This window comes from Lissotriton helveticus, chromosome 7 (assembly GCF_964261635.1).
Source record: "Lissotriton helveticus chromosome 7, aLisHel1.1, whole genome shotgun sequence".
In the NCBI taxonomy this organism is placed as follows: domain Eukaryota; kingdom Metazoa; phylum Chordata; class Amphibia; order Caudata; family Salamandridae; genus Lissotriton; species Lissotriton helveticus.
This window is the reverse complement of record NC_136068.1, coordinates 445,645,305-445,789,483: the sequence shown is the minus strand read 5'-3', so window position 1 is coordinate 445,789,483 and position 144,179 is coordinate 445,645,305. Positions and strand designations below refer to the sequence as shown.

The 144,179-nt window shown below is 46.3% G+C and overlaps 1 protein-coding gene across 2 annotated transcripts; it reads right to left on the bottom strand.

The window, feature by feature from the left end:
* Positions 1-33,946: 33,946 nt before the first annotated feature.
* LOC144768585 (sulfotransferase 1 family member D1-like) lies at positions 33,947-130,268 on the bottom strand. Of its 2 annotated transcripts, XM_078652373.1 has the most exons (8): positions 130,037-130,268; positions 129,589-129,737; positions 129,164-129,289; positions 128,457-128,554; positions 76,638-76,764; positions 74,030-74,124; positions 35,744-35,924; positions 33,947-34,170 (listed from the first exon to the last, which is right to left on the bottom strand). In XM_078652373.1, exons 2-8 carry the CDS (start codon positions 129,734-129,736, stop codon positions 34,058-34,060), a joined length of 888 nt encoding a protein of 295 aa, XP_078508499.1. In that variant the 5' UTR covers position 129,737; positions 130,037-130,268; the 3' UTR covers positions 33,947-34,057. The 2 variants fall into 2 exon arrangements, with proteins under 2 accessions (XP_078508499.1, XP_078508500.1); XM_078652374.1 differs by lacking the exons at positions 128,457-128,554; positions 129,164-129,289; positions 129,589-129,737; positions 130,037-130,268 and adding an exon at positions 79,121-83,727 and having other exon boundaries at positions 76,638-78,525.
* Between the last annotated feature and the right edge of the window lie 13,911 nt (positions 130,269-144,179).

Here is a 144,179-nt window from a genome sequence, read left to right as displayed (position 1 = left end):
ACTATAATTGCGTCATTAATCAGAAATGGGGAATAACATATGCATATTGGTCATGCACACAAAACATATGATGGATGGGGCGTAGGGACACAGAACATGGCAAAATTTACTTTTCCACATTCCCTCCTTGTCACTACGTTTACATCAGGAAACATCAATATTCATGATACCGTCTATCATTTCATACAGTACCATTTGCTCGTCTCGAATTGTCTTGGAACGGGATTTAGAACGGGGCTTGGGACTAGGGATACAAGAGGTAGCACACATGCTGCAAATCGCAGGGCCACATTGTACACAGAGGCAGCAGCTAAATATGATCGCTACTGCAATACCTAGGAAGGACAGGACTTTCCATCCCCATGCGGAAATTACATTCCAGAACCAACCGGACCATGTCCAGGTGCCTGGATCTTGGTGTAACAGATGGGCAATTTTATGGAGTCTGGTTATAGCTGAATAAACAGACGGCGCGTTATTTGGAATAAAAATGCAACAACTAGATCCGAGAATTCTACAGGCCCCGCCCCTATCGGCCAGTATGACGTCAAGGACGAGACGATTTTGCAAAACGACAAATCTCATAGCAGATTGTTCTTCGGTTAAGTTACCTAGAGCAGAGGCAGTCTCATTTACTACAGCTTCAAGGGTTCTTGTTAACCTACGGATCAGTTTACTATTCTGGACAGGTCCTATGAAGAAGAAGAAACCTTTATTGAAATCTGTATACTGTTCTAGAGTAGTTTCAGTTTGATCGACAATTGGGGACTCCCTTCTAGGTCTAGTGTGTACTAAGAAAGAATTCCTATGATAATCAGGTGGGGCTAGGAAAACAGGTGGCAGTAGGAAGGCAATGTAACAGGTTCCCTCCCAATCGAGGGGCAGACGGACATATGCAGTTTGACCACAAACAAAATAAGAATGACGTGAAGCTTTAAAAATAGATTTCCTACTGTCACTATACTGGATAACAGTAGTACATTCACTATGACCTATATGTACAGAACCATAACTACGGACACATAATTCGCCTTTAACTGGTAGTACTGAAATAGCAGGTGAGTCTGGAGTAGTATCAGACTGAACATTCAGGACCATGAAATTCGACGAATAATTTCCTAAATTATATACCTCATTTTCTAAATCTAAACCTGTTCTGTGGGGAAAACCTTGCTTGTCTGGAAAACATGTACTGTTAAGAAAAGACATATCTGTTGAGGATGACGTTAACGTGGACCATGCTCCACACGAACCATTGTGTGAGAATGGATAAGGAAAGAGTGGCAGAACTCCCTTCGATGTCTGGAAAGGGGGGAGTCGACCACACACCCAACAATTAGTGGCATTGCTGGTCTGGTGTGAATAATGTAACATACGGATGAATGTGTTATTACGCATGGCAAGGCGGTATGCATATTCGTGAGGAGGCAGATCACTAAACGTGTGCTCTACTGTAGCATTAACAGACATATTTACATGAGGAACTGGTAAATACAGAAAAAATGCGTAGCTGGTGCAGGAAATCATTAGGCTGAGAAATAATATGAAACTCAGAAAAACGATGCAATGAAGTGAACTGCGACTGACTCTCTCACTATGGGGGTCTATTTTATACATGTCAGAAACAGTCTAACCGTTTCACCTAGGGGAGGACTTATACAATCAAACTGGCTGACTTATTAGACCTGAGCTTTAACTTATACTCCTGTTGCGGAGTTTTCTCTAACAAGGGAGGGGTTGTAACAAAGTCTGGTGCGGGACAGTCCTTTAAAACAATGTTCTGGCAATCCTTCGAATCCTGGGAAATGTTCTTGGCAATGTCTTTGAAGATTTGTTTTGGTCCTTTGAAAAGTTTTACGTGAGAAAGGTGGACCCACCCCTTCCTGCCTTCTAACTTGACGGCAGTTCGGGTGGTCAAGAGGACTTGACGTGGCTCCTTCCAACGTGGTTCCAGCGGACTTGATCTGTCAAAGTTGCGGATCATCACCAACGATCCTGAAACGATCTCGTGCGGTGCCACCTCGGTATTGTCTGGAAATGCGGCGGCAACCTGTGAACGACATGAGTTGAGGGCAGACATCAAGGAAGCTAGGTAATCTGTCAGCATATTACATGAAACATCGGTGATACTTCGGGGTCTAGGAGTACCCCACATGTTAGGGGGGCGGCCGAAAACGACCTCATACGGGGACAGACCTGATCTGGAATGTGCGACCATACGCATGTAAAACAGAGCGACTGGCAAAGCTACTAACCAGTCTACACCTTTGTCTTTACAGATTTTTGCTATACGGATTTTCAGAGTCTGATTATGTCTTTCTACTAGTCCAGCTGCTTCTGGATGGCGTACACAATGAAATTTCCACTGGTACCCTAACAACAGGGAAACGTGTCTCATGAGTTCGGATGAAAATGGCTGACCGTTATCAGAATATACGACTCTAGGGAGTCCGTATCTAGGGAAAAATTCACGAACCAACTGCTTGGCAGTGGTCGCAGCTGTGTAATCTGGGACTGGATATGCTTCCGTCCACCTGGACAAAGCGCATACTACTACAAGGACATACTTGAAACCTCGACATCGCTCCATCTGAATATAATCCATCTGGAGGACCTCAAAAGGGTGGTCAGGGGGCTGGAAACCACCTTGTTCCACCGGGACACTTTTACCTGGATTAAACTGACAACATATCATACAGGTACGGACTTTCTGCTTGGCTGCAGCTCGTAAATGCTTGTTGAACCAAATGTTCTGGATACTGTCTAACATAGCTTTTTCTCCTAAATGTGCTGGACTATGTGCGGTATTGATAATGACTTGAACCATAGAATCGGGGAGAAACCATGTGGCTCTACCCTTCGTTAACCATCCTTGATCTGTCTGGACCCCTCCTTGTACAGACCATTTCTTGATTTCATCGGGAGTAGCATGTAACTGGATATCTATGACATCTTGAGTAGGGTCCTTAACTGTCATGCATGTAATCAGATCTGGAGTATGTGTCTGTGTCTGATTAACTGGAATGTCTGGTGTCTGTGCTGTAAGCTTGGCTGTACGGTCTGCTAGATCATTACCTTGGGAAATAATGTCTGTGACTTTCGTATGTGCTTTGCACTTCATGATAGCAATAGATGTCGGTAAATGTATGGCATCTAACAGGGCTTGAATAAGGAGACCATGCTGAATCTTGGTTCCATGAGAAGTCATAAAACCTCTCTCCTGCCAGAGCACTCCGAAGTCGTGTACAACTCCGAATGCGTAACGTGAATCTGTGTAAACATTAACTTTCAGGTTCTTGGCGTGTATACAGGCTTGTGTCAGAGCGACTAGCTCTGCTGCTTGAGCGGACAGGGTATCAATACGGTGTGTTTCAATAACCTCAGTGTCAGTAGTCACTGCATACGCGGCGACTAGTTCTCCTGTACTAGTTCTCATACATGAACCATCCACATAAAGTGTCAGGTCAGGATCTAGTAACGGAATGTCTGTCAGATCTTGTCTTGGCTTTGTCGTAATGTTAACTACTTCCACACAATCATGTGTGTCTGGATTTGAACTAACTGATGGTAACAATGTAGCAGGATTCAGGACGTTGCAGCGTCTAATTTCTATGTGTGGCTGGAACAGTGTCAATTCATAACCTGTTAAACGTGCAATTGTCAAGTGCTGAGTTTGTGTTCGGTTTAAAAGAACTTCTACTGAATGTGGAACTTGTACTGTCAGAGAATGTCCTAAAACTATGGAATCACTTTGTCTGATAGCTAGTGCTGTGGCTGCAACTGACTTGAGGCACGCAGGTAACGCCTGGGCGACTGGATCTAATGTGCTCGAAAAATAAGCACAGGGCTTGTATTGACCTGCTTGATCTTGTGTGAGAACAGATAATGCTGTACCTTCGCGTTCTGTAACGAAAAGTGTAAAAGGCTTACTGTAGTTCGGTGTAGCTAGAACTGGAGCTTGACATAGGGCTTTCTTTAACTCGTTGAAACTAAGTGTATGGTCAGACGTCCAAGGGAGGACAGTCGATACGGCTGCCTCCTGTGTCGTTAACTGTATCAGTGGCTTGGCTAGGAATGCATACTGGGGAATCCATTGTCTACAATAAGAAGTAAGGCCGATAAAAGCACGTACCTCCTTCTGGGTTCTGGGCTGGGGAAGACTCGCTATTAACTGGATACGGTCGGGTGTCAACTGCCTACCCCTCTTGGACAGCAAGTGTCCTAAGTATACCACTTGCTGGACACAGAATTGAAGCTTCGAAGGTGACACTTTGTGCCCCATCTCGGCCAGAAAATACAGAACTGTAAGTGATGCTCGCTCGCAAGCACGTTCAGAACGGGCTGTGATCAGTAGATCATCGACATACTGGAGCAGGGCAGTGTCAGTTGGCATGTGAATGTTGTCTAGTTGTCTCTTGAGTGCTTGACTGTAAATACTAGGACTTTCTGTGAAACCTTGAGGAGCGCGTGTAAACATATAGCTCCTTCCATTTAAACAAAATCCGAAAAGAAACTGGCTGTCTGGATGAATTGGAACACTAAAAAATGCATTTTTGAGGTCAATAACAGTGAAAAACATGACTTCGGAATCAATGGCTGTTAACAGGGAAGAAATGTCTGGGACAACTGGGTACTGAGGAATTATACATTTATTAAGCTCTCGTAAATCAATCACTAATCGATATACTGGGGGTGCATTCGGATCAGTGCGTTTCATGACTGGAATGATCGGGGAATTGCATACATTGGAGTCAGTTTCTACAACTACTCCTTGAGCCATGAGCTCGTCAATAATTTTGGATAAGGCTGCTACAGCCTCAGGTGGCAATCTGTACTGTCTGATTCGGGGTAACACTACACCTGGCTTGAGAGTCACACGATAGGGTGTGATTTGCATGTAACCTACATCAGTTGGACCTTGCGCCCATAAATGCTGCGGAACATTAGACAATCTTGAATCAAAATCTCGTAATACATAGTGACCCTTAAAGTCACGTAGGAACAGACGTATTCCCTCTGGGGAACAGCAAATAACTGCACCTAACTCTTTCAGTGTCTTAATACCTAACAGATTCTCTGGACATGACTTAGTAAGTAACAGATCAGTAGTACGGGACAATGGACCTACTTCTAGAGTAACTGGCTTTGAAATCTCATTAACGATGGGTTTTCCTGAAAATCCAAGGGAAACATTTCTTGAGCCTGAGAGCGGAGCCCCTGGAACTTCGGCATGACTAATTGTGGTCCTACTTGCCCCTGTATCGATCAGAAATTTTCTGTCTTTCCCTAATACTTGACTATGAACATAGGGACCTTCTTGGTCTACAGGTATCTCGATGAGAGGCAAGCCTACCTCCCTCTCTAGGCTGTTTCATGAATATGACTGGTATTCTGGATACTCGGACTGTGCATACTGGTACATCTGCGATGTAACGTGCTGTGTTGCAGCAATAGGCTGCGGTACTGTAACTGTCTGTTGTGCATTCTGTGACTGAGGAGTCTGTGAAACTTGTTCTTGTCTAGGCGGACGTGGTCTTTCTTTAGTCTTACCAGTAGCTATATTATGTTTCAGAACTGCACACTCGTTTATAAAATGACCTGGCTGTTTACAATAATTGCAGTTCCCTTTAACGGGAGCTGCAGGATGACTGGCTTGAATCGGACCCCTCTTCTGACTGTCTTGAGGAATAGATTGTGCAACTAGCACTTTCATTTTCGTGTCTTTCATACGTTTTCTTTCGTGTTCTTGCTCTTCTCTGATTCTATTCTGGTGATACTGGAGCATCTGGAGCATCTGGGACGGAGTATTTGCTTGCCAGGTGCTTTCGACTTTCAAAACTCGGTTTTTAATTTGTGGACTTGAATTCTCGACTAATTTGGTAACGAAAAGATGAGGGTATGACTCACTACTTGTCTTGAGACCACTGTTAATACTGAAACATTTCTCGAATCTAGAATAAAAATCACTAATATCTTCTTCTTGTTTCTGTTTACAGGCTGAGATTGCATCCCAGTCTTCTTTCCTAGTTGTCAATAATCTTGGCAAAACTTGAATCAATAATTCTGGTAATTCTTTACATTTATCTCCAAGACCGGTACCTGGTACTCGTGCCTTGTCTTCAGCTCCTAGAGCTGTCCAATCGATCTTTTTCTCTCCCACCTCCCATTCTTTTTCCTTTAACTTTTCATACACCCCTGCGGGTAGCAGAACCTTTAACATTTTAATGATATCTGGGTAAGTGTATTCTCCCATACGGAGCATATCTTTTAATTCTCTATGGAACCCTGCTGGATCTTTGTCATGACAGGGAATTAATTTCTTCATCTCGAGGAGTTCCATCTTTGATATCGGAGTGTATACAAACACTCGTTGCATGTCGCCACCCGCCCCTTGGACTGGGTGGACTTCTCGTAGCGGATTCTGTCTGTCTATGTAAAACGGTTTACTTTCTGGGGGTGAGACATGAACAAAATGCGGGTTCAGGAACGTTCTATACTTGTGGCGCTGTTCTAGAATGACACTAATTAAATCAGTACCTAGACCTCTCCATCTATACTGGAGTAACTCGTTCAGGATATCATGTAACGGGCCTGGATCAGAATGTTGACCCTCATACAGGGTAATGAGGTGCTGGATCATATACGTACCCACCAGTCGTTGCTCGGCTGGGGGCAGTTTCAGAAACATTTGTGCCACTATTTCGTCTGGAAAAGTGGTAGAATCAGTAATCCATCGGACTGCTGATCGGGCTAGTTCTTGTTCGTGCATAGTACTTAGTTCGCTATAACCGACTCGTGATTTCAGAATGTGATCGGTAGCTTGAAATACTTGTTCTAGAGAGCGCGGCTCTCGTGCTGGATGATGAAAAATAGACTTAGGTTCTGGACGTAAATGGCGATCTGGAAATCTGGATTTTCCTACATACGCTATTCTGACGGGATTCTCGTCTTCCTCTTCAGGATCAGAGGCACTTTCTTTCTCGCTTACTTGTGCTGCTTTACGCTGTTCGTGTAACTTTATTATTTCTTTACGAATTTTCTTGTACATACTTTCCATAGCACTAATGGTCTTGTGCTTACCCTCGGCTATATTATCACTCCACCTTGTTAGGATTCTCATGTCGGCGGGATCTTTAGTCGGGTAATCTTGTTCTCTTATTAGACAATTGATCAGGAACTTTAATATCATGAGCTGAATCTCGACTTTCCTTTGAGACATAATCTCGCCAATACTTTCTGGATCATCCCCTGTACGGATGAAACGATATATTCTGTCTAGATCTTCTTTCATATTCGGCAAGGTGACTAGATACTCGGTCACTCTTCTTACACGTAAAGAATATAAAACCATAGTATTTTCGCCCGGGACTGGATCATAACTACATTCGTTAAGGGCTTGCCTGATTTCTGCGACAGACTTATTACTCTTGGGAGTACGCTGTGATGCTTGAGCATGTAATTCAAGTGCTGATAAACGCTTGTGTGGCGGCGGGGTTTGAGGAGGACCTCCTCCTGCGGCCCCTAGACTAGAATCGTCGACTGACATTCTTCGTGCTTGCAGGGTCGGTAATTGTAACGTGGGCTGAACTTGTATGGCTGGCTGACCCGGGGGTACCGTAACAGGTACTCCGGTGCCTGGAAGAGCGGGAAGTGCCTGATTTACAGGGACAGGCGGAGCGCGAACAGGATTGGCATATTCGGGGACTGTGTCATCCAGATAGGATGAAATAAAAATATCAGCTGCGGTCGGTTTGTGACGTAGCTTGGTCGGAACTAATGGTGGCGGCAAATTACTGGATGCCTCTGGGGTCGCTTTTTGCAAGCCCTCGGCAAGAAGAGGATACATACCCTTAATAAGGGCATGCCTCTGTCTGTCTGACTGTTCGACTTTGACTTGTTCACCTATCTCGATTAATTCTCTTTCTTGGGCTCGTTCTTGGGATTCTCTACTTAACTCTGACTTTCTGACTTCCTTTTCCGTTCTTCTATGCGCTTCCTTACGCCATAACTCGATGGCATCTTTCTGTGACTGTCTGGCTTTCTTTTTCCATAATACTTCTTCTACTCGCATGATACATTCGGCATCCCATGTACCCGATACGGGCCATCTATACTTTTCTTCTAACTGTTTGGTATACTCTACCCATAAATCTAGATACAATATGGCGCTTATGCCATGTTTCTGATACATAAAGTGACCTGGACTGTCCCTAGGCGGAACAGGAACTGCTGCTTCCAGCAGACCCTTTCTAGTTTTTAACTGACGTAACTTGGAAAAGAGCGGCATTCTAAACTTGAATCGGAACACAATACAATATACGAAAAACAATAACAATTGGGAAAACAATTCAGGCATACCACGACATTGAAAATACATTAAACAACATCATAAATAACAGTTCGAACAGAATACTACCTGAAAAATACTGAAAACAGAAACAGAACAGAATTCTCGAGAACGGAACAGACTAGAGTTACTGGATGCACTGCTGTAACAGTACGGAACATACCGGTCCCATAAAGGAACACATCAAGACCCGCATCCACCTAGGTGAACACTTCGTTTGCGGGCTTGGGTACCACCAACCCACGGACCAGAGTCAATTTAGACTGACCCTGTCTAGACACTACCCCAGCAATGGTACTCACCGGGCAGCACGGAACGGAAGGCCTCGGACGGGACTGGACTACGACGACGAACTTCGGACTTCGGACTTCAGTTACGGGTGGACCTCCGGATACCTCGGACCTTGGACTCTCGGCTTGGGCTCTGGTCGGGACTCGCCGCGTTCCTCCACCGTCTCGTTCGGATGCTGGACCGCCTCCTCCGTCTCCTCCGTGGGCCTGAGGGATACTTGAAGCAGAAATATCTGCACTTGGCCAGAAGAGTTCCGTCACGACTGCAGGGGGTCAGGGGGTCGGCGTGGCTTCACCGACGCGTGGGGAAAGGGCAAGTCCCTGTTCGGGCGCCATTATGTGGTAAATAAATAAATAATACCCTATTTTTGAATGCTTGAATGAATAACAGATAGCTCAATAAATAAGAGTCAAGATTCGAGGTAGTGGGAGTTTCTGCAGGTTTATTACAGCATAAGGACAGGATCAGGACAACCTGCATAGGATGAGCAGAATGACAGGGCCCAGCAGGACAACTGGGACCTAGTAGGGGAAAAAGATGCCCAGCAGCTGCTGGGGCTAGGTCTGGGATGAGCGCGCTAACATTCAATAACAATGCAGGAACATATATACATAGCGCGAACACATAGCATTACATTGCAGTAGGCGTAACAGTGGGTGGAGTAGAAGGCGTGACGTGTAACAGTCGCGAAAGATAACAGTAAAAGTGGGTGTAACTGGGAGTATACGTAGACATGTGATGCAAACGTAACAGAATATGTCATGAATGGGCGGACACATAGGAGGGGGCTACCTAAGGAGCCGGGACCTCTAACCTAATGGTGCGCGAAAACTGGCAATGACGTGTTACTAGGAGAAGCTGGGGGCTACGAACTCTGTGCTAGGAGCAGAGACTAGAGTCTGGAGGGTCGGAGCGACATGTACCTAATCCTATCTGGTATCTAATGTTTAGGGAACATGTTGATATGAACTAGAAGTCATGAGGGGAAAAGCTAACTTGACTCTAAGACTGGACCATGCATTATTCTACATGTAGTGCGTGAAGAATATAAAATGACCATTAAATACAGTATTTCTCTAACATGGAGACGAGAAGACTAGACAATGACGGAAACTATTGATGCAGTTCAGTAGCTTAGGAATGCAGAAGAGGAGGACTGAACTGATAGCAGGAACTATAACATACTTTTGGCAGACTCAGAGGCAGAGCCGGGCTGCACCGGGCACTGCTAGGCAGGAAGTAAGTGAAAGGTCGAGGATACAGGTGGGGGCTGTATCGCTCCTCAGCGAGGCTTTCAGGAGACAGGAGCTGAATCTGTGGTCCGGGCCCTTTTGAGGCCTAGAAACGGGGACTTTATAATTGAATAACGTGCACACTGAGAAACGTGGCAACATTACTTACATAGGCCTGATATTCGTAGTATTCACGAGGACTGGAAATTAACATACCAGAGGTGGACACAACTATAATTGCGTCATTAATCAGAAATGGGGAATAACATATGCATATTGGTCATGCACACAAAACATATGATGGATGGGGCGTAGGGACACAGAACATGGCAAAATTTACTTTTCCACAGGGTCCAGGACTAGTAAGGCACCACTTGGAGGGCCAGGACTTACTCAGGCACGGTCCAGGTGTGGGTTCAAGATGGTTGTATCCTTTTCTATCCCTGAGGCTCTAATCAGGGGTAACTCAAAGGGCCAACTAGCCCTTGGAGTCACTCTGTAAGCCCTGGGTTCAAGTAGAAGAGCAAGGCTAAAGCAGCAGGGCAGACTTCAGGGGCTTTAGAAGTATACAGCAGGCCACAGCTGCAGGCAGTCTTCTGAGAGTCCTTCCGCAGGACCAGGAGTTAACTGAAGAGTGGGCCTGAGAGTTCTATTTTTACACTTGGTGCCTCCTTTGAAGTGGGGTAAACTACTTGAGGCTTCTCCTAAAGACTGTGTCTGGAGTTTCCTGCCTACCTGCCCAGGCCCAGCCTGTCTACAGGTTAGTGTGAAGTTCTTTGTATGAGAACAGGGCACAACCTTTTGAAGTGCAAGTGGGGCTGTTCACAGCTCCACCCCACCCCCATATCGCCTGTGCTGGCCCATTCAGGCACACCTAGTCCTTTTATTCTATATAATGTGTGGCTGTCTGGAAGGAATACCCAAAGGCCAACTGCCAACTACACTCAGTCACTTGACCCAAGAACAGGCCGCATGCACCACATGGTTAGGATATGAAAATGCCAATGTTCTAAAAGTGGCAGTTTCAAAATTGTGACTTAAAATCCAACTTATCATTGAAGAGAGATTTAAATTACAATTCCTCAGACACCGAAGATTACTTTTTTACTTGCCCACAATCAAACGCTAGCATTTATTAAATGTAATAAAGAAACCCAGAGGCATATATACAAGGAGTTAACGCCGCATTAGCGGCACTTTTTCCACGGTTTTGCTGCAAGATTTTTATCGCCTTATGTAAAAGCTGCTGCTAACCTCTGTTAGCAGCAGTTTTCCAGCAAAAACCTCTATTATAAAGATCGTCACTGATATTAGCGATAATGACATGCAAGGGAGGCGTTCCCGTGCAAAAATGGCCGCTAACCCCACATAGCGATATTTACAAAGGGATTCCTTAAGTTTGGAGGACCAAAAAAACTGCCTCTAACTGCAGCCAGAGGTAGTTTTGTAAGACCAGAAAGTTGATGGTCCTAAAAATGGAGACAACCCTTGGGGCCCTAATTTCAGCAGGTTTTGTTGCTGGACCGCGCTGCAAGCAATGTTGCTGCGCTGCCCTGCAATAAAACTACAGGGCAGGACTGCGCACCATCAATAAGATAGTGCGCATTCCTGGGCCTCACTCATGAAAAGTGTTGCAGCGCTGCGACAAGACAGCATTGCAACACTTTTCACTACCCCCTTCTTGCGACACCACGGATGCTCTGTATTAACTGGACAGCGCTCCATGATGAAGTAATGACAGATACGTCTGGAATCCTGGCGTATCTCTCTGCGCTAGAGTCACCCCTTGCTGCAGTCGTGTCACAACCATGACGCAACTCCAGCAATGACTGGGGCCAGCCTATACCAGTGGCACTGGGTCACCCTTACACCTGCCATCATGCAGGTGTAAGGTACTGACGCTGTGCCGTTCTTGAGGGGTGCCCAGGCATCAGCGCAGTTGGAGCTCCATCGGTGGCGGTTGCGCGCTGCGGTGTCATAGTCTTTATGCGTTGGTGGAGTGGTGGTGCTGAGAGAGTTGACAAGATGTACTTCGGTGACCTTGATCCAGCTGCGAGGGGGCGATGATGGCGGATGTGTATGGTGGGCATGGTGAAGACATGATGTATACAATGATGGTTAGTACAGGAGATTCCAGTGCTTTGGTTGTAGTTAAGGTCCCGATGGTGGAGGAGACGTGCTCGACCGCACGTCCTGCTATGTGGCTTGCGGTGGTGACTAGTTGCTTGAGCCTGTTGTTGCGCAGCTACCCCAGGAGGGGGTAGTGTTCTGGTCACTGGGATTGTCCAGGTGGATCTTGAGTTCTCCGAGTAGGATGTTGTCGGTGGATGGGAATACAATTGTATTGGAGAATGGTTGGCCATGGCCTGGGGGGGCCTGCAGATGAGGGTGCCGAAGAGGATGGGGTTGGGGTTGGTCTGGATCTTGAAGTTGAGATGCTCCATGGTCACCATTGGGTCATTAGATTGTGTGGTCAGTCGGATTGTGCTTCTGTAGGTGCTGGCAATGCCTCCTCGTGGGCGGTTGGGGTGGTCCTTGCGGGTGATTTAGTAGCCATCAGTGATGGCGATGGCGATGTCCGTTCTGGAGCAGATGTTAGTTCTGGTAGGCGATGTGGCTTCCAGGGTTGATGGCGGGGAGGATGCTGGCGCCATAGGGGTGGAGTGTCTAAGAGGAAGGGTCCTTGGTGTGGAGCGTGGTCCAGAGGCAGACAGACGCAGATGGGCTTGCCTTTGGCTTTCCTTTGGCAGAGTAGACATCCATTACAATGCAGGCATTACATCGTAATGCCTTTAGAACGCAAATCCAACAATGCAGGTGCCTTCACATCGCATTTCTCTGATCCGGCTCACAGGCAGGTAACTCCCCATGCCACCACACGGCTGCCAGCTGCTCCAATGCCTGATTCTGCTGCCTGCATTCTCTGGCCATTTTCCATGATTCTGCTACCCTCTCTCCCCGTTTTCCAGCTGTCCACACTCCTCCCGCCGCTGCATCCCTGCGGCCCCGCCCCCCTGCCTCTCCATTGGCCACCCCGCTCCCGCCTCCCAGCTGCTCCTCCCTCCCTCTCCACCTCTTAAGGAGGCTGCGCAGCCGCCACGCCGCTGGTGTGCCGAAGGCGCGCCAAAGGCAAGCCCGTCTGCACCGGTCCACGCCTGGACCGCGCCCAGCGCCGGAACCCCTGGACCCCGCTAATGCCACAACACCAGCCTCCGCTACAACACCAGCACCCTTCACACACTCAACGCCGGCCGAAACCACACCTGGACTCACGGACCTTTCTCTTGCCACACCTGCAGCTTCACCTGCAACACAGCCACCAAACCTCCAAGGACTGGACCCAACCATCTCCGCTGCATACTCCTCCACACCCGCTCCGCACGCAAACATGCCGTCGAGCTCTGGAATCTGCTCAACACCTATGCCCCAGACGTGGCCTTCCTGACTGAGACCTGGTGGAACGACTCCTCGGTGCCCGACATCTCCATAGCCATCCCGGACGGCTACAAGATCACCCGCAGGGATCGCGCCAATGGAATCAGAGGAGGAATTGCCATCATCCACAAGTCTACCCTCAAGTTCGCCACCCATGCAGACGACACCCTCAACACCGCCAAACACCTGCACTTCCGGATCCACACCGACCCCAACACCACCCTCAGTGGAACACCCATCTACAGACCCCCCGGACACCGAGCTCAGTTCAGCGACTCCATTGCCGACCTCACCAGGACCCACGCACTTGCCTCCATGGACTACATCCTCCTCGGGGACCTGAACTTCCACCTTGAGAACATCAACGATGCCAAATCCGCCACCCTGATCGACAACCTCGCCAACCTCTGCCTTAAACAGCTCATCCCCACACCCACCCATGCTGCCGGCCACAAGCTGGACCCCGTCTTCTCCACAGGCACCCACGTGGCCTTCAACCAAACCACCGAACTCTACTGGACCGATCACCGCTGCATCCACTTCACCTTCAAGAAACCAACCATGCACCACCGCACCCAACAGCTGCCCCGCCGCTGCTGGAGCAAAGTCACCGAAGACCAGCTGATCACCACCCTCGCCCAGAACCCACCCACCGACCCCACCAACCCAGAAACCGCAGCCCGCAACCTCGGACAGTGGATCGACGACTGCGCCAACACCCTCGCCCTGCTGAAGAAACCCTCCAACAACCCCTCCAGCAAGAGAGCCACCTGGTTCACCGACTAGCTCCAGACCTCCAAACGCGTATGCCGGAAACTGGAGAAGATATGCCTCCACGAACGCACACCGGACAACCACGCAGCCCACAAGGACGCCACCCGCAGACATCACCACCTCATCAGACTAGCCAAGAGATCCTCTTTCAAAGATCGCCTAGATAACAACGCACACGACAGCAAAGAACTCTTCAGCATCGTAAAGGAACTCTCCAACCCCAGCGCCAACGCCAACGCCAACGACATACCACCCTCACAAGAACTGTGGGACTCACTAGCTATCTTCTTCCACCGCAAGATCGCTGACATCCATGACAGCTTCAACACCACGACCGCCCCGACTACGCCAGACCCCACCTCCCCGGTGAACACCACCTGCGCCAACCACCTGACCTCATGGTCCAACGTCAACGACAACAAGACACGCAAGGTCATGAACTCCACTCAGGATTTCCGTCTGACCCGTGCCCACACCACGCATTCAACAAAGCAGACACTGCCATCGCACCCCAACTATGGAAGTTCATCAACATCTCCCTCGAAACAGCGACATTCCCGGAAAGCTGGAAGCACGCCGAAACCAACACTCTCCTCAAGAAGCCCAAGGCGGACCCCAAGGACCTCAAGAACTTCTGGCCGATCTCCCTGCTCCCGTTCCCGGCGAAGGTCATCGAGAAAATCATCAACATGCAACTGGCCCGCCACCTGGAAGACAACAACATCTTGGACCCGTCCCAGTCCAGGTTCAGACGAAACCACAGCACCGAGACAGCCTTCATCGCCGCCACTGACGACATCAGGCGCCAACTTGACAATGGCGAAACATCAGCCAGAAACTGGTCCTAGGAAGCTTGTTTCCGGTCCAGGGAAGGCATGGCTTGGCAGTTCGGGCTGGACTGTTCCCATGAGGCACAGAGTCAGACTGATTTGCATATGGCCATGTCTGAACTGGGGTGGCAGAGTGGGCTAAAGTACGGTGATGGATTAAACCCAGATCTGTTGACTGGGTGTGAGTGTTTGATTGGTTCATATGCTCCGTCCATCACCACCCCCTTTTGTACCGCTTTGTTTGCCATAAGTTGGCAGGGTATGCTCAGACGTGAGTCCCTTGGTCACTTTGCCACTGGATTCAAGCAAGCCTGGCTGAAGACGGCTGAAATGCCAGAAACCGGTCCTAGGAAGCTTGTTTCCGGTCCAGGGAAGGCATGGCTTGGCAGTTCGGGCGGACTGTTCCCATGAGGCACAGGGTCAGACTGATTTGCATATGGCCATGTCTGAACTGGGGAGGCAGAGTGGGCTAAAGAACGGTGATAGATTAAACCCAGATCTGTTCTCTGGGTGTGAGTGTTTGATTGGTTCAGATGCTCCGTCCATCACCACCCTCTTTTGTACCGCTTTGTTCGCCATAAGTTGGCAGGGTATGCTCAGACGTTAGTCCCTTGCTCACTTTGCCACTGGATTCAAGCAAGCCTGGCTGAAGACGGCTGAAATGCCAGAAACCGGTCCTAGGAAGCTTGTTTCCGGTCCAGGAAAGGCATGGCTTGGCAGTTCGGGCTGGACTGTTCCCATGAGGCACAGGGTCAGACTGATTTGCATATGGCCATGTCTGAACTGGGATGGCAGAGTGGGCTAAAGAACGGTGATGGATTAAACCCAGATCTGTTGACTGGGTGTGAGTGTTTGATTGGTTCAGATGCTTCGTCCTACACCACCCCCTTATGTACCGCTTTGTTCGCCATAAGTTGGCAGGGTATGCTCAGACGTGAGTCCCTTGCTCACTTTGTCACTGGATTCAAGCAAGCCTGGCTGAAGATAGCTGAAATGCCAGAAACCGGTCCTAGGAAGCTTGTTTCTGGTCCAGGGAAGGCATGGCTTGGCAGTTCGGACTGTACTGTTCCCATGAGGCACAGGGTCAGACTGATTTTTATATGGCCATGTCTGAACTGGAGTGGCAGAGTGGGCTAAAGAACGGTGATGGATTAAACTCAGATCTGTTGGCTGGGTGAGAGTGTTTGATTGGTTCAGATGCTCCGTCCATCACCACCCCCTTTAGTACCTCTTCGAGCAGTAGCGGCACCCCCCTACCCTAGTGCCTTGAGATCCTCACAGGTAAGTAGCGCGCTTTACAAGTATCCTGATTGATTGATTCCCTTACAATGCATTGTGAGGTCAGTAATGGGGTATTTTGATTTTTAGGGTGGGTATGGGTTTCGGGTGTCGGAGATGAATTGTGGGATGTATGGGGTACAATTTGAAATTTGGGGTATGTTTTGGGGTCAATCATGAAAATTGGGGTGTGCATTCGGGTCAAATATGATTTTTATGGTTTGTTTTGGGGGCTCAAAGATGAAATTTAGGGTTCAGGGTTTGCTTTGGGGTGCAAAGGTTAGTCTTAGGGTTGCACTCAATGAAGTGGGAATAGTAATGTTCACATCTCCGCAATCCAACACCTTCCCTAGTGTTGCAATCAGCCTAGTATTAGTATGCATTGTAATGGAGTGCGATATAATGGTATGGCTCGTAACTCCATATATACCTTTGGCACACCAGTAGTACACCCACTGCGCATGGCCGCACAGCAGTCGCCATCAACAAGTGCAGCGGAGGGGGGACTGGACACCTGGGAGGTAAGAAACGCCAGAAAGAACACTGGATTGGCGTGGATGCGAGGGGGGTTTCTGAGCGGGTGTTGTGCATTTTTAGATTTGAGAAATCTTACCTTGAGGCCGGGTCCCGTGTCTTCATTGCTCCTGCTCTCCTGAGTCTGCTACCAGGGAAAGAAGGTAGGCAGCCATGCTCACTCCCCTAAGCCAATCACAACGCAGCAATGCAGCGTTGGGATTGGTCATTGGTGCCGGGATGAGGCATTCAGCCAGGCGCTGGAGGTGTAAGAATGTTCTCCATGCAGGCTGTAATGCAGCCTGCATTGCGAACAGGACAGTGCGCATGACCTTTGTGGGGCATGAGCGGGCCAACCAACCAGTCACTGCTCACTTGAGTGGGCATGCCACTCCGCCACTTCCCTGCACCGTGAGTGGAGCAGCCCTACCCACCCTCCCACCTGCAAAGGAAACATGGCACGATAACATCCGGAAGTTATTATCATGTGATGATTGTTCCTCTTCTTGCACTGTTTGGAAGCAGTGGGGCGAAGCTCTTCAGCCATAGAGGATGAGCTGACACTGGTGGTGCGTCATCTACAGGTGCTAGGCCTGGGTGACTTTACCCCCGGACCTCCTTCGCTACGTGTTCCACCTTCTCCTTACCTGGACATTGACGCCGTGGTGCAATGTGCTGAGCTCTCTTCAAATCTGTGACTCAGCCAGCAGGAGCCTCAGCTAGTTGGGATTTCACAAGCGTGGGTACAGCAGTTGCCACCATGTCCGCTATTGAACCTCCCGATGCAGTTGATGCAGCAGGGCCTCCTTAGGCGTGAACTTGCAGCGCTCCCGCAACACAAGTTTGGCGCAGCTCAGGGGTTTCACCCTCCACCGCGTCCGGTCAGTGCAACCTCATCCGGCCTGTGATGCAGAGAGGTGTGCCCACGGTTGGTAATCCTCTCCGTGCACCCCGGTGTAGTGGTGGATCATAGTATGCAATGCAGACCATCCAACATTGGTGCGCAGGAGCGCCTCTACCATTCACAGCTCCAAGGGGCGCAAGGCGGTCTTCTCACACAGGTCAGCAACATGCCTCCATGCGACCGGCCAGACTTCACCACCTGGTACGGGCCAACGCCGCACCTCAATGTCTACCGCCATGGCTCATTGACTCAACAGCTCCTCTGCATCCCACTCCAGGCTCCAGACGCAGGTCCAGCAACGCATCCAGACTCAGGTCCAGCAAGGCATCCAGGTTCCAGATGCTGGTCCAGCGAGGCATACAGGCTCCAGATGCAGGTCCAGCGAGGCATCCAAGCTCCAGGCGCAGTCCCAGCGAGGCATCCAGGCTCCAGACGCAGGTCCAGGTTGTCATCCAGGCTCTGGACGCAGGCCCAGCAAGGCATCCAGGCTCCAGATGTAGGTCCAGCGAGGCATCCAGGCTCCAGATGCAGGTCCAGCGAGGCATCCAGGCTCCAGGCGCAGGCCCAGCAAGGCATTCAGGCTCCAGACGCAGGTCCAGGGAGGCATCCAGGCTCCAGACGCAGGTCCAAGGAGGCATCTAGGCTCCAGATGCAGGTCCAGCGAGGCCTCCAGGTTATCCTGGATGTTGGGTGGCTTGAGGGGGTTGTTGATGTGTGTTGCACTTGGCCCTGGCAGCTCCATTCTGCATTTCATTGTTTCTTTTGCCTATTTTCTATTGGAGGTTGACTGATAGGCTATTTTTCCATTAGAGGGCAAAAAAACTAACGTTGGACTGACTAAAGTTCGTTTTTTTGCCGCTAATGTGCCTTTTGTTGGTTTTCACCCGCTAACTCCGGAATTCCTATTGCCATGACACTCATGTTAGCTGCAGTTTTCAACGCTGATCCCTGAAGCTATCGCCATGTAGCGGAGTCTTGTACATTCGTTCCTAACAAGGAGATAGTTTTCAGTGGTACACAGCGGTAAGAAAACTGCCGCTAACTAGCGTTAGCAGTAGTTTTCGCCAGTCCTTGTACATATGCCCCCACTGTTATCCTATGGGAGAGGTAGGCCTTGCAGTAGTGAAAAATGTATTTGTGAGTTTTTCAGTTCCAGGGCATGTTAAACTTAAAAGTACTATTTAATTACAATGCACCCTGTCTTATGGACTGTCAAGGGCCTACTTTAGGGGTGACTTATAGGATTTAAAAATGGGAATTTAAGGCCTTGAAAATGGTTATTTTGTCAAGTGGAATTGGCAGTTTAAGACTTCATACAGCCTGTAATGGCAGAACTGGGACCTGTTTTAAGGGGCTACTTAAGTAGGTGGCACAAATGGTGCTGCAGGCCCCTAGTAGCATTTAATTTACCTGCCCTGCCTAGAAGGAATGCCACTTTACTAGGGACTTACAAGTAAATTAAATATGCCAATCGGGTATATGCCAATTTTATCATGTTTTAGGAAGTGAGCACAAGCACTTTAGAACTGGTTATCAGGGGTAAAGTGCACAGATTCATGAGGCCAACAAAAACAAATTCAGAAAAATAGGAGGGGTGAAGGCAAAAGATTTGGCGGAAGACTGACAGGTCCAACACACCCCACAAATAAATGCAATACTATTGACTTCTTCATCAGTGAAAAATACAGAACTCATAGTACAATGAGGAAACTGCTTCTATTCTGACACTAACCCATTCAAGCTGCATCCCACATCCTTTAAACTCCCGCCTTTTACTGGTCGCACTTGTATCTTCAACTCCATTAAACCCTAGTGCTATGAATGTGTTGTTTCAGCATCCTAATGCATTAAAGCTCTTTCCAGAGAAGCTCTCTCACCGCTAATCACCATTATCAATGTCTTCTTTTTTCAAGGAATCTTCCCAGCAGCTCTCAAAACAAACCTGATGCGGGGGAAGCCTGGCTTGCTGCTCAAGATGGTGGATGCACTGTAGATTCACTCTGTGGACTGATGCGCTATCTTTAATCATCTGTCCGACCTAATAATTACTTTTCCCCCTTATTACACCCCATGAGCAACCCTGTGTGCCCTGCTCCTTTTTTGTCTCTGGACTTGGCCTTGACATGAAAGGAAGAGGTGTTTTGCGGCTGTAGAATGGGTGGGCTGGAGTGGGCTGGTGGCTCAACCATTGCTACAGAGGGTTTTAGTGCATGCCATGCTGAATGCTCCACCGACCTTCACCTGAGTCCCGAGTCCTTTCACTTCTGAGCCAGCTGTTGGGGTACCGGCGGATTGTTTTGATGGCTTAGGAGAGCGATGATCAGATTGTCCTTTCCACACCTAGGACAGACGACAAAGTCCTGGGGTAGGAAGTCAGCGGCCTGCGCCATCCAGGACCTTTGAGGTGGACAGCCCAGAACCTAGAACTTGCACATCATGATCGGCCCCTCTGAAAATCTGTGGGCATCTGGTGCAGCTGCAGCCAACCCTGGGAGATAGGTCATCTGGATGTGGACTGCGGCTGTGGCGAGAGAGCCGCTAATTGGAACTGTTCAGCCTGCACCGCTCCATAGACACAGAGGGACTGTTTAACTAATGGATCATTTCTTTACAGGACCGAGCGGCCCACGACTGCCAGTGTTGTGAGGGAGTGCCCCACCCTTTCCTTCTTGGTGAAATTTTCTGCAGAGTCTCTGCACTAGTTAGCACCTTCAGATAAAGAAGCACTCAGATTTAGCCAAATGGAAATTGAAGACAGGTCTGGGTGAGTCCTGGGCAGTGCATACGAGAGACCTTCATATGTTCTGGATCACAGGGTACAGGGTCCTCCTCTCACTTCTTATAGATCAGCTCCCGCAATCCTGCAACCCACTGAACATTAGTGTGAAGCTATGGGTGGCTTTCTCCTGCTCTGATTGAGTTTTCCCCTTGGTCCCCTCCCTCATTCCCCCATCCCACCTCTTCTTGCTGTGTAGCCGGGGTTTTTTCTTGAACTGATGTTAGGGGGAGTCTCCACATTTGATCGGATGCTGCATCTATGTCTGGCCCAAGTGCCAAAAATTGGGAATTCCCAGATTGTGGCGGCACCTCAAAAAAACAGAACTACTAAATTTACTAAATCTATGAAGGGCAAGCTACACTCTGATTACAACGCCCCACCCTCTGAGCATGTCAAATCACAAATCACTCCTCAACAGATCTTTTGGGCAATATACAACGCCTTGGAGGTACAGATTGGTGGAGTAGGTGAAGAGGTTGGTCTCCTCAGGCAAGACTTGAAAATGGCAGATTGAGTTACTGAAACTGAAACAAAAATTCCAACAACGGAGGACTATTTCAAGTCCTGAGTGCTGATGTGGGTCGACTCAAGGAAGTGGTGAGTCAGTTCGAACTCTGGGTTGAAGATGTAGAGGGTTGGTCACGTAGGAGCAGCCTTTGCTTTGTAGGGATTGCAGAGGGTGCTAAGGGGTCTAACCAAGTACTCTTTCTGAATGCGTGGTTGAAATCCCGGGTGCCCCCTGAGAAATTGTCTCCATATTTTATAATGGAATGAGCTCAGCAATCTTTTTGATCCTTGGCTTCCCATGGCCCCAATCCAGCCCATAATTGCCCACCTTCTGAATTATGCTGGCAGAGACATGGTGGTATCCATCAGTAATCCCGTCTCAAGCTCGGCTTGGTCATGGGCTCTTTATCTATCCTGATTAGCAGATACAGTTCCAACGGATAAGACGATCCTTCTCGGATGTTAAGCAAAAATTATAATCATTGCTGCGAACACACATGTTACTGTTTCTGGCTACAATTAAGGTTAACCATGAAGGGGAAGGCCCATTGTTTGAATCTCTGAAGGAGAGTTGGGATTGGTCTGAGATGTGGCAGCCAAGATGTCCTCTCACAGAATCCAGCCCTTTGGGTGAGGTAATGTCCAGGAGTGGTGCACTGCCCCGCAAAGGAAGGTATTGGATTGCTTAAAGGCATGGACTGTCAAATGCACGAGGGGCATTAAACTCATCCGTGCAGTAGCTGGGTAGAGAAGATAACAGTGGCAGTGAGAGAGCCTCACTTTCTGATGTTGCCCTTCCAAATAATTGACCAAAGGATCCTTCATCTAGGTGCCCCTAGAGCCTCCTTCTCTTCCTCTCTGGACTCTCTTATGTTTGATCATCTTATAAGAAGCACTGTATCAGGTATGTCTTTTGGTGACTCCAAATTGTGTATTAGTAACTGGGTCACTAAACAATATCCTTTGATCTGCATTGTGTGTTCCATTACCTGTATATAGAATTTTCAAGCGGGGGAAGAGCGACAAATGCTTCATGCTTGGAAATATAGGTTGGGGGAGCGCTATAATTGTTATTATGTTTTGTCATTTTTGTTTTAGGTTTCTAGTTGTATGACACTCCACAGCTACCTTAATACTCTTTTTATTTTTGTTAGAGACATCATTATACATTCACATAAAACTTTAAATTACTGTCTTGGAATGTAAATAGCCTGAATGACAAGGTCAAGAGAGAGGGTGTGTTTCAATATATCGAGAAAAAAATAATACAGCAAGAGACACACCTGCTGCCCCCATATGGATACCTCAAAGACTTTCACTCTGGTTACACTCATAATACTAGAGGTACAATGATACAGGAAAACAAGCAGTTCCGATGACACTTCACACATTTGTACAACAAGGATATTGAGATACACAGCACTTGAGGGTTCTCCATGGGAGAATAGAGGGTCTGTCATTTCTGTATATATGCCCCCTGCACTGACGAAAAGCACTTTGGGGGCGGTTATACCCCACTGACTCAGCTCCCTTTGGGAACAACTGTTGTTGGAGGGGACTTCAAATCTGTAATTGACCAGCTGGTAGATGTCCAGAGTACAGCAACACCCAACAGGACTATTTGCCTCTCTACCCGATCCATGTCAATGGGTCTGTCTGACTCTTGGCACTTGCAGCAACCCTCTGCCTAGAATGTATGTTTACTCTTACTCTCACATATCCTCATCGAAGATTGACTACGTCTCATGCCAGCTACTGACCTTAGATTCCTAAAAACAATCTGCAATTTACATCTGGCTCTAACTGATCACACCAAGCTTTTGGCTTCCTTCAGCCTCCCTGGTGGACGTCCGGATGGTGAGTGCAGGCTAAGCACCTAGTGGCTTTCTGATGCTGTGATGCTGAATGTGGGTACCATCTCAGGACACAGATATTTGGTTATTTTACTCTTAAAAGGAACTGTGTTGCACCTCCCTCATTTTATGGGAAGCCCTGAAGGCAGAGATATGGGACAAGCTATCTCCTTTCAAACAGGTGCTAAGAAACATAGAAACAAATAGATTGGAAGTCTCAAGGACAAGATCTGGGGTTTACAAGTTGAACGAATATCCTCCACTACTGACAAAATGATGCAGCTCTGACTTGATCAGCTGGGACTTTCATTACGACAGGAATTGCGCAGGAATTTGTGGCTTACTGTAAGTCCTTATATTCAGCAGTATTCTCTCTACGGGCTGGTTGATATTTACCCATTGTTTAGGACTTGATGGTCTTCCACTTCTCTGTGGAGGGAAGCAGGGCACTAGATGACCTGGTAAGTATAGGTGAGATTTGATGCATAACCTCCGAGTACGGGTATGGGTTCCCTGCTGAAGCCTTTAAAAAAATATGCTTCACACCTATCCCCTCCCATGTTGAAAATGTATGAGGAGGTCCACCAACTTGGTTCTTTGCCCTATGATTTGAGAGACAAAACTATATCTGTGCTCTTTAAATCTGACGAGCCCCCCTGGGACTGCGGATTGTCATACAGCCTAATCTTTGATAAACATTGAAACTAAAATATATGCCAATCTTCTGGTGAACAGGCTGGTTAACATGACAAGAAACATGGGGGCAGATGTACAACCCTTTTTTGTGGCTGCAAACGGGAGATTGGCTCATTTTTTACCGCAAAAAAGGTTCCAGTCATGTACAAATGCTATTTTGCGAGTCACTGACTTGCAAAATAGCATTTGCGACTCTTGCTATTAGGAAGGGGCGTCCCTTCCTAATAGCGAGTCAACATGCCATATACTGTTGTTTTACGACCGCATTTGCGGTAGCAAAACACTTGCAGTTTACCACTTACTTCAAGTAGGTGGTAAACCACTTGCAAATGGGATGAGGTCCCCAGGAGATCCCTTCCCCGTTGTGAGTGTGTGCGTAAATATTTTTTAAGAGCAGGCAGTAGTCCCAGGGACCACTGCCTGCCCTTAAAAAATTAAACTGAGAAGTTTCATTTTTCTTTTTTAAATGCATCCTGTTTTCCTTTAAGGGAAATGGGCTGCAGCAAAAAAAACAGATCTGCTTTATTGAAAAAGCAGTGACAAACATGGTAGTCTGCTGACCCCAGCAGGCCACCATCCCTGGGAGTGCTAGCCATTCCCAATGGGGTTGCAAATTGCGCTTGCCTCATGAATATTGATTAGACATGCAATTTGCAAACCGAAAGGGAATCACAAACAGTGTCTGAGACACTGTTGTACATTGCATTTTGCGACACGCAAAGCGGCGCAATTTGTGAGACGCAAAATGCAATTGTTGTACATCTGGCCCATGATTAATAAATATCAAAACAGCTTCATGCCTGGCCACAGCACTCATGATCTTAGGAGGCTGTGTGTTCTGAAGTCATAGAGGAATGTCAAGCGCTGCTCTTTATAGATTTTGAAAAGGCATTTGACTCCATTCACTGACCCTTCATGATGTCCTTGCTCAAATGTATGAACATAGGCTCCCTTTTTCAGAGATATGAGCAAATCCTATTTTTTCCAACATCACCGACCTAACTACCCTTCACCCGAACCCCATCCCATGGTCTGACCACTTCATCATACCTTTTACCTGGAATGTCCCTCTCCCAGCCCCGGCCAAACCTTTTAGCACTAAACAGACAAGACACTGGTCCAAACTCAAGATAAACGAATGGTCGGAAGCACTAAGGATCACTTTACCGCCCGCTAATCCGGACATCAATATAGCAAATTCAGAGTTCAACCAGTGGATAGAGAACTCATTGGACGCTACCCTACCCAGGAAATCCGTAATCCAAAAAAGGGGATCTATCAATCATCCTTGGTTTAGTCCAGAGCTCTGAAAACTCAAACAGAGCTGCCAAAAAGAGGAGAGATTATGGAGGAAAGACTTTGATCCAGAGACAAAAACTAAATATAGAGCCTCCATCAAAGCCTATAAAGCGGCGCAAAAGGCCACAAAAATAGCATTCTACGCCGAGAAAATCATTGCATCCCCCAACTCATCGAAAGAGATCTTCACAATTGTCAAAAGTCTGCTGAAACCCCCTGATCCCCCTTTGGCCACACAAGCAGCTGGTCCGCGCTGTGAAGAACTGGCACTCTTCTTCCACACTAAAATTCAAAACATTCTTCTGGTCCTCCCACCTATCACCAACCCCGATTCTCCCCCGCTACTTAAACCCCCCTTTCAAGACTCCACCCCCGAACTCTCTTCTTTCGTTCCGCTCCATAAGGACTTGTTACCCCCCTCCTTAATTCAATTAAAAGTGGCTCCCCCCTTGATCCTGTCCCTATTAACATCTTGAAGCTAGTCCTGCCTATCATGGAGTCTCCAGTTATCAACTTGATCAACACCTCGATCGATACAGGCACAGTCCCTCTGGACTGGAAAATGGCCATGGTCAAACCGCTGTTAAAAAAACCCAACCTTGACCCCGGAGACCTATCCAACTACTGTCCCATTTCCCTCCCCCCGGGCATTAGTAAACTGGCAGAAAAATGTATAAACCAGCAACTGTCTTCATTTCTGGAAGCCTCCAATCTACTCCATCCCTCTCAAACAGGCTTCCGACCGGGCCAAGGGACGGAGACGGCACTCCTGAAGGTGGTGGAAGAGTCTAGGAGGATCCTGGACACAGGTGGCAATGTGGCCATCATCCTCCTAGACCTTAGCGCCGTGTTTGATATGGTAAGCCACCGTATCCTTCTAGCCCGCCTAAACGAAATCGGAGTCTCGGGAAAAGCTCTCTCTTGGCTTAAATCCTTTCTTTGTGAGAGGTATTTTAAAGTATTTGAAGGAGACTGCCACTCCTCGCCATTACCCCTGCAGTGTGGGGTTCCACAGGGCTCTTCCCTCAGCCCCACACTTTTTAATGTGTACATGTCCCCCTTGGCTGAGATAGTGGCCCCTCACAGAATCGAACTAATCAGCTATGCTGATGATACTCAGCTCGTGGTCTCTCTTAATCAGGCTGATCTGTCCCACACGAGTCTGAGTAACTGTCTTGAAGAGGTATCAAAGTGGATGGGCTTGTCCCAGTTAAAAACTTAATAATCAAAAGACTGAATTGATGTTACTGGGCAGGAAGGCATCATTCAATTTCCCTACGCTTTGGCCCCCCTCTATGGGTGCCAGTCCGACTCCAAAAAGCGCGATCAAGAGCCTGGGCTTCTGGCACGATGATGATCTCACATTTAAGGTACAAGCCAGAAAAACCGCGGCCACCTGCTTTGGCTTACTTAAATCCATACGCAAAATCCTCCCTCAACTTCCTGACGGAGCCAAAAAAATCCTGGTCCAAGCCTTGATTCTGTCGAGGCTGGATTACCGGAACGCGCTCTACCTGGGAGCCCCGGTCTCTGTAATCCAGAAACTACAGGTGGTGCAGAACTCTGCCGCTAGATTGCTGATGAGCACTAACCATCGCTCCTCAGCCAAGCCGGCGCTGAGATCACTCCATCGGTTACCTGTAAAAGAACGGGTACTTTTCAAAGCCCTTTGTATTGCCCATAAAAATCTGCAGGGCAAAGGCCCCCCCATTCTTGCCAATCTGATCAAACCACACAAAACCTCCAGAAACCTCCGTTCCAACGACCGTAACCTGGCACGAGTCAGTAGAATCAATAAGGCTCGCACGGGCGGTCGCCTTTTTTCTTATAACACCTCAAAGTTGTGGAACTCCCTGCCCCATCCTCTTCGACAGGAGCCCAATTACCTTTCTTTTCGTAAGAAGATAAAGACTTGGCTCTTCCCTATAAACGAACGATTTCTGACCCTGTCTACTTCTGATCTTTTTCTGGTTGTAGCTGCAAGCGCTGGGATGCCTCCGGGTAGCCATGCGCTATAAAAGAGCTATTTTCATTTCATTTCATTTCATTTCATAAGGATCTCTGGCATGAGTGAGAGTAAACAGTCATGTGCTTTCCCTACTTGATTGAATGTAGTACCAGACAGCGCTGTCTCCTGTCGCCCCTTCTCTTTGCCCTTACTAATGAACCCTTGGTGGAATTGTTTCGGTGAGATGCACAATTACAAAGGTTCCACTGGGCAACTAATAGGTAGGACAGGACATGGCTTTATGCCAACGATGTCCTCCTTTTTGTCTGTAAACTATATGACTACTATATATAGACTGACTTAAATGTTGGGAATATTTGGTGATGCATTGGGTCTGAATATCAATAGACCGAAATCTACCTAAGTAGCAGGGGAGGCTCCTCCATTAGGGCAGAGGAGCGTTGCCTCACTGCTTTCTCGCAGTGCGAGAAGCAGAAACATAAAATGGTATTTTAAATACCATTTTATATTTCTGCTTCTCTCACTGAGAGAAAGCAGAAGGGCATGCCTGGTTGGCGGCGGGCAGGTCAGGAGGAGTGGCTTGCCCAATGCTGTGGACCCAGACTGTTTGGTCGGTCCTCTGGGACCGGCCAAACCAGTCATGCGCTCTCTACATTTTCTCTATGTATGTTGCATACAGAAAATTGCCTCCCCATAGATGCGTGGCTGGGCGCTGTCCCCACCAATTACAATGCTGCCATGCAGTGTTGTAATTGGCTTAGAAGAGGCAGGCTGCCTGCTTCCTGCTGGAAAACACAGGACTCAGCCAGGAGCAGGGGCGGCGCGGGACCCTGTAAAGTAAGTTTTATTTCTATTTTTAAATCCCCTCCCCAAGCAAACCCCTCCTCTGGGTGTGTGGACAGAAGCGTATTGCACACAGTGTGCTTTGTCCCCCAATAATGGAGACCTTGCTGTGGCAGATATTCACCTGTACTATTGGGCAAGCCAGCTACTTCCTATCAACAAATGGTCACAGACATGTAGTGAAGACCCAAGTGTCGAACTGGAACGACATTGCCCAAAAAATACAGAATACTCATCCTACTGAACGGCAGCTTCCAATGACAAGGACTTCCCCCAGCCTCAGCAATTTCAATGCACTGTTGGTACAAGGCGTTGCTATGGGTTAAATGGGAAACAGTTCTGATAGTAGAAACACAGCTGTGGCATAGTACCTGTGTGAAGTATGTAGTGGGTTTGGTAAGCTTCCAAGCCTGGGACAATATTTTTTACTTCAACTCACCCATCATTCACATACCCTTCATAGGCATAGGCATGATCAATGAAAAAACATTCTATGGGTGACTTCAAGATCACATTAATACCAATCGTCTCCTGCACGCCTACAAATCGATTTTAGTTCACTTTGCAGCACAGAGATATATACTTTCCATATCATAGATTATGTCGTCCTGAACACAGACAAATTGAACCCCTTCTTCCTTATATTGCTAGACCTCTCAGCTCCCTTTGAGACTGTCGATCATCTCATCCTCAACAACACCCGAAATCTTGAATGAGATTCACTGGCAATGTCCTTCACTGATACTTCTATATATTCAACCAAAACCAGTTTGCTCCCATGGGTGCCTACATGTCCCAGAACATATTTACTACCTGTGGTGTCATGCAGGGTTCCATTTAGTTCCATTTTGTCATCAAGCTCCACATGGAGCCCTTTGGTGCTCTATTCACTATTAATAGCATTAACATTCACCAATATGTCAACAACATACACATCAATGTGAAAGGCTCCTCCAATCCGGATATTCAATTCCACAAACACCTCCTACACCTCATCCTGGCCTGATTATCCAGCATTTGCTTAAAGCTCACCCTAGACAAGACACAATTCCTACCATTCGCCAAAAAACAGCATGCAACAACTCGTCCAAATCTGGCTAACTGACATGACTTAAAAAGGATTTGAACCCAACTTTCACTCAATGCCTGTCTCTCATATTTATCCTTGACACTGACCTCAATCTCAAAGAACACATTGCCAAGAAAAAAAGATGGCTGGTACCAGCTATCTCTATTAAAGAAACAGAAATATTTCCTCCCAGAAAGGGATTCAGCAGATTCCCAAGCTCTTAATGATCAAAGAAGAAGTGTTCTGCAGTGTATTCAAAGAGCTGCTGTGTAACCAGGGCTGGTGTCAGCCTAACAGACAGTCTCCTAGAGGTAAGGAGACGGGGAATAGCCTTTACGACGTGGCTGTTACACCGCATGCCGTTACAACGCGGTTTCTTCAATACAAGTCGTTACCACGACTTGCGCTGGAGGGCGCTGCAGGACAAGGAATTGTTTAATTTACTATCCAACACCTTCCCTACTGTACGTAGGCTGGTGTTAGAATAGTAAATTAAAAAAATCCTAAGTCCGCACCCCTCCAACGCAAGTCGTGGTAACGACTTGCGTTGAAAAAACCACGTTGTAACGGCACGCGGTGTAAAAGCACGCGTTGTAAAGCCGTACAACCTAAGGAGACATCACCTCAAGCCTGCAGTTTCTGTTAGAGAGGCTGAGGGTCTGCCTAGAATCCTGCCTGCCTGTTAGGGATGGAAAGAGAGTGCTTGTCTCCAGAAGAGGATATTATCTATGAGGAGGTGCCTAAAATGATTACCAGTAAGGAGGACCCAGAAAGTGGAACACCCAACAGGGTTGTACGGCTTTACAAGTGGAACACCCAACAGAGTGCACTAGGAGAAGCCCTGTGCCGTGATAGGATCTCCCTGACCTTTATATGCAGTTATTCTAGTGAGCTGTGTCAAGTCAGCTGGCAACTGACTTCTGATTTGTTCTTCTGGTGCTACTGGTACTGGCAAGGAGTATAAGATTGTGTCACGGCCAGCGAGAGCCTGATCAGGCCTGGGAATAGCCCTGCCCAAGAGATCACCACAGAAGATTCAGGCTAGAGGGTCAAATAACCCCATGAGAGCCTGCCCATAGCTGACTTTGAAGGTTACTGAGCCAGGCACTACCGTAAAGGCCAGCCTCCCCATGTCTGTCTTCTGAGGCCACCCAGAAGCCAGCAACTCTGGCCCCCCATCAAAGATTACAAGCTGCAAAGAAGAGATAGTGTGGCTACAACAAAGACACACCCAGATTGTGGAAAACATTCTTACAGCTAAACTGTGGGGCTTAACCTGCCAGGGAATGTGACATGCGAAGACGGACTGGCCAATCCATCACACCTGCATGAGACTATTATTTTGGTAATAAAGAAATATTAAACTGTTGGTAAACCTAGATGTCTATTGAAAACAACCTAACTGCACCTGAGCCTATTCGTGCCCAGACCTATAGAAAGTGTGTGATGATAACAGTGTTACTCTTGGCCCTAGGGGAAAAAGAGAAGGCTTATTGGAATGGAAGAGGTTGAAGCACATCATGATCAAATTCAGAAATCTACAATCCTGGATGTTTTATTCATTAAATAGTACAGTATTTAGTTGTGATGTGATATTAATAGCGATTTCCTTAACATAAAGACAAGCACTGGGCTGTAGAATACCTCGTTGTGTCAATTGGTTGATAGTTGAGTTCTGAGGTCTTGCCCCCCACACTACCTCCATGAGAAGTTTGTGACATCTCATCTTCACTACCCTAAAAATCAACTGTGGAAAGGGTTGCACTTAGGCCAATTTGCAAAGTCATGGTAGGACAGCCCCGCAGGACACATGTGGCAAAAGACCTCATCCACCATGGTTGGGGTTCAGTACCCCTTGTCTGTCTCATGGTTCCGGAATGGGGTTTGACTCCCTGCCAGCTGAGCTGACACCATCTTCAAAATTAGCTGCATCATCTGCAAAGCCATTATAATCAACACCTCTGGCTATAAGGCTTACAAGATAACCACTTCTGGGGGTGCTTAGCCCGCCCACAGCCAGGACATCACAGGCAGGGGACATATACATGCAATAAAGGGAAAAACAAGGCAACAGGCATTCTCCTTTTATGCACCCAAGGCAGCGCAGTCTTTCCAGCTGGGCGGAGTCTTCCAGTCTGGCTTCTGTTAGTCAGGACATGCCACTGAAATGTTGGATGGCTTTGTTTTTGAGAGTTAGTTCAAGTGTTGATATGCCTCTGTCAAGTGTTTGACATATGGACTATTGTGTCCCAAGACTTTGTCCCCATATTGTAACCTTAAAAGCATCCCATTCTATCAATTTAGTGGAGGGCGTGTTGCTGTCATTGTTGATGTATTCGGTGATCTCTGCATCAAGGGAAGCACAAAAGGGTGGGTCTTCTCGAAGTGAAGGTTGTAGGCGCCAGCTAAGGATGGGAGAGGGGTATGTGTCTCAAGCAAATTGTAGAGTTTAAGGGTTGTGGTCTGAGTTTGACCCAAATAGTCTGTGCTGAATATGGTTGGGAGTAAAGAGAGTGAGCCAATGATTCTATCATTGCGGACATTTAATTGGTGTGGGGCACCTTCGTTTTTGGGTTGCGATATCACCTGATGTCAGTTAAGTGCCAGTGTTGGAGCCAAATGTATAATGCTTGTGCAGTGGAAGTGGCGGGTGTTCGCGATATGGGGAAAGGGTGCAGTTAAGAGGGGTGTCTAAGGCACAGTTGAAGCCCCTCCTATAAGCCACTGTAGCCATTCCAGCAAAATAGTATCTCTATTTCAATTTGCTTTGTTGTTCTTGTTACATTCAAGTGTACACACACACACACACACGCACGCACGCACACACACAAACACACACACGCACACACACAACTACAAAACCGAGGGCCTTATTTATGAGGCCTTGCAACACTTTTGCACCGTCGTTATGTCACTTTTTGTGAGGCACTAGTGCCACAAAAAATGCGCCATGTTGCCCCCTATTTACAAAGTGACGCATCTAAGCAGATGCATCACTTTGTAAAGCCCTGCATACATTATACCTGCGTCAGGTATAATGTATGCAGGGTGGGCGTTTCCACTTAAAAAGCCTTGTAGAAGTGGCGCAGTGAAATCTATCAGATTTTAATTCGCCACTTCTCAGACGCCACTGTGTCAAAATCACAGTAGGAGTAAGACTGATACAGGGCTTTTCACATGGGGCTTGCCCAATGTGTAAGGCCAGATTGCTGGAGTTGCGTCACTTTTGTGACATACTCCAGCAATGCATCATTACTGCGCCTACATCATAAATACTGACGTAACTGTGACTCCTTGCTACTTGATGCGTCATACAGTAAATATGATGCATCTATCATGTCACAGGAGGGCTCAGTGAAAACTGTTGTATCCTTGTTTTCACGCAGCGATGCAACAGTTTTCATAAATAAGGTCCTAAAAGGTTTGAGGATATGCTGAACCATGGCTTCCATGAAGGTGTACACAAGTGCACAGTACCAACGGAGTCGGAAAAATGATTTATAAAAATACTTCTAGTTGTGGGGTTTGGCAGAATTCTTTTTTTTTTTTTAGAAAGGTGCAATATTGTGTCATTTAGAACGGTGTGCACACTGAATATCGAATCCAAGATATCGAGGCATGCTGCTTTGGCATGCTGCTTTGAGGTTAGGAATAATCAAACTATAATTTCCGTATGCACTTAGATTTGATATTTTATCCCGGATGTATGACGTTACAACGCAGGCTGTTACAACGCCTGCCTTTACAACGCGGTTTTTACATCGCAGTCCATTACAACGCATAGCGCTTTTGGGTGTTGGATAGTGAATAGTTTAATTTACTATTCCAACTCCAGTACCCGTGGACACTAGGGAAGGTTATTGGATAGTAAATTAACCTATTCCCTATCCTAGAGCGCCCCCCAGCGCAATGCGTTGTAATAGTTTGCGTTGTAAAATTTGCGTTGTAATGGTAGTTCGTTGTAAAAGTTTTGTTGTAAAGGTTGTATACCTTTTATCCCTCGATATTCTGGCCACGATATTCTTGTATGTCGATATTCTTGGGCTCGATGTTCAGTAGTACAACTATTTAGATCACCTAAGTACCAGTACATTACCAAAAAAAAATAATGTTAGTTTCCTTTGTTTGCACTGTTTCCTTGCCAGCAGCAATCCCTCATAACCCCCTTCTTCTCTCACTCTTTCGGATCACATTTCTCTCCTAGGTTCTGGTTGAAGTTGTACGAACCCAACCACAATAAGAGGGCCCTGGCCTGTATACTAAACGATGGGAGTCGACCAGGGGAACTATAAACTAAGCAACACACAACACAATTCTGCTCTCCCCACACCCATTTTTTAAATTTCATAGATCTTAAGAATAAATGTATCCGACTACATTCATGTTGAGCCAAAACCATCATATGCTGGCCTATGACAAGGGGACTCCTTCATAGCATTTGGGTTCAGTAAGTTCTTATTCTTGGCAGGAGACACGGAGCCAGGCTCGGTCTGCACCAGAGGGCACACATGCAGGGGTGTAACAAAGGACCCTGCATGCAGCCCTGGGGGGACACATTCCGCAGGTGGGCTCCACCATTTTGCGTTATGCCATTGACATATGACACACAAGCAAATATTTGGCTTATACCGCCAACACTCTTCTTTATGCATCTCTAACTGTGAATGGCTTTTATTGACTGTGCTTGCCCATGTAACTAAAGTTGTCATGTACTTAGTCTTTGATGAATATTTTCAGGAGTTTTTTTTAAATAAACAATATTTGGAAGTGTACAAGCAGGCAGTAGACATGTAGAAATGAAGAATAACAAGCATTAGCAATTGTTCTGGCTTGCATTTGTGTCCTCACTAATTCATTTTAAAACGTGTGCAGCAATGAAAAAACATAACAAAAATTATTGTTTTCTGTATACAGTACATCTATGAAATAAACAATGTAATGTGTGATAATTCGGAGTGATTTTGTAGTGAAAAAATTGTTCCTCACGCATTGCAAAGCAAGAACTCCAACATGATGAGTTAGGAGGGAAATACTCCTGTGGGTGGAGCCAAAACCTACTCTATGTATATTTAAAAAATTGATAACAGAAAATAAGTTCCACAATTGCACTGTCAGGGCACATGTAAAAAGGAATTCAAAATAATACTGTTTGGTAATTTTCTACAGCAGTAAATCGGATACCTGGCACCTTTAACTCAAAAATGAAATGTATCTGCAAATGGTTTTCTTGTGTGAAAAGAACATCTCCTTTGGCATAATGTTGAAGACCTGGGGAAATGGAAAGAAATGTATATGAGGTAAACAGTAACTAGGAGGGCGATTAGACATTTAATAAGAGAAATATTTTATTATTCTTTCGGATTTAAGCTAAAAAATATTTCAAGTCCCTGGATCAATATCTATTCAAAATAAGGTTGGAGGAGTGCTGCATGTGGCCCTCATATCTCTGTCCGGAATCGCAGCGTGCTCCCTGCCATTTTCAGCTCATAATCGTCATCAAACGTCTCATTCTGGGCAACCGTGAACATGTTCTTCCAGTCTCCGGAAATCCCTGTGTGGAAAGACAGTCAATGGACAATACAACGTTACTTTGTACTCCCTGTTCCAAAGGCTTCTGCGGTATTTTTGCACTGCTCTCAGACAGGGTTGGACTGGGACAAAAATAAGCTCGGGCACCAAAATAAAAGTGACACTTATTAGGGAATCAGATAGATAAAAGAATGGCCCACATTTGCATGTCAGGGCAGTCCAGGACTTGTACAGATGCATTGCATAGGTGTTTGGCTAGGTATGGGAGACTGCATGCATTTGAGTGTGGTTATGAAGATCAAGTAGCCGAAGTGTTGCTTTAGCTTATTTATTCAGTCTTAGTTGCAAGTTGGTAAATCCATGAACAGCAGCCCCACCAGGAGCAGTCGGCTTGCTGCTCGAGCCATACTGCAACTGACACACTTTATCTCACAGGCACCCAAACATTCAATTCATCATCACCACTCCAACATTCCATGCAGCACATTCACACTGGCTGAGCAGCTAAGGGCAAAGCAACATGGGAAAAGCATAAATGCATATACAATATACTACATTGAGATTGCAGCAGGCAATGCTTGTGGTAATATCAGGGAAATTGACAGTAAATACCAGCCCACCAGACCATAAACCAGGCCCACAAACAGCAAAGTAAAATAAACTGTCCACATACTGACTTGTTAGACCAGCCCTTAAGGCACTGCCGGGTCATTTTATAGGCCAGTCCGAGCACCCTCTAAGAGGGACCATAAACTCGCAAAAAGTGTTGTGGTGTTTTATATGCACTCCATAAGCAGGAGCAGCTCTCCACCTAAACATGCGGCATACCTAGAGAATCTTTTATATTATGCAAATAAAATCCCCCAGTCCTTCTGTAACACAGCCCACGCCTACTTCCCATTGTGGTTTGTATGCATTGCATCCATCTTATGCACCAGATCATCGCACATATGGTCTTAGCGGTGCATGACTTCCAGTTATGCGTTCAATGAAGTTATTTGACAGGGCTTCCTCACATACTTGGTGACGCAAGAGGCAATTAAGTCATATTCATATGTTTTCTAGGACAATCGAGGGGGTTCACTAGAATAACAACTTTTTGGCCATTCTTCTGGGTATGCTCTCTGATGGAAATTTTGTATCATACACATCGTAAATATAATAGTTTTCTAATATTATCTTTCTACAATGGGGCTATATTTTTCTAAACGATATTTAGGGCACAATATTTACATCATGAACTAATATTGACAACGATATTCTGACATACAACTTCTTTCTGTGTTGTTTAAAGTTCCACATAGTCCAGCCAAAAGGAGTTATGGGCTGAAAATGGGAAATACTAGGTTTCGAAGAAACCACAAATCCCATTTTCCCCATAGACTTATCAACTGCTAGAAACAGGTGGAATGTGCAGGAATGAGGAAAAACAGGTGAGAATAAGCCCAGAAACTCCTGTTGTTATTCATCATTTCGGTTTGACTACCTCAGAATGGCCCGGTAAGCCCACATCCCAGATTTACTGGTAACCGTGGGTCAGTACATCTTTTTTGCCCTGCTGCTTTGAGGTTTGGTTAGACATTGAATTGTCTTACCTTTTCTCATGAAAGGAGACACATTTTGGTCCATGAGTTCGTTCGGTACGGCTCTATAGTTTGCCATGGGGTTGTTCTTCATCTCTTGGAAGGATGTGTGGTGCAAAATTTTCTCCAGAACTTCATCTGAGACTTCCCGCTCCAGGAAGCGCAGCACTTTCAGGACCTCACGTCTTGGATCCTGAGAAGCAGGCACGGAAATTGTGTTATTCAGCAAAGCATGCTAAAATATTGCTGGGAGATTAATCACCAGAAACTGGAGAAAAAAATCATGGTCGTCAGTAAATTTAGTCATCCATTTTAGGTGTAATGTGGGAAAAATGCTTTCTATTTTGCTTGTTCTGATACTTACAGCATTGTTCTTGTTCAGCTTAAATCAAAAACAAAACAGACTACAGTTTTGATATGACATAAAGACTTTAAATCGAGGGACACTAAAATAATAAACCACAGATTTTAAGTTTAATGTGCATACATCTTTTTTACGTCTTATTGCCTATTCTTAAAGTGCGTTTACAGTATTTAAAAAATACTTCTCCTAATGAAATGCACTAACGCAACCAGATGTTCAATTTTAGTGCGGTCACATGATAAACAGTGTTATTTACATATGATATGAATGGATGGCCCAGTCAGCACAAGTCTGACACATGGTTCATTACATTTACACTGGTGATTGGTGGGGAACAGCTGCAGCAGAAAAGGTGTAATGTACAGTACAGCCTTAGAAACATCTTTAGTGATACTAATATGACAAAAGTGATCACGCGCAATAAATCTGACGGCCAACTGTACAGTCAGGTGGTAACTGTCAGTTCATCCAATAGGAACAACAAGTCCCAGACTACAAAGGGTTGTTGTCTAAAAAGACAGACTGATCAAAAGTTTCAATCACAAAAGACACATCCACTAGCCAGCTTAATCGTGGGTTTATATGCAGCCTCTTCGGCCCCTCCCAAACATATATTCGTGCAAGGGAGTAAACGAATTGAATTAGGAACAAAGATTGAATGGTGTTCCCCCAACCTTTTAGCTATTCTTTTAAGAATCTAAGGATTTATCAGAACTAGTAAAAACCCACTTGTTCTGCAGGAAGTTGAACATCAATATTGGCTACTGGTGAAGCAGTATTAGGTCATGACAATGCAGATGAACTGCCATCCTGCATAGCTGGCAAGTCACCTCAATGGGTGGAACTATCAGCTGGTACTGGCTTTTTAGACAACAGCAACTTTGCATTCTGGGGGTTTGTTGTTTATCAGTAGGAACGCGCCTATGAGGAAGTTGGCTAAAAAGCAAGAAATAGATTAAAGTGTCGCTCATCTTGCTACATCTTTCCCTTTACCTTAAGAAGAAGTGGGAAGGGGAGCCTTGGACAACATATTTACTACTGCTTTAAAAATCATTAGCTGGTAAAAAATCACTAACCATAAATATAGTCCATTCTAGGCTTTGATAACTGCTGCTGACTTTGTGGCCAAATCTGCACCACCAAAAACACAACAATGTCAATTTGTGGTTAGGCATGCAGCTAGTCTTTTTTTATTATGACACCCTATTTGCATGCAAGCGTACAATGCTAGCATTTATAACCAAATTATTTATTGATCACAAATGACCTGAAAAGGAAATGCACCACTACTCTAGTTCTGTAGTCTGAAAGATTTGGAACTTGGGCAGCAGTCGGCGCACATGATGTGTAGAACACACACAGCATCCATTTTAGGACATCCTCATTACTCACTACTCATACCTACTTTTTATCCATCATTCCTACTTTTCTTCCATCATCCCTACTTTTCATTCCTTCTTCTCACCAATACTTCTCATCCATCATCCCTGCTTCTCTTTTTTTTAATTTTTTTTATTTTGATAGTTTTCTTTGCGAGTGATCAGGTTACACACAAGTTTAGTACAAAAAAAAGAAAGCAGCAGAGAATATTTCACATATACAACAAACATCCAATCATAAATATACATTGAGAAAACAACACTGTGAATAAGAACTCAAGAAAAAAAATGACTAAGTAAGCTACTGCCCCACTACCCCCTCCATCCATCGCTCTATAGGTTCCCAGATTTGTATTCCCATTGCCCTTCTTTTACGCCCTTTCGTTTTATAAATGGCACGTTCTAGGATATACCTTGCCAGAAGCCGCCCTCTCCAAGCAGAGAAAGAAGGTGGGTCTGGACGAATCCAGTCTTGAGTCACACATGAACGAAAGACCCCAACAGAGATAAATAACAGCTTTTTATGATTATCTATTATAAATGTAGAAGAGACTCCAAACAATACGAGCTCTGATGTGAGTATTATGGGAGTTCCAAATATCAAAGAAAGAAAATGTTGAATTTCTGATAAAATTCTGCTTAGATGTGGACATAGAAAAAACATATGCACCACGTCCGCCGCATGCAAACCACATCTACTACAAGCAGTGCCTAGTGAAGACCCCCATTTTGAGATTTTGGCTGGCGTATAATAGAGATTGTACAACACCATATAATGCTGTGTTCTACTCCTTCCGGAAACCAGAATAGAATTGGCCAGATGTATGGATTCCTCCATCTTAATGGAGTCTAGTCCCAGTTTCTCAGCCCAAAGTTGTTGTCTGAAAGATAAATCATCTGGATGTAAGGACAACAACAGATTATAAAAATAGCCAATCTTTCTTCTTTGATACATGGAGTCAATCAAAGGAATTTGTTGTAGCGATGTGCGTTCTTGCACCGTTAATGTATTAAAATAACTATGCCACTGTAAATATTTAAAGTGATCAGCATTCGTTAGTTTGAATTTAATTTGAAGTTCTGTAAATGATAACAGTTTATTATCCTGTAAAAGATCACTAAGCTGTGTGATATCAAGGTTGCGCCATCTTTTCATAATATTATCTGTACCCGCAAATGGGAAAATATGAAGAGAGAGCAGAGGAGTGTATCTCGTAATTCTTGGGATGTCAACAATTCGTTTGATGGATTTCCAAGCCCTAAAAGCAGGTTTAAGAATCTTAAATTTAGTTCTTTTATAGTAGCTGGGCTCAATAAATTTTAATAGGCAACCCTTAGCCTCTACTCCTAGAACCAGTTCATATATGGATGGGGAATGGGAATCAAATATCGGGGCCTTGTCACTAATGATTAAAGGGGAGATGAATTGAAGCACTGATGATAAATAATAATAGAAAAAATATGGGATGCCCCAGCCCCCCCTATCCTTTGGTATTATCATTTTTTAGTAGGCTCTTCGGTGTCGTTTATACCCCCAAAGAAATCTTCCTGTCATTTTCTCTAACTGTTTAAAAATGGGAGGGGGAAACTCCAAAGGAATACAACGAAATAAATATAAACATTTCGGCAAAATCATCATCTTCATAACATTGTTTCTGCCATATAGGGACAAGTGTAGATGATTAATACCCTCAAGTAAAGTTTCAGACTTTTTTATCGTGGGTAAAATGTTTATTTCAGGGATTTGTGAAACTGGTGTTGTGATCTTGATACCCAAATATGTTGCAATGGGAACTATATTAGGAAGAGGTGGGGGGTTGTCGCCGGTGAATAGGATTTGTGTCTTGGCCATATTTAATTTATAACCCGAGAAGGCACCAAACTGATTGGCCAGATCTTCTATCTTTGGGATTGCTTTAGCTATATCCGTGGTGAGAACAACCACATCGTCAGCATATGCCAGTGCCCTGTAGTGAATGCCGTCCGCCACCACCGGTGTTATATTGTGCGCATAGTTTAGTTTATTTAGAAAAACATCAATATAAATTGCGAAGAGCAACGGGGAGACCGGACACCCCTGCCTAGTCCCTCGGCAGATGGAAAACGAAGTAGACTTGTTTAATCCAATTTTAATAGATGAGTTAGGTGTATTATACAACGCTTTCAGTGCCTTCATCATACCTGGTCCAAACCCCTTAAATAATAGTAAATCCCAAAGATAAGGCCAGGCCACTCGATCAAACGTCTTTTCGGCGTCTAAAAGGGTAACCCCCACCGGTGTATTTGAACCTTCAGCCCAGTCCAACAGAGCAATTACTCGACGGACGTGGTCCGTGGTGTCACGTTTGGGTATAAACCCATGTTGCCATCGCAATACTATATTAGAAATTATTGATGACAGCCGTGTTGCTAGAATTTTAGAAAAGGCTTTACTATCGCATTTATCAGTGATATCGGCCTATAAGAGGCCGGATCAGAGGAATGTTTATCCTTTTTAATAAATGCCATAATGATCGATTCACCCCACGAAGGGGGAGTATCACCTTTCTGTGCATCCAAGAATGTGGCCAACATGTCTTGTTTTAACACGTTTCTAAACATTCGATAAAATTCTAGTGGAATCCCATCTGGTCCCATAGCTTTACCGATGGCCAGAGATAGTATCGCAGAGTTTATCTCTTCCCAGGTAATATCCAAATCTAAAAACTGGGTCTGTTCTAAAGAAAGTTTGGCCACATTATCATTAAGAATAAAGTTAAAAAATAAATCACTAGAGTAATCTAGAGTATCTTGAGCATATAGCTTGCTATAAAATTGTCGAAAGACGTCTAGAATTTTATCAGGTTTGGTATGTATCTGACCAGTCTCATCTTTAATTGACCCAATAAAATTTGATGCTACTTTTTGTCTCGTCTTTTTTGCCAAAACTTTCCCGGTTTGTTCCCCCATTTCGAATATCTGTGCCCTCATAACTGCAGATTGTTCTGCCAGTTTGGCTGCAAAGACTTCATAAAGTTTGGCTTTATGAATGGCTAATGAGGATTTAATAACTTCAATGTTCTGGTTATTCCTAATAGCAGATATCAGTTTCTCTTCCCACTCTCAGACAGCATTATATAAAAGAACCATTTTATCACGATTCAATTTCTGTTTGTTGATTGAATATGATAAGGTCTCGCCTCTCACCCCCGCTTTAAAAGTATCCCATACGACTTTAGGGGGGGCGCTACCTCTGTTAAATTAAAAAAATTCTGTGATCCACTTGCCCATGTGTTCTATATATTTTGAATCCGCCAGTAGTTTCCGATCAAATGACCACTGCTTGAGACTAACACTGGAGTCAATTTTTAGTTCTATCATGATGGGATTATGATCGATATTATGCAGGGAAATGTCTGATATACAATATTATCAATGAGAGAAGTATTAATGAAAAAATAGTCCAACCGCACCATCTTATGATGCGGTGCAGAATAAAAAGTATAATCAGGTAAAATAGGATTCTTTATAAATGCTACGTCAGACAGACCATATTCTTTTATTAAGCCTTTTAAAGTTCTAAAAGATTTTTTCTTTAAGCCTGTATAGTCGGCACTGCTGTAGATATCCAGGCCCCCATACAGATGAATATTAAAATCGCCACAAAGTATCAAGGGAGATGGCCACTGCGCAAGCTCAAGGCTTAAGAAATTCAATATTTCAGGATCGTCTGTATTGGGAGCGTAGACTGAGCAAATAGTGTAGATTTTACTATCGATATTGAGTTCCAAAATAACCCATCTACCATATGAATCAGCCTTGCTGCGCGTAAGAAATCCTATCCCTCTTCTGATGACGCATGCTACGCAAGATCTTCCGATGGATCCCCACCGAGACCAGGAAGACGGTCACCCAAGCCCTCGTCACCAGCCGTCTGGACTACGGCAACTCCCTCTACGCCGGAACCACCGCAAAACTCCAGAAGAAACTCCAGCGGATCCAGAACACCTCAGCACGACTCATCCTGGACATCCCCCGCCGCAGCCACATCTCCGGACACCTGAGAGACCTGCACTGGCTCCCGGTCAACAAGAGAATCACCTTCCGGCTCCTCACCCACGCACACAAAGCCCTACACAACCAAGGCCCAGGATACCTCAACAGCTGCCTCAACTTCTACGCTCCCAAACGCCAGCTTCGATCGACCAGCCACGCCCTCGCCGCCGTCCCCCGCATCCGAAGAGCCACCACGGGAGGAAGGTCCTTCTCCTACCTGGCCGCCAAGACTTGGAACTCCCTCCCGACTCACCTCCGCCTGACCCAAGACCACCTGGCCTTCAGGAAGCAGCTCAAGACCTGGCTGTTCGAGCAGGAGCGGACCCCCCCCCCCCCCAGCGCCTTGAGACCCTCCGGGTGAGTAGTGCGCTATACAAATGATTTGATTGATTGATTGATTGATGAGGATCGCCACCCCCTTTGTGGTAGTTCCTTGATGTGTACAAGCCAATAAGTGCATACCTAGATCATTAAAGCAATGCCGAGAATTCCAAGTCAAATGCGACTCTTGTATACATAACAGATCTATACACATAGACTGTATCATCTGTGCACATACCCCCTCTTCTTTTTGTTATTTAGCCCACACAAATTCCATGAACAAATCCTCAATTTCCCCGTCATTTCATTTTAATGAGATCTTCGCAAACATAAGTGACAAAATCATTAGGATGAGATATGCTACACATAATTCTCTCTTATCTCCGATAGAGTATATCAACAACTGCCCTCTATGGATAAGTTTCATTTTTTTTTTTTTTTTTAAGACCTTTATTATTCAACATGTATGGTACACAGCATTCAGCTTACAACCTAGCCGGGCCAGCCGCGAGCAAGGAGTATTGCATTAAGCGTATCAGAGGAACACAGCCTTAAGGCCGACAACCCTGGGGTTCGGCAGCGTATGTCAGTTGGCTACAATACTTCACAATCATACAATCATTCGGTGTTGTGAAAGTACGGGTCTATAGGGTGTTTCTCATTTTGTATGCGAACTTAAAGTTACAGTGTTAAGCTGGCACTCATCAGCGTCTTCAGGTGAGGCAGAGCCCACTATGACACGTGTGAATCACAAGAAAGAGTGTCGGTTAATTTCGTCTTTCAAGCGGGCGTGGTGCAATATAATTGAGGGATGAGGCTGCTCAGCGTCCAAGTGTGTTGGTGAGCGTGTATCCACGTAGCTCATCCACATTGATGAGAGTGTCTAATATCTGTGTTGGCACTCAGGTGAAAAACACCTAGGCCATGGCAGCTATTTCCGAAGGCTTCATGGTGTAGTGAGTGCATTGAGCAATTTGCATGGGCTTGGTCCAAAGGGAGATAGGACCAGAAGGCCAATAAACTACAAAACAGTAACACAAGAAATACAAAGGAAAGGTAGGGGGATGGGGGTAGAGATAGCCATGTGTTCGAGGAGGGAAGTGCGGTGCCAATGTGCCGGTAGTGGACCAGTGGGTGGGTAGGCAGGAGACCGTAGGGGGGTAATTCGCCTGCATGTCAAGTGCACTAGGGGGGATCATCACTATAAGGGCGCGTCGGGTGAAGTAGTATAATGCCTCGTGAGAGGCAGTCAGTGGCAGGACCCCCTGTTACGGTGGTGTGCGCGGGGATGTGGGCGTGGGAGGGGCAAAACACCCACCATCGCGGAACAGCCAGTTATGCAGTTCGTGTTGGGCAAGGTATGGTGGCCGTGTAGGCAGCGATCGGAGCAGTATATATGCTTCGTATTGAGTAGTACAGGGAGGGGAAGGGGGGGCAGTCTATATTTCTTCACGTGATCCCTTGTTCCACATATTTCTGCTGAAAGGATTGTAGGATGTCATCCCAGTGTTGTGCGATTGGAAATTTCCTAAGACCCGCTGTCTCTTCTCGCCGCAGGACAGTGCTCTCTGCTCCTGCCCAGTTCACTAGCGACAGGCTCCAGTGTCGGATGTGTGGGGGTTGTTCACTGGGCCAGCCAGGATCATAACCCACTCTTTGTCCGTTCAGTCCCTTCCTCTGTCTGTCGCCCACCTCTCTCTCAGTTGAACGGTTGTGGGATGAGTATGAAGAAGGAGTGCTTGTGCTAGCCAATGAATTATGTGTGTGCCATTACTCATGACATGAAGGTACTGTATAAAGTGATGTGTGGGTAACTCGCCAGATATGTCCCCCAAGCGGCAGTCAGCGTATGGATGAGGGATGCGTGTAATAGAAACTGTCCAGCTGGAAGAGATGTGTCTTCCACGAGATCGGCGAAGGGGAGGAGGGCACCATCAGAGTATAGATCCCCCAATGTTTCCACCCCGCAGTGGTCCAATTGTCCAGCTTTATAGCTGTTAAGGTCCCTGCCGTAGTCGGAGTGCCTAATAGTGGGAGTATCGGGGCATATGGTATTGTCGCTCGGGTCAGACGCAAACAATGGAGGAAGCATCTGCGCGCCACTGCGAGTAGTAGTTGTGGTGGACGGGGAGTCCGGGCCAGTGGATGGAACAATATGTGGATTTGCAACTGGGACCAGATAACGGTGTCCGTGGCTGTGTCTCCCAGGCTTTTACCACCTAGCCATCCCAAAACCCGTTGCATTTGCGCCGCTAGGTAATATAACTCCATGTTAGGAACAGCTAGTCCTCCCGCTTCAGTGGGCATGTAAAGTTGGTGGGTAGGCAGGAGACCGTAGGGGGGTAATTCGCCTGCATGTCAAGTGCACTAGGGGGGATCATCACTATAAGGGCGCGTCGGGTGAAGTAGTATAATGCCTCGTGAGAGGCAGTCAGTGGCAGGACCCCCTGTTACGGTGGTGTGCGCGGGGATGTGGGTGTGGGAGGGGCAAAACACCCACCATCGCGGAACAGCCAGTTATGCAGTTCGTGTTGGGCAAGGTATGGTGGCCGTGTAGGCAGTGATCGGAGCAGTATATATGCTTCGTATTGAGTAGTACAGGGAGGGGAAGGGGGGCAGTCTATATTTCTTCACGTGATCCCTTGTTCCACATATTTCTGCTGAAAGGATTGTAGGATGTCATCCCAGTGTTGTGCGATTGGAAATTTCCTAAGACCCGCTGTCTCTTCTCGCCGCAGGACAGTGCTCTCCGCTCCTGCCCAGTTCACTAGCGACAGGCTCCAGTGTCGGATGTGTGGGGGTTGTTCACTGGGCCAGCCAGGATCATAACCCACTCTTTGTCCGTTCAGTCCCTTCCTCTGTCTGTCGCCCACCTCTCTCTCAGTTGAACGGTTGTGGGATGAGTATGAAGAAGGAGTGCTTGTGCTAGCCAATGAATTATGTGTGTGCCATTACTCATGACATGAAGGTACTGTATAAAGTGATGTGTGGGTAACTCGCCAGATATGTCCCCCAAGCGGCAGTCAGCGTATGGATGAGGGATGCGTGTAATAGAAACTGTCCAGCTGGAAGAGATGTGTCTTCCACGAGATTGGCGAAGGGGAGGAGGGCACCATCAGAGTATAGATCCCCCAATGTTTCCACCCCCGCAGTGGTCCAATTGTCCAGCTTTATAGCTGTTAAGGTCCCTGCCGTAGTCGGAGTGCCTAATAGTGGGCGTATCGGGGCATATGGTATTGTCGCTCGGGTCAGACGCAAACAATGGAGGAAGCATCTGCGCGCCACTGCGAGTAGTAGTTGTGGTGGACGGGGAGTCCGGGCCAGTGGATGGAACAATATGTGGATTTGCAACTGGGACCAGATAACGGTGTCCGTGGCTGTGTCTCCCAGGCTTTTACCACCTAGCCATCCCAAAACCCGTTGCATTTGCGCCGCTAGGTAATATAACTCCATGTTAGGAACAGCTAGTCCTCCCGCTTCAGTGGGCATGTAAAGTTTCGTCAATGCAACTCGCGGCCTGCCCTTATTCCAGATCAGGTCACGTAGCAGGGCCTCAAGGTCTCGAAACACCCGGGTAGGGACATAGGATGGAATATTTGCAAAGTAGTACAGTAGCCGCGGCAGGACTATCATCTTCGTTAGGGCTATACGACTAGGAACGTTCAGTGGCAGCGTTTTCCAGAACCCAGCCTGTGATCGGGTGGATGCGATCGCTCGCATCAGGTTCCCCTCCAATATATCCGTGGGGTCACGGTAAATGTGTATCCCAAGGTATCTGAACGTCGTGGGATACCACTTCACTTTGTCGCCCCCGATGCGTATCTCACTCCCGGGAACATTCGGGTTAAAGGAGTAGGCCCCTGTTTTGGTCCAATTCACCTTCAATCCCGACATTTCCTCAAAAGTGCTGAATATGTCAGTAAGGGACGCTGGAACATCACTTAGGTCTTTGACATATAAAAGGAGGTCGTCAGCATATAATGACACCACATGAAGTCCATCCGCCATCGGTATACCCCACTCCGCCCCTTGGGACCTGAGTGTCGCAGCTAGGGGTTCCACAGCTAAGGAGAACAGCAAGGGCGATAGGGGGCAGTCCTGCCTGGTACCTCTCCGCACACAGATAGGGTCAGAGAGCAGCACCCCAGTACGGACGTGGACTGTGGGTCTGCGGTATAAGAGTCCAACCATAGTCAGATAGTCGTCCCCTAGTTCGAATTTGTCCATGACCGCTCGTAGGTAAGGCCATTCCACCGAGTCAAATGCCTTCTCTAGGTCTAGCACCAGGCATCCGGCGTGTGGCCACTGTCGTGTGGCGTATTCTTGTATGCGGAATAGGTGGCGGATGTTGTGAGACGTGTGCCGCGTCGGCACAAACCCGTTTTTGTCGTGGTGTACCAGTGCGGGAACCATAGGGGCTAATCTGCGAGCAAGCGCGGAGGCGAGGATTTTATAGTCTGTGTTGAGGAGTGCTAAAGGGCGGTAGGATCCCATCCGTTCGCTATCCCTGTCGGGTTTGAGTAGAGATACGAGGGTAGCCTCATTAAGTGTCGGGGGTAAAGAGAAGTCATCCGTAGCCGCAGTGTACATCTTCACCAGGTGGGGAATAAGGATGTCCGAGGCGGCCTTATAGAATTCAGCTGGCAAGCCATCCGGTCCTGGAGACTTGCCATTCGAGAGGTTAAAGATGGTGTCACGAAGCTCCTCGGAGTCCAGCAGTGCTCCGAGGTCATCCTGCTGTTCAGTCGTAAGGGTGGGCAGTTGTACGGTAGAGAGATATTCAGTTATGGCAGCCAGTGGGACACGGAGCCGGGAGCGGTACAGCCCTGAGTAGTGATCTGTGAATGCCTCGTGTATTTGACGTTGGGAGTAGAGTAAACTACCGTCCTCCGCCTGTACTGCTGATATGGGGGTCGAGCGATCCTCCCGCGAAATTAGCCAGGCCAACAGTTTGCCAGGTCTATCACCCTGTCTGTGGACGTGGGCGGAGTGCGACGCGAAGTTGACGTTACGCAAACGGTCTAGCAGGCGGTCATGTTCCGCCATGGCTTCCGTCAGTCGAGCGCTCGCATCCCCCCCACAGCATGCTCAAGATCCAGTAGTTCGGTCTCCAGTCGCGTCAGGTCGCTTTCAAGTTGTCGCCGTATGTGTCCCTGTGTACCCAAGCAGAGTCCCCGGGTCACCACCTTGAAAGCATCCCATTCGGTTTGGGGAGAGGACGCCGTGCCAGCGTTGAACTCAAAGTATTGAGCGGTCTGTGTGATTAGGGAGTCGCGGAAGGTCACGTCTAGTAAGAGATCCGGTTGGAGGCGCCAGGTGGGAATAGGTGGGTGTGGGTTGTCCCAAGCAATGACCAGCGTGTGGGGATTATGATCTGAGTGTGTGCGGCCCATATATTGCGTGTCTTTGACCAACGGGAGAAGGTCAGTGGAGACCATGTATCTATCTAAGCGTACATGTAGCGCATGCGCACCTGACCAGTAGGAATATGTTCGTGTTGTGGGGTTGCGCGCCCTCCATGCGTCGTGTAGATCCCATTGCAAGGCCCAGTTGAGGAGGGCTTTCGTGGTGGTGTGTGTCTGGGCAGTGGTCGGGGGTACGGTAGACCTGTCTAGATTTACATCCAGGACGCAATTGTAGTCACCCCCAAGAATCCATTGGATTCCATGCCAGGACGCCAATGTCGTGGAGAGGCTATCAAAGAAGCCGCCCTGGTCGGTGTTTGGGGAGTATAAAGAGGCAAGTACCACTGGGTGTCCATCGAGCCTGCCTCGGTCTATCACATATCTACCCTCTGAATCTATCCGTGTGTCTATGACCGCCCACGGGGTGCCCGGCCGGATCCACATGAGTGTCCTGCGGGCATAGTTGGAGTACTCCGTGGCGTAAAGTTGACCGTGCCGTCTGCGGCGCAGTGCGTGCACCTCTGTTTTATTTAAGTGTGTTTCCTGTAGCAATGCTACATGAAATTTGTGACGCTTTAAATAAGAATAAATTTGGTAACGTCTTGACGGTGTGTGCATGCCTCTTACATTCAATGTGCATATCCTGATCTCAGCCATACTCACTGTTGTGGAAAGAAAAACCCGCCTCACCCACGACCCATCCCCCAGGCGAGAGCCTCCACAAGACCCCCGGCCCCCCCCCCACTCAAATCAGACATAGGCATCATCACATAAAGAAAGGATGTAGGCAATTCTCCGAGAGTAAGGGTGGGAAAAAGAGCAGAATGTCCAAACAATGCAAAACAGTAATAGATACCAAAAGGTCGGCTACGCAACATGTCGCCGTCCAAACACACCAAAGAGGCAAAAGAACAATATTCAAGCCTAGGGGGTAACGTGCGCTAGTTACAGTTTTGGCGGATTTCTTATTCAAGTAAGGAAAGGGGATCATTGGCCTTCCCCTGGGCCATATGTCGCATGGATAAGTTTCATATTCATGTTTAAATAGACTGGCACACCAAACAATATAATCTCTGCTATAACTTTATGAAATTTTTTCTTCACCTGATCAGTCTCGCACCCTACCAACCCCCTTCCCACCCTCAGAACCCCACCCCACCCCCTCCCCCTCCCCAGAGGAGGCAAAGGGACTAAAAAGTCCCTCATCGTGATGGTAATGTGAGATGCAGCTAGTGTGTCTCGCCACTAAACTACACTAAACTACACTAAAGAAACCAATTGTCTATACCCTCCATTATCTAATAAAAAAGTGAATTAATGGATGAGAAATACAAAACAGAAAGAGATCATTACAGCTAAATATCCCGAGAAAAACAAGCCTCAAAGAATGAAGTCTAACTTAATCTCTAATCACATTGATGTGAGTAATTCTTTGGCTACCCCCTCTGAAGTTAGAAAGTGTGTTCTCTCTTTGAATATAACCTTCAGTTTAGCGGGGTTAAGGAGAAAAGCCTGGGCTCCCTTTGCTTGAAAGAGTGGAATCATCTGTCGGAACTGCCATCTAAGTTGTACAGTAGAATGGCAATAATCAGGACGGACAAAGAACTCCAAGCCTTTCCCCCTACGCTTCCTGTCTGGCCTAGCTAGATCACAGATAGCTTCTCTTGCAAGAAAGTTGTTTAAACAAATGAGGATAGCTCTAGGCTTAGCATTGGAATCGCTTCTGACACTCTTTTGAAAGGGAAATCTATGAACCCTTTGAAGTTCTATATCCAATTTCCATTGAGTAAGCTCTGGAAAGGCCTCAGTAAAAAGATCTACTACGAATTTTCTAATATCTCCCCCTTCACTAGTTGTAGGAATACCTAGGATACGTAGGTTATTCCTACGTGACCTATTTTCAAGATCCACAAGCTTCCAGTTGATCTCCTCTTTTAACCCCTCTAACGATGACAACTGTTTGTTCTGGTGGGTCATCGAATCCTCAATTGCTGAGATCCGAGCTTCTGCTTCTACCACTCTAGCTGAGACTTCATTACAAGTTTTACCAACTCGGCGAAGATTATTTTGAAGACGACGAACTGCGCCTTGTGTGCGTAAGTTCTCAGTTCTAGTCTCTTCGCGATGCTGAAGCATAACTTGATATAAAGTATTTAAAGTTATTTCAGGTACCGAGGAAGTCTCAGAAGTTAATAACAGGGGGGTAGGAGACAGCTCAATGGAGGGACCATGGACTGTGAGAACCGTATGCTCCTCATCACCCCAGTCTTGTCGCTCCGAAGATTTATCACAGTCAAAGTCAGAATCCTGGGGGGAGCTATGTACACTCTTCCCGCTCTCTTCGTCCCCCCAATCACCGCCTCCCTCTCCGTCTCCATCTCCATAGCAGCTACCAGCTTCCAGTGCATTCGATAAATCCGACATCGAATAGAATTGTCCAGCCGAGTCGGTGGATTCCACTTCTTCTCGTAAATTGATTGCTTCTGTAATCTCTACTGATTCTAATGATTCTTGCAGCAGGATATCGGAGGGTGGAACCCCCTCCGGCTGTGGCTGTGGCTGCTGTGCGGATGGAATGGCGCCATCAACAGAGATAGTTATAGTACCGCTTTCTTTTCCTTGGTTTAAAGATAAAGCCAATAGAGATCCGTCCTTAGATACCTGCTTGGTGGTTCAAGAGTTAGCCTGTATAGGACTGCAAAGATTTGCTGAGTGGTAGCTGGTCGAGATCAATTGTTGTTGGGTTACGAGCCGCTCGGGGTGTTTGGGCTGTTCCAGGATTACCCCTTGACGCAAGGACGTCCATGTGAGGAGCAGTGGCAGTGGACTCGCCACTATCTACATCTACTTTACCCACCGGTGTGCCGGGGATGTGGCGGGACCTCTACAGGAATCTCCAGCGTTCGCTTTTTGCAGCTTGGCGGCGCCGGTCAGTGAGGGGAGCCAGCGTGCCGGAGCCCTGCGAAAATTCTGAGCGGCGCTCCGTCAGCGGCAGTAGCAAACTGAGTAGCCCAGCTGGGCTCCGTCACACCCGCTCACAAACGGCAGTAGATAGCAATCCTTGCTACAGGATGCCGAAGCAACCGAAGCCCAAGACTCGAGCGGTGACAGCTGCAGCTGCTCAGGACACGGCTCAGAGTCGAGGAGTCGTTACACCACCAGCGATTCCAAACACTCAAAACGACAGCGCTGAGTCAACGTTAACTTCTGCTCCAGTCCAGGACTCCGCACAAACTCTACCAGTGCATTCTGGGAGCAGCAGTGCCTCCATTGGTACTATTCCGAAAATCCACGGCATTTTTAAGAAAATAAATAAAAGTGTCAACATCATCCCTGATTCTCATCAATACTTCTCATCCATGATCCCCACTTCTCATTAATACTTCTCATCCATCATCCCTACTTCTCAATCCAATCAAATCTTTTTTCAACACTTAAAAACGTCACTAAAGTTTACATTGATAAAATACGTGCATACATGGGACAAATGCAATAAAATGTCAAAATATTTTAAAACTACATCTCATTACAATCTTAAAAAACAGAGCAATAGAAACTGGTGCATAAAGATAAAAGGATTTGTTTTAAAAGTTTGCTGTTCATTACGGTTGCTTATTTTCAAAGGCACCCTTAATAAAATTCAATATTCCAGTGCATATCTCGAAAGAGAATAGCCTTTGTAAAAATGTCATAGTGGGCAAATCATTTTTAAAACCAGCTTGGTGTAGTAAAGGATTTAGGAAAACAGATCCTGGGCATACATACAGGTGACAAAACAGGATAAAGTGAAATGTGCATTGTTTGGATACATAATTGCAATGACATGGTCGCAAATCGAGGTGCCAGGTACATTGAATGGGGAAGGCCACTTTGAATGTATAAGATTAAGTCTAAAAACAGTTAAAAGCAACTTATTAAAAGGGTTTTCAATCCAGCAGAAGTATGGTTCACGGCTTTTAAATGGCACAATGGGGATATCAGCTTTCTCAGGCTTCATGTTCAATATCTTACATAATCTTTCGTTGATATAAAGTTCCTGAAATCGCAACTTCACTGTGTCTTTTGCATGCCCATTAATTAATGAAGATTAAGTGAACATTTCCTGGAGGCCTAAATTATCAAACCATGTTTTTATATATGTCAACCATGGTATCTTGGACATGTTTTGAAGATACAAACACTCATGTATACATTGTCTTGTCAAACCCGTCTCAGGAATCAGCCAACATTTCAACCAAATCAAAGTGGCGCCACATTTATCTGGTCCTCTAAAGATGAAAGGCCCACTTCTTCATGACAGAAACGTGCTACATTTTATGGGACTGCCAGCAGCCTGTGTATGAAGCTGTTTTCAATATGCCCCTATTCCCGTCCATAATTAGCAGCTGAGATGCATTTTGTTTTACATGAAGTGATCATCTCTGGCAATGTTTTTTGTATCCTTGAAAAACGGAAAATGGCTTCTATATTTATTCCAGTTTTTTTTTTATTGGAATATGTGCCTTCCAGCTTCAGTTAGAACTAAAAGTAATCCCCAGATAATTAAAAACGGGGCGTAGACCCCCATGCTAAAAAATCTGGATTTAATGTTTCAGGGTCCGAATATCTTCGTATAGGATTTAGACTGGTTTATTTTAAGACCCTGTCCCTCCATAAACCCGTTAAAAATAACCAAGCAGTTTCTGGAAGCTTATGGGTGTGTGGGCAAGCAGAACCGCAGAACCGCCTCATCAGCGTATTAGAGTATGGGTAGTGAATGGTCACCTATTCATGGTACATCTACTGCATCATTCTTACTTCCCATCCCAACTTCTTGTCCATCACCCCACTTCTCATCCATAGTCCATACTCCCATCTATCATACCTTATCCCTACTTCTTATCCATCATCCCTACTTCTCATATCTACTTCCCATCCATCTTCCTTACTTTACATGCATCATCCATTATCCCTACTTCTCACCCATCATTCATCATCCCTACTTCTCATCCATCATCCCTACTTCTCATACATCGTCCTTACTTCTCATTAATCACTCATACTTCTAATCCATCACTCATCATCCCTATCTCGTATTCATACCTTTTATGAATCATCCATCATTCCTACTTCTCATACATCATCCTTATGTCTCATCCCTACTTCTCATACATCATACTCCATCCCTATTTCTCATTCCTCATCCCTCAGTCATACCATCACACTTTCAATGTTGTGAAGCACACCTTCACACTGATTGGTTGGCACCAGCTAATCAGACTTAAGAGAGGGCTGCATTATTTTGTTATAGCTGTGGAAAAAAACAGCCTTCTCATTGAACACTATGCAGATGGTTTAATTGAATTCAAGGGTGTACAGAATTTCATTTTTATTTAAGTGTTTTTTCAGGAAGACGGCTCTGTATATACTATACCAAAAAGAGGTATAGTGTGCGCAGACTCCACTGAGTCCCCAATGCTATGGCAGAGGTTAAAGTGAATAACACCTTACTCTCAATTTAGTGGTAGCTATGCTGAGAAGTTAAGCCTATCAAAGGGTAGTGCGAATGTACTTGTTGTACATACTCATAGAGGACGGGAACAAGCACTCAATGACTAACACCAGACTACTGTTTTGCAACAATATTACTTTAGTTACCTTTATTTTAGGAACCAAGTTGAACTCAGTTACAGGTAAGTAGTACTTTAAAAAAGGCAGTAGGACTATTTTATTGTCTTGGAAATATTTTTGTTATTGTCAATCTGAAATAGTATCAGATAGTACTGGCACAATATAGACAGTTGTAGCTAATCCAGAAATTGCAATGCAATCCTAAGGAAGGGAAACAGGGTTATGCATCAGCAGGTAAGTACACAACTTACTTTTCCCGTCTTTGTTTTTTTTTTAGGCTGGACCAGGGTAAGGGTCAGTTTAGAGTGGGCACTGCACCATCAGCTGCACTTGGGCAGTCGGGTGCAGAGTTTGCTGAGCCATTGGCGAGTTAATGGAGACTGGGGGTATCCGAAAAGGTGCGTAGTTCAATATTTATGCTGCGGCAGTCGATACAGGCAATGTTGTCCTCCTTTCACAGTTGGCGGAGAGCAATAGGGGTAAATGGGAGGCAGTAATCCACCAATGCTGGGACCGTCGCAGTCATTGTCAGCGAGTTACCGTAGGCTGAAGGGAAGCACCACCAGCCCAGCAGTCACGGTCTTGGGAATGGAGATGCGCACAAGTTTGAGAAGTTCCGCAGAGGTTGGCCCACCTCGGAGAGGCAGCAGTTGAGCAGGCGGCCAGGAGGAGGCCGACAGGCCCGCTTAGAGGGGGTACTGGCTCTCGGGAATGAAACTGTGATCAGCTTGGCTCTTTGGGCCAAGAGTATCCCTCTAGGTTGTGGGGGCAATCCGGCAGGGGTGCTTTCTTCTGGCAGGGCAGAATCACATTCACACAAGTGTCTGTCCACTACCGCTGCGATCTTGCAGTTCTTTTAGCAGTAGTGAGTCATGTTGACACCAGTGTCGGTCCTCAGCTACTGCGGTTCTTGTTCCGGTGGACGCCGGGAACTAGAGCCTCTAGCTCAAAGGGAGGTTCTTGTAGATTGATTGAAGGCAAGGATGTCTCCGGAGTTTCTTGGAGTCCTGGCAGGGTTTCAGGAAAGACAGCAGGCCCAGTTGTTGAGATGGCTAAAGGTGGTGGGGTTCTTGCCAGGTTCTGTCTGCAGCGATTCTGTTCCTGGTCCGACAGTGGTCTTATTCCATCTTCTTCTTTGGTCCACTGAATATGAGGAACAAGGTTCAGGGGAGCCCTTAAATACCAAATCTAAAACATTACTGGGGTCGAGGGGCCGCAGCCAAACAGCTACTGTCCCTTAGGATGACCACACCCTTTGGGTGCTACCTTCCTTTGGGAAGAGGGGCACATCCCTGTTCCTATTGGGCCTAATTCTCCAATTCAAGGTGGAGAATTTCTAAGAGAGGGGTTCACCTCAGGTCCTGGAGACCCTACGGGTGTGCCAGGTGAGGTGGACACTCCTACTTTGATTACTAATTTTCACACCTGTCCTACCACCAAAAGTGGGGTCTGGACAGCGGGGTGTGCATCTCTACTAGTTGGAGCTGCCAAATCAGCACATCACAAGGTGACAGCATTTGAGACTCACCGCCAAGGGTTGCTGTTCCTGCCAGGGGGAGGTGTGAAGGAGGCAGGTCGCCCCCACACCGCCACTCATCACCTGCAGACCAGCTGATTGCCGCTTGATGGTGCCCCTTCTGCCGCCATCTTCACCCCGCCCCCCACACCCCCTACCCGGCCTTCCCGCCGCTGCCTCCCTGCGGCCCGCCCCCAGCACTCCCATTGGCCTCCCCGCTCCCGTCTCCTAGCTGCTCCTTCGTCCCAGGCCTCTTCTAAATACAGGCCGAGCGACGGTGTTCGGGAGCGACCTTTAACCCTGCTTGCAGGCAGGTCTCCCCTACACCGCCACTCGTCACCTGCAGACCCGCTGATTGCCGCTTCCTGGTGCCCCTTCTGCCGACGTCTTCCCCCGCCCCCCACGCCCTCCTTCCCGGCCTTCCTGCTGCTGCCTCCATGTGGCCCGCCCCCCAGCACTCCCATTGGCCTCCCCGCTCCTGCCTCCCAGCTTCAACGCACAGGAGATTACCTCCAACAAGATCCCCACATCACGAGGATTTCGTTATCGTAGTACCGAGTCACCAAGCCCACCCTTGGCCCAAGTGATTCATAGATTCCGGTCGGCGGGATTAAATGATATTCTGTTAAACTTTTCAGGTAATTTACTGACTTCACTCGATAATGTGTAAAGAAAACGTGAATTCTACACACATTTGGTTAAAATAAATTCCTAAACTCCAAAATTTATGTTCGTAGGAAATATAAAACTAAAGAACTATGACCTAAAAGCATCAACTAGCAAAGACTGAACTTGGAAATCTATCCAGGACACAAATTGAACTAGGTAAAAATCATCATTATAAATGCCTTGATATCGAGACACTAATTATTGACTTGTATACAACAGTACCTTGTTCCCCCTTTTTTTTGGTCTACAGTGTTATCTCCAAAAACTAGGAGAGTAAAACCTCTCACTTAGAACCAGATCCAGCCATCGTGCTTTACATATTATCCTTCGTCTTCATGTAAGTGCCTTACAATTATTAGATGCATCTTATTATCTTACGAAACTTAGAAGTTCATTTATCTCCAGAAAATAGGAGAGTAAAACCTCTCACTTAGAACCAGATGTAGCCATCGGGCTTTACATATTATCCTTCGTCTCCATGTAAGTGTCTTACAATTATTAGATGCATCCTATTATCTTACGAAACTTAGAAGTTCATTCATAACCGGATCTAGGAACTTCCTATTATATATTCTTTTTAAAGCTCCTGGATTCTGACTGTTGGAACCACTAATCATAGAAACAAAGAAACTATAGTATACCCCATACACCTACATAACATCAATTCTTGTAAGTGTATGCTATAGTTGGAATCACTGCATAAAGATTAATTATACACTCTGCAAACTCGCAAAAGGTCTCTAGAGAATCGCATGGCTCCACAATAGTATTCGTTGGCTTCTTCTGACTAGAGGTCCCCGTATTCGTTATTATTCAATCATATGCCTTTCAATTTTGTCGATGCCAGTAAAGCAAGGAAACGAAATCAAAAATGTGGATATGTCAAAATATTATGACTAATGTAAATAGGAAAGTACAATCTGAGACTTTGTAAACTGCATTTCTTAAACCATGTTTTAAAGAATAAACTTGATATTATGTATAATTTTCCTTGTATATAATTTTCCTTTTAGAAATTTTCGTGGCTGCTCCAGAAGAAGGCGCTGGTTCGCCGAAACGCGCGTAGAGAAATATCTTGACACACTCTCTCTCACTTTTTTACTTTACATGTACCCCTACATATAATTCGATTTTTTTATATGATGTTCTGATTCTTTTACTGTGTAAAATTCGTTATTGTTGATATTAATTTTAAAATGTGACATTGTATGTGTTTTGTCAATTCTGAATAAACTGTGGAATTTTTTAACAAAAACTAACGTTGTAGCTCAGTTCCCTTCCAATTATTATCTCCTGGGTTGCCTAGATTGTTACATACCAATTGTTTATTTTTCCCTGGTCTAGGAACCTCACTTCCGTGTACTCAGGGGGTCCTTGTTAAATATATGCTAATGAAGATTCCCTCTTCATAGAGGTCCCCGAGACTGGAAATCCCCAGTTCTTCCCAGTCTCGCAACTGTTGCCAATCCCCTCTGTATGGTAGCACCTCACAGAGCCACAATGGGATCTCAGGTGCATATGATGGCCTCATCCCAAGTCTTCTATTGGCGCGATTCCAGCATTGGCGCACCACCCACAGGTCCTTCGGTACCTCTCCCTCACGAAGTGGCAGCTGAAGGAGAGTCGGAGCGAGCTGGCAAAGGTTCGGGTCCATACCCCTCTGGTTCTCCTCTTCCCTCAGCTTTCCCGCCATCCACCGTGCGTACCATTGAAATTGGTCCACGTTATAATATGCCTCAAAATCGGGAGCCGCTAACCCCTGTGGTATATAAATAAATAATACCGGATCTAGGTTTTACTGGACATAGCAATAACAGATAGCTCAATAAATAAGAGTCAAGATTCGAGGTAGTAGGAGTTTGCAGGTTTAATACAGCATAAAGGACAGGAACAGGACAACCTGCACGGGAACAGGATGGCAGCGCTGCCGGGGGCAGGATCAGAATCGGCACAACATTTAATAACAGTGCACAAATATATATACTAAAACAGTTACATTACAATGAATTACAGTAGGCGGAGCAGTGGGTGTGGTCAATAGCAGTCGCGAAAGATAAGGGTGAAAATGGGTGTAACAGGGGCGTATACATAGACATGTGATGCAAACGTAACAGAATATGTCATAAATGGGGCGGAAACATGGAGGGGGCTACCTAAGGAGCCGGGACCTCTAACCTAATGGTGCGCGCAAACTGACAATGACGTGTTACTAGGAGAAGCTGGGGGCTATGAACTCTGTGCTAGGAGTAGAGACTGAAGTCTGGAGAGTCAGGGCGACATGTACCTAAACAGTATCTAGTATCTGATGTTTAGAGAACATGTTGATAGAATCCAAAAGTTATCGGGGTAAAGGCTAACAGACTCTAAGACTGATGCATGCATTATTCCACATGTAGTGCGTGATGAAGAATATTAAATGACCATTAAATGCAGTATTTCTCTTACATGGAGACGTAAAGGCTAGACAATGACGGAAACTATTGATGCGATTCAGTAGCTTAGGAATGCAGAGAAGGAGGGCTGGACTGATAACTAGAATCATAACATACTCTTGGCAGACTCGTAGGCAGAGCCAGGCCGAGCCGGGCACTGCGAGGCAGGAAGTAAGTGAAGGGTCGAGGATACAGGTGGGGGCTGTATCGCTCCTCAGCGAGGCTCAGGAGACAGGAGCTGAATCTGGTGTCCGGGCCCTTTTGAGGCCTAGAAACGGGGACTTTACAATGAAATAACGTGCACACTGGGAAACGTGGCAACGTAACTTTACATAGGCCTGATACTCGTAGCTTTCACGAGAACTGGAAACTGGCATACTAAAGATGGACACAACTGTAATTGCGTCTTTAATCAAACATGGGGGATACATATGCATATTTAATCATGCACACATAACATAAGATGGAGGACACGTAGGGACACAGAACATGGCAAAATTTACTTTTCCACATTCCCTCCTTGTCACTACGTTTCCATCAGGAAACATCAATATTCATGATACCATCTATCATTTCATACAGTATCATTTGCTCGTCTCGAGTTTTCTTGGAACGGGATTTAGGACGGGACTTGGGACTAGGAATACAAGATGTAGCACAAATGCCGCAAATCGCAGGGCCACATTGTAAACAGAGGCAGCAACTGAATATGATCGCTACTGCAATACCTAGAAATGACAATACTTTCCATCCCCATGCGGAAATTGTATTCCAGAACCAACCGGACCATGTCCAGGTGCCTGGATCTTGGTGTAACATATGGGCAATTTTATGGAGTCTGGTAATAGCTGAATAAACAGACGGTGCGTTATTAGGAATGAAAATGCAGCAACTAGATCCAATGACTCTACAGGCCCCGCCCCTATCGGCCAGTATGACGTCAAGGACGAGACGATTCTGGAGCACGACAATTCTCATAAAGGATTGTTCTTCGGTTAAGTTACCTAGAGCAGAAGTAGTCTCAATCACTACTGCTTCAAATGTTCTGGTTAATCTACGTATCAGTTTACTATTCACGACAGTACCTAAGTAGGGGAAGACACCTTTATTGATATCTATGTATTGTTCTAGAGCAGTTTCAGTATAATCGACAATCGGGAAATTTCTCTTGTGTCTAGTATGTACTAGGTGGGAATTCCTATGATAGTCAGGTGGGGCTAGGAAAACTGGTGGCAGTAGGAAGGCAATGTAACATGTTCCCTCCCAATCTAGGGGCAGACGAACATACGCGGTCTGACCACAAACAAAATAGGAATGACGTGAAGCTTTGAAAATAGATTTCCTACTGTCACTATACTTGACAATAGTAGTACAATCACTATGGCCTACATGTACGGAACCATTATTTCGGACACATAATTCACCTTTGACTGGTAGTACTGAAATAGCAGGTAAGTCTGGAGTAGAATCAGACTGAACATTCAGGACCATGAAATTCGAAGAATAATTACCTAGATTATAAACTTCATTCTCTAGATCTAACCCTGTTCTGTGGGGAAGACCTTGCTTGTCTGGGAAACATGTACTGTTCAGAAAAGACATATCTGTTGAGGATGACGTTAACGTGGACCATGCTCCACACGAACCATTATGTGAAAATGGATAAGGAAAGAGTGGCAGAACTCCCTTCGGTGTCTGGAAAGGGGGGAGTCGACCACACACCCAACAATTTGTGGCATTGTTGGTCTGGTGTGAATAATGTAACATGCGGATAAAAGAATTATTACGCATAGCAAAACGATAAGAGAGTTCATGAGGAGGCAGATCACTAAACGTATGCTCTACTGTAACATTAGCAGACTTATTTACATGAGAAACTGAAAAATACAAATAAAATGCATAACTGGTGCAGGAAATTATAATGCTGAAATATAGCAGAAAACATAAAATAATAGTGCAACTTCTAGAGTTCTCACTAACTCTCTCTCTGTGGGGGTCTATTATATACATGTCAGAAACCGGTCTAACCGTTTCACCTAGGGGAGGACTTAGACAATCAAACTGGCTGACTTATTTTACTAGACCTTAGTTTAAGCTTATACTCCTGTTGTGGAGTTTTCTCTAACAGGGAAGGGTTCGTAGCAATGTCTTTTGCGGGACAGTCCTTAAGAATAGTACTTTGGCAGTCTTTAAGATCCTCGGAAATGTTCTTTGAAACAGGTTTCAATCCAAAAAATCTTTTCACATGTGACAGGTGGACCCAGCCCTTCCTGCCTTCCAGCTTGACGGCAGTACGGGTGGCCAGGAGGACCTGTCGGGGTTCCTTCCAGCGAGGCTCCAGCGGACTTGAACGATCAAAGTTCCTGACCAAAACCATGCATCCGGGAACGATTTCATGCGGTGCCACCTCGGTATTGTCTGGAAATGCGGCAGCAACCTGTGAACGACAAGAGTTGAGGGCAGACATCAAGGAAGCTAGGTAATCTCTCAGCATATTACTTGAAACATCGGTAATACTTCGAGGTCTAGGTGTACCCCACATGTTAGGGGGGCGGCCGAATACGACCTCATAAGGGGACAGACCTGATCTGGAATGTGCGACCATGCGCATATAAAACAAGGCAACTGGCAGAGCTACTAGCCAGTCCACACCTTTCTCTTTACATACTTTTGAAATTCGGATTTTCAGGGTCTGATTATGTCTCTCTACGAGACCGGCTGCTTCTGGATGGCGTACACAATGGAACTTCCACTGGTACCCTAACAAAAGGGAAACATGTTTCATCAACTCGGATGAGAATGGCTGGCCGTTGTCAGAATATACGACTCTAGGGAGTCCGTAGCGGGGGAAGAATTCACGAACCAACTGCTTGGCAGTGGTCGCGGCTGTGTAATCTGGTACTGGATATGCTTCTGTCCATCTGGACAAAGCGCATACAACTACAAGAACATACTTGAAACCTCGACATCGCTCCATCTGAATATAATCCATCTGGAGGACTTCAAAAGGGTGGTCAGGGGGCTGGAATCCACCTTGTTCCACCGGGACACTTTTACCTGGATTAAACTGACAACATATCATACAGGTACGGACTTTCTGCTTGGCTGCAGCTCGTAAATGCTTGTTGAACCAAATGTTCTGGATACTGTCTAACATAGCTTTTTCTCCTAAATGTGCTGGACTATGTGCGGTATTGATAATGACTTGAACCATGGAGTCGGGGAGAAACCATGTGGCTTTACCCTTCGTTACCCATCCCTGATCTGTCTGGACCCCTCCTTGTTCGGACCATTTCTTGATTTCATCGGGAGTAGCATGTAACTGGATATCTATGACATCTTGAGTGGGGTCCTTAACTGTCATACAGGTAGTCAGATCTGGAGTGTATGTCGGTGTCTTATTAACTGGAATGTCTGGTGTCTGTGCTGTAAGCTTGGCTGTGCGATCTGCTAGATCATTACCTTGAGAAATAGTGTCAGTAACTTTCGTATGTGCTTTGCATTTCATGATAGCAATGGATGTCGGTAAGTGTATGGCATCTAACAGAGCTTGAATAAGGAGACCATGCTGAATCTTGGTTCCATGAGAAGTCATAAAACCTCTCTCCTGCCAGAGCACTCCGAAGTCGTGTACGACTCCAAATGCGTAACGTGAATCTGTGTAAACATTAACTTTCAGGTTCTTGGCGTGTATGCAGGCTTGTGTCAGAGCAACTAGCTCTGCGGCTTGAGCAGACAGGGTGTCAATACGATGTGTTTCAATAACTTCAGTGTCAGTAGTCACTGCATACGCGGCTACTAGTTCTCCTGTACTTGTTCTCATACATGAACCATCCACATAAAGTGTCAGGTCGGGATCTGGTAATGGAATATCTGTCAGATCTTGTCTTGGCTTAGTCATAATATTAACTACTTCCACACAGTCGTGTGTGGCAGGATTTGAAGTAACTGACGGTAACAGTGTAGCAGGATTTAAAACGTTGCAGCGTCTGATTTCTATGTGTGGCTGGAACAGTGTCAATTCATAACCTGTTAAACGTGCAATTGTCAAGTGCTGAGTCTGTGTTCGGTTTAAAAGAACTTCCACGGAGTGTGGGACTTGTACTGTCAAGGAATGTCCTAATACTATGGAATCACTTTGTCTGATAGCTAGTGCTGTGGCTGCAACTGACTTGAGGCACGCAGGCAGAGCCTGGGCTACAGGATCTAGTGTGCTCAAAAAATAAGCACAGGGCTTGTATTGTCCTGCTTGATCTTGTGTGAGAACAGATAATGCTGTACCTTCGCGTTCAGTGACAAAAAGTGTAAAAGGCTTACTGTAGTTCGGTGTTGCTAGAACTGGAGCTTGGCATAGAGCCTTCTTTAACTCATTAAAACTAAATGTGTGTTCAGATGTCCAAGGGAGGACAGTCGATACGGCTGCCTCCTGTGTCGTTAACTGTATCAGTGGTTTAGCTAGAAATGCATACTGAGGAATCCATTGTCTGCAGTAAGAAGTGAGGCCAATAAAAGCACGTACCTCCTTCTGGGTCTTGGGCTGAGGAAGACTCGCTATTAACTGGATACGGTCGGGTGTCAACTGCCTACCCCTCTTGGACAGTAAGTGGCCTAAGTAGATCACTTGCTGGACACAGAATTGAAGCTTAGAAGGGGACACCTTGTGCCCAATCTCGGCAAGGAAATACAAGACTGTAAGGGATGCTCGCTCGCAAGCACGTTCAGAACGGGCTGTGATCAGTAGGTCATCGACATACTGGAGCAGGGCAGTGTCAGTTGGCATGTGAATATTGTCTAGTTGTCTCTTAAGTGCTTGACTGTAAATACTAGGACTTTCTGTGAAACCTTGAGGAGCGCGTGTGAACATATAGCTCCTTCCATTTAAACAAAAACCGAAAAGGAACTGGCTGTCTGGATGAATGGGGACACTAAAGAACGCGTTCTTGAGGTCTATGACTGTAAAAAATGAGGCTTCAGAATCAATGGCTGTCAATAGGGAAGAGATATCTGGGACAACTGGGTACTGGGGAATAATAAATTTATTAAGCTCTCGGAGATCAATCACTAATCGATATACTGGGGGTGCATTTGGATCAGTACGTTTCATGACTGGAATGATCGGAGAATTACATACATTGGAGTCAGTTTCTACAACTACTCCTTGAGCCATGAGCTCATCAATAATTTTGGATAAGGCTGTTACAGCCTCAGGTGGCAGTCTGTACTGTCTGATTCGTGGCAACACTACACCTGGCTTGAGAGTCACACGATGGGGTGTGATTTGCATATAGCCAACATCAGTTGGACCTTGTGCCCATAGATGCTGCGGAACATTGGACAATCTCGGATCAAAATCTCGTAATACATAGTGACCCTTGAAGTCACGTAGGAACAGTCGTATTCCCTCTGGGGAGCAGCATATGACTGCACCTAATTCTTTCAGTGTCTTAATGCCTAACAGATTTTCTGGACATGACTTCGTAAGTAACAGATCAGTAGTGCGGGACAATGGACCTACTTCTAGAGTAACTGGCTGAGATATCTCATTTACAATAGGCTTTCCTGAAAATCCAAGGGAAACATTTCTTGAGCCTGAGAGCGGAGCCCCTGGAACTTCGGCGTGACTGATGGTGGTCCTACTTGCCCCTGTATCAATCAAAAACTTTCTGTCTTTCCCTAATACTTGACTATGAACATAGGGACCCTCTTGATCTACAGGTATCTCGATGAGAGGCAAGCCTACCTCCCTCTCTAGGCTGTTTCATGAATACGGTTGATATTCTGGATACTCAGACTGCGCATACTGGTACATCTGCTGTGTAACATGCTGTGTTGCAGCAATAGGCTGCGGTACTGGAACTGTCTGTTGTGCATTCTGTGGCTGAGAAGTCTGTGAAACTTGTTCTTGTCTAGGCGGACGTGGTCTTTCTTTAGTTTTACCGGTAGCTATATTGTGTTTCAGAACTGCACACTCGTTTATGAAATGACCTGGCTGTTTACAATAATTGCATGTCCCTTTAACGGGAGCTGTAGGATGACTGGCTTGATTCGGACCCCTCTTCTGACTGTCTTGAGGAATAGATTGTGCAACTAGTACTTTCATTTTCGTGTCTTTCATACGTTTTCTTTCATGATCTTGCTCTTCTCTGATTCTATTCTGGTGGTATTGGAGCATCTGTAACATCTGGGACGGGGTATTAGCTTGCCAGGTACTTTCGACTTTCAAAACTCGATTCTTAACTTGTGGACTTGAATTCTCGACTAATTTAGTAACAAAAAGATGAGGGTATGACTCGCTACTTGTCTTGAGGCCACTGTTTATACTAAAACATTTTTCAAATCTAGAATAAAAATCACTAGTGTCTTCGTCTTGTTTCTGTTTACAGGCTGAGATTGCATCCCAGTCTTCCTTTTTAGTGGCTAATAATCTTGGCAAAACTTGTATTAACAGTTCTGGTAATTCTTTACATTTCTCTCCTAGACCGGTACCTGGTACTCGTGTCTTGTCTTCAGCTTCGAGAACTGCCCAATCGATCTTTTTCTCTCCCACCTCCCAATCTTTTTCTTTGAGTTTTTCGTATACCCCTGCGGGCAACAGGACTTTTAACATTTTAATTATATCTGGATACGTGTATTCTCCCATACGGAGCATGTCTTTTAATTCTCGGTGGAACCCTGCTGGATCTTTATCATGACAGGGAATTAACTTTTTCATCTCTAAGAGTTCCATCTTTGTAATCGGAGTGTAAACAAACACTCGTTGCATTTCACCATCTGTTGTCCTAACTGGGTGTACTTCTCGTAACGGATTCTGTCTGTCTATGTAAAACGGTTTACTTTCTGGAGGTGAGACATGAACAAAATGCGGGTTCAAAAACATACTATATTTGTGACGCTGTTCTAGAATGACACTAATTAAATCGGTACCTAAACCTTTCCATCTATACTGGAGTAACTCGTTCAGGACATCGTGTAACGGACCTGGATCAGAATGTTGACCCTCATACAATGTAATGAGGTGCTGGATCATATACATACCCACCAGTCGCTGCTCGGCTGGGGGCAGTTTCAGAAACATTTGTGCCACTATTTCGTCTGGAAAAGTGGTAGAATCAGTAATCCATCGGACTGCTGATCGGGCTAGTTCTTGTTCATGCATAGTACTTAACTCACTGTAACCGATTCGTGATTTCAGAATATGATCGGTAGCTTGAAATACTTGTTCCAGAGAACCTTGTTCTGGTGCTAGATGATGTAAAACTGACTTGTGTTCTAGGCGCAAATGGCGATCTGGAAATCTAGATTTTCCTACATACGCTATTCTAGTGGGATTCTCGTCCTCTACCTCTTCGGTAGAGTCATTTTCTTTCTCGCTTACTTGTGCTGCTTTACGTTGTTCGTGTAACTTTAGTATTTCCTTACGAATTTTCTTGTACATACTCTCTATACTACTGATAGTCTTGTGTTTACCCTCGGCTATATTATCACTCCACCTTGTCAAGATTTTCATTTCGGCCTGATCTTTAGTCGGCGAATCTTGTTCTCTTATTAGACAATTAATCAGAAACTTTAATATCATGAGCTGGATCTCAGCTTTCCTTTGAGACATGGCTTCGCCAATACTTTCTGGATCATCCCCTGTACGGATGAAACGATATATTCTGTCTAGATCTCCTTTCATATCTGGTAGGGTGTCTAAATACCCGGTCACCCGTCTTACACGGATGGAATATATTACTGTACTATCATCACCTGCAACTGGATCATAGCGGCATTCAGTGAGAGCTCGTCGGATTTCTGCAACGGACTTAAATTTGGGCGTACGCTGTAACGCACATTCATGTAACTCGGCCAACGTTCTACGTTGGTGCGGTGGCGGGGTACCAGGAGGACCTCCTCCTGCGGCCCCTAAACCGGAATCGTCGACTGATACTCTTCGTACCAGCGCGGCGGGAAATTGTAATGTAGGCTGGACCGGGGGTACCGTAGCAGGTACTGCAAGAGGTGCCCCGGTGTCTGGGGGAGCAGGAATTGCCTGATTTACAGGGACTGGCGGAACAGGATTTGCATATTCCGGGACTGTGTCGTCCAAATAGGACGAGATGAAAATATCAGCTGCGGTCGGTTTGTGACGTAGCTTAGTCGGAACTAGTGGTGGCGGAAAATTACTGGATGCCTCCGGGGTCGCTTTTGGCAAGCCCTCGGCAAGAAGAGGATACATACCCTTAATAAGGGCATTCCTCTGTCTGTCTGACTGTTCTGTTTTAACTCGTTCACCTATCTCGATTAGTTCCCTTTCTTGGGCTCGTTCTAAGGATTCTCTACTTAGTTCTGACTTTCTGATTTCTTTTTCGGTTCTTTTATGAGATTCTTTGCGCCATAACTCGATGGCATCTTTCTGTGACTGTCTGGCTTTCTTTTTCCATAATGCTTCTTCTACTCGCATGATGCACTCGGCATCCCATGTGCCTGATACAGGCCATCTATACTTTTCCTCTAACTGTTTGGTATACTCTACCCATAAATCTAGATATAATATGGCACTTATGCCATGCTTCTGATACATAAAATGACCTGGACTGTCCCTAGGCGGGACAGGAACTGCTGCTTCTAGCAGACCTTTTCTAGTTTTTAACTGACGTAATTTCGAGAATAAGGGCATGACTGAACTGTAATCTAGACACAATACAATACACAATGAACACGATAATTACTTCACATTCATACCACGACATTAAAATACATGAAGAATATTTAAAATAACAGTTCGAACAGAATACTACCTGGAATACTGAAAACAGAATACATGAATTTTCTCGAGAACAGAACTGACTAGAACAGAAACTAGATGCACCGCTGAAACAGTACGAAACTTACCGGTCTCATAAAGAGACACGTCAGGACCCGCATCCACCGAAGTGGACACTTCGTTTTGGGTCTGTGTACCACCAACCCACGGACCAGAGTCAATTAGATTGACCCTGTCTAGATACTACCCCAGCAATGGTACTCACCGAGCAGCAAGAACGGAAGGCCTCGGACTGGACTGGACTGCTTCGACGCCGGACGGACGAACTTCGAACTTCTGTTACGGGTGGGCCTCCGGATACCTCGGACCTTGGACTCTCGGCTTGGGCTCTGGTCGGGACTCGCCGCGTTCCTCCACCGCCTCGTCTGGATGCTGGACCGCCACCTCCGTCTCCTCCGTGGGCCTGAGGGATACTTGAAGCAGAAATATCTGCACGTGCACGGTATGGTTCCGTCACGGCTGCAGAGGGTCAGGGAGCACGCGTGGCTTCACCGGCGCGTGGGGAAAGGGCAAGTCCCTGTTCGGGCGCCATTATGTGGTATATGAATAAATAATACCGGATCTAGGTTTTACTGGACATAGCAATAACAGATAGCTCAATAAATAAGAGTCAAGATTCGAGGTAGTAGGAGTTTGCAGGTTTAATACAGCATAAAGGACAGGAACAGGACAACCTGCACGGGAACAGGATGGCAGCGCTGCCGGGGGCAGGATCAGAATCGGCACAACATTTAATAACAGTGCACAAATATATATACTAAAACAGTTACATTACAATGAATTACAGTAGGCGGAGCAGTGGGTGTGGTCAATAGCAGTCGCGAAAGATAAGGGTGAAAATGGGTGTAACAGGGGCGTATACATAGACATGTGATGCAAACGTAACAGAATATGTCATAAATGGGGCGGAAACATGGAGGGGGCTACCTAAGGAGCCCGGACCTCTAACCTAATGGTGCGCGCAAACTGACAATGACGTGTTACTAGGAGAAGCTGGGGGCTATGAACTCTGTGCTAGGAGTAGAGACTGAAGTCTGGAGAGTCAGGGCGACATGTACCTAAACAGTATCTAGTATCTGATGTTTAGAGAACATGTTGATAGAATCCAAAAGTTATCGGGGTAAAGGCTAACAGACTCTAAGACTGATGCATGCATTATTCCACATGTAGTGCGTGATGAAGAATATTAAATGACCATTAAATGCAGTATTTCTCTTACATGGAGACGTAAAGGCTAGACAATGACGGAAACTATTGATGCGATTCAGTAGCTTAGGAATGCAGAGAAGGAGGGCTGGACTGATAACTAGAATCATAACATACTCTTGGCAGACTCGTAGGCAGAGCCAGGCCGAGCCGGGCACTGCGAGGCAGGAAGTAAGTGAAGGGTCGAGGATACAGGTGGGGGCTGTATCGCTCCTCAGCGAGGCTCAGGAGACAGGAGCTGAATCTGGTGTCCGGGCCCTTTTGAGGCCTAGAAACGGGGACTTTACAATGAAATAACGTGCACACTGGGAAACGTGGCAACGTAACTTTACATAGGCCTGATACTCGTAGCTTTCACGAGAACTGGAAACTGGCATACTAAAGATGGACACAACTGTAATTGCGTCTTTAATCAAACATGGGGGATACATATGCATATTTAATCATGCACACATAACATAAGATGGAGGACACGTAGGGACACAGAACATGGCAAAATTTACTTTTCCACACCCCCCATCCCGTCTAGGGCGCATCATAGTGCTCAGCTCCACTCTGCGCTGCCCTGAGCCCCACAAAAAAACCCGTAACCATCGTATTCAGCTGGGCAAAGTATTTTACGGGGATCCAAAGTGGTAACGCTCCAAAATAGTAGAGTAGACGGGGCAGGGTGACCATTTTTAACAACGCCACTCTCCCCATTACTGACAAAGGCAAGGTTCCCCAAAAATCCAAATTACTTCTGGTGGTACTCAATGCGCGCCCCACATTGTCCTCGAATAAGTCAGAGGGCTCATGATAAATTCTGACGCCTAAATAAGGCAAGCAACTGCTTTCCCATCTGGCGGGTCAGTTCTGCTTCCACGCACCGGAAAAAGGCATGTCTTGTTCCAGTTAACTTTGAGCCCCGCCATTCACCCTGGTCTAGCCAGCAATTCACGGGCACCCTGTAACTCCCCAGCAGCATTGGCGAGGAACATTAAAAGATCATCTGCATACAAAGCAATGTAATGGGTCTGACCCATCCCATCCAAACCCCCATAGTAATGTCCCGACCGGGCCTGAACAGCCAATGGCTCGACGGCCAGGGCGAACTGGAGGGGAGACAGTGGACATCCCTGCCTTGTCCCCCTGCCCACCCTGCATGCTTCAGAAATCACGCCCCCCGTTCGGACCCTAGCCGTCGAGCGGCTATATAAAATCTTCGTCCAGGCCACGAACCCCTCACCCAGGCCAAAAGCCCTCAAGACCCCAAGCAGATATGGCCACTCAAGACTATCGTCGGCCTTTTAAATGTCAATCGGTGTCCCTCTGCGCACTGGATTAGCCAGCCAAGCCAATAATGCCCCAGATTTATCCCTCTCAGCGTGTGCATGTGCCGCATATGCCCTATGATCATGACATCTGCGTCGCTCTATTTGCATCGCTACCTCCTCTCTAGCTGTCAGATGTTCCTCCTGCTTGTCCTCTCGCCCAGATCGTTCCTTTTCTATATATATTAACCATTGCTCCGCCCTCTGTACATTGCTCTGCAGGGTTTTTCGTACTCCAACGCCCCCGAATCACTGCTTTGAATGCATCCCACTCGTTGTGCAGACTAGTGGATGTGTTGGCATTGTGTTGAAAGTATTCCTCAATAGCAGTACTTATGGTGGTTCTGAAGACCTGGTCTTCCAGTGCCTCCGGGCTGAGACGCCAGCTAGGGATGGTGGACCGTACCCAAACCCAATTCAAGGACACTAGTAACGGGTTGGGATCAGATGTCATCCTTCCCAAGTACTCACTCAACACAATCATCATATGTACATCAGGCAAAGGATAGCATCCAAGAGGACGTGCAACTCATGCATATCTATAAAATAAGTGTAGTCTCGTACCCCCGGGTGATGGGCCCGCCAAGTGTCAGTCAGACCCCAGTGCCTTTGCCAGTCCCGTCGGGCTTCAGCAATTCTATGGGTAGATGCGTCAGGGAGCGGAGGGTGAGAGCGGTTTAAGGCAATATTGGTGATGCAATTGAAGTCTCCCCCCAGGAGTATGGGGCCCGACAGCACCATCGCCATTTCTGCGATAACTGCGCCAAGAAAGCTGGTTGTTCAATATTAGGAGCATATTTGCTTCCCAATGTGTCATCCCGGCCATCAAGTTGATCCGTGACTACCGTGAATTGGCCATCGGGATCTATAATCTGCCTAACACCACACCAAGGTCCCTCTTGCATAGGCCGAATATGTGGTGTTAAACACCTGCCCTCTCCAGCCACGCTGTAGCGCCACTCCTTCTGATTTCGTCAAGTGGGTTTCCTGGAGGAGAGCAATTTGTACCCCTCTCCTCACCAGGTAGGCATGAATTTTGTGCCGCCGTACCATGGTGTGCATCCCCCGTACGTTCCAGGACATAATTTTTATTCCTACGGCTCCCATGGCTCTAAGTCAAGTTCCTGACCCCCAATGGCCCCCATAGTGACATGTCTGACCCCCCCATACCTAACGGCAAACTTTTCCCATCTCCCAAACCCCAGGACAGCCACACAAGAACAGGCCCCCATCCAAACCAAGAGAATCATACAAAGAACCAAAGAAAGAAGGTGGGGTGTAACCCGCATCGATGGCCTCGGAGCCCTCCCCGCCCCCCCGCCTTATGACTAAAGTACCCATCAGGTCCCCGCATCTGGTGTGGATTCCCTTTGTAGTGCAGCAATCGGGCCCTTATATTTCAATGTCACGGTTAACAGCTTATCATCTTGAGGCTCCTACCCCACTGCAGACAACTCACCCAAACAACCCATCCGCCTTCTGTGAAGTAACAGCCGGTAGCTCGGTATCAGAAAGTCCCAGCACACTGCTCGATCCAGAGCTCTTCACCCCAGTCAGTTCATTATTCGTGCCAATGCTGGCCGGCCGACTTCACCTTGGCTGATGCGCGCCACCGCCCGCACCGCTTTGTCACGTTCCTGCTGATGCTCAACGGGGAGATGGGTCTCTGCGTCAGGTCCCTCCTCACGCTCCGGGACTCCCAAGATTCGGAGGTTGTTGCGTATTGAATGCCCTTCACTGTCCTCGGCTCTCATTTACAGTACTTTGACCCTAGTCACCACTTCCTTCAGTGAGGCTTGAAGGTTGGCTACTACGTCAGGTACCTCTTTCAGGTTAGTTTTGTTGGTCGCCACTCTCTCTTTGAGCTTTCGATGATCGTCTTTCAATAAAGTGAGATCCGATCCAATGGCAGCCATCCTCGCCTCCAGCGCCTCTCGCGAAGCGACAATGGCTTGCATAATATCTCCTAGTCTCCGGGTTGTCCAGACCCTTGCCCGCCAGTGACAGTATCTTCGTCGTCTGTATGTTATTCTGTCTCCCCCATCCGCAGGACCTCAAAACCCTTTTTTCAGGACACCCTGCCCATCTCGGAGTCTGTGATCCACAGAAGCCAGCAGCAGAAAGGGGGCTGACGGGACTCTCCTTCCCCAAATAGGCGGCGTAGTATCTGCACTCCCACCACCAAGACAGGGCCACCCAGGTCTCACCAGTAATCCGTTGATCCACTGACCTCATCTTGCGATAGTTCCAATTGTAGTCCCGCAGAGTCCCTCAAAGTCTCAAATTAACGGGGAGCAGACCCTTCCAGTGCAACCACCCCGTCGGTATACAGAAATAGCGCAGTCAAAGGCCTAACTCGACCTCTCCGCGTGTGGGCAGGACTCTGTTTGCCTCAGTGGTGCAGAGCGTGTTCGGTCATGTCATCAGGACACTTCTATGTACCTGGAGTTGGGGATCCTCGACCTCAGCTGCAGCTCGGGTCTTCACTTTCGGCAGCACTAGGCCTTCACACCGTCAGTAGTGCAGACCCCCACGCAGGCCTCCGTATCTAAACAGCAATGCGCTCTCCCAGGTAGCATGCAGGCCAGAGGAGCTCAGGTGTAGCATGTCCAGGGCCCACCTGCAGCCCCCCTGTGCCTTGTCCCTCAGCATTCATGGGGCCATACGAGGCCCCAGAAGTCCTCTCCTCAGATCTCCCAGTATGGCCACAGGCATTCAGAGACTGTCACCAGACTCCAGGCCTTTCGTGCGCTTTGCGTTCTTTCCTCCTCACAGGTGACACACGCAGCCATAGCGCCTCTCATCTGGCCCACCTCAGCTCCTTCATGGTATTATCACCGGGCACCAGTCCCGTAGCCTCACAGTACCCCTATCATCTCCAGTTAGCTCCGCTGGACCTGCATAGACTCGAATATAGAGGGCCTTTTCATATTGTGTGCAATGTCCCGCCTGCCGCCATCTTAAGTTCAGGCAAACACTGCCGACTGGCCAAGTATTGTGTGCTCTCTCTAACTGCTCCCAGCCGCAACCGATGCCCAGGAAGAGCGCTATCACCTTCCAGCCGCTAGCGCACTCAAACAGCAGCAGTCCCGGGGCACTCACTCGCAATAATTGCCGATCACTTTGCCCGGTGTCAGCTCCGCCATTTTGTGCCGCATTCAGGCAGATGCCAGCAGGAGGGAAAAACCCCTTGTTTTGTGCCCCTTTCCGTCCGTGTCAGCATCCCACCTAGTCGCCAGTTAGGCACCCGCTGGTCTGCATCCAGTTACTTTAATGGAGCCCCCATTTAAGGCACAGGATAAATGATTTTAGAGGGCGGCCACGGAGGAGCTCCGAGGTCAGCTACTGCTCACATCAGAACTCAAGCCACGCCCCTGAAAGTTAGGGATGATGGCTGAGAAGTAGGGATTTGGCTGAGAAGTAGTGGTAAGACGCAGTGGTGAGGGATGAGAAGTAGGGATGATGAAAGAGAAATAGGGATAATGGATAACAAGTAGGCATGATGGTTTAGAAGTAGGCATGAGAATCAAGGATGAGGATGAGAAGTAGGGATGGTGGAAGAGAAGTAGGGATAATTGATACGATGTAGGGATGACAAGTAGGGATGATGGATTAGAAGTAGTGATGATGGATGATGGATGAGAAGTAGTGATGATGGGAGAGAAGTAGAAATTGTGGATGAGAAATACGGATGATGGATGACAAATAGGGATAAGAAGTAGGGATGAGAAGTGAGGAATGCGGATGTCCTGAAATGGATGCTGTAAGAACAGCAGCTGTCCTGCCTTTCCCCTCTTAATCTTTTCAGCCCTGAATCTTCAGCTCCAGCCGTTGGATGCAGAAAACTGGGATCTGCACCTGAGTGCCACCAGCATTAGTGGAGCGTGAACCATCCAGCAGGGACCAGGACCTATCACAGGTCCTACTGAGGAAATGATACAACAGGTTTCATCAGGTGCTACAGGTAGCACTTTCGCTTGATGCATTCGATTGAGGCAGACAGACTGGACTTTAGTGGGAGGTAGTGTTTGTTGGTATAGAGAGAACAGCTACAACAATGCTACTTTACCAGACAATGTCCATAGGAATGTACAATGTGACAGTCTCACAAGGAAAGCTTTCGAACAGGTGGGGGTCATACATCAAAGACATTTAAAAGACAATTACAATGAAGTTGATAAAAAAATTACAAGGCAGGATCTACCTAAGTTCAGAGGTCCTGTTGTGCCCTTCTGTTGTCCAGCTGGGCCGAGAGACTGAGTCCTTTGTGCGATTATGATTGGCCTTAACCACAGTGGGTACTTATGTTTGGCCACATGCAGTGAGCAATGACATATCGTCTTGAATGCAAAGAAGTGAATAAATATACATTTAAGATTCTGCTGTCAGAGTTCTGCATCGGCTGATTCATTATTTGAGGTAATATGGGTCTTCAGACTAAATACATTATATGTGTGACTTTTGGCAGGGCTGAGTGTACTTTTCAGATGTCAAAAAGACCCTTTGAAATACATGGAAAGCACTTCCTAGGAGGTGCAATGATACACCGAACAGCCAATGCCATTACGTGAGAGGTGTACGCTACTGCAGATGATAACTGACGGGGCTGACCTAAAGCCTACTCTCTGCACATTGGGTACAATTCATCTTTCAGGCATCCATGCTGTCAAGACACACCTAATTAGAAGTGAAGAGGACTAGTGTGTAAAGGAATATGGCACAGAAGAAGTAGAGAGTAGGATACAAGTGGGAACATAAATATGTAAAAGATTCTAGGAGGGGGAGTGAAAGACTTAATAGCAGATTTCAGTTAATAGCATCTATAGAACCAAGCTCTGAATTGCCGCCAGAGAGGATGAAAGTTGACTTGGTGGCCATTCATTTTTTCCTATGGGATGGAATTGATGGTCATGTCATGCTGGCTCGTTTGTTCATCATAAGCAAAGTGGGCGTGACCGGCTGGACAACTGTGATTGAGTTCCATAAATGACAGGAACAAGATCTGTCAGATGCCAGGCTCTCTCCATTCTTCAGTGGCACTAGGGCTGGTGTTGGGAAATATAATTTCTAGTTGACAATTTTTCCACTGTTCATGTGTTTCTTTCATGGCACCAAAACTATGTTCTAATATACCAAAATAGTCTCCCTTATTTCCGTTAATGAGACAGAAAACTCTGCATTAAAATCTCACTGGTGTCATAAGTAGGATTCAAGATGGCAGCCTGTATCCTGGAGCACTCACCTCCTTCATATCCTCATAGAACAGGTAGAGTATGGGGTGGTCCCGGGCCTTCTCCCACCAGCCTTTCACATGGTCGTACCAGGAGCCAAATGCCACTAGGTTTTAAGGGGAGGTGACTGTTAGAAAATTAACAACAAAATCACTAGCACAAAAAAAGCATACAATAAGAACACAAGACAGTGACAACAACTCATAATTACATTTGGGGTGAAGATGAAACACAATACAGAATGTAACAAAGGCAGGCCAGGCTTTAGGGGGTTTTACTAAACACCCAACTGGCCAGCCCCTCTAACAGCCTTGCAGGTGTAAGTCCTCCTTTTACTCATACTAATGTAAGAGGCATGGTAGAGAATCTGATCTAATTCTGCACACCTTTTTGTAAGTTTCAGGCGGTTGTAAATACATCTTCTAGGCAATGCCCTCTGTAAAGAAACTGAACACACCCACTACCCATGTACCAGCAGCCCCAGGAGTAACTCGCCATTCTGGATACAGATCATGAGGGGCAGGCAGAGACAAACTGGAGCTATTATGGTAAAGTGGCAGTACAAATCAGGCAAAGCCAAAGAAGAAACATGAGGCACGGGAATGTATGCAGACAAGAAATATGCAAATATAAGGCAAGGCAGAAGTGCTCTTAAAGGGTGACATTTTGATTCTACTGGTCCTTGAATATGAATACAACTAGCCCAACATTTATGAGGTTTTCATCGACTTTAGAGCTACTTGGAAAGGATACACTTGACCGAAAATGTGGGACCCTATTATTATTCCTAGCCTACCTGAACTCAAATGTGACTCCAAATAATTTGCTTACACACATGCAAAGCCTCATATTGGCACCACGACTAAGGGCCATATGTAGGTAATTTTTGTTTAGCGATTCTCAAATTGCGCTTTTTTTTGGGAATTGCAATTAGAGAATCGCAAAAAGAAATGTAGGTACGATTAGAATTTTATTTTGCGAATCCCAATTATTCCTTATTTGCGAATCACAAATTGAGATTCGCAAATAAGGAATACCTTCTCACTCATTCCTAGGGGCTAGAAGGCCTATAGGAATGAATTGGAAGACCTTCTCAATTTGCGATTCTCTATTAGAGAATCGCAAATTGGGAATGCAATTTCAGGGTTGCCAGGGTGTCACTAGGACACCCTGTTGCACCCCTGAAATTTACATGTGTGCACATGTGACCCACATACATGCCCTAAGGGCATGTATGTGACCCACAAATCACAATTTACCACCAACCTGAAGTTGGTGGTATTTTGCGATTCCTTAAGCCACAATTCGCACAACTTGGGTGCTTTCTACATTGCATTTAAGGAATCGCAATTTGCAATTCCTTAAATGCAATCACAAAATAAGGAATCGCAAATTTTGCGATTCCTTATTTTGCGTGTGGCTCTTTGTGTGCTACATAGCACACTGCCCAAATTGCGATTGCAAACGCTGAAATTCGGCGAATTTCAGCATTTGCGATCGTAATGGGGCTACCTACATATGGCCCTAAATATCAACATGACTGCCCCTGGATTTTCATGTTAGCCACCAAAGATTTTCAAAGGAGAAAGGTTTTTTCCATTTTTAGGTTCCTCACCTAAACAAGGTTATTTAAAAAATAATTAGGTATAAGACTGACTCGTTAATTGCCTTGTGAGTATTCCTGGAGCCTACACACTACGTTGTCAAAACCTGCCATCTGATCCTAAATATAAGAGTGTGACTGTCACCTCCAGAAGTTGCCGTGTTGATGTGGGACATGATGGGACCTTTTCAGGTGAGTTCAGCTGCCTCCATATAAGTGGAATATGGAAAATGCAATCGACGGAGTTGTGTAGGGGATTTCAACTCTCACCGTCCATGCCCTGTAGTGAGAGATATGGAAAAGAGGAAGGTGATGCTGGATACACCTGCCACATTGGTGATGGTGGAGGTGGCCATCCAATTAGCACATCAATAGTCACCTGACAGGATGTGGGACGCACACTGGCAGCAGCAGAAGAGGTCAGACTATGGCATATAGACAGCACATAAAGAACAGTGGAAAAGGCCAGTCTGCAGCGAGTGCCCTGTATGAGAACGGAAACGGTAAGGTCAAAAGCAGAGAGATGCATCGACTAGTATTGTATTCCCACTACAGCCAAAGGTTTTAGGTTTTTCCTATGGGATATAGTTATTACAAGGGTGGCACGGGGAGGGGAGGGGCAGTTTATCGCACACGGGCAGCATCTGTGTGTGAAGAGAGGGGTCAGGCTGCTACAGTTTATTGGTGTGTAGGCAACAGTGGCGGTGCCAGCCGGTAGCGCAGGGGTGTTACATGGGCTGCTGGGGGTAGAGGCAGTCAGAGGCGCCATTAGTAAATGGCGGAAGTGATGGGGAATGTCTGTGATACATAGGCAGTAATGGAAGTCTTGCATTACATGTTTAGCCCTTTTACATACGTGGAGAGGGATCTTAGGCTATTCCAAGTGTTCAGTTTATGACAACATAGTCAAAATGTACTTCCTTACTATACTGCTGGTGACAGTAAATACTAACATCAATAGATTATATGTGCGAAAGCTAAGATCCTGCCACACTGTCCCTTGCTTCGCTTCTCACCATCTCCAGCCATAAACGTTTCCAGGTACTCTGGCCATGTGCCAGGCTCTGGATGCGCCTTCGCCATCTTGTAGAAATGGAAGTAGGACACAGCTGAATCCTTGGCGTTGCGTGCCACATAGATTATCTGTGGCATTATGAGAGAGGAGAAGAACATAAGGTTAGGAGCAGACTCTGAAAAATTCTCCAGTGCATTAATAGAAGCCAGAAAATTACGAAACCAGACATTCCTTCCTAAATTCTGAAGCTGCCCTAGGTCAGCTTTAAAGACTCCCTCTGACCTACATCACTCTCGTTAGTAGTTATCTTTCTCTGGCCCGTTTTTACTTCAGGTTGCAGGTCTTCCTGGATTAATTATATATGGAAAAATAATCAGAAGGGCGAGCAGGGTCCCTATCCTTTAGATGAATCCATATTAAAGTAACATGTGTCTAATTTGGCGTATCTTCCCTTGCCACTGTTGTTTCTTTGTCCTCCTCGTAGTCTAATATGTGGCACACTTACCTCATTGTTTGATAAGGTTACACGTCACAGACTTTGATGCATGTTACAGTGGTCTTTGGGTGTGCTCTGAATGGATCCGAGTGCATGACAGAAGTACTAAGGCTACAAAATTCTAGCGTTCAATAAGGTGGGCTTTTTAGCTTCAATTCTTAGTGACAAAAATTGTATATGCTAATTATGGCAATTTTTTGCTGCTCATGTATCAATAGCTAGAGATGAATTTTACCAATATCTCCAGCATCCCATAGTACCTAGAAATCTACTTACAAGTTGACCTTGTGGAAGTTCCATGCTGGTGGCATTAAAAAGGTACAATGCAGTAGCGCATATATGTTACCTAATCAACTAAAAATAGTATCTCCTGTTGTCCTTCGAAGCAACAGGATGGCAGACGCGTCAGCGTTACCCTTTGCTTCATGGACTCTAGTGCATGAAATTGGAATAAAACACCCTGAAATTGGCATGGGCAAGCAGGCTGACTGATTGTTGGTGACAGATACTGAAAACCGGGGATCTGATTTCAGGCCTTCGGGATGCAAGTACGTGGGGGACGGGGCTTTATATGAAATAATTTGAAACAAAAATATGTAGCTGCAAACCAGTTAAATGTAATACAATTAGATTTTCTTATTAAAGGTTAGGGATGTGCAATCGTAGTTGCATTTCACTCGTTATATTTAGTTGCCGAGGTGCTTACTATTTTGATGATAATTCTTACTCATCTACTTTACTTGGGAATAACCCATAGCGAACTCTAACTCAGTTTAAAGTGTCTAACATGTGTCCCCACTGATTGTGGCGTTGAGGGCGTGGCTTTGTGACATCACCTTCATATGTAAGAGTTTCTCTGACAAGTTTCTCTGGCTCTAAAACCCCTAATCCACAAGAGCATAGCTCGTGGGAAAGGTGAGAGCAGGGCATATAGTCATACAAATAAAATACCCCCCACTTTGAACAATGTCTCAAGTATCTCTGAGTGAGAGAGTGAGGCACGTGATTTCAGCAGTCCTTCAGGGATTTGCTCCTTCTGACTTAATTCTGAAATTGTAAAATTTCCTTCATTCTACCCACCTTTCTTTCTGTGTATTTCCATTTTGCTTTAGTTCCTTTTAGCTTTTTCTATACTTTTCATTCATTAACCTATTGTTAGACCTGGCATCCTTGGCATGGTTTTCCACTGACTTTTTGCCACTACCTCCTGTATTTTTTGACACTGTGCTGAAATTCGTTTTTGCTGGTGTAGATACTTTGGGCACTTTGCCACTGCTGATCAGTGCCAAAGTGCAAGTGCTCCCTGGTTAAATTGTTATTGTGATTGGTTATCCATGATTGGCATAGTTGTTTTACCAGAGGTCCCTAGTAAAGTGCACTGAGTGTGCCAGGGCTGGTGATTCAAATGCTACTAGTGGGCCTGCAGCACTGATTGTGCCACCCACATGAGTAGCCCTAAAATGGTGTCTCAGGCCTGCTACTGCAGTGCCTGTGCTCAGTTTGTTAACTGCCATGTTGTCCAAGCCAGTGTACACACTTGACAGGCCTGACCCTTCCCTTTTCTTACACATTGGATACCCATATGGTATGCCCACTGTACCCCCCTGGGCAGAGTGCAGTGTATGTGAAAGGTAGAACATGTACTAGTGTGGGTAACATGTCCTGATAGTGAAATACTGCCAGTTTCGTTTTTCACTACTGAAAGGCTATCTTGACATAGTACAGAATGGGGAATGCTGTAACATGTTTACCTGCATATCTTCCCATAGGAGCAAGATAGAAATTTGGAACCTGGTATGCCTGAACTCAGAATTTAATAACACATCTTTTAGGAAAGATGGTTTTTAAATTCAGTGTTTGAAAATAGCACTTTTAAAAAGTGCTTATTTTCTTGTTCAACCTTTCTGTATGCCTCTGCCCATTTGTGGATTGACTGTCTGGTTTGAGAGTGACAGGGGGTGGCTCCAGGAGTCTGGGTGAGTCAGCACTAGGTTGAATAGACCTATCTGCATTTGGAGTGGTGGAAGAAGTAGTACCTGTGCCTGAATAGGGCTGTGCCTGCTTTCCACAATGCTGGCTCCACCTCCAGCAGTGTGTCTGATGGCCCTGGCCCACACTCACGAAGGAAGAAGATGTGCACTGGCAGAGTGCCCCCAGTACTGGTTTGGACTGGATCCAGGACCCTTACACATGGAGAGCAAAGACTTTTGGGGTATAAATATGAGAGCTGAAACCCCTGAACTTTAGACTACTTCGTGTTCAAGAGGAATCCCTGCCAAAGAAGATCACCTGAAGAGACTGAGGAGAAATGCTACCCTTGCTGTGTGTCTGGGGTGGTCTTGAAGTTTGCTGTTTCTACTAAGGAAAGATCTAAAGGACTTTGCTGTGTGCTGTGTCTCCTGCTTAAAGAAGGATGTTTGCTGTGTGCAGTGTCCCTCTGAAGAAAAGTCTCCAAGGGCCTGAGAAGAGCTGGCCTCCTCTTTCTGAAGTCCTAGGCACAAAAAGACTTCACCACCAACTCCCTGAACTTCGTTGCTGGGAGTTCCAGTCTGCCAGGAGGCCCTGTAACTGTGTGTGAGGCCTTTTTGCTATTGGGAGCTGGAAGCGCGACGCAAAAAGAGAGAAACCAGATGCCATCACAGCAGCCACTGTCGCATCATCGGGGAAGTGTGTACCGCTGCCGCTGTTCGCCGTCGCATCACCGGAGGAGCATGCCACAGCACAGAGGTTGCCGTCGCATCACCGGAGGAGCGTGTCGCAGGGCCGTCACATCGCTGAGGAAGCGCGCCGCCGCTGATTGCCACCACAACACCGGAGAAGCGTGTCACCATCACCGAGGGCGTCATCGCATCACCGGGAAAGAGTTGCAGGGCCTGTAGCGGCTCAGAAACCCACTGAGTTTGCCGCACGGCCGTCGGGCACGCACGCATCGCCTCTACCATGTCGCATCGCTACGAAGACGCCATTTTGTTGCATCGCACCGGATCATTGCAACGCATCAAGGTGCCATCTTGTTGCATCAGAACCGGTGCACAGGAAGAACCAACGCATTACCTTCTTTGCACCTCTTTTGGTTGTTTTGCGTGACGCATCCCAGGTACTTTGAGATTGAGTGTCGCATTTGATCATCTACAAGTTTATTTTTGCAACAACCTTTTTAAAGATATTCAACTGAGTTTTTGTATGTTAGATTTTTGTAGTTTTGGTCTTGTTTAGTTTAGATAAAGATACTTTATTTTTCTAAACTGATGTGGTGTCCATTTAGATTTGATAAGATTAGATTAAAATACTTGTAGAGCGCATGGCTGCCTCAGCAAAGAGGCGTTCCAGAGCTGGAGCAACACTAAGCAGGGAGCAAACCAATGGTTAGAGCTGAGAAAGGAGCCAGGTCTTCTCAAGTCGTCTGAAGGCCTGGTGATCAGGATTGCGGCAAATGTGTAGGGGAAGGGAGTTCCATAATGCCAGGGCCAGACGTCTAAAAGAGTGGCCGCCAGATCTGGACCTACATATGCGTGGAATTCCTGCAAGAAGCAAGTTGGCCGAGCGCAGTGCTCGCGGTGGGGAGTATAGGGTGCAAAGATTCCCAAGAATGTCTGGGCTGATCCCTGTCACTATCTTGTGTGTGATACAGAGCTCCTTGAAGCAAACACGGTGTTCAAGGGGCAGCCAATGCAAGTGGTGGAGGAGATTTGAAGCATGGCTGTACTTGGGGAGGGCAAAGATGGTGCGTGCTGCAGCTTTTTGAACCCGCTGTAGTCGGTTCAGCACAGATTTATTAGAGCCCAAACATTACAGTAGTCCAATTGGGCCTGTATGGAAGCTTGAATAATCAACTGGCGCGTTTGGGCGTCAAATAGACCAAGAATCTGGTTGAGGCCACGTAGTAGTCTAAAACACTCCCGGCCACTGACTTGGCATGCAACTCAAAATTAGGATCTTTATCAAGCATAAAACCCAGAACTTTCACAGCGGGTTTAGGAGCAGGAGGAGCGCCAAGGCCCGGGGGCCACCATTCATTATTCCAAAGGTGGGAGTCTTTGCCAATCAGAAGGATCTCATATTTGGCAGAGTTCAATTGCAGGAAGTGTGCTGTCATCCACTCTGCGATAGCTGAGATATCTTCCTTAAATTTTGCTCTATCTTGACTAGGATTGTTAGATAGGGTAATCACCAGTTGGGTGTCGTCAGCGTATGACACCAGGGAAATTCCTCGTGCTTTGGCCATCCGTGCCAAAGGGCTCATATATTTCTTAAAGACTGTAGGGCTCAGTGCTGAGCCCTGAGGAACCTGCAGCGGAGTGGGTGGACAAGAGATGCAAAAGGTGGAGCTGTCACTTGAAATGTCTGGTCGGTCAAAAAGGAGGAAAACCGCAAGAAGGCTTTATTACCAATCCCTATCTCCTCCAGACGGTGGAGCAGGATTTCATGGGAGAGCGTATCGAATGCCGCACTGAGATCCAACAGTACCAAGGCTGAGGTTCTGCCGGCATCCAAAGCGAATTTGAGTTGTTCTGCAACAGCCAACAGTGCAGACTCGGTACTGTATTGTGATTGGAAACCGTTCTGGGAGCTATCTGGTATATGATTGACTTCCAGAAAGTGAGTTAGCGTTGAATTCACATGTGCTTCCAGAATTTTGGAAAGAAATGGAAGCAGTGAAATTTGACAATAGTTTTCTGTCTTGGAAGGGTCAAGTGTTGTTTTTTTAAGTAGGGGAACCACTTTTTCATGCTTCCACGATTTTGGCACCACCGCTAAGGAGAGGGATAGATTGAGCAGCTCCAGACACTCAGGTAGTAGGCCCTATTGAATTTTCCTGAAAGCGGCCGGTTTAAGGGGGTCGTCTGGGGATCCTGATTTAATTTTGACCACTAATCTCTCCAAGTCATTCGGGTGGATACTGGGAAGGGATGTAAGAGGGAAAATCTCAGGGCCAGTATATGTATTCTTCCCGATGGCACTAGGAGTTGTGCCAAGGTCGAAATTGTGGTAGATGCCTTCGACCTTCTCCGTAAAAAAATTTGCCAGCTCTTCACAGTGCTGGCTGGAAGATATAATACTGCCTGATTCTAAAGGGAAGGTGACCAAATCCTTCAGAAGAGAGAATATGGTTTTGCTGCGATTGGTACTTGTGATGATCAAGCTGGAGTAGGGGCTGTCCTGGTTTTGTGTACTAGTTTGTGGTAGGATTTGATGGCTGTTCTATACTGTGTTTTAGCCTGGGAGTCGTATGAACACCTCCATCTGCTTTCCAGGATCTTACAGTTCTTCCTGGCTAGGGTCAGATCTTCGTTGAACCAGGCGTTAGCCCGGGAGCTCTTAGAGTGAGTGAGTTTAAGAGGAATGCAGGTGTCTAGTACTTGGGTAATCCACCTTTGGTAGAGTGCATCCGCCTCTTCCATGTTATTGGATCTTTCTAGTGGCTTTGTACTCAAGGCTGTGAGGAGGGCTTCTTGGTTAAATTTATGCCAGGGCTGTTTCAGTGAGGGATATTAGTTTGGCTGAGGCGTGGGGCCAGCTATCGTTAGCCGCATTGGGAGGAGAAAGTGATCTGACCATGATCATGGGGAGCAGAACTAAGACTTCCAGTGACTCAAGGTTGGAAAAAATGGGGTCAAGGAGATGTCCAGCTCTATGCATAACGCCGGGGGCCGATTGGGTCAGTTGGCAGGCTGCTAGGTCCCCTAAAAAGCTATGAATCTCTGGGGACTCTTGCATCTCTAGGTGAAGGTTCAAATCACCGATAAGGTTAAAATTGGCGGTCTGAAGAGCTAGTACTGTGATAGTATTTACCAAAACTTCTCTAAAGGTTTTGGAAGGGCCAGGTGGACGGTAGATCAGGAGGCCAGAGAAGGTAAAGTTTGCGCTCAGTGTGATTTTAATTAATGCACTCTCACAGTCCGGGAGGTCTTGAGGAGATATACTGCAAGAGTGGACTGATTTATAGATGATCGCGATACCACCACCTCTCCCCCCAATTCAGTTTAGACTGTGTATAGCATATGCCGTGGGCAGGGCAAGTGCTGGTATAGCCACAGAGACCTCGGAAAGGCAGGTTTCCGTTAGAATGAGGACCTCAGGTGTTTGATCCTGGATGAGGTTGAACACCTCAGCATGGTGTTTAGGCAGGGATCGCAAAGATGAGGGGCCTCCTGGTACTAACGTGAAGTTCACCTAGACAGGGAAATACAAACTGTAAATAATCTAGGGCAACTTCAACTTTATAGAAAACTCAGAACATGTAAAATATAAATAGTGACACTAGTATTTAGAAAAATACAAAAACATTTATTTTATTATGTATGATAATGTAAAAAAAATCATAAAATGGTTTTTATAGATCTACACAGAGATTTGATTTATGAAACATACTAGCTTCAATCATCCTTCATGCATTCATACTTATTCGATTGATATTTCCAAATTCAATTCCCTTGATGACAGTGCAAATTATTAACCAACTATACAGGATGTAGACAAGAAGACAAGATTTCATTTGAACATATGATTTTTGGGTGGTTTCCAAGTTGTCTCTCAACGCGCGTTTCGGCAGACTACTGCCTTTCTCAGGAGTTCCACCTCCAAATAGTATGTTCTGCAAAGACAATTGAATATCATAACCATATATTTTTATACAGCACTTAGTGCCACTACTATTTACATAGCAATTTTAGTGCGATATTTATATCCTTAAACAACAGAATAATTTTATCTTGTTCACTTCTATTCTATATAAGGAGGAGCCTGATGAAAAAAAGTTTCAATCTTAAAGTTGAGAGCATTATAAGTGCATAATTGTAGAAGCTAAATAGATGAAAAAACTGTATAAAATAGTGTAAAAGACAGAGGAAAAAGGAAGACAAAGAGGACCTCAAATTCTACTGACAAGTACCTTCTTTTTTTGTATTAGAGCAGCACCTGTAAAAAATGCCTATATCTTAGATTGGAAGTCTTACAGGAATAACAACCCCTCTAGATACACTAAACTTCTCATGTTGATTAGATTGTAGGTAGACTTACCAACAGGCAAGCGTGTCTGAGCTAATGATTTGTCCCACTTGTGATCGGTATAGGTCACAGTATAAAATTGTAATTAGCAGATGCACATAAAACCAGATCCTGAAGAAGGGAGAACAGGATATGCAATACTCATATACTGCAAAAAGCACTTCATAAGATGTGTAATTAGTTTATTCATCTATTGAGAGAAAAGACCAGAAAAGGCACATAGCTATTGACAGGACAAGTGTGTAGTGGCTTGCCAGTAATACAACCAGTATTCAATTTAACACAGTTTTGCTAGGTCCAAGTAGGAGTCCAAAATGTTCTCTATGTGTTGAATATTCAAAGCTGTGTGTACCAGGTTGATAGCAGTAGAAAGAGAGAAACACCAAACATAGCCATGAATAATCTAATGTATATAAGCAAGCTCACTACCAAATAATGATAGTGCATGAAAAAATGATAACACTACCTGATTGATGTGATGACTAGAACGATTTGTGATTCATGATCCCTCCCAACATCTGCTTCCCTAAAAGCGTGCTGTCAACAGGAAGAGGAACCACGAAAAAGGCATTAAAAAACTGATACTACACATTGTCGACTATGAAAAAAAGATCCAACATATAGACACATAGTAACCATAAAGGGAAAGCAAATACCTCCTAAAACACGGTCCTAGTCCAATGGACGAGCTGCTAATCCATAGGGTGCCATAGCCTGTTTGGCATTCTGGAAGAAAAACAGATCTAAGCGGAGTCTCTGTATAATGTATACTGTAATTACTTAGACCTACTGAGAATGTGTACAATCTCTATTGTTAGTATGATGACTATACTGCACTATTGGGAGCTAGTGCTATTCTTTATATTTTCTAAATAGTTTAAATTAGACAGTAAAATGGCTAATAACGTGCCTACATATCTAAAACCCATGCAGCAGCTAGAGTTGAACCAAGAATGAAGAGATATAAATGTTGTTAAATATAGTCCATTGCTAAACATAAGTAATATCAGTAGCATGCTACTGATTGGATGCATGTAAAAAAACAGACATATTTAAGTATACGAAATGCTGCAGATCATTATAGATGAAACCTAATGCCGGCCAACGCATATTTAAGCATACGATATGCTGCAGATCATTATAGATGAAACTTAATGCCAGCCAACGCATAGGTAGCGTACTGCCAGTTGTATTAGCTCAGAGGGAGGCTACCTGATAAAGACGGACTATCGCGTAAACATGCTGAAAAGTACATGAATGTTTTAGGATATTGGTTGGGACTAAACAGCCCAACAACTGCTTTTTACGTGCTACGACCTGATAACTACATAGAGCCTCATATGGCCTCTAAATATAAAGTTTGTCTCTGTTGCACGACTTACCGATAAAAGAACAAACTGATGCAGGCAGCTCCACAAAACCTCACAAGGCTCACAAATACGTAACGGTCCACCAAAACTGATAGTGGCCAAACAAGTAAAGCTCACACGCCCGGCATTTAAAGGATGCCGCCGATAGGTCACATGGCTGTCAGCTTGCTGTGAAAAAATTCACTCAAGCGCATTTCCTTTGTCAGTGGCCATATTGGAGATGGTTGTTATCTGGGATAACAGTTCGCCCACAGTGTAATAAATCCCATATGAATACGAAGTACATATAGAAAAGGTTCAGAAACTCTAGCATTTAATATAATGAGGAAAGAAAAATGTGTTCACAAGAAATAAACAAGATGAATACTTAAATGCATCATGGCTACAGATAATGTTGCAGTCAGCGCTGTGTGTGGAAAGGATTCACAGGTTGCTGAAATATCTAGTCTAGTTATATAGCCTCAGACAAATGATTGTCGGAGGCGGCCTTATTCGAGCTGTTTCTATACCTAGAATAGCATCTCACCTACACTGCCATGCAGGTTATAGATACTGCTAGAATAAAGTCAGAACAGTGTATTTGTGATACCTCTAATGATTTTTGGTCGGCGGCGGCCATATTGGAATGGGTATAGAGCTGAAAGAACTGCCTTCCCACAGTGTAGGTGACCGCACATGAATATAGAGGACATACCGGACGGATTCAAGAGCCTCGTATTAGAGGTGATGTAAATAAAATAAAATACTCAAATGAAATTAATCAGACAAAAAACTAAGAACATCACAACTACAGATTATATTCTAGTCATAGCTATGTCATATACATAGTGTCTTAAGGGAACACAGTATCTACTGCAAGAATGAAGATGGTGCTGTTTAGTTATTATACAGTATTGCTTCATCCCATGGGATTTCTAAGTTTAAACCATGAATATGTGTATCCAACGTAAAAATCCAATATACTTCTCTGTGTTTCCTAACTGATTCGGAATTTAGCTCAGTTTTACAGTCAATTTTCTCCAGAATTAGCCAACGTATCTCATCTTCTTTATGGTTATGTTCTCAACTGTGGTGTGGCAGTAATCTGTTCTAAAAAAAAGGACAACCCATCAACAGTTCTCTTTGCATCTGGTCTTGCTTTTTCAGCGATGGTCTGCCTCAGTATAAAGTTACCCAAGAAGATCAGGATTGCCCTAGGTTTGTCCCCTTCCTTAGCATTACGGCGGATTTTAAAAGGAGTGCGATGTGCCCTCTGAATTTCTCCTGACCAACTCCAGCTAGATAGCTACGGGAACGCTTGCTCAAAGAGTTTGATGACATAAGTTCTTACGTCGGAGCCTTCTGACCCTTCAGGGATGCCAAGGATCCTAAGATTATTCCTCCTGAGCCAGTTCTCCATATCCTCCAGCTTCCATTGAATGTCTGTTACTTGGGCACAATGGGACTCGACCTTGCTTGTGGCTGCTGCGACCTCCGCCTCAGTTGAGACCACCCTCTCTTCCAAATTTGACACTCTGTCACCTACGTTGGTGCATGCCTTGGATAGTTTCCTCACGACGCCTTGCATCTTTCTCATGGCTGCCTAGGACTTGCGACTGCCTTGTTACCTCTCTGTGCTCTATGATCTCCTGATGGATGACTTCCAGCAGCGAAAGTTGGGCTGTTTCTAAGCTGGGGCTGCCCCGTAATGGCATAGTAGATGAATAGTCTCAGCTTAACCCCCCGTGAGGATGTACCTGTGTCTTAACTAAGGCGGTTGTTTTAACTGTTGTTACAGGGAGCTCCTGCTCTGGGTCACTCTCTGATTCCATATTACTATCGCCCATGGAGGAGCTACGTTCCTCCTCCTCCTGTAACCAGTCTGCCCCATCAGACACTGAGAAGAAGCATTCGCTCAAAGCCTTCTCTCGATCCGTCTCTTGATCCAGCCCAACCCTGATGTTTCCCATTTCAATATTTTGTGACGGGTCTTCTGGGGGCAGCGTGGCCATATTTACTACAGCGGGTTGCGATGGAGATGGGATCCCTTGTTTTGAATCTGGAGTCGAGTCGACTTCACCCTGTACTTGGGCATCTCCCTTCGGGTCGTTAGCGCCATCACCCCCCGTCATTATCGCCTCTGTACTGTCCGTGTCACAATTCACTTCTTGACCTGCCAATACCAGGGTTATGGGAGCATTGTCTTTTATCAGGGCATTTGGATTTATATCTGTGGCCTGTGGGGAGTGGTCTGTACAGCCAGTAGTTACAGTCTCACCTGTACAATCCGTCTGATCTCCCATGCTCATTGCCTCTGTAGTCTCTGTAGTCTTAGACCCCTTCTCCTTGCCACTTCTGTTGAAAATCTCCACGATAGAGGCTGTAGCCTGGCGGGTCTTAACTGTTATTAATTTAGTCTTCTTGGTCCGCTCCGTGTCCTGCTTGGGGGTTTGCTCTTTCAACTGTGCCTCAACCTCTGTTCCTGCTGCTCCCACTGCTTCCAGAATAGGGTAGTTGACTGTGTTCTTTTTCTTTGCAGCTCCCTTAGCCCCTGTTGCAGTTTTAGGCGCCATAGGTTCACTTCGGCGTTTCCTGCCTGTGAGTGCTGCCGATATCCGAGTAGCTCGCCTCCAACTCTGCTTCGCGGAGTCTCCACGAAACTCCTCTTCAATCTCTCTCCAGTAGCTCCGCCCACCGACAGCCGCCGTAGGGCTCACACTTGGCAGGGAGAGGAGAGCCTGTACCTCGGCCGCCGTCTCCAGGAGTCGGAACACCGTGCCCATCTTCCCTCCTTCTGCACCCCTCTTACCTCTTTCTACACACTTCTTTCTGCACCTGTCTTGCCTCTCTTTGCGCCTCTCTTGTGTGTTTCTGCACTTCTGTTCCTTTCTGCACATCTCTTGCCTTTTCTGCACCTGCCTTACCTCTTTCTGCAAGCCTCTTGCATCTTTCTGCAACCTTCTTCCCTATTTCTGCACCTCTCTTGCCTCTTTCTGCACCTCTGTTGCTTCCTTATGCAATTCTCTTGCATGTTTCTGTACTTGTCTTGCCTCTTTCTGTACATCTGTTGCTTCTTTGCGCACCCGTCTTGCCTCTTTCTGTACCTCTGTTGGTTCTTTCTGCACTTCTCTGGCTTCTTTCTGCACCTCTATTGCTTCTTTATGCATCCATCTTGCCTCTTTCTGTACCTCTTTAGTCTCTTTCTGTGCCCCTCTTGCCTCTTTTTACACTCTCTTACATCTTTCTGCACTTCTTATGTATCTTTCTGCACCTCTCTCGAATATTTCTGCAACCTCCTTCTGCACCTCTGTTGCTTCGTTCTGCACTTCTCCTGCCTTTTTCTGCACCTCTGTTGCTTCTTTCTGCACCCGTCTTGCCTCTTTCTGCACATCTGCTGGTTCTTTCTGCACTTCTCTTGCTTCTTTCTGCACCTCTCTTGCTTCTTTCTGCACCTCTGCTGCTTCCTTCTGCACTTCTCTTGCCTGTTTTTGCACATCTTCAATCTTTATATATATATCTCTTGCCTCTTTCTACACCTCTCATGCTTCTTTCTGCAGTCCTCTTTCTCCTTTCTGCACCTCTTTTGCTTCCATCTGCACTTCTTTTGCCTCTTTCTGCACTTTTCTTGCCTCTTTCTGCACCTCTGTTGGTTCTTTCTGCACTTCTTTTGCTTCTTTTAGCATCTTTTTGCAGCTCTTTCTGTACCCCTCTTGTCTCTTTCTGCAGTTCTCTTGCTTCCTTCTGCACCTATCTTCCTTCTTTCTGCACTCTTCTTGTCTCTTTCTGTACCCCTCGTATCTCTTCCTGCACCCCTCTTCCTTCTTTCTGTACCACACTTGCCTATGTCTGCACCCCTCTAGCTACGTTCCGCACCCATCTTCCCTCCTTCTGCACCCCTCGTACCTCTTTCTACACACTTCTTTCTGCACCTGTCTTGCCTCTCTTTACGCCTCTCTTGGGTGTTTCTGCACTTCCGTTGCTTTTTTCTGCACATCTCTTGCCTTTTCCGCACCTGCCTTACCTCTTTATGCAAGCCTCTTGCCTCTTTCTGCAACCATCTTCCCTATTTCTGCACCTCTCTTGCCTCTTTCTGCACCTCTGTTGCTTCCTTATGCAATTCTCTTGCATGTTTCTGCACTTGTCATGCCTCTTTCTGTACATCTGTTGCTTCTTTGTGAACCCGTCTTGCCTCTTTCTGTACCTCTGTTGGTTCTTTCTGCACTTCTCTTGCTTCTTTCTGTACCTCTATTGCTTCTTTTTGCATCCATCTTGCCTCTTTCTGTACCTCTTTAGCCTCTTTCTGTGCCTCTCTTGCCTCTTTTTACACTCACTTACATCTTCCTGCACTTCTTGTGTATCTTTCTGCACCTCTCTTGCATATTTCTGCAACCTTCTTCTGCACCTCTGTTGCTTCGTTCTGCACTTCTCCTGCCTTTTTCTGCACCTCTGTTGGTTCTTTCTGCACCCGTCTTGCCTCTTTCTGCACATCGGCTGCTTCCTTCTGCACTTCGCTTGCCTCTTTCTGCACATCTTCAATCTTTCTATATATCTCTTGCCTCTTTCTACACCTCTCTTGCTTCTTTCTGCAGTCCTCTTTCTCCTTTTTGCACTTCTTTTGTCTCTTTCTGCACTTTTCTTGCCTCTTTCTGCACTTCTTTTGCTTCTTTTAGCATCTTTCTGCAGCGCTTTCTGTACCCCTCTTGTCTCTTTCTGCAGTTCTCTTGCTTCCTTCTGCACCTATCTTCCTTCTTTCTACACTCTTCTTGTCTCTTTCTGTACCCCTCGTACCTCTTCCTGCACCCCTCTTCCTTCTTTCTGTACTACACTTGCCTATTTCTGCACCCCTCTAGCTATGTTCTGCACCCATCTTCCCTCTTTCTGCACCCCTCTTACCTCTTTCTACACACTTCTTTCTGCACCTGTCTTGCCTCTCTTTGCGTCTCTCTTGTGTGTTTCTGCACTTCTGTTGCTTCTTTCTGCACATCTCTTGCCTTTTCTGCACCTGCCTTACCTCTTTCTGCAAGCCTCTTGCCTCTTTCTGCAACCATCTTCCCTATTTCTGCACCTCTCTTGCCTCTTTCTGAACCTCTGTTGCTTCCTTATGCAATTCTCTTGCATGTTTCTGCACTTCTCTTGCCTCTTTCTGTACATCTGTTGCTTCTTTGTGCACCCATCTTGCCTCTTTCTGCACCTCTCTTGCTTCTTTTTGCATCCATCTTGCCTCTCTCTGTACCTCTCTAGTCTCTTTCTGTGCCTCTCTTGCCAATTTTTACACTCTCTTACATCTTTCTGCACTTCGTGTGTATCTTTCTGCACCTCTCTCGCATATTTCTGCAACCTTCTTCTGCACCTCTGTTGCTTCGTTCTGCACTTCTCCTGTCTTTTTCTGCACCTCTGTTGCTTCTTTCTGCACCCGTCTTGCCTCTTTCTGCACATCTGCTGGTTCTTTCTGCTCTTCTCTTGCGTCTTTCTGTACCTCTCTTGCCTCTTTCTGTACCTCACCTGCCTATTTATGCACCCCTTTTGCCTCTTTCTGCATCTCTATTGCCTCTTTATGCACCCCTCTTACCTCTTTCTGCACCTCTGTAGGTCCTTTCCGCACTTCTCTTGCTTCTTTTAGCACTTATCTTGATTCTTTCTGCTCACCTCTTGCCCCTTTCCTCAACCCACTTCCCTCTTTCTGCACCTCTATTGCCTCTTTCTGCATCCCTGTTCCTTCTTTCTGCACCCTTCTCCTCTCTTTATTCAGTTCCCTGCTTCTTCCTGTGCCTTTCACCCTCTTTCTGCACGTCTCTTCCCTCTTTCTGCACCTTTCTTTCTCTTTCTGCAGTTCTTTTGCTTCTTTCTGCACCTCCCTTGCCTCTTTCTGAATGTATGTTGGCTCTTTGTGCAGTTCTCTTGCTTCTTTCTACATCTATCTTCCTTCTTTCTGTACTCTTCTTGTCTATTTCTGTACCCCTCTTACCTCTTTCTGCACCCCTCTTACATCTTTCTGCACCAAACTTGCTACTTTCTGCACCCATCTTCACTCTTTCTGCAGCCCTTACCTCTTTCTGCACCACCCTTGCCTCTCTTTGCACCTGTCTTGCTTCTGTCTTCTTTTTGCTCATCTCTTGCCTTTTTCTGTACCTCTCTTGCCTCTTTCTGCAACCCTCTTCCCTATTTCTGCACCTCTCTTGCCTCTTTCTGTACCTCTGTTGCTTCCTTCTGCACTTTTCTTGCTTCTTTGTGCACATCTGCTGCTTCTTTGTGCACCCGTCTTGCCTCTTTCTGCACCTCTGTTGGTTATTTAAGCACTTCTCTTGCTTCTTTCTGCACCTCTGTTGCTTCCTTCTGCACTTTTCTTGCTTCTTTCTTCACACCTGCTGCTTCTTTGTACACCCGTCTTGCCTCTTTCTGCACCTCTGTTGGTTATTTATGCACTTTTCTTGCTTTTTTCTGCACCTCTCTTGCCTCTTTCTGCACCTCTGTTGCTTCCTTCTGCACTTTTCTTGCTTCTTTCTGCACATCTGCTGCTTCTTTTTGCACTCCTATTGCCTCTTTCTGCACCTCTCTAGCCTGTTTCTGCACATCTCTTGCCTCTTTTTGAACTTCTCTTACATCTTTCAGTACTTCTTGTGTGTCTTTCTGCACCTCTCGCGCCTATTTCTGCAGCTTCCTTCTGCACCTCTGTTGCTTCGCTCTGCACTTCTCCTGCCTTTTTCTGCACCTCTGTTGCTTCTTTCCGTACACTTCTTGCCACTTTCTGTACTTCTGTTGCTTCTTTCTGCACATCTCTTGCCTCTTTCTGTACCTCCCTTACTTCTTTCTGCAAGCCTCTTGCCTCCTTCTGTAACCCTCTTCCCTATTTCTGCACCTCTCTTGCCTCTTTCTGTACCTCTGTTGATTCCTTATACAATTCTCTTGCCTGTTTCTGTACATCTGTTGCTTCTTTTTGCACCCGTCATGCCTCTTTCTGTACCTCTGTTGGTTCTTTCTGCACTTCTCTTGCTTCTTTCTGCACCTCTCTTGCTTCTTTTTGCATCCCTCTTGCCTCTTTCTGTACCTCTCTTGTCCCTTTCTGTACCTCTCTTGCCTCTTGTTACACTTCTCTTACATCTTTTTGCACTTCTTGTGAATCTTTCAGCACCTCTCTCGCCTATTTCCGCAACCTCCGTCTGCACCTCTGTTTCTTCGTTCTGCACTTCTCCTGCCTTTTTCTGCACCTCTGTTGCTTCTTTCTGCATCCGTCTTACCTCTTTCTGCACATCTGCTGGTTCTTGCAGCACTTCTCTTGCTTCTTTGTGCACCTCTTTTGCCTCTTTCAGCACCTCACCTGCCTATTTCAGCACCCCTCTTGCCTCTTTCTGCATCTCTATTGCCTCGTTATGCACCCCTCTTGCCTCTTTCTGCACCTCTGTAGGTTCTTTCCGCACTTCTCTTGCTTTTTTCAGCACTTATCTTGATTCTTTCTGCTCACCTCTTGCTCTTTCCTCAACCCACTTCCCTCTTTCTGCCCCTGTATTGCCTCTTTCTGCATCCCTGTTCCTTCTTTCTGCACATCTCTTCCCTCATTCTGTACATTTTTACCTCTTTGTGCAGTCCTCTTGCTTCTTTCTGCATCTTCCTTGCCTCTTTCTGAATCTATGTGGCTTCTTTCTGCACTTCTCCTTCCTCTTTCTACACCACTCATGCCCCTTTCAACAGCTTTCTTTCTATTTATGAGCCTCTCTTCCTCTTTCTGCACCTCTCTTACCTCTTTGGGCACTTCTCTTACATCTTTCTGCATTACTTCTGCATCTTTCTGCACCTTTCTCGCATATTTCTTTAGTTATCCTGCCTCCTTCTGCACCTCTGTTGCTTTGTTCTGCACTTCTCCTGCCTCTTTCTGCTCCTCAGTTGCTTCCTTCTGTACCCCTCTTGCCTCTTTCTGCAACCCACTTCCTTCTTTCTACACCTCTCTTACCTCTTTCTACACTCTTGTTCTGTGTTTCTGCACCTCTTTTGCTTCTTTCTGTACCTCTCTTATCTGTTTCTGCCCTTCTCTTGCCTCTTTTTACAACTCTATCGCTTCTTTCTGCACTTCTCTTGCCTCTTTCTGCACCACTGTTGCTTCTTGCTGCACTTCTCTTGCCTCTTTCTGTATATCTGTTTCTCCTTTCTGCGTTTCTCTTACTTCCTTCTGTAGCTGTCATGCTTCTTTCGGAATGTATGTTGGTTCTTTCTGCAGTTCTTTTGCTTCTTTCTGCACCTCTCTTGTCTTTTTCTGCACCCCTCTTGCCTCTTTCTGTACCCTTCTTCTCCCTTTCAGCTCCTCTCTTGCCTCTTTTTACACTTCTCTTGCCTCGTCTGCAGTTCTCTTGTCTCTTTCTGCTCCTCTGTTGCTTTCTTTTGCACTTCTCTTTCCTCTTTCTGCACTTCTCTTTCCTCTTTCTGTACCTCTGTTGCATCATTTTACACCCGCCTAGCCTCTTTCTGTACCTCTCTTGGTTTTTGATGCACTTCTCCTGCTTCTTTCCGCATCTCTCTTTCTTCTTTCTGCACCCCTCATGCCTCTTTCTACATCTATCTTCACCACTTTTGCCTCTTTTTCACCTCTCTTACATATTTATGGCCTTTTATCGCCTCTTTCTGCACCTCTATTGCCTCCTTCTGCAGTTATCCTGCCTCTTTCTGTAGCTCTGTTGCTTCATTTTGCACTCGTCTTCCCTCTTTCTGCACCTCTGCTGGTTCTTGGTGCACTTCCCTTGCTTCTTTCTGCACCTCTCTTGCTTCTTTCTGCAGGCCTCTTGCCTCTTTCTGCACCCCTCTTCCCTCTTTCTGCACCTCTCTTGCCTCTTTTTGTACCTCTCTTACATATTTCTGCATGTTTGTTGCCTCTTTCTGCATCCCTGTTCCTTCTTTCTGTATCCCTTTGCCCTCTTTCTTCAGTTCCCTGCTTCTTCCTGTGCATTTCATCCTCTTTCTGCAGTTGTCTTCCCTCTTTCTGCACCTCTCTTCCACTTTGTGCAGTTCTTTTGCTTCTTTTTGCACCTCCCTTGCCTCTTTCTGAATGTATGGTTGCTCTTTCTACAGTTCTCTTGCTTCTTTCTGCACCTCTCTTCATTCTTTTTGCACCCCTCTTGCCTCTTTCTGTACCCTTCTTCCAACTTTCGATAGCTCTCTTGCCTCTTTCTGCCCTTCTCTTGCCTCGTCTGCAGTACTCTTGTCTCTTTCTGTTCCTCTGTTGCTTCCTTCTGCACTTCTCTTGCCTCTTTCTGCACTTAGTCTTAAAACAACAGGGCTGAGTACTGTGGAAACCAGTGTCTCTAGTCTCTGCCACAAAGCCTTAATTCGTCAGGGGGCATGGGGCAGTATTTTGTGTTTCCGAACCCCCTGGATCACAATCTGTTGATTCCATTATTATCTCCCTCACATTTTTGTTTGATCTCAGGTCTTTCTCTGGTTTCAGTCTTGTGGGCCCACACCCCTATTTCTCTTTGCCACATTTTCAGTGCTGTTTGCCATAGGTTTTTTCATGGCCGCCACCCTAGTGGAAGCTCTTTGTGAGACAGCCGGCAAAACAGAATCATGAGGTGTAGGTCCTGTATTGTGTCTCTGATCATAGCCATTTCACTTGGCCCTGATCCATCTAACATGTTGTGGTGCGGTATCCCCCCAATGAGGATCTTTTTGTGGTTAAAGGGCTCCAATGATAGACGACGATCCATCAGTTCGATCTCATGCTCCAAAACTGATGTTGCCCTGGTTAAAAAAGAGTCAAGTGTCCCCACGATACTACTGCTCACTTGGGCACTCAGGCCCTCTCGTTTACTCATCCTTCTGCTAGGGTTCTATCAAATGACGTGCGCCCTGTGATAGTACGGGTAGTGATGATGGTGATGGTAATAAATAACAGAGTTGAAGACTTTACCTTGGGGGATATTGGTTGTCAGAGGTGGGCCCAGCCCAGCACAGCCTCCTCCGGGTATTGACGGCCTTTGCCCCGTGGATCAGCGGCCTGCTCGCTGGGGATGATGGGAGGTGTAGTCCCCCTCCTCCTCCTCAGTTCCTCTGCCGGCAGACCCATTTTATCACTCCTCCAAGGGAAGCTACTGAGCATTCTTCAGGCTATGGCTATGTGTGAACGGAAGGCGGTCCCTACCTTGAGTGACCCGTCGCTTCCCTCGAGGTCCCGGACTCCATTTGTTTCTCCCTCATTACAGGATCCAAACCGGAAGGAGGTGAAACCGGAAGGACTCCCGAGTGACCCCGGAAGTCCCTCCCTCTACCCGACGTCGGAAGAGGAAAAAGCCGGAAGAGCACGCAGCGGTGTTGTCAGAGAGTCCGACTCGTGGCAGAAGACGGACGGCGGCGACCCGGTGACCCAGAACGGCGAAGAAGGCAAAGAAGACGAAATCTGGACGGAGGACTGGTGGAGTCCGGTGGAGGACGCTGGAGAGCGGCCGTAACTCAAAGGGGAGTTACGGCGGGGCATGTGAGTACCCTGTCTCGCTCCCAGGCGGACCTGTAAATTTTTGTGAATAGCGTAACCCCTCACTGTATAGCACCTCTGAGAGCACTGTATATAAGTATATATCACGACCCGAATCACTTAGAGTACTGATCCCCTCACCGGAGTCCTCACCCTGTACACCTTCCTCCTTCCCGCTTGTATTCTCTCCCATCTTCCTCCCTACCGTCCCCTCCCCCACTCTCGTCTTGCCCTCAACACAATCCTGGTGTCGGTAACAGGCCACTGCTAGTCCTGTGTGTGAGGACTAACTGCCCTGTTCTCTCTCCCTTTGACTCCGAGGACCACCAGACCAGCAGAGAGAGACAGAGAGAGGAAGGATCATCCTTAACCCGAGGCGTCCAGCAAGACCCTACCCGGACCTTCACTCACCCTACGACGACCACCCGGAAGACCACCTTCATCTCTACCCTCTGCTTCTACATCTGCCCAGATCCTACCTTGTGTACCTTAATAAAAACTGCAAAGACATTGCTCACTATATACGGCCTCCACGCCTGTTATTTCAGCCCGCACAACCCCCACGATTACAGTTGGTGTCAGAAGTGGGATTGCCCGGAAGCATGGAGGCCGCGGTAAAGAAGCTCGCCGAGACCCAGGAACAGCTGGGGAAGATGATGGAGCAGTTCCTCAAGACCGCAGAGGACGACCGAGGCCAGTTGCATGACGTATTGAAGGGGCAAGGGGCGGCCCAGGACCAAGCCATGGATAAACTCACGGACGTACTAGGCCACCAAAGACCTGTCACCTCCCTCCCCTCCGTGGTTCTTCAAAAGTACGTCACGGGAGAAGACCCGGACTTCTTTTTTACTAATTTTGAACGGTTGGCCCAAGCCGCTGCCTGGCCCCCTGATCGCTGGGGACACTATCTAGGTCCACTGCTTACCGGCGAACTACAGGCTGCGTACCAACAGGCCAATGTACAAGGCCAAACGCCGTATGCAGACATCAAAACCTGTATCCTGGAGCGTCTAGGCATAGACGATGAGACCTACAGGGTGAAGCTACGCCAAGCAAAAGAAGGACCACAAGAAACACCAAGAGCATTGTCCTTCCGCATCCGGGATCTGGCAGACCGCTGGTTGCGATCTGCCTCCGCCACAAAGGAAGATATCCTCTCCAAAATTTATTTGGAGCAGTTTCTGGCTTCACTGCATCCTACTACCCAAAAATGGGTTCGCCAACACGCCCGTCTCACATTGGATAGCGCGGTAGAGATCGCCAGCGCCTACAGCCGCGCCCAAGACTTTCAGAGGCCCAAGGAGGAACATTCTCACCGGCCCCAGTCACACAACCTGACCCGACCACCGAGACCTCCACAACCTAAGAAACCGGAGCCACTCCCTTTGTTCCCGTATCCTGTTACGACAAGGGCACCCCCACCCGGTCCTCAGTGCTATCATTGTGGGGGATATGGACACATCGCCCGAGTGTGTCCCCAGAGAGACGAACCAATGGAGGTGGGCCTCGCCCGGAACTTTGTATGCATTGCTGCGGAACCGAACCCTCCTAGATTCCACTGCCCGGTACGGATCGACGGACACCCTATTCTAGCCCTTGCAGATACGGGCTGCAGACAAAGTGTACTCCGTCCACAGGAGATGCCAAACCCGGTGGGACCAGTGACCGGTACCGTCGCCATCCAGTGTGTTCATGGCGACACCAAACTATACCCCACTGCCCGGGTTCAGGTTCAACACCCTACGGATCTGGGTACCACACTGACCGTGGGCCTTATTCCTAACCTCCCAGAGCAAGTAATACTGGGAAGCGACTACCCTGGATTACCCCGTCTTCTCCATAAGACCACCGACTCTCTAGAAAGGTGGTGGTTGGAAGCCCCGTTTCCACATGATCAACCCGGTCAAGATGTCCCAGACAAACCCCACAAAACAAAAACCCAAAAGAAAAAAGAGAAGAGGAACCATGCCACTGTCTTTCCGGTCCGAGTGGAAGAACACCCCTGGGAAACCGACAGGGAATTCCGTGCTGCCCAACAGGAGGATCCCGTCCTCCAAGACGCCTGGGGACGGGCATTGGACAATGAAGACCCTTTACACGTAGGTCCCTATTTCTTTAAAAAGAATGGCCTTTTATACAGGAAGGGAGGTACACAACAAACACCACAGCTGATAATCCCGGGACCCTTCAGGGACAAGGTATTGTTCCTCGCCCACAGTCATCTGCTAGGAGGCCACTTTAGTGACGAGAAGACAGGACAGGCCATCTTGGACAAATTCTATTGGCCAGGCGTATACCAACAAATAAAACTGTACTGCCGTGCATGTCCGGTGTGTCAAAAGAATAGCAGGTATCGACCTCCCAGAGTACCGCTACAGCCTCTACCCCTTATCGACATACCCTTTAGCAGAGTAGGGATGGACATCATAGGCCCCCTGCTGCCCTCCAGAAGCGGGTGTCGATACGCATTGGTGCTGGTAGATTACGCCACCCGTTTTCCGGAAGCTGTACCCCTAAGACAACCCACAACCCAGAACATAGCCAAAGCCCTGATCTCGATTTTCTCTAGGGTGGGCTTCCCTAGAGAAATCCTGACCGACCAGGGGACTCCTTTTGTGTCCACCCTTATGAGACAGGTGTATTCCAGACTGGGTATCAAGCAGATAAGGACCTCGGCTTACCACCCCCAGACGGATGGGCTGGTTGAGCGATACAACGCTACTCTAAAGACTACCCTGAAGAAGTTGTTGGCTCTTGAGAGCAGGAGGTGGGAGGAAATGCTACCCCTAGCATTGTTTGTGATCCGCTGCAAGGTACAGAGCAGCACAGGATACTCGCCCTATGAGCTATTATATGGGCGACCCCCACGGACCCTGTTGGATATGGCCAAAGAGGTCTGGGAGGCCGAACCGGACCGAACCCGGCCTCTCCCCGAGTATGTAGAAAACCTCAAGACGCATTTGGGGCAAATCCGAGACATTGTAAGGCAAAACATGGTAACAGCACAAACTAGCCAAAACACCAATACGATAAAGGCATCAAACCACGGTCTTTTGGCCCCGGTGACCTTGTTCTTCTCCTGCTCCCTTCCTCGGATCACAAGTTACTGGGCCAATGGCAGGGCCCGTTTTCTGTCCTTCGACAAGTAACGCCGGTCACCTACGAGGTTGAAACAGACCCTAACAGACATGTCTCCCAGATTTACCATGTAAACCTACTGAAGGCCTGGGTCGGTCCTCTAATGGTTGGTACAGAACCCAAATCAGTTTTGTCCTATGAGGTATGCATGGATCCGGATCTGCCCGAAACCCTAAGACAAGAACTGCGGTCATCCTTGAGATCTCTACAAAAGATCTTCTCCTCCTACCCGGGTCGCACCTCTGTAATCGAACATGCCATCACAACCGAACCCGGAAAGACGGTACGTCAACGACCCTATCGAGTCCCTGAAGCCCATAGAGCCGTCATCCAAGAAAAGATAGTACAGATGATGCGCCTGGGGGTTATAGAGCCGTCCATCAGTAGTTGGAACTCTCCCATTGTCTTGGTCCCAAAACCGGACGGTTCTATCAGGTTTTGCATTGACTTTCGGGAGGTGAATAAAATCTCCTCCTTCGATACGTACCCCCTCCCTCGTGTTGACGAGATGATTGAACGGATAGGGAAGCGAAGTATATCAGTACGCTGGATCTCTGTAAGGGGTACTGGCAGATCCCCTCGAAGGAAGAGGATAAGAAGAAGACAGCCTTTTCTACCCCCGATGGACTATATCAGTTCACCATGATGCCCTTCGGCCTTCACGGTGCTCCCGCTACTTTCTAAAGAGCCATGAATCACGTCCTACAACCACATTCACGGTAGGCGGGAGCCTATTTGGATGATATAATCATCTACAGCGATGACTGGCCCCAACACCTGTATCACCTACAAGAAGTCATCTCCTCCCTGGGTTCTTAAGGGTTCAGCATTAACCCCGCAAAAACCACCCTTGCTGCCCAAACGGTCAAGTACCTGGGCTATCTGTTAGGAGAGGGAGTGATCCGTCCCCAGAACAATAAAATCACAGCCATCCAGTCGATCCCCTTTCCAAAAACACGAAAAGAACTACGTGCATTTCTTGGTCTCTTGGGGTATTACAGGAGATTTATCCCTGGCTTTTCACAGACAGCGGCCCCACTCACTGATCTCTTGAAAAAGACAACAAAGACCGGAGACGTACTGAAGCACCCGGACTCCCGGATGTTACGTGCTTTCCACCTCCTCAAACAGTCCTTGTTATCCGGTCCTGTGCTTATCAGCCCGGACTATAACCTGCCGTTTATCCTTCAGATCGATGCTTCAGGTCAGGGTCTGGGGGCTGTTCTGTCCCAGAGGGACCACAACGGCGACGAACGGCCCATCCTTTTTCTAAGCCGAAAGCTGTTTCCAAGGGAGATGAACTACGCGGTGGTGGAAAAAGAGGCGTTGGCCATCAAATGGGCCATAGAAAGCCTCCGCTACTATCTGGATGGACGTGAATTCGTCCTGTATACCGATCACGCTCCATTGGAATGGATGGCCCGCAACAAAGGACATAACGACTGTGTGTTACGTTGGTTCTTGTCCCTTCAACCCTATAGATTCAAGACTTTGCACCGGAAAGGCGTTGAACAGGGCAACACCGACTACCTGTCCCGATACCCTCCCCCTGTAACTCCTGCACCCTGTACAAGAAGGACAGCTAGGGGAAGGGGATGTGAACGGAAGGCGGTCCCTACCTTGAGTGACCCGTCGCTTCCCTCGAGGTCCCGAGCCTCGCGGACCGCTCCGGCGGCGTCCCTGGCAACCCGGACTCCATTTGTTTCTCCCTCATTACAGGATCCAAACCGGAAGGAGGTGAAACCGGAAGGACTCCCGAGTGACCCCGGAAGTCCCTCCCTCTACCCGACGTCGGAAGAGGAAAAAGCCGGAAGAGCACGCAGCGGTGTTGTCAGAGAGTCCGACTCGTGGCAGAAGACGGACGGCGGCGACCCGGTGACCCAGAACGGCGAAGAAGGAGAAGAAGACGAAATCTGGATGGAGGACTGGTGGAGTCCGGTGGAGGACGCTGGAGAGCGGCCGTAACTCAAAGGAGAGTTACAGCGGGGCATGTGAGTACCCTGTCTCCTGGCTCCCAGGCAGACCTGTACATTTTTGTGAATAGCGTAACCCCTCACCGTATAGCACCTCTGAGAGCACTGTATATAAGTATATATCACGACCCGAATCACTTAGAGTACTGATCCCCTCACCGGAGTCCTCACCCTGTACACCTTCCTCCTTCCCGCTTGTATTCTCTCCCATCTTCCTCCCTACCGTCCCCTCCCCCACTCTCGTCTTGCCCTCAACACAATCCTGGTGTCGGTAACAGGCCACTGCTAGTCCTGTGTGTGAGGACTAACCACCCTGTTCTCTCTCCCTTTGACTCCGAGGACCACCGGACCAGCAGAGAGAGAGAGAGAGAGAGAAAGGATCATCCTTAACCCCGAGGCGTCCAGCAAGACCCTACCCGGACCTTCACTCACCCTACGACGACCACCCGGAAGACCACCTTCATCTCTACCCTCTGCTTCTACATCTGCCCAGATCCTACCTTGTGTACCTTAATAAAAACTGCAAAGACATTGCTCACTATATACGGCCTCCACGCCTGTTATTTCGGCCCGCACAACCCCCACGATTACACAATGGCAAAAGGCAAGTGGGAACACCTTCCTTCCTTGGGGTGGACCACTTCAATCTGGTTACTCAGCCCCTCGCCCTGCAGGTTTAGTAGTGACTAATCATCAGGGGCCCTCTCAGGCTATTCGCTTTGCGCATCACCTCTTTTACATATTTATGCCCTTTGTTGCCTCTTTCTGTACCTCTATTGCCTCCTTCTTTAGTTTTCTTGCCTCATTCTGCACCTCTGTTGCTTATTTCTGCACTTCTCTTGCCTCTTTCTGCACTCCACTTGCCTAATTCTGCACTCCTCTTGCCTCTTCCTGCACATCTCTCACCTCTTTCTTCAGTTATCCTGCCTCCTTCTACACCTCTGTTGCTTCATTCTGCACTTCTCCAACTTCTTTCTGCACCTCACTTGCCTATTTCTGCACCCTTATTGCCTCTTTCTGCACCTCTCTCACCTCTTTCTGCAGTTATCCTCCCTCCTTCTACACCTCTGTTGCTTTATTCTGAATTTCCCCAACCTCTTTCTGCTCCCCACTTGCCTATTTCTGCACCCTTCTTGCTTATTTCTGTACCCGCTTCCCTCTTTCTGTAGCTCTTTTGCCTCTTTCTGCACCTCTCCTGCCTCTTTCAGAACCCCTATTGCTTCTTTCTGCACTTCTCTTGCCTCTTTCTGCTCCCCTATTGCTTCGTTCTGCACTTCTCTTGCCTTTTCCTGCTCCTCTGTTGCTTCCTTCTGTACTTCTCTTGCCTCTTTCTGCACTTCTCTTGCCTCTTTTTGCACCTCTGTTGCTTAATTTTACACCCAACTTGCCTCTTTCTGCACCTCTGTTGGTTCTTGGCACACCTCTTTTTTCCCCTCTCTTAGATATTTCTGCCCTTTTGTTGTTTCTTTCTGTACCCCTATTGTCTCCTTTTGCAGTTATCTTGCTTGTTTCTACACCTCTGTTGCTTCTTTCTGCACCCCTCTTGCCTCTTTCTACACCCCTCTCACCTCTTTCTGCAGTTATCCTGCCTCCTTCTACACCTCTGTTGCTTTGTTCTGCAATTCTCCAACCTCTTTCTGCACCTCACTTGCCTATTTCTGCACCCCTCTTGCTTCATTCTGCAACCCTCTTCCCTCTTTCTGCAGCTCTCTTGCCTCTTCCTGCACATCTCCTGCCTCTTTCATCACCGCTATTGCTTTCTGTATCTCTGTTGCTTCTTTCTGCACCCCTCATGCCTATTTTTGCCCATCTGTTGGTTCCTTCTGCACTTCTCTTGCTTCCTTCTGCAGCTCTCTTTCTTCACACCTCTTTCCTCTTTCTGCAACCCACTTTCCTCCTTCTGCACCTCTCTGGCCTCTTTCTGCACTCCTGTTCCCCTTTTTCTGCACCTCTCTTGCCTCTTCCTACACTTCTATAGCCTCGTCCGCAGTTCTCTTGCCTCCTTCTGCTCCTCTGTTGTTTCCTTGTGCACTTCTCTTTCCTCTTTCTGTACCCCTCTTTCCTCTTTCTGCACCTCTGTTGCTTTATTTTGCACCTGTCTTGCCTCTTTCTGCACCTCTGTTGCTTTATTTTACACTTGTCTTGCCTCTTTCAGCATCTCTATTGCCCCCTTCTGCAGTTACCGGGCCTCTTTCTGCACCTCTGTTGCTTCTTTCTGAATTTCTCCTGCCTCTTTCTACACCTCACTTGCCTATTTCTGTACCCCCTCTTGCCTCTTTCTGCACCTCTACTGCCTCTTTCGGCAGTTATCCTACCTCCTTCTATACCTGTTTCTTCGTCCTTCACTTCTCTTACTTCTTTTTGCACCTCACTGGCATATTTATGCACCCCTCTTGATTCTTTCTGTATTCCTCTTCCCTCTTTCTGCAGCTCTCTTGCCTCTTTCTGCACTTCTCCTGCCTCTTTCTGCACCTCTATTGCTTCTTTCTGCACTTCTCTTGCCTCTTTCTGCACCTCTGTTGCTTCTTTCTGCACCCCTCATGCCTCTTTTTGCCCATCTATTGGTTCCTTCTGCACTTCTCTTGCTTCCTTCTGTAGCTCTCTTTCTGTACCCCTCTTGCCTCTTTCTGCAACCCACTTTCCTCTTTTGGCACGCCTGTTGCCTCTTTCTGCACTCCTGTTCCCTCTTTATGCACCTCTCTTCCATCTTTCTGCACCTTTTTTGTCTCTTTATGTACCTCTCTTACCTCTTTCTGCACTTCTCTTGCCTCTTTCTGCACTTCTTTTGCCTCTTTCTGGAACTCTGTTGCTTCTTTCTGCACTTCTCCTGCCTCTTTCTGCACCACTCATGCCCCTTTCAACAGATTTCTTTCTATTTCTGAGCCTCTCTTCCTCTTTCTGCACCTCTCTTACCTCTTTGTGCACTTCTCTTACATCTTTCTGCACTACTTCTGCATCTTTCCGCACCTTTCTCGCCTTTTTCTTTAGTTATCCTGCCTCCTTCTGCACCTCTGTTGCTTCGTTCTGCACTTCTCCTGCATCTTTCTGCTCCTCAGTTGCTTCCTTCTGTACCCCTCTTGCCTCTTTCTGCAACACTCTTCCTTCTTTCTACACCTCTCTTGCCTCTTTCTACACTCTTGTTACTTGCTTCTGCACCTCTTTTGCTTCTTTCTGTACCTCTCTTATCTCTTTCTGCCCTTCTCTTGCCTCTTTTTACAACTCTATTGCTTCTTTCTGCACTTCTCTTGCCTCTTTCTGCACCACTGTTGCTTCTTGCTGCACTTCTCTTGCCTCTTTCTGCATATCTGTTTCTCCTTTCTGCATTTATCGTGCTTCCTTCTGCAGCTGTCTTGCTTCTTTCTGCACCTCCTTGCTTCTTTCTACACCCCTCTTCCCTCTTTCTGCATCTCTCTTGCCTATTTTTCAACTTTCTTGTATCTTTCTGCACTTCTGTTGCCTGTTTCTGCACTTCTCTTACCTCCTTCTGCAGTTATCTTGCCTGTTTCTACACCTCTACTGCTTCTTTCTGCACTTCTCAGTCCGCTTTCTGTACCTCACATGCCTATTTCTGCACCCCTCTTGTGTCTTTCTTCACCTCTGTCGCCTCTTTTTACACCCCTCTTACTTATTTATGCACCTCTGTTAGTTCTTTCCGCACTTTCCTTGTTTTTTTCTGCACCTTTCTTGCTTCTTTCTGCCGCCTTCTTGCTTCTTTCTGCAACCCACTTGCCTCTCTCTGTACCCCTGTTCCTTCTTTCTGCTCCTCCCCTCCATCTTTCTTCAGTTCTCCTACTCCTTCCCATTCCTTCTTTACTCTTTCTGTACATCTCCTGTCACTTCCTATACCTCTTTGTGTAGTTCTCTTGCCTCTTTCTGGAATTCTCTTGCCTCTTTCTGCTCCTCTGTTGTTTTTTTCTGCACTTCTTTTGCTTCTTCCTGCATCTTTCTTCAGTTCTCCTGCTCCTTCCTGTGCCTTTCTTTCTGTTTCTGCGCATCCCTCTTGCCTCTTTCTGAATCTACGTTGGTTCTTTCGGCAGTTCTCTTGCATATTTGTGTATCTCTCTTTCTTCTTGCTACACCCATCTTGTCTCTTTCTGCACCCATCTTACCGCTTTCTGCAGGCCTCTTACTTCTTTCTGCACCCCTCTTACCTCTTTCTGCACCCACTCTCTTCACCTCTCTTGGCTCTCTTTATACCTCTCTTGCGTCTTTCTGAACTACTGTTGCTTCTTTGTGCACATCCCTTGCCTCTTTCTGCACCTCTCGTGCCTCTTTATGCACCCTTCTTGCTTCTTTCTGCATCTCTATTGCCTCTTTATGCACCACTCTTGCCTCTTTCTGCGCCTCTGTAGGTTCTTTCCGTACTTCTCTTGCTTCTTTCTGCACCTATCTTGATTCTTTCTGCCCACCTCTTGCCCCTGTCCTCAACCCACTTCCCTCCTTCTGTACCTCTATTGCCTCTTTCCGCACCCCTGTTCTTCTTTCTGCACCCCTCTTCCTTCAGTTCCCTGCTTCTTCCTGTGACTTTCATCCTCTTTGTGCAGTTCTCTTCCTTCTTTCTGCACCCCCCTTGCCTCTTTCTGAATCCATGTTTGTTATTTCTGCAGTTCTATTGCTTCTTTCTGCACTTTTCTTCATTCTTTCTGTATCCCTCTTGCTTCTTTCTGCACCCTTGTTCCCTCTTTGTTCACCTCCCTTCTATCATTATATACCTCTTTTGCCTTTTTCTGTGCCTCTCTTACTCTTTCTGCACTTCTCTTGCCGCTTTCTACACCTTTGTTGCTTCTTTCTGTACCCCTCGTGCCTCTTTCTGCACATCTGTTAGTTCTTTCTGCATTTCTCCTGCTTCCTTCTGCAGCTTTCTGTACCTATCTTGCCTCTTTCTGCACCACTCTTGTAACTTTCTGTACCTTACTTGCTTATATCTGCACCCCTCTTGCCTCTTTCTGTATATCTATTCCCTCTTTATTCACCCCTCTTGCCTCTTTCTGCACCTCTGTTGGTTCTCCCCGCACTTCTCTTGCTTCTTTCTGCACCTATCTTGTTTCTTTCTGCACCTATCTTGCTTCTTTCTGCCCCCCCTCTTGCCACTATATGCAACCCACCTCCCTCTTTCCGCATCTCTATTGCGTCTTTCTGCACCCCTGTTCCTTCTTTCTGGACCCCTCTTCAATTTCACTTCAGTTCTCTTGCTTCTTCCTGTGCCTCACCTTTCTGCACATCTCTTCCCTCATTCTGCACCTCTTTTCCCTTTGTCACCTCTCTTGCCTCTTTCTACACCTCTCTTGCCTCTTTCTGCAGTTCTCTTGCCACTTTCTGCACCCCTCTTCCCTCTTTTTGCACATCTCTTGCCGATTTGTGCACCTCTCTTACATATTTCTACACTTCTGCCTCTTTCTACACCTCACATGCCTATTTCTGCACCCATCTTGCCTCTTTTTACACCTCTCTCACCTCTTTCAGCAGTTATCTAGCCTCCTTCTACACCTCTGCTGCTTCATTCTGCACTTCTCCTGCCTCATTCTGAACCCACGTGCCTATTTCTGCACCCCTCTTGCCTGTTTCTGAACCCCTCTTCCCTCTTTATGTAGCTCTCTTGCCTCTTTCTCCACTTCTCCTGCCTTTTTATGCACCTCTCTTGCCACTTTTTGCCCATCTGTTGGTTCTTTCTGCATATCACATGCTTCCTTCTGCAGCTCTCTTTCTGCACCCCTCTTGCCTCTTTCTGCAACCCACCTCTCTCTTTCTGCACCTCTCTTGTCTCTTTCTGCACCTCTGTTGCTTTCCCATACTGGAAGGTAGGGATCATTTTCATTATACCATTATTTGCTGGCCTATAGCTCAACCATTTGAATTGTATTTTTGTATTCATTTTATTGAATTTGTGTTTTATTTTGAGTACGAACAGTCCTGATGAATCCTGCAGAAAAGAGTTAAAGAATGTCTATCACTGATGAAGGAGCACATTTTTAAGGTGTTTTTTGGAATTTCTGAAAGTAGGTGAATAGATGAATAGAACTAGGCCGAAGATTCCAAATCTTGAAATCAAGGTAAGAGTAGGAGTGAACTGCTACTTTGTAATGCTTAGTCCTAGGGATTAGAGTAAGCATATGGGGGCATATTAACAAGGGCCAGCGATAAATATTGCTGGCCCCACACAGCGGTAGAAATATTATCGCCGGCTATCGCTGAAAATGATCGCCATGATAACTCTATATTAACAATACATAAGGCTATGGCGATAATATTTCAGCGATAGCGGTGTTTACCATGGAACATCGCTGGTTTTCCATCGATGTTCCATGGAAAACAGCGATAACATTGCTGATACGACCCTGTGGTCGTATCAGCATAATCCACCTACAATTATTAGTATACCTTAGTCTGGAATTTAACAGACGTTAAATGCCAGCGTTAACGCCGATGTAGCGAATTTTTTTTATCGCTGCACCTCCTTGTTAATATCGCTAAGCTGCCTTCGCGATATATTAATGTGTTGTTTTCACAGCCACGCCTTTTTTGCATCTCATTAGCGATGCGAGGCGAGGCTGTGAAAAAACGGGCTCTACATCAAAGAAACACGCACTAGCGTGTCCTTGATGATATTGCAATATAATTATCTCCGTTTATCGCCCGAAAACGGACTCTAAAGCGGCGATAATTATATTGCTAGCCCTTGCTAATATGCCCCTTGATTAGTAAAACACAGAGATTGCTAGAATAGTGTGGTTGGAGACTTTTCCTGACATAACAGGACCTGTAAAGCTTCAAGAAGGCCTTAAACCCAATCACTGATGTATGATACCTCTTCAAAAGATGTTTGGTTTGTGAGATCAAATTACATAATGCTTTCCAAACACTTGCAATGCCCAAAGCAGTTTCTGATGGCTGAGTAAGTAGCGACTCCATTTGTGGGTCATAGTCAGCTGAGTGTGGGGTGAGGTGTGACCAATGAGTAATAGGTTTTGGTATCAAGCTTGAACCTTGGATGTGTGTCATAAACATATTGTTTACATATTGTTTTTTTGGTTTTAAAAAAAATAAACATCAACATGTCTCTAAGTATTTCTTTTAACATTTTTTTGCCCATAAAATGCATTAAAAAAACTACCACAAGAGGGCCCTGCACTCCATCTAGAGAGCATAAAGATCCACCTAGGAGTGCTTTAAAACAATATGGTAAGCTCTCATGGGGTCATGGCTTAAAGACCCAGGAGACTTACTGTTTTTTTTATGTCGCTTGGGGGCTGCTTTACTGCCTGCAGCCCCCCACAACATTAAAGAAACACAAATTAGTGCTCTCCCTAGTGCCCCACTAAGCTTAACAAATAATAAACAAAAAAGCTGTTATAAGGCATTATAGGGTGGTTCAAGAAAAATCAGTGAATAATAAATGAGTTGCTCCTGCCGCTCATTAATTATTCATTTTGTTGTCCTGGTGCTCAACGGGAACATTTGTTTTATTTTAGTTATTGGGAAGGGGAGCGCTCAGGCTCCCGTACCTGGGCCTTTACAGTCTAGTAGACCCCATCCCTGGGGCCTTTCATTTTTATTAAGGGGGGAGCGCACCGCCCCCCTCCTTGAGCCACTTCTGGCCATGGGGATCCCAGCCCGTGGGGCCTATTTTTTTAATACGTAAAGGTGGGGCACGGCCCTCTTCCCTTGCCACTTAGGGCCCTTTGTACCTTATCTCCTTTGGCCTTTTTTTTAGGGGAGGGGGCACTCGCCCCTCTACTTCAGCCAGAAAACCGGAACCTGCGGTGATTGCTGGCAGGCCCGTGATTTAGCCCTGGGCGGAACTCACTGCCCCCAAACAGTGGCCTGAGGAGAGAGGAGACCCGGGGTGCGTGCCGGGCCGACGGCTGGGTGCACCCAGGAATGGGGTCGTTCGTAGCTATGATGGCCGTCTAAGATTGGGACCCATTTCCCAACGATGCGTTAAGTTGCTGGGGATCAGTGAGGGAGGAGAAAAAGACGCCCTGGGGAGAAGCTGCACATGGGAGCTGGTGGCGTAGGAGGATGGGCCTGGGACTTGGTTGTATTTTACTCGCCATTCATGGCTATCGGTCCCGGCCCTAGAAACAAGATGGCAGCTGTCCACCACCAGAGATCAGCGGGCAAGGGGAACTGGTGATACCACTAACCTGGTTTCTGGCGCCATTGATTGCTCACAGACGCCTGACTCCAAAATGGCACCCGCTGGACTTCGCGGCTGATTCTAAGAGAGTGGAATGTTGCAGCCCTCCACCGGAGCACTCTGATAACCCTGAGGAGGTAGGCTGCTGTACCCAGAGACGTCCGCTGCCCCCAGAGAGGTGCCGACGCATCCGTACATGCACCCAGATGCTCCATAAACTCTAGACTATGCCTGGCCCTAAAATGGCCACCCACGCTGGACCTACGCACTAGCAGTCTTCCACCACCCAGAAACAATCGGGGATCGGAGGGGGGGAGGCATCGGCCGCCCCCTGTTTCATATTTGCCATCTCTGACCCCTGGGGGTGCCCGGCACAACCTACTTTGGGCGGGAGCCTACAGTCATCACCAAGTATTAGTAAGATAGGTCAGTGGGTTGAGCTCATGCTATAGAGACTTGGTACAATCTCAATGTTTGTTCTTATTTCCTCAATTAGCGCCATCCCGGGATTATTCCGCGGAGGTTTATAAAATCCCCAGCAACTAGAACTTTTAAACATGTAAATAGTGCAAGAGCCCCCTAACTGATGCTGTCTGTTCCCATTTAGTACTCTTTCTTTCTTTGTCTACTTCCTTTGCTCCTATCCCCTCTCACCTGAATCTTTCCCCTTGCCCGCCACACCGCCTAGCCCCCTGTCCTTCTTTGCCCTTTGACTAAGCACTCCTTCTCCCTTTGTTGGGGAGAGATCCAATATTTATACTCTGGAGTCTCAGCGAATCCGCTGAGAGAGTCCAAAGAGCCAAGGGACCCATTAACATTAGAGGGATGGTATGGCACCCCTTGCCAAAGCACTCCCTCTCCCCTTTTTGGGGAAGGATCCAGTATGTAGGCTTTGGAGTCTCAGAGACCCCTCTGAGAGAGTCCACTGCCTATAGGGAGCCTCTTGCAACAGGGATGGGGAAAAGATACTACCTCCCCAGGGATCACACCTTACTGGACTTTGGACGCAGCTTCGACTCGTCTACCGGTTTGTGTCCCTGTCACCCTCCCCTTCCTCTTTCCATGCTGTGTCTCTCACCCTCCCCTCCTCTTTCCCTCCTCCATTCTCTGTCTTCTTCCCCTGCTCCTACCCCCTCCCCTGAATCTCTCCCCTTGCCTGCTTTTTCACTTACGTATATGTCTTTTTGTTTTGTCTCGACCGTACATGTAACTATGTTTGCCAAGCTCTAATAACTGTGTAACCTTTGTAATGATGTAACCTGCAACTATGTTCTGATTCTCATGTAAAGCGCTCTGATACCTCCAGGTCTAGCCAGCGCTATATAAAACCTTTAGAATAAAAAATAAAATAAAAATAATCCCATTCCCTATTTTTAATATTCAGTCCTGGGGGATGGAGTCCCTGGGGCCTAATAGAGACTCATGGAGGTGGGCTCCATGCACTTCTCTTCTTTAAAATCAATTTGTGCTCAGGGGATGGGCCCTCAGAGTGGCTCGGATAGTGGGGTCCCATTCCTGCCCCCTCCCCAAATATTGAAAAATACAGACACCCAGGACCTGGCCCACAAGGTCAAATTGTTTTTTTAAATACTTAATGGTGTTTTCCTTTTTATTTTTATTTTGACCCCAGGATGATCCCTCACAAAAGCAAGGTATGCAGGGTATTCCTCCCCGCTTACATCTTTGTTTTAAATAAACTCAGCGTAGGGGACTAAGTCCTCGAGACCTCTAATGGCTGCCATCAAAAAGTTTCTCATGTCGCTGGCAGCCAATCAGAGCGCTCGCTCCTGCTAGATGGCACAAGGGAAATAAAGCTCCTTGGACCAATCAGAATGATCTATGTATAAAATGGCACTCCCGCAAGAGTCCCTTTAGAGTAAAAGCATTGATGTTGCAAGCAGCTACTCAGAGTAATCGCTCCCCTTGGAGTGTCACGCCTGTGAAAGCGAGAAGTCCCAAGGGAAAAAAAGCTCCCTAGGCTAGGCCAATCAAAGCGTTCAATTTTTTGAGAGAGTCTTACAAACTCAACTGCCCAGATATACAAATAGTTTTGATTCATAATTTCTTTAAACCTACTGAATGGATTCACACTAAATACAGTGCAGCGCAGCCCCCTTTCCTGAATCTTAAAGGCGGGAGGATTCCATGCCTGGGGCCAGCTCAATTACTCTGTCCCAGGGAATTCACTCTTGGGACAGAGTAATTTCCCTGCCTACACTAGCACAGGGAAACATAGGTTTGCTCCCACCTGGCGGGATCCTTTTTAAATCACCTGCCGGGCGGGAGAAAACATGAATGCAGGCAGAAAAGGCAAGTCTGCAGCCAGCCTATGGGCAGGGAAACAGATCCTGCTCTCGCTCAGAGGGAGCATACAACAACAGCTCCACCCTCTGGGCAGGAGCACACCATGTGGAGAGCTGGTTGGGGCCGCCACAGCAATGATGCGGTATGCCCCGTTCCCCTAATAATAGAATTTGCCCCCCAGGGAATGGGGTCCCCATGTCTATTAAGGCTTGAGGAGGAGGAGCCGTGTGGCCACTCACCCCTTTAATAATCGCAATGGACCCCGGGGATTGGGTTCCTAGGTCCTATTAGGACTCGGGGAGAGTGTAAAATGGCTCCTCTTTGCTTAGTAATAGAAATGGGCCCACGGGATAGGATTCCTGGGCCCTCTTAAAGCTAGAGGCCATGTGTCACCTCCCATATTATTAGTGGTCGTGCCTGGTGTATGCGGTCTCTGTGACCTCTTAAGGCTCAGGGAGTGGGGCTACGTGCCCCCTCCCCTATTATTAGTAGTTGGCTTCAGGGAATGGGGTCCCCGGGGCCTATTTGGGCTCTTGGAGGGGGGGGGTAACATGCCCCTCCTAAAAAATAACTGTTTTTGGCCCAGGCTTATTAAGGCTTGGGGAGGGGGGCACGTGCCCTCCTCCCCTATTATTATTCTTTGGCCCCAGGGAATGGGGCCCAGCGGTTCACTTAGGCTTGGACAGGTGGGGCCACCCACACCCTCCCCTAAAATAATTGTATCTGGCCCCAGGGGGATGGGGTCCACAGGGCCACTTAAGGCCTCGGAGACAGACAGGAATCCATTACATCGCATACAGAGTGGCCGACCACCGTCTCAATAGTTCAGTACTCCCCTGACGAAGGTATTTTAATACCGAAATGCATTGGGATTGCTTGAACATGATGTTATGATGAATCCATGTACATGATGTAATGTACTTAAGAAGAACAAACAAGAAAAGAAAAATGTCATTAAAAAACATGACGTCTTTGAATATTTGAATCTTGTTGTTAACTGTTTCTGTGGCAACAATCGACAGTTGCATGGATATCAAGTTTTTTTAGATAATTTGATGTACGAAGTTGAGTACAAACATTGAATGTAAATATTGTGTTTAAACAGTGCACCCCACGGGAGCTTGTGAAAAGTGCGCCGCTTCCCATGTAACAGCCATGTATTTTGACACATTCACAGAGTTACAAAATGTGGTAAATGTGAGAATGTGCCAAAATACTACACCCTCCAAGGTGCGGTGTAACAAGGAGAAATATCTTTATTTCTGCTCGTTACTTCCTCTATGTGTGCTGCATTTGGAAAATGCCTCAGGGTATGGTTTTAGTGCGGGAAGGTGCCCCTTCCTGCACAAAAACAATCCTCATTACAACGCAGGGACCCTTCCACTGTTTTGCATGGGTGCCTGCATTGGCGCTAGGCAGCTAAAATGGTGCCAGAGCAAGTGCAAAGGTAGGAATGTGCTATATTCTTTTAAATATTCCATATTCCTGCCCTTTCCCTGTCAAGCAGTGCAGTATAGCAAGGTGACTTGCTGAGCTGAATGACTTGCTTATAAAGACCCCTGTATCTTGGCTTTTTTTTTATGGAAGTCAAAAATTTCCAATAGGACACAACTGCAGGCTGTGGACAATGAGGGCTCCATGAGGCTATATACCCTTTATGTGAGGAACTGCTGAACTGGAATTGCTGCTGTGTGAAGAACTACCACGATGTCATGACAACCAGCGATGCACCTTGGGTGGATTGGCAAACAGGTAGGGTCCCTGTCTCCTCTCGGTTCTCATAGCACTTTTTGGCTGAACATTTTTTAAAGCTCAAGTTTTGGATTTAGGTTTTCCCTCCAGTCCACTTCCAAGGGTCCTGGACTGGAGGGAACGTCTTGGTCCATTGCAGATTCAGGACGCTTGGAGCCTTTTCTGTCCCTGAGGCTCTGATCAGAAAGCTAGCCAACTACCCTTTGGAGTCACTCTAGAAATCTTGGTATCAAGCAGGAAAACTGGTTTCAAGCAGCTGGTCATGCCTCCAAGGGCACTGGACAGGCTTCAGGCCACAGGGCAGTTCTCTTGGTGCAGCAGGGCAGTTCTATGACATACACAACAAGCCACAGGCAGGAGGGCATTCCCTTGAGAGTCCTTCCAAAGGTCCAGAAGTGAACTGAAGATTGGGTCAGAGGGTCCTAATTTTATACCTGATGCCTGTGTTGAAGTAAAAGAAACTTCTGGAGTTTTTACCCCCACAGAAGTGCATGGAATTTCCTGCCTCCCTGCCCTGATCACAGACTGTCTGCAATCACAATAGGCTAATATGAAGTTCTTTGTGTATGAGCTTAGGCAGTGTCTTTGAAGCGGGATTGTGTACAGCTCCATCCCGTCATTCTGCTTGGATGGCCCATCCTGTCTACACCTAGTCTATTTATTGTGTGACTGCCCGGGAGGCATACCCGCAGGCCAATTGCACCTAGTTATGTGCCCCAGGAAACAGACTTCACTCCCCAAATGGTTAGTACAGAAAATGTCAACTCTCTAAAAGTAGCATTTTCAGAATTGTGACTTAAAATCTAACTTTACCATTAAAGACGTTGTAAAATAAATCCTTGGGCACCAAACATGTACTTTCCACGTGCTCCTAAACAAAAGTTATCACTTTTTAAATGTAATAAGATAGCCCAATGTTATCCTATACAAGATGTAGGCATCACAGCAGTAAAAAACAAATTCGAGATTTTTTCACTAACCGGGCATGTAAAACTTAAAAGTACATTTTCGACTTTTTTAAATACCATGCACCCGGTCCTATGGGCTGTTTAGGGTCTAAACCAAGGGTGACCTAATTTTTTTAAAAAGAGAGTTTTCAGCTTGGCAAAAGGGTTATTTTGCTGTCTCTAATACGCAGATTAAAAAAACTGCAGATAGGGTGCAGTGGGGGAGCCTGAGGCATGTTTAAACTTAAGTGGATGTCACAATAAATGCTGCAGGCCCTCGAGTAGCATTTCATTTTCAAGTCCAGGGTACATGTAGTACCATTTTACTAGGGGCTTCTAAGTAAATTAAATGTGCCCATTGGTTGTAAGTAAGGCTTCCGGTTTTCCGTTTAAACTGATTTTTACATATAAATACAGACGGAAAAATATTTTTCCTTTGTCTGCATTTATATGTAAAAACGGAAAAATTACAATAAATCGGTCTCGAAGACAAGTCTGTCCGAGCACAAGCAGGGAGAGGGCTTATCGGATTTCAGCTGAATGAATACAAAGGTCGATGTTAAGAGGCCATTAGCGCCTCCTTTTGTTTAAGTATCCTGGCTTGGAGCTGTCCTGGTGGGAGCAGAGGTGGGGCGGGATGCACACTTAAAAAAAATGAAGGGAAAACAAATGCACAAAGCTAATCACTTCACGGGGGGGCTCGCCTTGCTCCCCAGCCTGAGGTTGTAGGAGATGTGTGTTCTCTCACAATGAGTCCATTGCGGCTGCTGGCCAGTCCTGTCCGTGGGTGCCTGAAGAACTTGAGTCCCCTACTGCTAATGGTCCAGGAGCGGAGAGGCTGCTTGCTGTGCTGGGCCACTCATCGATGCTTGCATTAACACGTCCTTGCTGAGTGCATGGGGTTTGACCGGCTTGACTACATAGCTCGGGTATTTTTCAGGAAATTTCTGCCACTGAGAGTGCGGTGTAGTTATTTGCCAAGTGGAACCTGTGAATTATTTCTAGCCCTGTAGGCAGAGGGGAAGTTTCGTTGTAGGATTTCTGCAGATTAAAAGCAGAGAAAGGTGGTCTGCTACAAGGGTGAATGGTTTCCGTTTCACGAAAAAGATGAAATGCTCTCAGGGATTCTTATTCGGGTTCAGAATATGCCTGTCTGGCTTGCTGAGACTGTGGCTGGAATACAGTATGATTTCACAGGGTGCTTCAGGTCAGGTTCTCCTTGCATCATATCTCTCCCATGGCTACTGGGATAGCATTGACCATTACACCAGTGTGTAGCGAAGGATAGTAGGCCACATTCCCAGCAGTTATCTGTCTGCTCACAGTCCTGTGTCCAATTGAACAAGCATTTGCAATGCAATAGGTCTTTCATTTACGAAAGTTTGCGCTATTGGGGAGAAGTGTGGCTCAGGGGTTAGAGGCGGCAGACCCGGAAGCTGAGATCGGTCCTGGACCAGGGTTCAATTCCCCGCCTCGGCGGGTCTTGGACTAAAAATTCCACGGACTCGATAATTCTCGCCCCGGTGCCTCCTTGACTCACGGGTTCACACTCTGCGACTCTGGGCAATAGCTTGCTTAATCTCCACAACGGCCCCTCGCGGCGGGATGCCTGACTTTCACCTTGTGGATACCCTGCTATCTCACAAGGGAATATCAGGAAGGGTTCCCTAAGCAAGCGCCGGGACACCCACTGCGGGTAGCCGTGCGCTATATAAGCACAATCTACATTTACATTTACATTTACATTTGGCATTGTAAATGACAATGCCTTTTATTTATGGCTTGTTTTTAAAACCAAAATAAAAGGCATTGTCATTTACAATGCCAATAGCTTAAACTCTCGCAAATGTGAGACCTATTGCATTCTAAATGTGTTTGGCGCCCGTACTATAAAGATAAGCGTTAGGAGAGAGAGTGTCCTGCCTAAATAAGTGTGAATAAATACTAGCTACATGGTCTTTTTTTTGCTCACGACAAAATAAATATGGATAAATACTGAAAAAATGACCAAAAAATAAATATGGATAAATACAGACGGAAATGTTAAAAAAATAAATACCATAAAACCGGGAGCCCTAGTTGTAAGCCAATTTTACCCTATTTAAACGAGAGAGTACGAGCACTTTAGCACTGGTTAGCAGTATTTAAGTGCACAAGGATCTAATGTCAAAAACAAAAAGAAATTCAGCAAAAAAGGAGGGGTAAAGGCAAAAGGTCTGGTGTGACCGTTAAGAGAAGGCCGACTCCGACAATGTTGATTCGAATACTGTGAGGCGCTGTGAGGCAACGAAAGTTAGCAAAATGAAGTTCATTGAAACATTCAATTGGAATATGCACGCCCGTTCTCTGCGCTTGCTCCACAGAGCTGCTGGGTACACAAGCATTGGCAAACACAATAGCTTTGATGTTTGCACTGTGTGATAAACCTTACAAATACAAAACCCATTAGCTTTGCTAATTTTCATTTGTTTTTTACTGCAAGAAATAATAAACTTACTCTCGAGGGTAAGAACCTTCATCTTATTTTAGACTTTTGTCTGCTAATCTCTTTAACTGAGCTGATTGTGCGGTGTGCATTGCAGCCTCAGCTCTACCGCAGGTGTGTCAAATGAGGCAAAGTCCCCTGCACTTAGCTCTTGGTAGCGAGCTGATGATCAGCTGAGTCTGTGAGGTACCTTGACAGGTTAATGGCCCATCAGACCAGAGAGGCTAATGGCCCGCTGGATTACTGATAGCATCCGTGCCAACCAGTGGTTAATTTGCACACAAATAAGTACCAGGGTTGTCGTCAGGAGGCAGCTAGCCCCAGTCCATTTCTTCTGTTAGTGCTGCCTAAAACAGAACCAACAACTAACCAAGAAAACGGGGAGAGGAAGTGCCGTGATGGCCAGAGCTGCTGACTTCAGAGCTGGGGAGCCAGCCTATTGTGCTTCTGGTCAATCCACCTAATCTCCTGTAAATGAATGTGTCCTTAACTGGTGCTCGTGAAAAGCACTGGTGCTAGGACTGAGCACCAGAAGCCACCGGTTCAAATTAAGCACTGCTGCTAGGCCTCATCTCCTCTAGAAGGGATCAAGGAGTCCCAAACGTATTTTCGCCCTTTTGGGCCACATTGATGAGATATTGCTTGGGTCCATGTGTGGGCCACACCCTTGCCCCTCAGGGTGACTCTTAGAAAGGCTATGCTGGATGAAATGTTTGAATATTTGTGCTCTCATTTACAAGCGGACTGTCATTTCTTGGGGTGGGAATGAGACTGATTTGCATATGGTCGGTACTCTTCAGTAATGGCACAGACAGCAAAAGAACATGAAGGAAACACGTACAGAATAATTAGCAGGTATTCGGATTAACTCCAGAGTCCTCTCCTTTTGTTCATAATTTGTTTTAGGCAAATACATTTCTTCATTGGAGTGTGATCGTGGTAATATTTTCCCAGTTTCTCGAATTTGCAGTTTTTACTTTGAGCAGGATTGACTGTTTTATCGTGTGGTAGACAAGTGTGTACACATTGAGCCCACTGAATAAAGTGGGTGCACAGCCTTCCACCTGTGAATGTCATTTGGGTGAAGGGAATTCCCCCTCCCACCCTCCTAAGTCCCCTTTCCTCTTGACAGAGCTTCCTAATGACCAAGAACATCTTCCGGAAAGGAGCCACGTGTTGCTTATAAAAAAAAGGCTGGGCCTGCCTAGCCCCCCCTCCTCCTCCCCTCCCCCCCTTACCCAGGGTAGGGAACGTGGCTCATCCATCCATCTCCAATCCCTACTGGATTTTTCATGTCTTGGACAGACAGGAACTGAGCTGCCGTGGTGGTTCCTGCTGGGCTTGCACCTCTCCTGCCTAGCGAGGGGTAATTCAAGGAAGAGCATCTTGCTTCTAGAGAAAACGTGCAAGAAGTTTCCTTCATTGACATGTGCATGGCAGCGACATGGGCGATTCTCAATTCTTCTAAACCGTACGGGTTCTGGATAAAGAGGCGTTCATCTCTAGACTTTGTGTTGCCGTCCGGGAATTCCGTTTGTGTCTGGAATGAATTCGCTAGTTTTTGCAGCAGTGTGTGATCCTTGGTCTGTCCGAATGTGGGGTCAATGTGGGGTCTTTTGACAAGGCCCGATAGTAACGAAGGGTAAGAGGCCTTGGGAAGGGCTAGATTGCTTAATGATAATACTCATTCGAAAAAACTGAGATAAGGGCTATGGGGCTAGGAGTAACTAGGATTACCAAAAGTAATCTTGGAATAACTAGATGAGGGCAAGAGAATATATGCTGGGTGAGGATGCCCGATACATATAATCTTTACAAGTATGGCTAAAGAATGCTCTTGGAGTGGTGAGGCAGCACATATAGAATCAGCTGCCAGTGGCGGTGTGTCCATTAGGGCACTGGGGCGTTGCCCCACAAGCCGCCCGCGCCCGCAGCTCCCTCGGCGTCTCTGAATTTAAGTAAACTCTCAGTTTACTCCAGTTCAGAGACGCCGAAGGAGAACTGACAATCGTGTCAGTCAGCATGACATCGGACCGCCCACCCCTTTCAGAGTCTAAAGTGGGTAGGCTGTCCGGTGTCATGTTGACTGACATGCATTGTCAGAGTGAAGACCAGGGGCAGGCAGCAGCACAAGTGCGCATGACTGCTGAAGCTCTGCAAATTTTTCTGACCAGCCCAGTCATGCGCACTGGTGTCCGTTCCGGCTGGCGGCTGCGCATCAAAAGCTGAAACCTCGGTCTTCTAATGGACAGGCGAGCGGTGAGTATCCCCGCTAAGCCAATCCTGGCGCTGCTGGAGCAGCACCAGTATTGGCTGAGAGGGATTGCCAGCAGTGACGCGGCTGTTCCTGTAGGCGCCAACGGGACCCCGGAGCAGAGGCGACGCGGTCCCGGTAAGTTTGAAAAAATGTTTATTTTAAAACTACCCCGCGTGACACCCCCGCTCCCCCCCCACCCTCCCGAGTATTGCAAGCCAGAACTGCCCTCAGGCTGAGCTAGAGCCAGAAACCGGATCGAGCCTTCAGTAGTTCACGCACCTCTATTATGCTCTGCACAAAAGTTGTATTTTGATTCCAATTAAAGATGAAGTTGAATAAGATGAATGTGTTAGGGACATGTACCCTGCAAAAGAGACTGACAGAGGGTATATTTGTGTGAGTTATATAATGAGAGTCTTGAAAAGTTATTCAGCCAACACACTAGCTCTCTCCTTCATATTAACAGTGGAAGTGTACCAGAAATGCAAAGTTCTGCTTTGACCTTGTTCATTAGTGCAGCCATATCACATTAATAAATTGATGCACTTACTGTTGTTGTAAGGGTGACCCCCTGATAGGAGAATTCTCTGTGAAACTTCGTTCAAAGATACACTTTCCACTTTCCGCACAGCATGCAGCTGAGATTGTTGTTACTGAGTATGGAGGGCAAGCTGGTTAATGTATACAAGTGAATGGATTTATCGTTTTACTAGATGCATGAATTGAAAGACGGTGTTGCTGGATGGATGGATGGCTGGATGGATGGATGGAGGGGTGGATGACGGGGTTGCTGGATGGATTCATGGATGGGGTTACTGGATGGATGGATAGACGGACGAACGGATGTCCAAACGGATGAGGTTACTGGATGGGTGATTAATGGATGGATGGATGGATGGACGGGGTTTCTTGGTGGATGGATGGGTGGGTGGACGAACGGATAGATGGATGGGTGGGTGAAGGGACAGGAGGGCGAGTGGCAGGATAGATAGTTGGATTTGTGGGATCAGGTTGAAGGATGGATGCGCTGTTGGATGGATGGATAAACAGAGGAGTGGCCATGCTGGTGTGTGAGTTGGTAAGTAGGCAGACTGCCTGGGCAGACAGATATGACCAGTGAGTGAAAGATAACGTTTACTCTCACACTGATTCAGCAGTGTCTCCCTCACACAACCGCTTACCAAATAGATATATATTTTTAATGAACAATGTGCAGAGTTTCATTTGCATCAGTTTCTCTTACGTCTTACCTTTCTTTTGGTTGGACATGTGAAGTTTGCTTCCACAGACTGTAAGAATGGGTTGGGTGCACTAATGCATCAGTGAGCGATCACAGCTTACACTCAGACAAACCAGTCACACAAATTGTACTGCTGCCTTTTGTACTGGTACCTGAAAGCGGCTGCTTGTGGTTTTTAGGGCTCGGGCCTACGTCACCACGAAGTGGGGCGGAGCTTCTGAGCTCTTATGCATTAGAAAAAAAAAAGAGTCTTTAGGGCCTCCAGAAAGACACATTCCTTAGTTTTTTCTTATCTGAATGTTGATTGGTCGTCGTGGTGCTGTTTTTGTAGTAGTCTTGATGCCATAGGGCATTAGGCGTCCATGTTGGCATATTCTCGGCGGTTTCGCGCACGGCCGTCCATAAATATCAATTAGGAGCTGTCAGGGTGGCCGTGTAATGCATTCCAGATGGTGTGCGCGCGTTCACCATCGAGCACTGCGTTTGTCGGGCACGCGTCCTCCTCACGTGCACACAGGCATAGCGAGTGTCCTCAGGCGATGTCTGCATTTCGATTATAGAAGAATCTAACCTATGTCTTAGTGACATGTCTTTAGATCTCAAATGTATTTAATTTTCTGCACTTGGTGAATGGCCTGGTGTGGGGACGGGAGAGGGTGGCAATTCTTTCGGTAGATAAGGAAATGGTGGCCGTTTTTTCTATTTAAGATCTCTTTCGTTATTACTGGTCACGCCTGCTACTGTACGCTACAGCAGCGGCCTTTCCCTGTGTACATCTGCGCTGTCGTGAGACAGACAGGGCGAGGGGCGTCTGGCTCACTGCAGGCCTGTGGCTGTCCAGGCTCAGTGGCGGGCTGAAGGAAGATTCTCGGCCAGCCCTCAGGCTCTGCACGTGAAGGTTCAGACGAGAACCCTTTAAAGTCAGAAACCACAAGCAAGAGGGAAGGCCCATAAACTTGTGAATAAAGTTCCCCCTTTAAAAATCAGAATTACCTCCGGGAATTTGTAATAGAGGGGACGGAGGGGCGGCGGGTGGCATCGTCTCCGGCAGAGATGGGCTGCCCGCGCCTCCGCAGTCTGCCGAGGGTTGAAGATGGGGCCGGATTTCAGTCAGAGACCGTGGCTGGTCAACGAGAGCGGGAGAAGCGAGGCGCCGCGAGACGCACAGGAGCCTGGAGCAAGGTATTTACATGAGCGTAAGAGCAGACCGACAAACTACCAGAGATCTCGCTCCATCTGTCCCGTTTCATCTCCGCCAGAGCTCCACGTCAGTCAGTCAGTTCGTCTGCCTGCCTGCTTGGGTTATATGCACCTCCCCCAACCCTCGTTGTACCTGAGCTAATATCCGTCTCCGCCAGAGCTCCACGTCAGCTGTCAGTCTGTCCGTCTGCTTGTTTTATGTCAACATCCCTGTCATTGTATGCGTGTTTTTTAAATCCGTCCACCGTGCACGTCAGTCAGTCCGTCTGTCTACATGCGTTGTATATACCTCCCTGCCCCCACCTCCAAGTGTATCGGTGCTAGTATGTATCCCCGCAGACCTGCAGGTCAGTCAGTACCTCCGTTTGCCTGTTTGTTATCTGCCTCCCTCCCTGCCACCCACCCCATGGGGTACCCGTGCTATTTCCCCCTTGTCAGAGCTCCATGTCAGCCGTTCTGTCTGCCTGCTGTTTTTAAGGCAGCCGAGAGTGTACCTGTGCTACAATGCAAACACTCAGACGTCGGTGTGTTCGTGCACACGTCTCTGACGTGGCCTGGCTGCATGGTGCGCATCTGTCTGCACCATTGGCACACACAATCCCACTAGTTGTCAGGGCTGTATGTCTGTTTAATAGCAGCCATGCTACATCTGCATGTCTAGGGCGTGTTTAGCTATAGTTTATTTCTATACTGCGTATCTCTCTATAGTGTAAGCCCGTCTACACTGCAGGCATGCCTTTATTGGATGCTTAACCGCGCTTTATCCCGTTATCATATATCTGGCTACAGTTAATTGTATATATTTACTATACCATTAGCTTTGATGTAGGTCTTTACTGCATGTAGAGCTATATGTGCTTGCATCTTTACTATAATATCTGACTGCATTCCACATATGTTTATAACAAACTACGCAGTATATCTGGCTATAGAGTATATATAGCTGTAACATCTATACATTTACTACATGTATGGCTATAATGTTGCTAAAATACATGTAATTAAGGCATTGCTCCCGTAACGTGGGGATTCAGTGGAAGCGTAAAGGCAGTCCTGCAACATAGGGGATTGTCAAATAACTTAATATCCAAATAATTAACTAATAGGTAGCCACTGTCAGAGACGTCGATAGCCTAAAAGAAACACATGGGTTAAACAGTGGGCACACAGCAATGCTACATGAGAAAGAACTTTTGAGTTTGGAGGACCAACACTGCAATGTTGGTTATGCCTTTCATGTAGTGAGAAGAGTAGTGAGTAGAGTAGTGAGTAGTGAGTAGAGTAGTGAGTAGAGTAGTGAGTAGTGAGTAGAGTAGTGAGTAGTGAGTAGTGAGTAGTGAGTAGAGTAGTGAGTAGTGAATAGAGTAGTGAGTAGTAAGTGCAGAGTAGTGAGTAGTAAGTGCAGGGTAGTGAGTAGAGTAGTGAGTAGAGTAGTGAGTAGAGTAGTGAGGTGAGTAGAGTAGAGTAGTGAGTAAAGTAGTGAGTGCAGAGTAGTGAGTAGAGAAGTGAGTAGTGAGTAGAGTAGTGAGTAGTGATTAGAATAGTGAGTAGAGTAGTGAGTAGTGAGTAGAGTAGTGAGTGGAGAGTAGTGAGTAGAGTAGTGAGTAGTGAGTAGAGTAGTGAGTAGAGTAGTGAGTAGTGAGTAGTGAGTAGTGAGTAGTGAGTGCAGAGTAGTGAGTAGTGAGTAGTGTGTAGTGAGTGCAGAGTAGTGAGTAGAGTAGTGAGTAGAGTAGTGAGTAGTGAGTGCAGAGTAGTGAGTAGAGTAGTGAGTAGAGTAGTGAGTAGGACATCACAGGCAGCAGCTGTGCAAGCTTCTTACAATCACAAGGAGACCACAGGCAGCTGAGGTGTAATCTTCTCCCACTCACAAGAACGACATCACAGGCAGCAGCAGTGCAAGCTTCTTACACTCACAAGGAGACCACAGGCAGCAGAGGTGCAAGCTTCTCACACTCACAAGAAGGACATCACAGGCAGTAACGGTGCAATATTCTCACACTCACAAGGAGATCACTGGCAGTACACACCACATGAACACACTCCATAACACATAGCAACAATACATTGGCATTACAATGCCATTAGCTCAAACTCAAATAAATCCGAGCCCGATTGCATTTCTAATGCTTGTTATCTGTTGTATTGATTTATGCAAGCTGGTGTGCTGAGGTCAGAGTCAGTATTTCCACATCTGCCTTGGACATTTTAACCTCATCAGAGCAGTCGTGATTCTTTAACTTAAAAGCAACACTTCATAAAAGGCAGGCCTCCTTATGAGGGCATTTAACAAATGTCTTGTTCCAGGGTCTGTGAAATATTTGCTAATGTATTATTGATGAGGTTTTTTGCTGTGCTCATGCTTAAGCTCTGCGCATTCGGTTTCCATTCTGTCGGGATTGATTATTCAGTAAACCAGTTTAACAACACCTATTTTATCACTTTTATCTGGCACTGCTATGGTTCCTTGATAGGAATGTAATTTTAAACTGATTTAGCATTGCAGTACTTACCCTTATAAAATCTCTAACCGTGGTCCTTGAGAGGATTTTTACTTTGTGCACCTGTGTTGTTGTACAAAGTACGTTTGCTATTTGCAACAAGTTGTACATCAAATCCATCTCAGTTCCCCATTGATGCAAGGTGTGATCCTGATACAATCGCATAATGTTTCATATTTGCCAGTGTTTGTGGAGTGATTTGGTATAACCCTGTAGCAGAGAATGGGCAGGAAATAGGCAGACTTAAGGGGTTGTACCTGTATTGACTGTTTAACAGTGCACCCTTTTATAAAACGTGCAATATGATGATGCAAAAGTAATGGTTGTATTTATTTAATCATATTTTAATGCCTCATATCCCTGACTACTTCCTGGCTTTTAGATTGCAGAGTGGTGTTTCAGAGGTACAAGCTTGAACATTTGAGATGGAAGGGGGGGGGAGGCTGAGTGTCTGACTATTTGTCTGCATTATAACTCATATTATAAGATCCGTTTGGGTGTCTCTGCTTTACAGTTTCAAGACTGAGATGTGTCTGCTTGTTAGTTGTGTATTTTGTCTGTCTACTTGGCAATCCCCTGTAGAGAAGTGTGTGTACACCTGTGGGTGAGCAAGGGTCTCTGTGGCGCTGGGTGAAGGTACTAGAGCAAAGCTGTGTGAAGTGAGGGGAGGGGAGGTGCAGTGACTGATCTGTGTTTATTAGGCCCAGCACTAATTGCTTTATTAACCTTACTGCTTCCTCAAATGTGCTTAGAAATGCACTGTTTGTCCACTCTTTTTTCCAAATTTTATTGAGGCAGCGAACCTCCAAACCCCCCCGTAGGTTGTTCGCAGTGCAGGACAATGAATGAATGAATGAATGAATTAATTAATTATTTATTTATATTGCACAGTTACTTAAAACAATTTGCAATACATCCTGCATGCCAGTTAAAAGAAGGTTAAAAAAAACAGCAATTCTAAAAGAAGACATTTTTATGCAACACTCTCAAAACAGTGTATAAAAAGACAATAAATATATAAGTATATGTATCTGTACATTGGTGAAAACAGCAAGAATCTATCAGTGCGTCCTTTTTCCTAAGATTCTTGTGTAATTTAACATTTTTAATTATTAAAAAGATATATTCTCCGTCAGATTAGTGGGGCAAGTTAGGTTATTGAACCGAATTGGCTTTCATCTTGCCTAACCCCTCGTCTTCCATAAGCCTGTTTCGAAGCTCGGCCATGTATTTCCCAAACCTGGCCAAGTCCGTTGGAAGAGTACAGGAGAAAAGTACCAAAACGGCTTCTTTTACTGTTCGAACCCCGTGTCGTAGCCAAATTTGTTTTAAAAAGATCTGTGGGGGCAAAAGCATCGCTGGACAGCAACAAATCATGTGTAGCAGAGATTCATATTTATAGTTGCAGAGTCTGCATCTTATTTTGTGTTCAAGGGACCTCCACCCGGGCTTTAGCTCTTTGATTTGAAGGGGCACTAGTCTGGTCCATATGATGTTTTTAAGTGCTTTCCTTCCTAGTGCGTGACTAGGAAGGAAAAGCACTTAAAAAAACATCATATGCAGTGCAGTACAACAATAATGATACGGCTCACCACTTTCAAATGTCACCAGCCACCACTGTCAACTGCTACGTATGTTACTTGTGCGCATTGTTGGACAGGGTCAATGTATGTAATGCACCAAATAAGACATTGTGGCAGATGAACCACAAGGAACCAAGAGAGATTAAATGACATTGGACAATCCGGGATAGGAGAATCACAGACATTGGACCAGTGAGTAACTCCAAAAAGATCATTACTTTAAAACTAGACGTTGGATTTATGTCAAAGACTATGGAGATGGCCGGAAACACAAGAGGTAAGATTGAACACTGACCCTTCATACAGTCTTCTCCTACTGGCCCGGGCCGGGCAGTGGCATTGTACTGGCACACGGTGCCCGGAGCCAGAGGCATGATTGCTCAAGCAGGCCTTGGACTCCTCACTCGGTGGTTCACTCACTTCACAGTTCACTACATGCACATGAAGTGAACTGTGAAGTGAGTGAACCACCGAGTGACGGGTAACCCTCGGCGCAGTTTGCGAAGTAGCGCTACGCGCAGCTACACTTCGCAATACGCGAGCTATGCGTAGCGCTACGCAAACTGCGTAGTATCCTGTTCGCACTGTGCAAGATGCCGTTTTCAATGATTGCACAGTGCGGACAAGCATCCAGAACTGTGCAACCATTGAAAACGGCATCTTGCACAGTGCGAGCTGTAGTTTTCTGCCGCTCGAGTAGATTTTTACTCGAGCGGCAGCTTTCTCAACGCGGACTGGTAGTTTCTCATCGTGAGCGGTTGTGAGCATACGCGACCACTCGCAATGAGAAACCTGACCTCCCCGCATTGAGAATCTCGCTGGGAGGTTTATTTTCCACGCTCGTGATCGGCCACTTGATGTTGCTGATCACAAACGTGGAAAAAGTCTTACCGGGATGTCATTTTGCTTGCTCGCGGTCACCAACTTGACGTTGAGGACCACGAGCAAGCAAAAAATGACCGCTGCACTACGCTACGCGCGTTTGCACTGTGCTACATGCAGTTTGTGTGGTGTGAAGTAGCGGAAAGTTCGCAAACTACGCGAGCATAGCGTAGTGCTTTGCCCAGGGTTAATGACGAGTCCAAGACCTGCCCTGAGCAAATCATGCCTGCGGCACCGCGCACTGGGCATCTGACCAGTACAATGCCACTGCCCAGCCCGGGCCAGGACAGGAAAAGGCCATAAGAAGGAGGGCAGGGGTCGGTGCCCTGCAGGGCCACCCGGCCGCTTTAACTTACTTAACACCCAGATTTCATGTGGAGCCGAGCAGGAACCAGAGCTATCACGCCGACGCCGGTGACCATCACTTCACTTCACCCACAAGTCCATGACCCACCAAAAAAATAACTGCGTTGATAATGGCTTATTATATTATGGCTGTTACTCACAGTTACTGCCCTGGTGGTGGTGAGCGGCCGGGTACTGGCCTGCCTGCCTTTATATGCAATAGGTGGCCTAGGCCAGGCTGCTGCAACTGATGCCTTCACTACAACGTCATCGGGCTGGGCTATCCCCCTTAACCCAGTGCTGCCTCAACCGCTGATGACTTGTGCCGGGTACCGGTGCGTGCGGGTGTGCCGGGCGTGGCATTTTGAAAAAAATCTACGTGTGCTTCCTGCCGCACAGCCCTTACCCGCAGAACCAAATCCAGCCCTCTGCCCAATCAGTGTTCCGCCCACGGGCAAGGGCCGCCGCCTAACTAATGGAAGCAAATTCAAAATGCACCACGTGACCGTCACTCATGACTGAATCAATCTGATCTGCATATTGGATTCATTCATTCAATAAATAAATTATGAATCGGACGGTCTGGACCAGTATGTGATGTGCTGAGTCAGTGAAGTAATATAATTATATACTGTCTAGTCTACGGCTACGCATACGCCACATTCACATTACCATATGACGTGCAGAATTGCAGACAAGTGGTGTTATGTAGACCCGGCCCTGATAAATAAGTGCTGGTGCTAAGCACCGGAAAGCACCAGCACAAATTAAGCACTGGCAACATTTAGACAATTTGAGAAAAAAATGGGGAACTTTATTCAAGCTCATGATTTAGCTGTACTGACTGTTTTTTGTAAGGTCTATTTATACGAACCCTGTGCGGCCCTGATTAACTCCATCCTGCGGGGAAGGGAAGGGTTCCTTGTGGGGAGGCTGGCAGCTCACTGCACAGAGATAATATCTTTAATCAAGGAGCACGTGGAGTAGAAGCCGGTAAGAGACAGCTGCTCAAACATAGCTCATACTGCCACGCCTGCAGCCCCTTCAATAAAAATGTTTTCGTATTCTATGTACTACAATCCCTACATAAATAACATTTTGCTTGTTTGCAAAATTACTACACAAATTAGGTCTCCCTACTTCCAGCAATAAGAAATGCCAGCCTCCTAGTCATTCTCCTTTTGTAGATCAGATGGTTAAGGCCAGCTTGTACATTAAATACCATCTCAAGTCATGTGACCAACCTCTACATATAGAAAATGATATACCAAATACTTTGTTTATTTCTTACAAATATTAGTCGTCACGGGGCACTTGCACTCTGCACATTTACAGATGAGAAGGGAAAGAATTAATTCAGTCACCCATGAAAAGGTAATTCAATCTGCCCATTATCTAGAAGATAAAATATCCAGGACCATTCATTCTGCCTCATTATTTGCACATAAGGCTACAAGACCGCAACTCAGTCTGCCCATCATTTTTTTTTACAAATAACCAGTCTGGCCAGTTTTTTACAGATAAGAACAATAGACATATCACACCAGCCTATTTTACTACGCATAATTATCACCTAGGTCCATCTAGCCAGGCCATACCCATTTCCAACACACTAAATGCCCCCTTGGTTGCCCACTTTATTGCTGCTCTTTTTCTGTGGGTGATGCTAATAGCTAATTCGCTGCCCACCCATGTTGCTGTCTTGACCAGCAGTGACCCCATCTTGTTGCCTGTTACTCTACCATTCTACTGTTGACCCCTGGCATGGGTTACCTTGCTCTTTTTGTCCCAGAAGGACTTCGGCAGGAGCTGGGCTGGAAGATGAGTCTTCCCCAGGCGTGGCGGTTTCATAACATTCAATTGCTGCACCCCTAAAATAAAAATGTGGTCACGTAAGAAAACGTCAGTGCTGAAATTCTTGAATTCAAACAGAATCATGGATTCACTGGCAATGTCCTTAATCCTGTCATTAAGCCCCACGTCATCCTAAAGTTTGTTTTCTTAAGAGTCTGAAAATGTGAAGGCAAGGACGGTACCCCAGGGCTGTGCCGAGTTTAATTGTATTTAGGTCTGCCATTGTCAGCCATGAGTGTAGGCACTCCTAACTGCAATGCACACCAAACATCTGATGATCCGCAGTTTATCTCCGACCCAAATCCAGCTTGGGTATTCCCATATAAGACCATTTTAAAAGATGTTGAGAAGATGCATCCAGATGTACAAGTAAGCCCCTGACTAACAGGTAGAATACGCGAGGCCTACTGTATAGAAACAGGTGATGGGGACATAATAACTTGCAAAATGCTTTCAATCTGTTCCACCCACTCCCCTTTAAGTATTGTAAAACCAGTGCTTCTGTACAGCTTGTTATCTGGGACACTTCCACACCTCATCTATTGCCCTTTCTTTGAGACTGTGGATCTTCCGAGATCCCCCGCCATCTTCCTTCCGCCAGCTGATCTATACGCGTGCAACCTCACCTGTTGGGAGTCCCGGAAAGGTAACTTCAATGAAGGCCACACGGACATGGATGGAGTCGCGTTTGCATTTTTCAGTATCACCGTTGTTGTAGATCATGTCCACAATTTCACTGATCCAGGTAGTCCCTTAGGAACAAAAAAAATACCCTCATCAGGACTCCCTTCTAATGGGTTGTGTTTCAGATCAGTAAGGGCAAGGCATGGCCCATGGGATAGCTAACCGGTACCTCTGAATCCCAGAGTTGGTGCTTTTGGAATGGACCTGGTGTGTCCTGCTTTGGGAGCTAGAATGATGTTTTTTGACTCACTGCAGCATTTAGTGCATAACGGTGTGGACTTTGACGGCACAAGTGAATCTTACATGCTATGAAATAGGAGATCAACGCTGCCCTCCTCTTAGGGTTTGAGACCCAAGAGAGACTCACCTGCCTTGGGGTAGGTGGCGATGATCAGGTCATCAGGCCTGGCCTGGGTTGCTTCTATCTCTGGCCAGTTGTCAGCTGTAAAACTAAGCATAGGCACCCCCTGCAGCAGCACCAGCTTCCGGCGCAATAAGTGGTCGATGTTCTCCATACTGCAAATCAAGATGCAAACACTTGTCAACCAAGAACACAAAATGGACATTGAAGAAACCATGCCAATAGTCCATTCCATCACCTCACAGGTCTCTCAAAACCCTAGAAAAACCAGGTACTGAGATCACCTTCAAAAGGTGCCATCAGTGGAACCACCAAGAGGTTCAAACGGCCTGACAGCTGCAGCCCACCCCAGAAAGATGGAAAAGTCAAATGAGGAAAGAAAGGAATGAATACTGTCTCGAGGTGCTTACTTCAGCAAAAAGCAACTATGGCACAGGAATAAAAAAACACCTACCTCTGAAGTGTGTGCTTCACCACAGATTGCCCTTCAAGTGTTCTGCCAAAGACTCTGTTGGTGGTCAGCCTTCGAAAATCAGGCTACTAGCCCCTTCCCAACGATGGAGTCTGAATCCCAGGAGCTAGAAGGGAGGTCAGGGACTTGAGCGGTCTCTGCACCTTGTTCAGACTATTTGAAGCAGATAACTTTTGCTGCGATCCCTTCCTGGCACCTGTCCAACTGTAACAACGAACAAAGGTCGGAGCTATATCAGCAAGCAACGCCCAACACCAGTAGACCAATCCCACCCAGCAAAATGTCCTTTATAGCAGCAGGGCGGCCAGAGCATTCTTTTACAGTCTTCCACCGTGTAAGCATGCAAGGTCACACAACTGACTCTCCTGCCTCTGTTTGTTATGAGTCATACAGAAAGAGTATCACATTGCGAGGATGCAGTGAAAAGTAACACATGCCGAAATACAGAAATTAATACAGCCAACGCTTTCACAAACGCCATGGGGCAGATTTATGAGTTTATGATTTATGAGGCCCTTGCGCCACGTTTACGCCGCTGTTGCGTCACGCAAGGCGCCGTAAACGTGGCGCATCCCTACGAGGCATTTACAACGTGACGCATCTATGGAGATGCGTCACGGTGTAAGGCCCTGCGCCACATGAAACCTGCGTCAGGTTTCATGTAGGCGTTCCGGTGCAGAGGGGGGGCGTTCCGTCGCAGGAACGCCCCTGGAAAGTGACTCAGTGAAATCTACAAGATTCCTGTGCATTGCAGGAGTCATGTCGCACTTGCGACATGACTCCAGCAATGCACCGCCCGTACGTCGAAAGATGCGTCACGCATCTTCCCTACCTTGCACCATGGTGCGCCACATTGTAAATGCGGCGCACCATGGGTGGCGGAGCTGTGGCGCATTGTGGCGCACATTAACTGGCGCATCCCTGGGGATGCGCCAGTTAACGTAAATCTGCCCCCATGTCTTTTTGAACAAGTATAAGCGAATCTGGGGGAGACACATCCACTGCTGGGCGGGCACTGCAGAACAAAATCTTTAGCTAAAATCTAACAAAACAAGCATTGGCATAGCCAATAGCGCTCGCCTTTGGGACCTTATAAGTATGTAGTTATGCAGCAGGTCCCAAAGGCGAGACCTATTGGCTAGGCCAATGGTTGTTATTAGTTCTGGCTTGACAGCACAGCTCTCTCCGGACTGTAAACACAAATGAGAGCTTTACGAAGCAGTTCTGAGAGAGGACTTTAGGCGCCACCCACATATGCGCTGTGCTAGTCCTGGTCAAGGTTCTGTATTGTTTTGCCAACTGTACTGGTGTCCCTAGTTGGTTATGGTGATAGGTCTGATTGGTAAAAGGTATGTAAATGATGTACGTCTTGTCTGTTTATTATGAAAATGTATTCCAAATGCAGCAGTCCGGAGTACTTATTGTGAAAGGCATATGTTAGAGCCAATAGGTGTTTAAGGGTGGATTATCATTAAATCTCGTATACACTATGCACATCGCTAATTTAAGATTGTCGTCTGCTGTTTCACTTTTTTATTTTACTTGATCTTATTGCAAGCATATGCCTGCCTCAGTCAGTATGTATTGCGTGTTTCTACTTTTATTCATTTAATTTATTTTGCACGTTTGTTGAGTCTGTGTGTGTGCTTTGCTGTAGGTGGGTTCATGGGGAAATGCAAGAATGAGTCTGAGGGGCATATTACCAAGCAATAGCGATAATTATCGCTATTGCTTGGTTAGAGACAAAAATTTACCGCTGAGCTGCGGCGATTTTTATCGCAAATAAACCTTGGTATTACCAAGGTTTATCGCAAATCGGTATAAAAATCGGCCGCAATGCATGAATATCGCTGAAAAGTCAGCGATATTCATGCATTATCGAGTTAATGCTCTTAGCCATGTTATCCACCTCCCATTGGATAACATGGCTAAGAACTGCTCAGGTCAGGTGTTAGCTTTTGGAGATATTCGCGCTTAGCGCGAATATCTCCATAAGTTGATAATAGGAGATAGCGATGTTAGCGACTGTTTCCAGTCGCTAACATCTTGGCACGCCCACTTTGCATGTCATTAGTGATAAATATCACTGACATGCAAAGTGGGGCCCAAGATGGTCGCTATCTCCTACTAGCTGTCGCTAACTGGTGTTAGCGACAGCTAGGTAATAGGGAGATAATTTTATCTCCGCTTTCTTGGCTTTTAAAGCCAAAAAAGATATAAACCCCCTTGATAATATGCCCCTGAGTGCGCACACGGATGAAGTAGTACAAGGATGAGTGCATGCACAATCAGTAATCTGAGGGCCTAGACTCACCACTGACAGAAGAGGCACTTTCAGTAATAACCCCGATCGACGGACATTCACAATGCTTGTTACCAATAACCTATTCACCCACAACATTCTGTCTTAATTTAAAACATACTCAGAGATGGGAAATACACCAACAAGGCTTCAGGAAACAAAGTGACTCTGGGACAAAACTCTACAGACGGACTTCAGTACACAGTTCTAATGTCAGGTACATTTGTTGGCTTAAGACTGGGATCTAGAGACATGAGCACCAGTGCTAATACATAAAGACAATAACTTGCATACTGGGACAGGAAGACCCACATCCTTGGATAATAAGGCCCAATTCCGAATTTGTGTACTGTGTGGGGCCTAATAACAACACTAATCTAACTAGAATCGCTTGTCGCACAGTACGAGTCCGTTTTGTAAGTGTGCAGATTTTCTCAGAGTTGGTTAGTTATTGGTAGGGTTAGTGCAGGCTCGGTGATATGTTTTGAGTGGCAGCGACCAGCTGGGGCACCACATGCTATACCCCTTAAGGTGGACTGCGTGCATTTAGGATGCCAGTCGACAGCAAGCTCTTGTTTATTCCGTGCTGTGCTATAACCTGCAGCTACTGCTGAAGTCCAAGTAAGGGTCTATTTCTTTTTTTAATTTCAACCTCCAGTTAGGATTATAGGTTGTTATAATCAACTGCCCATTCTGGCCTATGGGAGCAGGTAGCCCTGCAATAGTGAAAAACAAAAATGGCTGTAATTCACTATTAGGACATGGCACACACATCAGGGAATGTCCTACCTTTTACCTACAATGCACCCTGCCCTTGGGCCTACCTTAGGTGTGTCTGATATGTGGAAAAGGGAAGGTTTGGGTACTGGCAACTGAGTGCACCTGCCAAGTCAACATGGCAGTACCAGACTGCACACAGGCTCTGCAGCGACAGGCATGAGACACACGTTACAAGATGCTCCGGTGGGTGGCAAAATCAGTGCTGAAAGCCCACCAGCAGCATTTGATTTATAAGCCATGGGCACCCGCAGTGCACTGTACTAGGGTCTGACAAGTAAACCAAATAAGCCAATCATGGAGTCACTAATCCATACATCAAGTTTTTTTTTAAGTTCAAAAGAGTTTTTATTAAAGTAATTTCAGACAAAGTAAGCACAATAGATCAAGAGAAATGCTACATAAGATTGAGGAAAAAGGGGAAATAAAAGGGAAAACTGCTGAAATTAGGTAGTAAACTGTAAGCATGACTGAGAAGTATCAAAATGTATACCAATAAACCATTCAGGAAATTGAAAACAGTAATATGAAATATACAATTTGTAAAATACAGAAGTAGAATATGATACATGAAGCATATGGAGCAATATGGAACAGTCAAGAGGCGTTCAAGGAGGTTTGGGAACCTCCTGCTGCAAGGGAGATAATGGCAAAGAGCTTCGAGCACTATCGTTAAACATGGAGGTAACAGGATCCCGCAGTTCCTTTCTTTTTGTCGCCAGGGTCAGTGGGTAAACAAAGGCCGTATCCAATCTGTGGTTATAGCAGACAGCATACCACCAAGCCTGATATGATAATTTGGTGAAATCTTTCCAATTTTTGGTGATTTGTTGGAAAGCTACTGCTAGCAATAGATCAATTATCCTTGTATGCAATGTGCACTGACTCCAAATAGGAGATACGCTCCCCAAGAAAATATGTGAAACAGATAAGGGATGTGTGGAATTTTTTATTTATTTATCTGGGACCATACCTGCACCCAAAAAGTGCGGACTAGGGGGCAATCAAAAAGCAAGTGGAAAAGGTCTGCATGTGGCGCTGAACAGGACCAACATAAATCTGTGGAGTCTGGAAACTGTTTGCTGAGAGTGAGTGGTGAAAGTAATAAGCGATTGTAAATAAAAAATAGTGTCTGAGTTGCATTAGCAGCTCTAGACGATTTGTGCAACTTCAACCAAATGTTATCCCAAATATCAATGGGCCAGGAGACATGGAAATCCTCTTCCCACTTATCCTCCGTCTTAGTTTTAATACGGGACGAAGAAGAAGTCAAAAGAAAAGCATACATTTTGGAAGCTCTGTTTTTTGAGGAGTAGAGAGTATAATAAAGGCATACTGGAAGGTTGTGGATAAACAAGAGAAGGAGAAGCAAGGTATACAGCATGAGCATCTTGAAGAGCAGTGATGAACAGGGCATATTTAGTACGAAAAGAAGGAGGAAAATTGAAGGAAGAGACAGCTGATGAAAAGGAAAGGAATTGACCATGATGATATAATTGATGAACCCATATGAGATCATGAGATCTCCATGCCTTCCAAAAGATGGGTCTATTATTAATTAGGATAGAAATATTATGCCAAATAGGTTGCTCGAAAAAGGATGGGATAGGCAAACTTGGGAGAATCTTGGACGTATGCTTGAGAATAGGGGTAGATATAAATTGTGGTTTTCGAGAAAACATAAGATATTCTTTAAAAGAAAAGGGAGAGATGAAAGAACGCTCTAGGTCCAACCAAAGCGGAGACAAGGAGGAGGAATCCAAAATCGACCTGGACACTTGATGTAGCAGGAAAGATTTATGATATAAAGAGAAGTTAGGAAAGTTCACCCCACCCTCTAACTTAGGACGCATCAGTTTGGTCAAGGACATGCAAGACTTTTTGTGACCCCATAAAAAGGTAGAGAGAATAGAATTAATTTTCTTAAAATATTTTGAGGGAATAGAAAATGGAATGTTGGAGATGGTAAAGAGGACGATAGGAGAGAGCATCATCTTGATTGTATCCAATCTCCAACAACAAGGTAGCACTTGGTCTCTATCTCCAAAGGGAATGAATTAAGTAAAGGTGTGAGTGGATTACCTACAAAGTCGTTCACTGGGCACTTTCAGACCACTGGTAGTGTTCCCATCAGGCAACCGACCTGTACCGCCCTTCATCATTTGGGACAGACATCATAAAGCACACTGGAAGTGGCCCAGTGTGCGATCACGCACAAATGTGCTAAAGTTGTTCTCTATATCCAAACGATTAGCTTTATCACTGAGTAGGTATCAGGGGGTTGCTAACAAGCAGTGCAAAATGAATTAAACAGATTAATTAAATCTAAACGGTGATGGTGCTATTAAAAAAGGGTAGAGGAAGGAAAACAGTTTAATAGGGACCTTCCTTTCCCAACATTAAAAACAGTGGAAAAAGGTAGCATCAACAAATAACTACCTTGACAGTTATTATGGTCATGGTCGACATGTTTCTGCAGTGTTACCTTGGGCCCAGAGGTCACATACTGCTTCATCAGGACCTAGTGATTCTACTGCTTGTAGTGAGAATGACATAAAAAAAGTGTAAACAATATCACCTTAAGCTCTCCTGGATTGTGGAATTCCCGGATTTCATATGGTAACACACACACCAATATGCAAAAAATAAAAGAGAAAACACATTTAGCTATTTTGTCACATCTTGCTACAAAATAATCACAGCTCTATATAGTATCTATGGCTAACGTCATTATAGTAATGTCAACATCCACATATCCCATTCTCGCTTCGCGAGTCATGCGAGAGCAGAATGACTTCTGGTCTGATACACTCACCAATTATTTCGGAGAGTAACGCCACACCTCACCCGGCACCAGCGCAGGTTTCAAGGAGCCCCGCTCTGTGGAAAATAATAAATGGATAAACGGACAAAGGCAGGAGGGTCAGAGGAAGCACCCAGACGCGAGGGCAACCGCTGTGTAATTATCAAAGAGCTTTATCAAGCAGTCTCGAGGAAAATCATTATCGCGGTTAGTATAGCTCGAGACTGTATCCATTGAACAGTTGTACTCTAACTGCACTGCGCAACCTATTGGATCATCGCGCTCGATTAAAAATCGTTCCATGTACATGAACCATCAGTAGGTTCACTACAAGAGTGGCGTCTGTGTAGAACCGCCATTACTCTAAATCATTCACCCAGGTCGCTTACCTGCCCGTCGGTACTCCAGACGTCCTTCTGGGCTGTCTGTGGGAGGTGCCGAACGGGCAGGAAGTGCCGGTATTTACGGATGTTGTGTTTCCTGATTTCTCCGTGTGGCGCCCTGACGTCATCGAGGCGCGCCTAACACTCATGGGGATTGTAGTTCGGGGGATGTAATTGGTTAAAAACCAGCGCATAGCGCGAATCGATATCTTACAGTCGAGGTTTTATGTGCTATCCTCCCAGAATCCAAAAACAGATTTGTTTATGTAAACACATCGTCCTCCAATAAAAGCTCAGAGAACGGAACTTAGTACTGTAGCTTTGGAAAAACATGATTTGCGTATATCTAGTCTGGTCAATACACAATATCATTGTATGAAAACTTATCAACATGACTCTAACGTGTGGGTGAATCAATCGTCTCATGATCTATATGTATGCATGCCTTAGATTCAGAGCAAGGGTACATTCTTCATGATCGTGAGATCTTTTTATCAAGACAGTCAGGAAATAAGGACTCATAAAGATTTTATAGAGACATGCACGGAATGTCTTCGTTCAATCCTTCTTTATCCGTCCGAAGCTTGTGTACCCATTTCTGTTCACGTCTGAACAGGAACATCTTTGTATCAGTAATGTGTGTGGGTATCAGGGGTTGTTCTAGCACTGTCCAGTGTAGATCATTCGGCGTGTGCCTAACTTGCAGGAAATGATTAGTAAGTCTTGTTGACTGCCTGGAACACCGGATGGAGCTTTTGTGTTCGGTGATACGTGTCTTTACCCTACGAGTCGTCATGCCCACATACCTTTTCTGGCATGGGCATGTGATCAGATAGATTAGATTAGAGCTATTACAAGTGGTGAATCTGCGTTGTTCCCATGGGCGATCTGTACCAATATCTATTGTCTGTGATCTGGTGGTGTTGGGACATACTGCGCAATTACCACAGGGGTGATGCCCGGTAGCTGCCGGCATATCCCACAAGGTACCCAGTGCCCTTGGTAAGTCATCTTTAGTCCGGGTATACACAAGTTTGTCCTTTAGACTTTGCCCCCTCTTGAACGCAAAAAGAGGAATCTGGATGCCATCTGTTCCCGTATTCAGAATACTCCAATGTTTTTTCACTATTCGTTGAATAATGTTAGACTGAGTCGTAAAAGTACTCACAAATGTCATGCGATCTTGTTTGGATTTAGGTAGTGAAACCTCCAATAACCCCTCCCGGTTATTATTTGAGGCTCATTTCTTAGATCTACAAACTAGATGTCTAGGGTATTCTTTATGCAAAAGATCTTGTTCTAAACTTCCTGCATGGTGTTCGAAGCTGTCTCTTGTGGAACAATTCCTCTGAATCCGCAAAAATTGCCCGAAGGGCAGATTATCCCTCAAGGACTTTGGGTGACAGCTATTGTAATTCAATAGTGAAATCCGTGCCATAGGTTTACGGTAGAGTTCGGACGCCAACCCCGTTGGTGTAGACGTTATAAGTAGGTCCAGGAAGGGCAAGTGTGTCCTATTGTATTCAATGGTGAACTTCAGGAACTGGTTCCTGCCGTTCAACCATTCATGGAAAGCAGCTAGTTCTGTCTCGCTCCCTCTCCATATCACCAGGACATCATCTATATACCGTTTCCACAGACGTAGTTTGTCTGTGAAAGGGTTGGTCTCAGAGAAGATGTAATCTAATTCGAACCTGTGGACGTATAGATTTGCTAGGGACGGGGCAAAAATACTGCCCATACTGGTCCCGCTTACTTGCAAATAGAGTGAATCCTCATAGCGAAAAAAGTTTTCAGTCATCGCTAGGTTAGCCAATGACATTATCAGTCTTACAGGTGTGATAGAATCCAGTTGTCTCTCTGTAAGAAGTGCCTCCACCACCTCTAGTGTTTCTAACTGGGGGATCGAGGTGTAGAGACTCTCTACGTCAAATGACACCAAGATGTCTGTGCTCCCATCGAAGTCGATGTCAGGTAGGAGCCTCAGTACATCATTGGTGTCCTTGAGGTAAGTCGGCATTTTGCTCACCATTGGTTTAAGAAATACATCCACGAATGTTGATAATGGTTCTAATAACGAGCCGATCCCTGAGATAATAGGGCGGCCCGGGGGTGGTCGTTGTGGCTTGTGTATTTTGGGTAAATGGTAGAAATAGGGAACTCTAGGATTCTCAGTGCATAGAAATTGTCCTTCTTTGGCGGTTATCCAGCCCTCACTCAGGGCTTCTTCCACAATGTGCTTGATCTCTCTGGTCAATCTCTCAGTGGGATCTATTGATAGCTTGCGATATGCTCCGATGTTATTGAGTTGGCGTAGGCACTCTGTCTGATAAGCATCTGCATCAAGCAGCACAATCGCCCCGCCTTTGTCCGCCGGTTTAATAACCACGGACTGATTATTGGACAAGCTCGTAATAGCCTCTTGTTCCCTTCTCGAGAGATTGTGGAAAGGTCTATGTTCTTTTAGGAAAAGTTTTTTCAGGTCAGCATCCACCGCTTCCTCAAAGGTCAGCACCTTTGCCGGGATACCTATGGTTGTAGGGTTAAAAGTGGAAGGTCTTTGGAGACCTGTATTCACCACTCTCGTTGTTATCTCTCCGGGACTTTGTTGTTTTTGGGCAAAAAAATAGTGTAGCCTAATTTTTCTATAGAGTTTGCCCATTTCTATCTGGGTGACAAAAGGATCACTTTTATTGGTAGAAACAAAACCAAGGCCCTTGTTGAGTACCTGTTCTTCAATTGTAGTGAGCTGGTACGAGCTGAGATTGATCACAGTGTTGGTCCTGTCGACGTCTCCACTTGGTCTTGGCCAATAACCTTCCCGCTCCTCAAACCCATTGTTTGGGGGGGGTAAGTTCCAACGTACCTGGCCCTGTTGGGCTGTCCGTTGTCGGCCCCGTGTTCTCCGGCCAGATCCTAAAAAAGGCTGTTGGTTATAGGTTTGGAAAGATTGGTTTGGATCATAAAGTCCCATTGGGGGGTACTGGGGGAATGATGGAGGTCCGCAGGGGGACGGTTGCCACCATGGTAGGGGCCCGATAGGCGGCCAGAATTGTTGGCCATAGCCTCTCCAGTTTCTCCTGTTGTTCCCTCGCCCTCTACCTCTCTGTGGTCCTGAGGTACCACCTTGGTTGGAAGTGTCCGAATCGCTTGATCCATTATCCGAACCCGAAGTGCCATAGTAGGAGCCTCCTTTATGAGTGCTCTTATTGAGTACTGGTGGGGAGTAGTCGTCACTCGTGTATGGATATATCCTGGTCATACTAAAATTGGCCAGATCTTTTTTAAACTTTTCTAATTTAGTAAACAAGATCGAATCACGAAACTCTTTACTCGTCTTGTTGCCTTCATCTTGTTTCTTAGAGAATGCCTTGCTTGTTGAAATAGTGGCCTTAATTTGACCTTCTAAGGTTTGAATTTCCACGAGAATCTTATCTGCTGTTTTTTTTGCTGTTTTGATGATTAACACCAACCAGTCGCGGGTGCATCTCCACGCTATCAGATACCGATCTCTCAAGAAATCCTTATCATCCAGAAACAGTCGTGGTGCGTTATTCACTACGAGCCCTGTTGGGGCACAATTCCCACGCAGGTATTCTGCCATTATTGTCCCATGCACACATACTCTTGCCTGGTTCTTCTTTAGTACGAGGACTTTTGTCCAGCCTTCATCAGTATTAGCTGATGTCGTAGGTAGGAGATCTACAATACTCGGATTCTCTAACAGAATACTTTGTATTTCGTCCTCATCGAATGCTAAGCCAAGATTGGTAGCCATCGTGCCTAAATCGGGAATTATTTATAGTGGTTCCCCGTCGCTACTATTATGCCTCAACTCTAACTCGTTCTGCCTGTGTTATTGTTAGTCATGAAAACCCATGTACTAATGAAAAAATGAGAAGAAAAGAAAGGAAAGAGGTAAATACTTAAAGACCCGTAGCCTACCAGCTACTCTCATAACAATACTTACAACAAAGGGGTCTGAGGGAATATTAACGACCAAAGTGCTCACACCTTTACTTAATTCATTCCCTTTGGAGATAGAGACCAAGTGCTACCTTGTTGTTGGTAGTATTGAAGATAGAGGGCTGTAGCACTTTGGTCATTAATATTCCCTCAGACCCCTTTGTTGTAAGTATTGTTATGAGAGTAGCTGGTAGGCTACGGGTCTTTAAGTATTTACCTCTTTCCTTTCTTTTCTTCTCATTTTTTCATTAGTACATGGGTTTTCATGACTAACAATAACACAGGCAGAACGAGTTAGAGTTGAGGCATAATAGTAGCGACGGGGAACCACTATAAATAATTCCCGATTTAGGCACGATGGCTACCAATCTTGGCTTAGCATTCGATGAGGACGAAATACAAAGTATTCTGTTAGAGAATCCGAGTATTGTAGATCTCCTACCTACGACATCAGCTAATACTGATGAAGGCTGGACAAAAGTCCTCGTACTAAAGAAGAACCAGGCAAGAGTATGTGTGCATGGGACAATAATGGCAGAATACCTGCGTGGGAATTGTGCCCCAACAGGGCTCGTAGTGAATAACGCACCACGACTGTTTCTGGATGATAAGGATTTCTTGAGAGATTGGTATCTGATAGCGTGGAGATGCACCCGCGACTGGTTGGTGTTAATCATCAAAACAGCAAAAAAAACAGCAGATAAGATTCTCGTGGAAATTCAAACCTTAGAAGGTCAAATTAAGGCCACTATTTCAACAAGCAAGGCATTCTCTAAGAAACAAGATGAAGGCAACAAGACGAGTAAAGAGTTTCGTGATTCGATCTTGTTTACTAAATTAGAAAAGTTTAAAAAGGATCTGGCCAATTTTAGTATGACCAGGATATATCCATACACGAGTGACGACTACTCCCCACCAGTACTCAATAAGAGCACTCATAAAGGAGGCTCCTACTATGGCACTTCGGGTTCGGATAATGGATCAAGCGATTCGGACACTTCCAACCAAGGTGGTACCTCAGGACCACAGAGAGGTAGAGAGCGAGGGAACAACAGGAGAAACTGGAGAGGCTATGGCCAACAATTCGGGCCGCCTATCGGGCCCCCACCATGGTGGCAACCGTCCCCCTGGGGACCTCCATCATTCCCCCAGTACCCCCCAATGGGACTTTATGATCCAAACCAATCTTTCCAAACCTATAACCAACAGCCTTTTTTAGGATCTGGCCGGAGAACACGGGGCCGACAACGGACAGCCCAACAGGGCCAGGTACGTTGGAACTTACCCCCCCAAACAATGGGTTTGAGGAGCGGGAAGGTTATTGGCCAAGACCAAGTGGAGACGTCGACAGGACCAACACTGTGATCAATCTCAGCTCATACCAGCTCACTACAATTGAAGAACAGGTACTCAACAAGGGCCTTGGTATTGTTTCTACCAATAAAAGTGATCCTTTTGTCACCCAGATAGAAATGGGCAAACTATATAGAAAAATTAGGCTACACAATTTTTTTGCCCAAAAACAACAAAGTCCCGGAGAGATAACAACAAGAGTGGTGAATACAGGTCTCCAAAGACCTTCCACTTTTAACCCTACAACCATAGGTCTCCCGGCAAAGGTGCTGACCTTTGAGGAAGAGGTGGATGCTGACCTGAAAAAACTTTTCCTAAAAGATCATAGACCTTTCCACAATCTCTCGAGAAGGGAACAAGAGGCTATTACGAGCTTGTCCAATAATCAGTCCGTGGTTATTAAACCGGCGGACAAAGGCGGGGCGATTGTGCTGCTTGATGCAGATGCTTATCAGACAGAGTGCCTACGCCAACTCAATAACATCGGAGCATATCGCAAACTATCAATAGATCCCACTGAGAGATTGACCAGAGAGATCAAGCACATTGTGGAAGAAGCCCTGAGTGAGGGCTGGATAACCGCCAAAGAAGGACAATTTCTATGCACTGAGAATCCTAGAGTTCCCTATTTCTACCATTTACCCAAAATACACAAGCCACAACGACCACCCCCTGGCCGCCCTATTATCTCAGGGATCGGCTCGTTATTAGAACCATTATCAACATTCGTGGATGTATTTCTTAAACCAATGGTGAGCGAAATGCCGACTTACCTCAAGGACACCAATGATGTACTGAGGCTCCTACCTGACATCGACTTCGATGGGAGCACAGACATCTTGGTGTCATTTGACGTAGAGAGTCTCTACACCTCGATCCCCCAGTTAGAAACACTAGAGGTGGTGGAGGCACTTCTTACAGAGAGACAACTGGATTCTATCACACCTGTAAGACTGATAATGTCATTGGCTAACCTAGCGATGACTGAAAACTTTTTTCGCTATGAGGATTCACTCTATTTGCAAGTAAGCGGGACCAGTATGGGCAGTATTTTTGCCCCGTCCCTAGCAAATCTATACGTCCACAGGTTCGAATTAGATTACATCTTCTCTGAGACCAACCTTTTCACAGACAAACTACGTCTGTGGAAACGGTATATAGATGATGTCCTGGTGATATGGAGAGGGAGCGAGACAGAACTAGCTGCTTTCCATGAATGGTTGAACGGCAGGAATCAGTTCCTGAAGTTCACCATTGAATACAATAGGACACACTTGCCCTTCCTGGACCTACTTATAACGTCTACTCCAACGGGGTTGGCGTCCGAACTCTACCGTAAACCTATGGCACGGAACTCACTATTGAATTACAATAGCTGTCACCCAAAGTCCTTGAGGGATAATCTGCCCTTCGGGCAATTTTTGCGGATTCAGAGGAATTGTTCCACAAGAGACAGCTTCGAACACCATGCAGGAAGTTTAGAACAAGATCTTTTGCATAAAGAATACCCTAGACATCTAGTTCGTAGATCTAAGAAGTGAGCCTCAAATAATAACCGGGAGGGGTTATTGGAGGTTTCACTACCTAAATCCAAACAAGATCGCATGACATTTGTGAGTACTTTTACGACTCAGTCTAACAGTATTCAACGAATAGTGAAAAAACATTGGAGTATTCTGAATACGGGAACAGATGGCATCCAGATTCCTCTTTTTGCGTTCAAGAGGGGGCAAAGTCTAAAGGACAAACTTGTGCATACCCGGCATAAAGATGACTTACCAAGGGCACTGGGTACCTTGTGGGATATGCCGGCAGCTACCGGGCATCACCCCTGTGGTAATTGCGCAGTATGTCCCAACACCACCAGATCACAGACAATAGATATTGGTACAGATCGCCCATGGGAACAACGCAGATTCACCACTTGTAATAGCTCTAATCTAATCTATCTGATCACATGCCCATGCCAGAAAAGGTATGTGGGCATGACGACTCGTAGGGTAAAGACACGTATCACCGAACACAAAAGCTCCATCCGGTGTTCCAGGCAGTCAACAAGACTTACTAATCATTTCCTGCAAGTTAGGCACACGCCGAATGATCTACACTGGACAGTGCTAGAACAACCCCTGATACCCACACACATTACTGATACAAAGATGTTCCTGTTCAGACGTGAACAGAAATGGGTACACAAGCTTCGGACGGACAAAGAAGGATTGAACGAAGACATTCCGTGGATGTCTCTATAAAATCTTTATGAGTCCTTATTTCCTGACTGTCTTGATAAAAAGATCTCACGATCATGAAGAATGTACCCTTGCTCTGAATCTAAGGCATGCATACATATAGATCATGAGACGATTGATTCACCCACACGTTAGAGTCATGTTGATAAGTTTTCATACAATGATATTGTGTATTGACCAGACTAGATATACGCAAATCATGTTTTTCCAAAGCTACAGTACTAAGTTCTGTTCTCTGAGCTTTTATTGGAGGACGATGTGTTTACATAAACGAATCTGTTTTTGGATTCTG

What these genes read in the sequence shown, in the direction of transcription:
- LOC144768585 (XM_078652373.1), bottom strand. Translation starts at nt 129,736, where the DNA reads ATGGAGAACATCGACCACTTATTGCGCCGGAAGCTGGTGCTGCTGCAG. An exon ending in CGCCACCTACCCCAAGGCAG is followed by an intron (nt 129,290 to 129,588) that starts GTGAGTCTCTCT and finishes TTTGTTCCTAAG; the next exon opens with GGACTACCTGGATCAGTGAA. An exon ending in TCTGGGACAAAAAGAGCAAG is followed by an intron (nt 76,765 to 128,456) that starts GTAACCCATGCC and finishes ATAATGCCACAG; the next exon opens with ATAATCTATGTGGCACGCAA.